The sequence below is a fragment of the Styela clava genome, chromosome 11 (assembly GCF_964204865.1).
Source record: "Styela clava chromosome 11, kaStyClav1.hap1.2, whole genome shotgun sequence".
Taxonomy (NCBI): Eukaryota; Metazoa; Chordata; class Ascidiacea; order Stolidobranchia; family Styelidae; genus Styela; species Styela clava.
The window spans coordinates 9381603-9505915 of NC_135260.1; the positions used below are offsets into that span (position 1 = coordinate 9381603).

General features: G+C 34.1%; 7 protein-coding genes across 10 annotated transcripts; 5 read left to right on the forward strand and 2 right to left on the reverse strand.

The window, feature by feature from the left end:
- Positions 1-5269: 5269 nt before the first annotated feature.
- On the forward strand, positions 5270-16082 carry LOC120347177 (somatostatin receptor type 2-like). The gene is made up of 9 exons (XM_039417061.2): positions 5270-5690; positions 6112-6274; positions 6960-7141; positions 8255-8386; positions 10140-10296; positions 10821-11090; positions 11882-11994; positions 14191-14343; positions 14545-16082. The coding sequence occupies exons 1-9, from the start codon at positions 5542-5544 to the stop codon at positions 14645-14647; spliced, it is 1422 nt and encodes a 473-aa protein (XP_039272995.2). The 5' UTR covers positions 5270-5541; the 3' UTR covers positions 14648-16082.
- An 18506-nt stretch (positions 16083-34588) lies between these two features.
- Positions 34589-48781, forward strand: LOC120347150 (solute carrier organic anion transporter family member 4A1-like). The gene is made up of 13 exons (XM_039417022.2): positions 34589-34879; positions 38112-38243; positions 40116-40388; positions 40672-40787; positions 41677-41767; positions 42433-42645; positions 43343-43515; positions 44586-44747; positions 45169-45326; positions 45991-46164; positions 46585-46638; positions 46762-46932; positions 47534-48781. The coding sequence occupies exons 1-13, from the start codon at positions 34698-34700 to the stop codon at positions 47723-47725; spliced, it is 2091 nt and encodes a 696-aa protein (XP_039272956.2). The 5' UTR covers positions 34589-34697; the 3' UTR covers positions 47726-48781.
- LOC120347164 (solute carrier organic anion transporter family member 4A1-like) lies at positions 48764-56484 on the reverse strand. The gene is made up of 12 exons (XM_039417038.2): positions 56352-56484; positions 55304-55579; positions 54528-54643; positions 53655-53745; positions 53278-53481; positions 52499-52671; positions 52223-52384; positions 51598-51752; positions 51168-51347; positions 50823-50876; positions 50302-50472; positions 48764-49740 (listed from the first exon to the last, which is right to left on the reverse strand). The coding sequence occupies exons 1-12, from the start codon at positions 56465-56467 to the stop codon at positions 49633-49635; spliced, it is 1806 nt and encodes a 601-aa protein (XP_039272972.2). The 5' UTR covers positions 56468-56484; the 3' UTR covers positions 48764-49632.
- Positions 56485-60288: 3804 nt separating this feature from the next.
- On the forward strand, positions 60289-73542 carry LOC120347184 (carboxypeptidase E-like). 3 transcript variants are annotated; one of them, XM_039417070.2, is made up of 11 exons: positions 60289-60525; positions 60862-60954; positions 62664-62767; positions 64248-64340; positions 66260-66397; positions 67830-67968; positions 68466-68612; positions 68875-69014; positions 69552-69771; positions 70191-70339; positions 71166-73542. In XM_039417070.2, exons 1-10 carry the CDS (start codon positions 60372-60374, stop codon positions 70298-70300), a joined length of 1338 nt encoding a protein of 445 aa, XP_039273004.2. In that variant the 5' UTR covers positions 60289-60371; the 3' UTR covers positions 70301-70339; positions 71166-73542. The 3 variants fall into 3 exon arrangements, with proteins under 3 accessions (XP_039273004.2, XP_039273006.2, XP_039273003.2); XM_039417069.2 differs by lacking the exon at positions 66260-66397 and adding an exon at positions 64819-64977 and having other exon boundaries at positions 60303-60525; XM_039417072.2 differs by lacking the exon at positions 66260-66397 and having other exon boundaries at positions 60296-60525.
- A 2276-nt stretch (positions 73543-75818) lies between these two features.
- LOC120347122 (cGMP-dependent protein kinase 1-like) lies at positions 75819-119753 on the reverse strand. Of its 2 annotated transcripts, XM_039416973.2 has the most exons (18): positions 119550-119753; positions 114799-114962; positions 100662-100828; positions 99444-99557; positions 98919-99024; positions 98439-98502; positions 98016-98093; positions 97401-97495; positions 95983-96054; positions 82725-82793; positions 82163-82259; positions 80472-80611; positions 79907-79996; positions 79249-79390; positions 78782-78945; positions 78179-78301; positions 77748-77877; positions 75819-76981 (listed from the first exon to the last, which is right to left on the reverse strand). In XM_039416973.2, exons 1-18 carry the CDS (start codon positions 119679-119681, stop codon positions 76883-76885), a joined length of 2046 nt encoding a protein of 681 aa, XP_039272907.2. In that variant the 5' UTR covers positions 119682-119753; the 3' UTR covers positions 75819-76882. The 2 variants fall into 2 exon arrangements, with proteins under 2 accessions (XP_039272907.2, XP_039272906.2); XM_039416972.2 differs by lacking the exons at positions 114799-114962; positions 119550-119753 and adding an exon at positions 101774-103803.
- Positions 85027-91912, forward strand: LOC120347225 (methyltransferase-like protein 27). Its single transcript, XM_039417132.2, has 2 exons — positions 85027-85361; positions 91278-91912. Exons 1-2 carry the CDS (start codon positions 85168-85170, stop codon positions 91855-91857), a joined length of 774 nt encoding a protein of 257 aa, XP_039273066.2. The 5' UTR covers positions 85027-85167; the 3' UTR covers positions 91858-91912.
- On the forward strand, positions 86609-90447 carry LOC120332291 (uncharacterized). The gene is made up of 2 exons (XM_078117958.1): positions 86609-88076; positions 89957-90447. Exons 1-2 carry the CDS (start codon positions 87254-87256, stop codon positions 90445-90447), a joined length of 1314 nt encoding a protein of 437 aa, XP_077974084.1. The 5' UTR covers positions 86609-87253.
- Positions 119754-124313: the final 4560 nt, after the last annotated feature.

The following is a 124313-nucleotide window of genomic DNA, read 5'->3' on the forward strand; positions in this document are numbered from 1 at the left end:
GTTGTCATTGAGAGTTCATGCGCATATTCTCTGTCTAAATATCCGGTCCAGTTCGAAAAATAGGCGCTAACGATACAAATGATCCGAATTTAGATTTTTTTATGTACAGCAAAAGGAATACAGAATAATGAAATAGCCTGCTGTTTTCAAGCATTGAGAATTTACTTATTCGCCCAAGCATGCTTTTCTGTAGATAACACCTTCAAAAAAACGTTGTTCGACGTTACGTTCACGTCCGAACAGGACCAATTAGAATTGATTTTACATGTGATATGTTCGTTAACAATGTTAGCGGGAAATAAACAGAATAACGTATTCACCTTCAGTGAGTAGGCTGGCGTTGCGCAGCAACAACAGTAACGAGAACATGTTCGTGTATTATGCTGGATGGCTGAACGCCAAAGCGGGACTTTTGGCTGACTTGTCGGGACGGTGGGAGAAGATGCTAAAATGCGGGACTGTCCCACTTAAAGCGGGACGTATGGTAAGCCCACCAATACCGCAAGAGAAAATCCAGCCATAAAGAAAGTTTTAATTAAAACGTCAAGCAGTTGGATTAAATACTTTACTTTGAGATGTTTTGCACATTTGCGCTAGGAATGCAGAGATCGGAATAGAAACATATTTTATCGAACTTTTTACATTATTACAGATCGCGGACATTCGGTTGGCTGTACTTGTTAGCATTAACATGAGAATTTGTTATAGAAATCAAATCGCGTTCACATTTTTTCGAAAATATTTGCTCAAAGCAAGGTCACGAGAACTCACTCCAAAATTTGATTGAATAATTGAAGCTACAGGCGACCACTAAAATGTCAAGAGCTACCGACACTATAAAAAATAGGTCCTCCCGAAGTATGTGAACCAAGATGGCGGACACCGGAACGTAGTATGTGTACCAAGTTAGGGTTAGGCCATAATTTTATTCCAATTTTCCTTATTTTAGTTCTATTCCGAGTTCGGGGACTAGCTACCTGACTCCCGCGGTATTTGTACCTGAAATTATGGCCTAACCCTAACCTAGTATCATACACAAATTACGACTCCTTTAGAGGCCACAGTAATTTTGGAATTTATAAAAGTGATAGCCTTCTAGAGAAAAACACAGTTGTTCACCACTTCAGATTCCAAAGCAATTGTTCCAGTTGTTAATATGAAAAACTTTTTTCCATAACAACAAGAATAGAAATATAAAATGACAAAACGATCCACAGGTCCACATCATGCCCAATAATAACCGTCTAGAATTGACATCGGCAAAATACGGCGGGCTCAGTAATTAAATCTGGCCAGTCTGATGCTGCCACAACCAAGCTAAAACCAAATTTTGTATTTCACGAAGAAATTCTGTATACTAACTACTGCCATGATATTTATGTAGGTACTCCTTTGAAAATCACTGCACTAAAATGTCAGCATTCCTGGTGCTGCAGCCGCTTCTAAATACACGTAAATCTCGCAGTAGATAAATATGGCACAGCAATTATTATCGAAAGAACAAAACCAATTTCATTAATATAGTACATGATACTTTTGATGTTCGGCGTGAGCACGAAAGATAAATAGATAGTAGGAAATTGAAGTTATCAGACTTAAATTACATGCTTTTGATCTTATCTTTCAATTTATAATTTACCTAATACGAGATAGCGACGTCTGATTTCGGGAAATTGACGCTGATTTGTTTATACTTTTTTTACACATAAATTCAATAGCCCATCCAGGAAAATATTTCGTTTAGCAGCAGAGGACAAAACTAGCAATGTATGAGTGGTTCAAATTGCTTCTAAAATGAACTTAGTTTATCGGCCACGTTTAAAACTTTGAAGAAGTTGTATAGTGTTAATATACTCGTTTTTCAACATTATTGGATTTGGCGAAAGCTGGGATTTGCACGCGTGTGGGTGTGCTCAAAGGTTTGATCCGTTAAATATCAATCAGTACCATCGATCTTCAATGACTTGCTCCATGACTAGCCTGGGCATATCCGAAACATTGGTGTTTCGAAATCAAAACGAAATTTGGTCTACAAAACGAAACACAAGTTCTTATAAGTTTTTCACAAACAATAAAACATGGCACCATTTATACGCATAAAATTTAATGTATAATAGCAGATATTTCCGAAGTTTAAATTCACAAAAAGGAAGCAACTGAAGCTGATTCGAAAGCATGGAATAATGGTGCACCTCATGCAAATTATTGTTTCCACCAAGGTTTCTGCTTGATGACAAAACAGTGACTAAGCAGCGCGAAAATAATACGAAAACAGATTGTACAAGTGGAATTTCACGAGCTTGTATAAATGACAGAAAACTAGTAAACAATTCGAGAAACATGAGAGGAAAATAGCTTCTTTCCCATAGTTAGTTGTGTCATGCAGTTATAAATCAGCATTTTTCGTCAAATTCGCAAAGACTACTACATGTTTGACCGTTAAGTTAGACCTCAATTCACAGATATTTGAGATCGCTGAAATGAATAGATATTAGAGGACAAACCTTGACAAATTAGGATAACGCATTTTATAATTATGCCACCATGTAAGTGGATCAATGTTGATAGACTTGCATCCCGTGCCGGATTTATTATTAGACAAGATAAAAGTCTAGTGGCCTCGACATTCAATTTGAACTATTATTGATTTTTATTTTATTTCTTTCAAATTTTAAAGACTTGTCCTCGAATAAAACTGGTTTAAATTAGATATACTTTATATTTTAGAATAATTTTTTAATTGTTTTGATATCCGCCTCACAAATATATATTGTTCAATAGAATAACAAATAAAATAAGAGTCTAATAAATGTATTGTCTAAATTCAAAAAAACTCCCTCTAATCCGAAAAACAAAATATGTTAATTCAAATTAACCGAACGCGCGTATCGCGACTAATAACGGGTAATATGCCGTCGGCCGTCATTAGACGCAATTTAAAAAATATATACGTTTATTATAGCACATTTTACACTGCCTATTTTGACGCAATAAATGATTTTTTGAGCCATTTGACGTCATACAGCGTGGTATAAGGCCTGTCAGTGTCCAAATCCAACCATGGCTTACGTCTTAGATTAGGCTCAATTGTTGCTTTACCGATGTATCAGATCCAGTGGGGTTATACGTGATAACGTTGACATATTTTTCATTAAGTCAAAACATGATTTCAGTTTGCATATGATATGACTTCAAAATATCCTCTCAAAAGTCGAAATATCACCGTTTCGACATATTAGTGCCCTAAGCATGACTGGATTGAGAATTTCATGGACATTGGGGCTATACGGTACTCGAACAGCTATATTTCATTCAATTCATTGTACACAACTGACCCCCAAAAAAATAGTTAAATGTAAATTTGAATCAACTAGCACGTTTGTGTGTACGTGTCAAGTATAACGTATGCAATTCCCGTTTATCAAGATTACAATAAATTATATGAGACAGCGATTTCCTTTTCTTTTGCTGCCAAAAGAAATTGCTGCCAAAGAAAATAACCTAATTTTGTGATCGTTAATGTGTATTAGAGTAAAGACAATGTCACCTTTTATTCTTCATTTTTGCCTGATTTTCCTTTAAAATACCCCAAAATCACCCATGTTCGGTAAGCTCGCTTCAGATAAAAAAACTGCAGCTAGCGGAATTGCGGAGATTAGTTTCTATCTTTATTGTTACGTAAAAACAGAATACAGAAGGGTGAAATGAATTTTTTGATTCATATACATGGCATTTAAAATAGAAAACAATAAAAATTTTAGTAAAAATACATTATGTAAAATATTCAATCATATATTAGTTATGTTTAACACAATTATGTTACCGGTATCGGCGATAAAAGCGGTATCAGTATATAATGCATGTATGTAACCATATAGATGAGCATTGGTCGTTTGTTTTACATAATGGTTCTGGCAAAAGCTCCACAGTGTCTATTACCTGACCCTATTTTTGATGATGGCTTTAATAAGCAGTGAAATGAAAGTATCAGTGATTCAGTTTTATCAGATGAGCGAATTTGACATTAATGGGCAAGATGTGTACTTGTATCGTTTACCCAAATTGTTGTTGTTGCTGAAACAAGAATAGCTATTCTCCACAGCATATGGGCCAACTCCAATTTTTAGTACATACTTATAGATGAAAAATTCACTAAAAAGAAACTTACTTTAACGGAGTCCTGTGGCACCGAATATTTTGTCTCATTGAATCTATGGGAACACGATTATATTACAGATGGGAACACATTAAAATATTCTTTGACCAGCGTGACCATTGCTCTTTTGTTTTACAACATAGCTCTTCGGAACAATCGCCAGACTGTCTGTTACCTGGACTTATTTTTGACGATGAGCCTGGGGCTGCTGCGCCATCAGCCCTCGCCTAAACCCAACCCCGGCCAGTATTATGAAGTCACAATCAGTAGAATAAGGGGAGAAATTATTGGAGGGTGATAAAGCCAGTGATCATATAGGTCACCAGCGCCTTCAATGGTAAGCAACAAAAATAGAATAGGGCAAAAGAGACAGTTTCATAAGGTTTTTAACAATCGCGAGACTAAAGATTTACGGTTTTAATCTGTGGGGTATGACTTGGCTTGGCGTCAGTCAATTTAAATTTTCTTAGATGAGTCGAATCATGCCTTGTAATACAATGAATTGGGTGACAACTTGGAAAGAAGTCTAATCGAACCACATATTACTCGCCTGTATAGTACATGATTTTGGTATTTCAACAAATGGATTCATCCTGTATATTTTATCATGAATAGGACGAGCCAGAAATTGACCCCTTGGCCCCAACTCTGTTGTCACACGTTGTCACAATAGTAACTATTATTTGTATTTGCGTAACAAAAACACGTTCATTGCTATTCACTTTAAAAGTTGCTCTTGACACATCGATTAGCAGGTTTTTTCGACGGCATATTGGAATAATATATACGATTGGTTAACCGAATGGCATATCATTAGTTGAAAAAACGTATTTATATTAAGATATTTTTGTCGTGTGATAGTGTTACAATCCACCCGACTTCATCTTAGAATAATCGACCTGTTATGTTACGCAGCTGGATATTTTGTGACATCAGCACAAGCACGGTATGCAAAATATCTGATTCTTTTTGCTACCATTGTATATATGTATGACTCAAAATGCAATGTCAATGAATTCCACAAAAATTTTCGTTTAGAAAGTTATCGGACATTCTTTTGTTCACGTTATATTTTATAACATGTTGTGGGTAACAATATGCCCAGTCAGATTGTATGAATCTGCTGACAAACGTTTCATCGATGGTTTCTTTGTAAATGGAAATTCCCGTGTTTTTTTATAAAATAGAATACGTTTAAAGAAAAAAATATATAATATGCATATTATCCGCGCTTAGAATAGTTTCCATTCACGACTATCGATACCCTGCGTTCATATTGTGATAGGAACCATCTATTGCTACAGCAAACTATCAGTTAGCGAATTCCAACTTATATATGAATCAGAATAGTACGGCAGTGTAAGAAAATTTCCGTAACTACCATCATGAAGGAGGAAGAGGCCAAAGATGATTCAAACAATACAACACTTACGGTGTTTCGTATTCTGTTCTGCATAATTGGGTTGTTCGGAAACTTCATCGTGATATTCGTAATAATAGTTCTGAGGGAATTCAAGAAATCTGTTACTCACTGGTAAATGCTCATATTAAGTCAGTTTTGTTTATAATAAAATTTAGTTTGAATGCAAAAATTACTGAGACCAGTCTTTCCAAAATGTGCGACTCTTTGTATAATACATACATCATGATTCGATAAAAAACACTCGTTTGAAAGAGTTACTGAACACCTGAACACTATTACCCATAAAGTTTATATATTATAGGTAGTGTTTTTATTGAATATATTTTTAAAAATAATTTCACCCTGGATAGCAAACGATTGCGCCATAAAATATTGTAAAGAACTTTACAAACGGTAAAATGAATTTCTGTAAGTATATCCAAACAATTTTTTAAAAACTTCGGTCTATTTACTCATGAGATGAATCAAAAACATTGTGTCAAATTGGAAATTCTTGCCTCCATTTGGTATATTTATTATCTTTTTGTTGCAGGTATGTGCTACAACTTGCTTTTGCTGACTCCATATTCCTGATGAATATACCGTTTAAAGTAATTGAGGACAATCATCAGAAATGGATATTTTCAGCTGGTTTATGCAAGATAAAGGAGTCAGTAGTGTTCCTAAATTACTACTCTTCAATTTTGTTTCTACTGGTGAGATGAGAAAAATTAATGATGTGTTTGAGGTCAAAGTGCAAGTTTATACACCAAGAGTAATTCATTGGTGACTGTTGATACTGTCAAGTTAAGGTGTTAGGAATTTTGCAAGTAAGAAAGTGTATGAATTAATGTGTCCTTTAGCTGTGTACTTGGGAGTGTTACTATTTTGCAACGGGGAGATTGCCTAGCGACTCTAGCCTAGCGCCACTTTAATCTTGGACCTACGAACACCAATAAAAAGGTGATATACACTTGGGGGGTACTTTCCTGGAATTTAGCAAGATGTAAACAATTAAATAAAAGTTTGTCCAACTTCTGTTTTAGACAAATTTTCTCTGTATAAGTGTGCACCTTTTGTTTGCGCTTTTCCAATTTTAGAAGCATTCGAATAGAATATTCAAATTATACATGTGTAATTTCAATAAATATAATACGGGCGACGCTCAACTTCTGTAACAACATCCCTAGAATCAGGGTGAAATATAATTTAGAACGGTTTATTTATTTAAAATGAATGTTTTACGTAAAGATGCCCCATTCAACTCTTGAACAATTTAATTGGAATTTATACTCGTGCCTTTTCGAATGATTGTATGCGTTGGATATGCTCCATATTCTCAGTCAGTTGGAGTTGTTACATACATGTTTTTATTAGAATTTATAAACATTTACCCTTTAGGTTATGAGCTTTGATCGATATGTAGCAGTGTGCCATGGGTTCACCGATTTTGGCCGAAAACTTCGTTCGAATAAAGCAGCGTATATCATCACCGCCGGGGTGTGGTTGTCGGCTCTTCTCTTATGCATCCCAGTCATGCTCTACAGCGATAAGCGAGGAACAAGTCCGAATTGCAAGTGTCTGTGAGTACTAATCATTGTTTGATATCGATGATAATATTTTCAATAAAAAGTTACCAAAACGGTTACGTTCTAGGTTTGAAAAAGCAAGTAATCCACTTTTTTTTTGTATAAGACGTAATACGACGCTTGCTCGTGCTTTTTGCTCCGATTAAGTCAGATAAAAACAGCTACCAATATCTAACATTATCTACAAGAATCTCTCAACATACTTACGCTGTCAAAGTTATCCAAGCGCGCATTTTCATCTATTTCGGTTGGTTCATTTGGTGAAAGCATTTTTGATGGCAAGCCAGGACGTCAAGTTTAGAAATCGTTCAAGAATTGAGTAAAATGATGTTGGAATGACGTAAAAATTTAAAAAACACTGGCTACGCCTATGCACTTTATCAGTGTGATAACACTCGACTGACTGTAGTCCACCACACATTCTTGATATTGCTTTGAATATGCTCAGTATTGGTCATTACAAAATGTTACTTTTAATATATTTTGTTGTTATTTTATGTTATACACCATTCAAGTTAGTTTACGCTATATTTCGTATCTACATCCTGATAAAAGTTGTTGGATAGCAGATAAAATCTACAGTAGAATTGCTGCATGTAACTCAGACGTTAAACAGAAAATCAAACACATTTGTTTAATACGACCGGAAAAGACAGCTCGGAAAACTGAGGCTTTCAACCTCGCAACTTTTCTAAACTTATAAACTCTTATAGTTTATTTTATCTATTAGCTATTACCAACGGTTTGTGTGGCGTTCATCACTTGTCAATAACATTTCTTTGGTATGATGAAAATAATTCCAAGTAATATTATAGAACGATAGAGTCCTGTCAAAAACAGGTACTCTCCTAGCTGGCCTAGCATATGTAACAGGTTAGGGTTAGGCCATAATTTTATTACGATTTTCTTTATTTTAGTTCTAGTACGAGTTCGGGGACTGTCTGCGTTGGTCAAGTAAAGATACCTCCTCCTGCACATAAGTTTTAGTCCCTTTATCCGACTTAATGTAAAGTAGGCGAACAGAATTAATTACACATCTATAGCGCCCCAAAACAAGCCTCTCACCGCCCATTATGGCCATCCAATTATTTATATATATACATTCAGATATGAATTTCCGAAATCGATCGAAGAGAAGTGTATGGCTTCGGGAGAGTCGATAGAAGAATGTGTTAATAAGACAGCTTTTATCAGCACAGGACCGAGTTGTATTGATCTTGAGGACTTCAATTTGACTGGGTAAGTTTTCTTTAAAAGTATTGGAATTAGTGGAAACAAGGCTATGTCGTCATTTCATTTTTTGGATTTATCATTAGGTACGGTAGGCCCAAGCCTGGGTTCTCAACATTCAATTCCAAACTATTCTTTACATGTAAACTGTTTTCAAATCTTAAAGGCTGTCTCACATATTTACAGTTTAAATGGTTAATAAATTATATACGTCGAATAAATGAATTTTGTCTTAATGAAAAAAGCCCTACCCGTTTATAGTAGAACGCTTATGGGACACGTTAGTGGACATAACGATCATTTTGCATTATTGTTGTTCTTATTCTTCTTGGTATGGTTATGAAAATCGTTTTTCTCATTGATTACTAGACCATTTGTTTTGAAATTTTCAGTGAGTAAAGATTAGATTTTACTTTTATTTATTTCTAAATTACGTATGGAATCTGATATTTTGTCCAAAATTTCGCTGTAATATTTTATCCGTGGGAGCACTGGTTTGACTCTGTAAATTCTTGCTACGCGAAACTCGGGAATTTTTTGAGGGTACCGGTAGCGTCAAAGGTAAGGACTGCTTCGCTCTGGTATTTGATCATTGCTCTCTTGTTTCCAAAATCAAATGGTAATGTTATTTATCAGTAATGTTTCATTTATTCGTAATTAGGCCGTGACCAAACCGTGACTAGATACATATAGTATGACATCGGTTTTTCAGATGTTCAGACGTTTTACTGCATGCTTAAGTTTCTTAAAGTGTTTTTAAAGCCAGCTCATTCAACCATCTGCTTTTAGTAATTAGCTTACGTACCGTTCCGTATTTCACTCAACTAAAAATATACATTTATGACCAGTGGTGGGATTCAAATTTTTTGTCAGCCGGTTCTATCACGCAAATGTCATATTTTTCAGCCGATTCTGTTACAAAAAGTCATGTTTTTTCAGTAATGCTAACCGGTTCGCTGATCTCATAAAATTCCGCCAGACGGTTCTATAGAACTGGTGCGAACCGGATGAATACCACTACTGTTTATGACCAATGTTAAAACTTAAATTTTTTGTCAGCCGGTTCTATCACAAAAGTCATATTTTTTAGCTGGTTATGTTACAAAATGTCATATTTTTTTAGTAAATAAAACAGTAATGCTAACCGGTTCGCTGATTTCATAAAATTCCGTGAGACGGTTCTATAGAACCGGTGCGAACCGGCTGAATCCCACTACTGTTTATGGCATCACAATGCAGTTATACGCCACAACGCATACTGGAGCATTACGCCGTTGTTTTGTCAAAGATGTCTCTTTCAAAATGGGCGGGGGTGGCAAACAACTGACCGCCGTGTTTTTTCGGTGACCCGCCAAGTCAAAAAATGATCAAAAATCATAGACATATAATATATGCGTTTATGACATAACAATGCAAGTGATATGTTTACGTCCCTTTACTTCGCTTCATTTTCAAAGTTCCTGAACCAATTTTATGGTTAAAGTTAAAAAATACATGCTAATTTACAGTGCAGTTCTTTTCTAGCATACACTGCCGTTCGAAGAACAAAATATTCTAACAGCAGGATAGTAGTTAATTTAATGATGTTGAAAGCCGATTAAAAAATATAATTTCCTTAGGGTACAGTTTCCTTCCAAATTCATTTGAAACCATGAATTGATTGCTGTAGCTTTAGCAACTCTTTTCTGTAATCTTCTCCATCCGGCCCTGATTCTAACCCAAACTTCGCACAAAACTCAAATCCTGTTACGAATATTTTAAGATATGACGATTATTACGAATATTCCGGCTCATATGAATATTACGACAACGATACAAGTGACGTTACCAACATGGGATGTACATATTCATTGAGTGGTCGATCATGGACAGTGTACTTGGTATTAAACTTTGTGATCATGTTCGTGATTCCCGTACTGGTGAGTGATGTTTTGTCATTCAACTGTTCTAATTGTTAAACCTTCACTTATAATTTCTTTAAAATGCGAAGTGTTGTGTCTCAATTAAGGCGCATATTTTTAAAATCATTGAGTACATTGCAAGTGAAATGTACTAACCAAACCTAAAATATACATTCATATTGTAAAAATATTTCAAAATAGTCGTGGCAAAAATTATTCTCTATACCTATATTTTGCCTTTCTTGCTTTTATGTTATTATCTTATGTTCGATAGATATTTATCGGCATAATGCTCAATTGTTATATTTAATATTATATTTAAAACAGCAGTTTTTCCTTTGCATGCTTTCGATGAGTTTTCCTACCGCACTAATTATTAAGGCGGCCCAATAGGGTTTAAGGCAGATTCATTTAAAAATGTCTAATTTCAACGTAAAAGGGTATTCGCTTACAGCACTAGTCTCATTCGTCGTTACTAAATACCGTATTATCATACAAATAGTTAGTAACAAAAAACTAATTTAGCTATTTCCTTTTTTTAGGGAATGTCAGGCTGCTATTTCTTGATTTCGCGGGAGCTACGAAAACTAAGAATTCGTCGTTCCAGCGTTGTCAGTGAAACAATATCTAGGTCCGCATCATCAGCACATGGCAAAAGAAGTCGCTCAAAATCTGCTGCGTCAATTAAGGCGGAGAAAAACCGCATTCGCGTCACATACACCTGTCTTGCACTTGTTCTACTTTTCATCGTGTGTTGGCTTCCATATCATGTAGTTCATATGGCGAAGATAAAAGGTATCGTGAACGAATCAGTAAGTTGGCTTCATAACTTCTTATTGTGTTTTATCCTCGCAACTAATGTGATTACAATTATTTTTTGGCGACTGCTGAAATATTGGTATGTATTTAAGATGATAGTCAGGGCTTGATATTTTTTCCCCATATTCTACCTAGTACATACTTTGTGATTGGTAATCATTGTAATTAAAAAAAATGCGAGTTGTTAAAAGTTCTATTCCATCGCTAAAATTGGTAATCTAATATTAATATAATGTAGTAAGAAATTAGTCATCGTCAAATTTGACACTCCTTTCTATAGAAATGAATGTAAGTAAAATATGACTCATTTTATTAAAAAATACCGATTTTTATCCATGGCTGAGAAACATCCGGAGTTATTCGATCTGAAACAGTTCGAGGTGAAATTGCTTACGTTTTACTTTCTTTCTTTTTCGGTGCCATATTCGTATTTCACAATATGAATTTTATTGCATTTGTCTACTTATTTTATATAAACTTTATTTGTTAAATAAACGAATGAGGCTGACGAATATGACTTGCCACAAGTGTACCGGTGCCGGTAACTGATAAGGCACGAGTCCATAAAAACCTGGTACACATACTACGTTTCGGCGTTCGCCATCTTGGTTCACATACTACGGGAGTAGACCCACAAAAACACAAAACTATTACGTAACAAGTGAACGTCACAATGATCAAATTTGTGTTCTTTACAATGATAATTTAGTTATCGTCGAAAATAAGGTTATTTAATCGGAAGTCAAGTGCTTTGTCTAATCATTGCTTTTTCATTTTTTTATAGACTGAGTTTTGTGCAAGGCTTGGATCAACGACATCTCTACTGGCGTATATGAACTCGGCAGTCAATCCCTACATTTACAATTTAATCGGAACGAGATTTTTTAAACGATTGAGGTATTGTTATTTTGGTATTTATGCGTGTTTTTGTGATGGCGCTTGAATTTTACTTTCTTTTTATACTGTGATTTATATTTAAATAAATATACATACAAATATAGTTATGTATACAAATATTGTTATGTATACAAACATACTAATTTTTTATATTCAAATTTTTAATAACTTGCTTCAATACCCCAGGACAAACTCAAGAAAACTCATGCATTAGAATATTATTTCCAATTTTATTGGGATAGAATTTTAAGGCTGATTCCAACGACATAAGTGGTTATAGCGATTTGAGAATCCCTATTGGCTCCATTGTATTTAAACTCATCTTGTACCCGTATATTTGCACCCAGGACATTTTCACCTGCATACTGCATTCACGAACATTTTCACCTATATACAATTGCACTCATGCATACATTTGCACCCGCAGATTATAGCACCCTCATACAGATTGGATCTATGAATATTTACACCCACGATTATTTGTCCCCATGAACGTTTGCACCCACAGGTATTCGTACTCATGGAGATTTACACCCAAGGAAATTTGCACCCACGTACGTTTGCACCCATGAACGTTTGCACCCACAGATATTCGAACTCATGAAGAGTTACACCCAAGGAAATTTGCACCCATCACGAACATTTGCACCCATGAACATTTGCACCCACGTACATTTCAGTCAGCGGACATTTGCACACACGTACATTCGTACCCATGAACATTTGCACCCGTGACATTTGCTCCTATAGACATTTGAACCCATAGATTTTGCACCCTCAGACAATTGCACCTGTAGACAATTACACCCATGGGAAACAGTCTTCGAATTGAAGCAGGTTTCATTGCCACCTGCACGATCAAATTGGATGTAATAAATCCAGCTATCTTTGCGTTATTTTGTACGAAGAAAATGATCGACGAAAAGCAAAGTGGGATATGAATATAGCTAGCAAAGACTAAAAAAGGAAGAATATAGGCTACTTGAAATATGTAATCTGTCTTCATTTCCAATATATTAGGTGTGAATGTGCGTGGTAACAAATATCCGTGGATGCAAATAACCAGGATTCAAGAGTTTGTGAATGCCAATATCCGTCGGTTCAAAATGGCATAGATGCAAATGTTTATGGGTTCAAATGTTCGTGGTTGCAGGAAATCCATAGGGTCCAATGTCCACGGGTGAAATCTATATGCAGGTGCAACATTTTTGAATAGGTTTTCTATGGATTGAAATAAAGTGCTAACAATGCGTACATGTAGCTGAATCTGCACAATACAACATACGACAATCAGTTATATTGAAAAAAATTCACAAGACGTCATTTCCTCGTTTCCTCGAAAATTTCCATATTCACTGACAAAGTTAGCTTAGCTCAGGCGTTTTCTTGGTAAACTTCCTGCACGAAAAGACCAAAGAGTGTTGTCATCAGTCCCACTCCTTGTAGATTAAGCACGACTTCAACACTCTTTAAAAAATAATTTCGACTGGATCTAAAAAAATGCAGCCATGAAACCGTTATCAAAGTAATTATTGGAACTGTCGAAAGAAAAACCCTGTTCAATCAAAGTGTTAAATATGGGTATGTTTCAAATTGAGGTTGTGCAATATATACCAAACAGTCTATAATCTTTGCAAACGTATGAACAGAAAAAATAAATTGCTTCCTCACGCTACTTCATCTCCATAACGTAACTGCGTTACTTAAATTTTATTTGCCTCGCTGACTTGCTTTGTGGTAAGTATTACAACATTGCATCGAACCATTTTGTCACAGATTGAAGATCCTCATGAGATGACTTCCACCCCAGGCAGGGTGGAATTACTTGGGAATGCAATGAAGCAATGACCAAATTTCATTTCTCCCAACACTTGTTTGGAGTGATGGTGTAACAACTCGATACGAGTAACAGTTAATCTATCCTATAAGTCGACAAAGTCTGGCAGGAGTTTTTTAGAACACCAGTACTTGATTAGGGGCCGAAAAAAAACCTATATAATGCAATATCAAACTTTTTGAAACGATTGTTATAGTACGACTGCACATACGTTTCAATACACGGCTTCAATGCAAAGCATATTATTCGATATACTGCCACTGTTTGTTTTTTTTTGCTTTTGGTTTCATATCCTGCTCGGGATCCAAATTTGTCCTATTCAGAGAAAACGGCTGTGTAAAAAAAATGTTATTTCATAGATCTGCTACAGAGTCGGTTCGAAGGTCAGTTAAAAATCGAACATCATCTATTACATCTGGCGGGGGAAGAGTTCGACATACTGCGAAGAAACGCAGCATTGGAACGCATTCAGTAAGCAGCAGCATGACGGCAACAACAAAATTTAGTATGAAGTAAGTTATAATATAATATTCCCTTTGAGTGTGAATTGTGGAAAAAAGAGTGAGCAAGAGAGTCGGATATGTGTGAGTATGGGTATGTGTTCATTTGGTTATTCTTGAGTGGTAAGATATTCATACAATATGTATAATAGCGACCAAAATTAAACTGAAACCTAAAATTTTGATTTTCTAAAATATTCAATCATTATATAGAAAATATGAGGGTGAATCTAGGAAATCCTCCAGCAATGCTGAAGATGTTCGAGAAAAGAATCCAGAAGTTCAGAATCCTCTGGTTGAAACGTCTCCCATCTAAATAGAATGTATTTATGCAATACATACAGAAATTTGCTGATGTAAAATATATCGTCATTTTAAAATATTTTAATCGTTTTTGTTATACTATTTGGCCAGTCTATATTTTATGCATTAAAATTTTTCAATAGGACTAAAAATTTTGTGATTGTGCTATACCAGATCACATGCATTCGAATAGTGTAATATTATATTTGGGTTTCATACTGTGTAAATAATTTTGCACAATTTATACTCGATTTCACGATACTTTTCTTCCAAGTTGTGATTCGCAAGCTGTTAAACCAAAACGCAATTCATCTAACTCCCTAATCGATCGATTTCATTTGAAAATTTTGTTTGAGAAATTGTAGTCTATATATTTTATTATACCCGATAATAACTATTTTATATTTGAGCAATTCTGCTTGTCAATGCTAGGTCCGTAAGTCCTATCGAGACAGGGTCGCGATTGCGATTCTTGGTAATAGTCAACTCGGTCATACTTGGTTAAATTTTTCGTGCCAACCGTGAGAAAACACTGCTTATAACAGAGCCTTTATCGCTTACGAATCAAGCCTTGACTTCCATGCATCTCTTGGCTGTTGAGTCATAAGATTAAATTTTGACATAGGTTTCGGAATCCAGAATAACAAACATTTTTACGGGAAAAACTTGGCGCTTGCAATTTTTTTTATAAGTTATTTACTTCCAATTACGCGAAGAATTTTGACTTATACTATGGGAAATTTTCGGATAGCTCTAGGGTTAATCGAATATAACAATAACAGAAAAACGCCAAACTCTTAAGTCCTGATAAAAAATTTAATCAATAATAAAAATTATAGGAACATCCGTCTGAAATTGTAAATTCTAAATTGATTCGTAGCTGGTGTTGGCAATTATTGGTCTGTTGAAACTTCTGTATTAGTGAATTGTTGCTCTAGACACAATTCTGTATTCTGTGATCTTTTGAATTCTATTTTATTATTAGTCTCTTTGTTCTTATTTAAATCGGAGATCCGTCACTGGTAGTTTTGGAGCTTAACAATAAATTGTATCAATATAACTCATCACATACAATTTGAAGTTTAATAAAGTGAATTATTCCAAGATTAAATGCAACTTATATCGTTATCTTTGCAACAAATTTTTGAAATGTGGCATACTTCCCCACCTAACTTTTATTCTAAAGACAGGCACACATATACCGTACTAAAAAGACGGATTCATTTCTTTTTGCTTTTGGGGAGATATTAAGCTTAGGTCGATAAGAATTTAAACCTAAATCCTTTTTTGGCTACACGTCATTTGAGACAAACATTTGGTTGAACCAAGGAAACGAAATTTTGCATGTCATTCTTGAAATATTTTTTTAATATTTTCACATTTATTGGAATATATATAATATCTGTTTAAATATTTGTTTGGAAATAAAATCATTTTGTTTTTTGTGTGTTAAACTTAAGAGCTTATTTTTTAAGAATGACGAGATACCAGAAACAATGAAGATACTTTACTAAAATTGAGATTCGTCTCTTCTTACCAAGTAGCTGAAACAAATTCAGTAGCTACTCCCACAATCATTCTACATTTTTAGTTCTGGAATTCAAACATTGAAGTATTTACAAAAACCTGTCAGCAACCCAATGCTTCTTAAATCTCTCTGTCCTGCACGTGTTAGCCAATCTTTCTTAATATCGATATAAACACAGACCACGAACTGCCTCGTTTGGCACAGGCACGCCACCCCGTGGAACAAAATTGCACATTCAGTGAATACGAATACGTTGTTGTTAGTATTCCTATTTTTGTTGGCCTTTTTGTGGAAATTTCTTTCCAACTACTGGCTCAATTATACAATTGTCTGCGGTTAAAGATTGTTGATGTCGCTGAAAATCTATTGCTTTCATTTATTTCAAAAATTTCTGTGGGTTCTATTGGATTCGTTTTTCTACTTGAAGTTTTGCGTGCTGACGTCATTAACATTTAATATTGCGCATGTGTAGCGGTTCCTCGATTGCATTTCAGAGATCTGGTGATCAGCAAATACGGGAATTCTTTGATACGGAATCCTAACGGTACTGTAAAAATTTAATACCACTTCGTATGATCTCTTGTTTTATTACATATGACGAACTCGGAACCACTTTGCCCACAATCATGGTATATACATTATCTACTAATAGCATTTTTGCACAACAATATTATTTGATTAAGTTCAAGTGGAGAACAGAATACACAGAACGTAAAATCAAAACGAGTGCACTATATTAAATATTCCACTAAAGAGCTAAAAGTCGAACAAACTACGGCATTTTATTGCCATTCCATTGTATATAATGAAACTATTTGCTATAGTATAGAGTATAGACGGAACCCTCAAACACAGCGTTGTCCTGCATAAAATGTCAAAATCTAGAGTGACTTCATTATTTTTCTACATTTTAGTCGTGCATAAGTTTATTTCATGAAATATCCAGAAAGGACAGTTTACAAGCAGTTTATAACAATGACAAGAAATGGGTCTGCTTGTCTGAGGAAGTCTTAATTTGGTCAGAAGGAACGTTACAGAAATACATGTGTCTCAGTGTGCAACAGGATTCTTGAATTGAATATAGCATAGTCTTGTTTAATCCGGCTACAGCTCACTTGCATTATACGTATACGGATTCACTATATAGCATGAAGTCATATAAGAAGGATAGGAAGTTAGTCTCGCGCAACTCAGCTCATAATTATACCAAATTAGTTACAAATGATGTTAAATTGTAATAGTTGCCACAGCAAATGCGGTTGTAGGCATCATTTTCCTAACGTATGGAACTTAAGAGCAAAATACATAAATTAATATGTGTCTCAGCTACTTTTGCAAGTGTAATAGCTGCGCCAATCAAGGTAAAGTTTGTTTCCTTCACCGTACTTCACAGAAACGTAGCTATAAACGTTTTGGGTATTGGTTTTCCCAGAACTGGAACCAAATCACTTGGGGCGGCATTGACAAAATTAGGCTACAAAACGTACGATTATGATAAAGCCAACTATCACCTTGGCAAAGACTGGTTAAGAGTTCAGGAACATGAAGAAACAAAAGAAGATTTTTATAGCATGTACAAAGACGTGGATGCAAGTGTTGATGGACCAGCTTGTTATGTTTGGAGCGAAATTTTAGACGCATTTCTTGATGCAAAGGTAATGGTCAAACTGGTATTGAAGATTTGTCGTTTATTGGACAAGAAACGGACTTATGGATAAGGATGCCAAGTATGAGTACTTACAAGTATTCGATTCTTATCCGATTCCTAAATTTTCGATTCCGATTCTCGATTCTGAATCTCAATTCCTCGACATATCTTACCGTAAACACATACCCACCTAAGCAATACCATATGAAATCAAACGAGAGCACAATGTTTAAATTTTGGACTGCCAAGAAGGCCGGAACTAAGTAGTATGGGTATCCAATCTGCCACAGGAGACAAAATCGCACAAAAAAACAAATCCCTCAGAACCCACAGAGATTTTCAAAATAAATAAACGTTGAAGCCTTCTATCGAAATATTATGTATTATATATAGTGAAGTTTGCGTTGTCGTAGCAACTCAACATAGCAGTGAAGCAGTTTATACATATATGTGAAGAAATTGCCACAAAACGTTACACATTGTTTGCAATCCAAGTTATAACCTCGAGAATCGATTCCAATGCATCGGAATCGATTCTAGTCGATTCCGCAAAGAATCGATTCTGTAATCGAATCCGGACTCGATTCCGCCATCCCTACTTATGGATCGCTTTGCGCAGTTGTTGAAATTATTTATTGGTATTTAGGGATAAAATATCGCTTTTCGTTTTAATTGAAACCAATTGGTTTGAAATCTGTGACAGTTAAAAATAGAAGCGATCATAAATATGTATAGTAAAAGTCTATGCTCAAATATGTGAACACGATTCCTCAAAAATCATATGCGGTAACTTACCAGTAGCCGTATCGGAATCCGAACAACTCGGCTACACCACACCCACAACACGACTAAACGGACAAATCTCGGAGACAATTCGGCTAAACTGGTTACGGGTGACGTTACTCCAGGTACTGTCGTAGCTTTTCAAGTTCCTGTGACGATGGTCCATTCTTCGTGATTCAGTATCCGAGTCCCTTCTGTATTACCAGATCAGGTCCCACAGCCCACCGTTCCCCCTGAAAAACTTTCCACTTTCGCTAAGAACCATTCCACTGACGTTCGCTGAGCACGGGATCGGCTGATGTGCGTTCGCGGAACCACCACAAGGACAAGGTGTCAAATGTTAGTGGCGTCATAGCACACAAAAAACGAATTTCATAGAGCTCACAAAAATATTTGAACTAAATAAAAGTAATACCTCTCTAGCAAAAACTTCAATCTTTAACAAGTGAAAATTGGTCCTGTAATCAAAGAGAAAAGCCAAAAGTCAAAAGCGCAGTACGCTAGGTCGAACAAGATCAGGAATCTTGACTTGGTTATACTATACTTTAAAATATTTTTGAAAGAATGGAGCTGCCCCATCGGAAAGATGAAATCAATATTGCTGGCAACGAGAGTGTGGTCAAAATAATTTATGCTCAACCTGCCTATCAGATATTGTCGACTACGGCAGCTTAGCATTTACGTTCGGCCGTTTGATCAGTGAGTCCGGGTATTACGCTCGCAAATTTACCAGGTGATTGTCTCAAGTACAGCGTATAATTTTACTGTCAAATTTCTTATACAGTTGATTGCTTATAAGCGCTACAAATAGCGATTTCAAGTACTTTCATACGTCTGTAGGCTTTTTATTATCTCCCAATGTTAGCTTATCTCTGACAACTTCAGATACGTGGAATACCTTACCGATGATATGTTTTACTAGATATTTTCAATTTCCCTTTTCTAAGGCCCAATGTGACTTTCAGGGTTCTGCAGTGTCACTATCTGATTATTTAGAAATTTAGTTGGTACAAAGTTATAAGTGATTATAGGTACATGATAATATTGAATACTATTTTTTAATAGATATAGTGATAAAATAATATGGAATATATTCAATCAAAACTTTGTTGAAATTCCACTGGAAGGCCATGATGTCTCCTATGCACCCAGTTAGGGTGAATACGAAAATTAGAGCAACGTTGTGTTTTCAACAATTTTCACTAGCGTGTAAAGTGTAGACAGTTCTAAAAGACGAATGTCCAATATGGGGTTTTAAAAGTGGGGTCAAATACGTCGACATCGCGGTTTAAAAACCCCTGGTCCAGATTAATCGACTGTCACGTCCCACAAAGTGTAATAAATTGGGTTTGTCCCGGAAGATTTCGAATCTTTTAAAACATACTGCTTATTCGAAGCTTTTAACCAGAGCCTCGCATCGTGCTACTTCAGTTGATTTTCATTTCACCCCTGAAGGGTGTATCAAGTATTATGGTTTGAACATGCCGTTGTTTACATTTTTTTTTATTTGAAAAATGAATTCTGCCTTAATTGACGTGGTACAGACTGTTTGAAATATCATGTCCATGAATATACCGCAAAATGGTTGGAATTGTCTACGAGCTTCACACTCAGTAAATAACTTCGCGGTAAAGTGTTTGTTTATCTTTTTTCATTGCCATTATGACATTAAACGATTTATTTTATGTCCGTCGAACTATTTAATAAGAGCTATTTCTGTCCTGACTGGTCCTCGGGGCAAAGCATTCGACACTAATATTACGTAATACGGGTCAAAGGTACATGAATAAATGGTCTTAAAATCATGTTCAATCCAATCTAAGTTGCTCAAATTATGAGATATTCCGGCAAAACTGTACTTTTAGTACTTCCGGATCTTATTTAGTTTCTACGTATTATTTTATATTTACGATTTGGTAAAGCTAAAATTGGGAAGCCTAGTAATGTTAAAGCGAAGTACTACGTGTTTCATATTCAGAGAATTGGATGGAATCTATTCCGAGGACTGCTTTCATTTTATTTTCTATCAACTACAGAAAATGGATCTTTCGAATTTGTAAATAAAATTATTTTGGAAATGTTCCCCTTCTGATTGTCTTTATCTCAACAGTAGGAATGGCTATGTTTAGACTCTTAGGCGTACACGCAGAAATTTATAATTATAACTCATACTTGCTGAGCATCCGGATAAATATAAATGATACAATTAATGGCCTATTACTGCTTATTACTGAAGTACCACCGATAATATAGTTTTTGTGAGAAATACTTTCCGTGCATAATAAATCAAAAGTATTTATCGTGAAGTAAAAGAAACAAAGTAAGAATCTTCATTGTACAGAGCTGAATTTTGGCAAGAGAACTAACTTTTTTTTATAATAGATTCTAAGTAGTGAGTAACGCGTTGTCGGATATGACGGTATTTAATTGATTCGATTGTTTTTCAATTTAAATCTGTTTTAAGATTTTAAACAGATTATTCCAGATTTGGACTGGGTTGTACTTGCCAGTGCTCGCGTTCAAAGACGATAATGGCGTTCAAAGTAAGGATAGAGGAATTAAGTAAATATAGCTATCGTTTTTGTTTTCAATGCTGCAAATGTTTTGAAATTCGCGATTCATGGTATATGATAAATTAAAAAATAAATGCAGGCTACTGTAAGCATATTTTATCTGGATTTCTGTAATGGTAATTTCCAACGTTTATAATTATTTCAATACGGTTTATTGGAGTCGTCTCGTACAATAAGATTGAAAAATGTTTGTAGGCTATGGTTTTGGAAGCTAGCGGTTCACCATCTTACACGATTCGTGGTCTCAGTTTTAAAGACGCTCAATGATTGGTCTCCTTGCTCTCTTGCCAAATTACCTATAGTTTTGCTTCGAACGTTCCATTAGTTATTTTATGTGCCACGTTTAATATTAAAAATCTAACAAATGAAAGAAAAAGTATAAATGCAGTTGAAGAATTCATCCAACCATGGTCAATAGTAATACACTTTAAATTAGTGTAGTATTCGTGCGCCAAGTCAATACCTTTACCCGTGATCCCCAGATAACCAGTTTGTGTCACCCATGGGGTATCTCACAGTGAGAAACTCACCCTGAGCTTGTTTCAATATGTGTCAGTGTGGTATAACAAAAATTGTCTACCGTTGCCCACTACATTTATGCAGCATAAGTGTGTTTTTTCAACGAATCTGCTGTTTATATTTTATCTGAAACATGATGAACTTTTACTAATTGAAATTCATTTTGATTACATAGAATCATTTTGCATCATTTCCTGGCTGACCCCTTTTTTCGTAGATAAACATTTATATAATTGTTGGTTTTTCTTTCAAAATTACGTTGCACGTTTGTTATTAATTCAACTTTACTAGGTAGATGACGACAACAATTTCAGCTAATTTGACGTTACGTCATCTGTTATTGATAATCATTTATTTATGACATCAATACTTTAAAAAAGTATAGCAAAATGAATGCTTTTATTGTAGTTCAATCACATCGTTAATATTATCAAGTATATCAAACCAAAATTTACCCGCGCTTAGTACCACTTAGAGTTGTTTTTTAACGGCAACGGTGCTATTCCGTTTGGATGTTTTCAAATCAGATTTTTTCTTGACTGGAAAAAGCTGAAATCACAATTTTGAAGTTACTGAACAAATATTTCATTGTTGCTATTTATAATTTATGTGTAAAGTTATACCGTAATGTTGTAAACGTTATACGCTCATTTCAGCGTGAATATTAGAATTGAATAATTATAGAATATTTAATTGGCAAAGAGTCGAAATTAATTATGAAATGAGTTGACAAACCAGTACAACGGATGTCAGAAAATAGTAAGTAAGAAGAATTCGCTAATTCTGTCGACAGTTCATAAATTAGACTATAGTGCTTCAAATTTATCATTCAGCGCGGTCATTCGAAAAACGACAGAACTAGAAAGTGGTTGTGTGGCTTCGGGCCATAGGCAATACACAACCATTTTCGAGAACATGTTGGCATATTTTCAACGAGAAAAAACATTTTGAACTTGAGAATATACTCTTAATGGTCAGCTCAACGTCGATATCTTGCTCGCAGTTGAAAGATGTAATTAAAACCTAGGTCCTATACAAGTCGTAGGATGAATGATTTAGTGTGATGTACTAATTGGGGAATTTCTAGTGGGAGTTATTCGCTCCATTGCTTTCAGTAACGCTCTTCATTAAGAAGTCACTCAAAAGGAGGGAATTACTGCTAGGGTCAATGGTGTGTTAAAAACTCAAACTTGCGAGCTCTAACAATCGATTTCAGCATAAGCTCTGATCACTAGACCAGGGTTTCTTAGCTGGGCCTTGGCTCCACAATGCACCTAATGGAAACCCGTTAAAAGAAAAACTAAGTATTTTTTGTCAGAAAAGCAGGGGGCACAAGCGTTGAAAGTCTTTCAAAAGGGGTTGCGGATTAGGAAAGTTCAAGAACCGCTACTGCCTTAGGGCTTAGACTACCTCGCCTTTGTAACATGTAGAAATTGAATATCAGTTTTAAGAAATGATTGCCAGGTCCGAGTGATTCACAAAAAAGATAAGGCTTGCTGGGGTCATTCAGTTACTTGAATGAATGAATCGAGCCCATTTTTAGTGTAAAGCAAAGTACACGTTGATCGAAAGATAGAATTCGTGAGATTCGCATTCGTGATTTTGCATAGAAAACATTTCACATAATGAGCTTCGAGATCATATTTGACTTTTCTGTTTACGCGAAACATTTGCATGCAGCTCATGACACATCAGCTCCTCGTGTGAACAACAAATCTGCATTTAATACAAAAATAATGTCAAACACGGACATTGTAATATTGAGTCATGTCATGCATATAAATTGTTATAGTATAATTGTAATATAGGTGCATTGGACTGAGTTGCATGAACGAGAAACGTGTTATTTGGTGACATTTTTCATTGCGTTGCAATCTATGGTGTATAGAAATTTTGAATAAAAATCAGCTACTCGTGAGATTGGCTTATGTGCGTAATTACACTTATAAAAACTGACTTTTGACACTGAAATTGAGAAAATGTGTGCCTCAGAGGTTCATCGAATTGGAATTGGTCAAGGCTTTAATTGTTATAAGCGCCATATACTTTCATACTACACTCACGTTAGAATTGAATGTTAGGTTGTCGTCAAAACATGGTTCAACTTTTAAAATGCTGGATAAAAATTATCAATGTTATAATAAAAAAAGTTACCGTCTCGTTGGACTAGAATACAATGTTTTCGCACAGAATTCTAGGTCTTCGACAATAAATATTATGTGTTTTATATGGTAAAGATTCCAATTTTCAGATTTTGTTTATTTATTTTTTTTTTCAATTTTGAAAACATCTTTGTGGCGATATGAACAGAATATTTTCTTGAAGCTGGCTTTATTTATATATTTGTGTTGAATTTTCTTTCCAATTTTCTATTCTATTATTACCATAATTATGTTCCGTAATTGCACCAAAATCGTTTTTATCTACCACTCCCAGATCGTTAAAGTGAAAACTTATACCTGGGATTTAGGAGAGATATGCCGCTTGTGTTCAAATCATGGCAGTGGGTAACAAGAAAACCACGTAGATCAAGAATACCAAGTCTATTTTAAGTTGAGATTAAAGTTTGAATGAAGCAAATTATTTTTTAAGAATTCAGAGTTAGAAAATATTCAGTCCGTTTAATTGTACAGATTAGTTTATTTAGTTGCTACAGAATGAAAGTTTACAATACCAAAATCGCGATTGTGTGGGTTTTTAGGCTAAAGTTCCGAATTGAAAATGCCTTGTATCAAACGTAGACTGTGACTACAACTCTGTTTACATGTTCTATATGCTATTCTGTTGTTGTTTTCCATTAGTTTCCATCCATCTGACAATGTCAAAAAAACAGCCAGCTTTCTCTTGTTATAAATTTTAACGCTATCTTAGAATAGATAAACTGAACTGGCTCAAATTACATACTTAAAATGAAATGCTATATATTTTCGGGCCAGTAATCTCGGTTTCATGGCTTTACCTGATTTTCGATTCACTTTGAACTATTGTTCTACACAATCTGAAATCTAATCTACTTTTTCCCGGCGTTTCGCTCATACGCATAAAAATATTTTCAAAATAATATAATTGGTTTGAGAACTCTATTTTTGTTATCATGATCTAACAATATTATATTATTTTTTTGAACAGGTATAAAAATTTTACAACGGTATTCGCATTGGCTTTGCTGTCAGTTTTGTAAGTTAGCCACTGGTATATATTAAAATTGTCAATTTGAATTTAATAATGTGGTTAAATCAAAAAAAATCTTTTTTACAAGCCTAATATATGTATCAATGTGCATTGTGTATTTCGATTTTTGATATAATTTTTAGGTTTTGGTCATTTATTTTAAAATTCATTCTATTTATTTAAGAATTCTGCATCAATTCTGGATTTTGGTCCAAAAATAAAATATTGAACCCCAAAAACCATAAGGTTTTTAAGTATGCATATTCATGTTGTGTGTGTGTGTGACTTGACCTATCTTCTCTTTGGTCTACTGCAATGTGTCCTTTCCCACAGAAATATGAGAGAAAAACGTGTTCGTTACAAGCGTACTTACCCAACTATTCATTCCAATCATCGACGCCATATCACCATCTTGTTTGTCAAGCTTACAGCGTTGCATTACTAACTAAATCGTATGTTCCTTTAAGTCTCCGAACAAGACTATAGCACGTCATGTCACTTTTGAGTGCAATAGTGATATAACAAGAATGTATTTGATTAGTTTTCACATACATCGCTAGGTATAGTTGACACACGTATTTAAAAAGATAAAAAGTTTGTGTGATTTTGAGATGAATCAGTTCTTTCTGTAATGAAGTCATGTTAATCAGATCATGTTGGTCTGAGATGCAACAAGATAAAAGAAGCAGACAGTTACTTATACTTCGCGGTATGTTATCATTCATCATTTCGTCGTCTCTCCACTATTTGCTAATTTACGCATGAGCCGGTATGCCACCACTGAATTATTCTCCGTTTAATCATGATAACTGTAAACAAAAAGAGTTTTCGTTGCTCTCATGTAAATCTGAAAATGCGTCAGTTTCCTGTCGACTCCAAAAACAACGCCGCGGAATTTCGAGCTTACATTGTCGCGAGGCTTCAGACTAAAACGAGAACGTAAGATATATTCAGAAATATTCTATGCTGGTATGATTTTTTATGGCCCTGAACAGGAAAATATATATATTTACATTATGGCGCGGTTTCATTGTGTGAAATTGGCTTTTTGAGGCGTCGCAATAAAAGAGACGTACTTGAGTTACCGATGTATGGTGTCTGTTCAATTTTGCCGTTAATAAATAAGGTACCGTACTTTTTCTGTGTTGTAAAACGGAATGTCTGAAATTAATTTATTATATAAATTACAGTATAATTGGCTCGTCAACTGGATGAAACGAATAAAAAAACTCGTATACGTATAGTTAGATAATAAATCAGAATTTATGGCAGTGTTATCTAACTGTAGATTTACGAGACGATCGATACGAGATCTTCTACTTGTCAAGGATAGAAGATGCAAACTTCTCTGAGACAAAAAGACATAGGCTAGTTTTGAGGGCAGTTCTGGTTGTTTGGACCTAGTGTATACAATTACAGCATCGTGTTACGAGCGTTTTTCGCATGAATGACCAGCAGTTTGATCCTGCACAGGGTACATGTATTGATAATACATGGGTAATGCATAAACCTCTTTTTCAAGCACTTTTCATATGTGGCCTGCATCTAACGCTAGCCTGTTTAGAAATAATGACCAAACGATTATCTTTCATTGCTAGCGTTGCCTCAAAATTCAGGTATGAACTTTTTCAGTCAGTGTGCGCATTGGGCAGCGTACCGTGACGCAGTCAAGTGAATCCATTATAAACAGATGATTTATTTATAAGCATGTGACTATACATAGTTATAGCGTATTATGTTGACGTATACAGTATTCGACAATCTGCGTGTGATTTAAAATTGCGTTGTTGTGATCTGCTTCGTCGCTTTGGAAAGAAGTGGGATGAACAGTGCTCTTATTTGAGTGTGTTTGTTCAAATTACGAAACGAAAAAATAGACTTGTTGTGTTGTTTGTTAATCTAATCTCACATCATGTTTACGGTACATTCTCATTATAATGAAACAAGCAGAAGATTTAGTTTGAGCGTCCGATGATTTACATGCACTTCAAGCCTTTTCAATGAAAAACAGTGTGTAGTATATATCGATCATGCTTGCGATGAATTGTAGGGAATGTCATAAATTTTTAAGGTAATTGGAAGATTTCTTTGACTCTCGAAGGTATAATTGCGTTTTTGGCGCTCGGGCGCGGGATTTAGCCCAACCCATCATTTCTGTCAATTATTATTTTTTCACAGAGTGACCGCTAGTATCGCCGACGTTGCTACTGGTCCCCCGTCAATTTCATTTTTTATTGTTTTCAGCCGTTTGGAGCCAGTTACCCTATCAATCATAGAAGCAGCGTATTGTGCGTCTTTGTTAGGTTTGAGTGAGATATCTCTTTAATATAAGAAAGTCGAAAAGTCGCTACTAAGACCACTTTTTACGAATGAAATTACTGTTTCTCATATTTCACCCGATGGTCTTATACTTATCATTTGTTAAATTCTGTGTTATCATTGCATAGATGATAAGCCAATAAGAACAAATTATGGAGGCATGCTAATGTGGCGATCGAAGAGTTCCTGAAAGATTGATGTAAACAAGAATGTCAGCTCTGTGATTAGGCCGGTAATTAGCAGATATCTGCAGTGGGTTAGTATCAGTAGCATCGCAGAAGTTTGCTCTGTCTACTGAACGTCTACGACATTACCTTAGATGTCAGAGTAATGATATTAGATGTTAGAGATGACATTAGATCAGGGTGGTCCAAGGTTGTCGGCTCCGCGGGCCACAAATTTATTTTTTCATTGTTTGCGGGCCACAATAGTGCCAAGAATTGGTAAACAGTGCAATACAAAACAAACACTTTTATTGTGCAATCACATAGTTATCAAGCATAGCCATTCTAGGCTAATAGAATCCGCATTCGATTTTTATTTTTCTATGATGCCTATATTGTTAGCATATATTCCCGACCAAAAAGATAGAAAGCGAGATTGATTACTCTCCGAATGTGACGCGGGCCACAGATAATAACGCGGTGAGCCACATGTGGCCCGCGGGCCTGGGTTTGGACCACCCTGCATTAGATACTAGAGTAACGTTAGCATTGTACCGACATTGAATGTGGACGTTTAGGCTAGTTGGAATTATATGGTACTTGTCATTTTGCTATACTTAGGACAAAATTGAATTGGCTGTAAGAACTGTTAATTGCCTACTTCCTTCCTATTATACTGTTGTTAACTAAATCAGGCGATAATACATTGTCAATAACCCGTGCCGTTGTGTTGTCTGTAATATATCAAGTATGGCACTGTATAAACGGAAATGTAAATATTTCTGATAATATATTTAATATAATAGTAGTAGACTGATTTTTATTGTTGTTCAAATAGATAATATAGCATTCACAATATATCGTTCCAACTGTTCAAAATTTAAATTCAGCTGTAAATTGACCAGTATGTTATGCAACGCGATAGATTTGAGTATGTTTTTGGCTCACGTCACTATGAAATTCCCATATGGATGTGACGGTGAAACCTATTACTGATGTTTCATGTTTCATAAACTAAACTGACTGTAATTTATCACTTAAAATTTACATCAAACAATGTTTTATTCAAGTTTGTGCATCGTTGCACAGAGGAAAGAGATATTAAAAAAAAACGGGACTGTATGACGTGATATATGCAACCTGGCTCGTTTGAACCCAAACAGGAATTACAACAGCATCGAAATTATTGCATATGAGGCGGCAGCGATGTCTCCTGTCTAAGATTCTAATATCTTATCAGATTTGCATAGGTCAGAACTTAGCACTTCTTAAATTGCATTGTAATATTATAACTATATATCAATAAACACTACGAAAAATGTTTATGAAACCTGATTCAAAAGATTCTTGACTAATATTTAATCGCGCATTAAATAACTGAGATATATATGTATTATAGATACAGACTCGTGTCTTTGTACACGCGACAAACATATAAAAATGTCGCTGGAAACCACATATTGTGAAAAATAAAACTATAAAACTATTCTTTGAAAATGCAGATGTTATATATACTGTTTTAAACTTCAAATTATGTCATAACCAAATCACTTAAATTACTTTCTGTACATACAAACATCTCGTAAATAAAAGGCAAATTAGGAATTTAAAGAATGTCATGCTCAAGTTATGTTGCGGAGTTCTCTTTCATGTTACAAACTCAAAATATGAAATCATATACATTAGTTTTGCATCATCAGTTTCCGTGGGTGAGTTGGGGTCAATTTTAAACTGAGGCATATTTCTCGGAAAATACCTTTTTCCCCTCGATTGATTCGAGCGTTTTTAACAACAACAGATTCAATTGCGATAAGTGATCTAAAATTGCTTTTGTTTTGTGTGATCATGTTTACGTTTGAGTAAAATGGCGATATCGTAGGGCGTTGAATAAAATTCTTAACATGGCGATCAAGTATCGATGACGTTTTTTAAAGTTTCAGTGATAAAAAAATATGCACAATTTTAGATTTAATCATTATACAGCGGATATAAAGTAACCTTGCAAATTGGCTGGATTTCAAACCTGAAACTTTTTTTTAGCCACTATGTGGGAGGTATTTTTTTAATTTTTTTAAGCAAATGCCCATTCTATTCGGGCAAAACAATTTAATTTTTAATTTCTTATTTTCTACAAAATTTCTGTCATATAACTGTACATTTTGTACAGTGTAAAATCTGTCGAATAAAGTAGTTTCAAAAATGACCTTGGCGACATTTATTCCCAGAAATCTTCTGTTCTAACTGACTTTAAGATTAACTGACGGATAATTGAAACAAATAATTGTGCCCTAAATTGACCTTCGCCGATAAAACCCGTGGAATTATATTTTAAAATCTGTTTCCTCTTACACCTTACGTTGTTATACAAACCAAGCCAAACCAGAAATACTATACGCTATTCTTGACATTCGAAACTTAGGTATATTTATTTTGTCCACCGTCGTCCATCGTTAATTCAAAGTATGACAATCCAAATTTCATTTATTTAAAATTGCTAGACTTTAATCGAGAATAATTATAAAAAAACCATTTGATACCTTTTATAAGTTTTAGGAAATATTGGTTTATATGTGCTATACAAAAATCCAAATTATTGGTTTATTATTTTAAATTGATTTAAATTTGATTCAGAAAGTTGTTCTATATTTGCCAGAAATAATTTGATTCCCACAAATATAGATATCTCGATACAAACAAAGACTGTTCAGAACACAGTAATTTATGTGTATTGCCGAGTAAATATATTTCGTGATTCGATTTAATTTAAACTTATTTGGGTAAGCTCTAGGATTACATGGAATTCTTTTCTGTCTCGCGCGTAAAAAAATTACGATACACAACATTCAGATGAATACTTTTAAACAATTTCATCCTCTGTTGCCTATTGGTAGGATTCAGTTTAACAGAAGTATCAAAACCAGCTGGTGTCTTCTATTGGCTTCATTATTGTTTATTTTGATTCGATTGAAAACAAATTAAATTCATGAAAACTTTTATATGGTCATATAATTTATAGGTTTCGAGATTCAAATTACATATTGGGAGTTTTCATTTTAGCGGAACGAAATAGCTAAATGAGAAAATGTGTTAATGTGGAAACATTAGTAATGGGAACCTCAGCGAATAGCTTTATAGTTTGATAAACAATTTAGAATTTAGAAAACGAAAGTAATATGAAAGAGTTGAAATTAACGTCACGTGCGTATTACTTGTCTCTGTTATTGTCATATACTAATAGATTGGATCGTTTAGGAAATAGCTTTTCTGAATATATTGGTCTTAATTAAATTATTTATTGTACTTGTTTTATTTAGATTATTGCATATTCAAATTGGTCATAGACAATTTCCTAAAACAATCTCAATTCTAATTAAGTAGACACTGTTTGAAAAAATGAGAAATGTTGCCTTTTCCATCATTTAGTAGGGTAATAGCTTCAAAACGTTGAAATTATTTTTTGTTTGTCTTTACCAGTTATGCGTAAGTGCTGATTTAAATTAGTATTCTTTATCAAATATTCATACCTGATCCCGGATACTAGAAAATAAGACATTTCTAAAATATTGCTAACTATAATCACCGCAAAATACTATTTATATTTACGATATTTATGGATAAACAAATTGCTTATGAAGTTATTAAAGTCTGGTGCCATGTGATTAGTCTATATTGTCTTCAAAGTCAAATAAATTTAATATATCAAACCCTAAACATAACCCACACAAAATAAAGGACAATAAGCTTGATTTAGTATTATTCATGCTTGGTAAAAGTAATTGGAAGAATGTTTGTTTTTTGGATTTAGTATATAGAAGCAAATTATAATTTATTATATTTCGTGGAAAAAAAACGAGAAATTTTTTGGAATTTATTGAAGATATTTTATAGGGCGTTTCCATGCCTTCACTCCAAACACGGCTCTGTAGAAGCACCCACTGATTTACAAGTATCTGTTAATTTTAGGATAGTCACAATGGCTCGAAACAAATTTAATTATCCAATTCAGAATTGTTTATTATTATTACAGTCACGGATATCTCATTTGCTGAAATTTGCTTATAATTGCGATCATATTTTGTCTCGGTTTCAATACGTGACTAAGTTTGACAGCATTTCTCTTTCGTTTCGAATGTTATGAATAATTTGTTATCAATTATAAGCTGTAACAAAAATATGACTTCTATTTTGCAATTGTTGAGCCACTGGTTATGGTAATGTGAAACGACTAGTTTTTTGATTTGATATGAAATGTTCACCTAAAATGCTGCAGTAAAATAAATATTTCAGGTTTCAAAATAAATGAGCTAGTATAGTACAAAGTCAAAAATGAGTAAAATTTTACAACGTATTCAATCGTTTTTTTTTTTCTCTTTTTTCTTTTGATCGAGTTGTCGTGCCGCCTTTTTCGCAAATTTCTGTCCAAAAAAAAAAGAAAGATACAGTTTGCAGAAAAGATGTTAAGAAGACGGTGCGTTTTTAAAATGACATTTTCAAAGTGTAGCTGTTTTTATTTTGCAATAAACGTTTTTTCAAAATTTTACAATAGAAGAATAAATGAAAGCGAATTCAAACGCTTATTTTTCAAATACCGCAGCAAGAAAAGCAAATAAACGTAAAAGGAACGATAGCATTTTATAGCAATATTTTATGCATAAACGTAGTTGAAATTAATAAAAATAAATATATATAGATTGTATGACATGCCCCGGATAAATTCTAACGGCTATAACTATTGCGTGTCAGTCTTAATTAGGTGTTGAACGAATATTAAAATCGTAATCATACTTAAAAACTAATTATTATTTTTAAATTACTACTTAGCGTGGGGAAACCTTGTCGTGTTTTGTGACAATGTACGTGTATACGCGCTCTTGTAAAACTTTGACTCAGTTATTGAACAATAAAGTTAGTTACTGATCAGTTGACTTTTGTGAGGAGCACCAGCCCGGAATTATTGTTCAACTTCCCAGTTGATTACCTATTTTAGGGAGGTGATTTTTTTGTTGTTTTCACAAATTGATTGATGTGTTTTGAATATTTGTGTAAAATATCACATTGGCTTGTGAAAAAGTTAATACACAGTTTAATTGGCGTTTGAGGTATTGCTTAGCTTTTGATATAGTGCTGCTTGGCATATGTGGGAGAATCTTGAGTACATTTTGAATATAAAACAAAATCGCAATGATATATGCATTCAAATTGAATTACGGTGAAATGTGGGTAAGTTTTGCAATGAATAATTTCTAGTTTCTTCATAAAGCAGTAATTCAGATTTCTTGCTTTCTATAAACACAGATGTATTTCTGAAGCGTTTTATTTCATCGTGGTCAACCTCGGAATTCTTCAGACAAGCATATTCTGACATATCGGTATTTATTAAATGATGGTTCTTAGTCGATAAATTAGGAATTGTTGTTATGAGTTGTATGTTTCATAGATCATCCGAAACGCTTGTGGTTCATCCATGTTTTGAGTATGTACCGAACTGATTTTTATTTTTACCGACTCGAAACTAAAGCATTGAATACCTGACGCAAATAAATGGCGTAAACACGTAGGAGTATAATTGTTAAATACCTTATGAAATGTAAAGTATGCTGACGGCATTATACTGAAATGGTAGTTACGCGATTCTGTGAGCGTTAAAGGATAATCTTCCTATCACACTAGAAAGAACATCGTTTCCTGGGATATGGTCGAAAATAAATAAAGATTACTTCTGAGATTTTAAAGTCAAAAAGTTTCAAGATTTTTTTTTAGATTTTTTTTAGCGTGTTAACTGTCGCGGATAGCTAGATTGCCGTATAACGCATTTCAGCGAAGTTCCGAGCGAAGTTGTTATATCTGAAAACAATCTTTCAAGGTGATTAGTCATGTTTGGAGATGCGAGTTTGCGGTCGATACTGCGGTTTATAAACCGGATTTCAAGTACTTTTACAAGTATTTATTTCTCCAGCTGTCAGTGATAGATTGAAAAAATTTTGTGAAAAGTTTTAAAAATTGCTTCCATGCGACAAAAAGTTGAAACTTGTAAATTTTACCGATTTTGGTCTCAAAATAATGGTTTTAACCCAAACCACCGTCTTTTACTTTGTCCATACATCGCTAATTTTGAGCACAACCGAGATTGTTCAAATTTGCGCTACGTTAAAATAGGCGTTTTCGTTCATCCGTACGCAGGTGCGTGGTCGAAAAATCGCGTTGTAAAAATTTTAGCCATTTTCGGTCTTAAACGGAATGTATAATTTTCTTATAAGTGAAGTAATTAACCAGTACTTAATTAAACACCCGCCTATTCAGTTAGAAAAGATATCTTTGATGTGAAGTACTTGTAGTGAATTTGCTTAAAACTACAATTAAAGTTTTAGTATTGGATTGATAGTATATGAATCAGCCAATTTTCTTGGAATTTTTTGTACAGAAAAGTACTGCATTTGTAACTCAAGTTTCATAAGCTTATTCTCCGGAATGACTGAAGATTATTTGCCGACCATATTCAACAATCATAGCAATAGGTTTTCTGTAAATGTTTCGATCGAACGAGCCAAATTAGCCAGATGCTAAAACCTATAATCAATTGAAAAAATCAGTTGAAATATTGGTCCGTGAACGAAATGAGTGCAGTGCCTTAGTCTTGCAGTCAGCGCGTTGGCCCGATCGTGTCAATTTCGGAATTTGAAGATCGGCTTTAATCGCATGACAGATAGGTCATTCTGAAGAAAACTATTCTAATAAGTGTCCAGTACCGGACACCGGAGTGACTTCTTGTTTGAGGCCTATTTCGGGAAAATGTGTAAAACTTTATAATTGTATAATTTTTCTGCCTAAATATTCGTCATAATTTTTTTTTTAATTTTAAATTTGAAGGATCTAAACTTGTGGAAGCGGAAAGAATGTTACAAGCTAAGTCTGTTTCTCATTCTATGCATGTACATATCTCCAATATTTCATTCATTGTACTTGACCTAAAAGGGTACTCAAGCGTAGGTGATCAAGTACTTACGGAAACGTTATTTTAATCTCTTACGCGCAGGTAGACAGTTAGATAAATACTAAGTTTCGAAAGATGATTTCTGCATTTCATTCTCTCGTTCATCTACCAAGTATGGTCATAAAAAGGTAGACATCTTGGAAGTGCAAATTAATTATGGGGCATACGCATACGTCTAAAAAGATAATCAAATTACATATTTTCAAAAATTTTTTAACTAAAATTGCGGTTATTTTATCCATTTTCGCACGACTTACAGCTTATAGACTACTAGAAGCTTCATTCCTAGAAAAATACGTGCTCAAACCTCGTTTTATGCCAGACTGAAACTGCATTATCTCATAGTGAAGATTCAACATAAATAAAAATGGACGCAAATGAAAAGGTAACGTCGACTGAAAATATTTATAAAGTAGAAAAAGAAAAGAATGGTGGCGATTTTGATGATTTTACAAAAGAGAAGACAAATAAAATGCAACCATCGCCTTGTATTACGGACGAAGAGAGTTGTGGATTGGAAATATGTTTCGGAAAATGTAAATCAAAGAGGTGATAATTTTTATTTTTACTTAATCACTATTTTTGTTGTATAGCCAAGCGGTTAGTTTTGATTACAAGCCCTGCTACAACCTGAATCGATATCGTATTTAGTTCCCCATTTAACCCCATAATACGCGAATAATGGGTGGAGTATATCAGCCCAAATTCGACGCATATTATAATATTTATTTGTCGCGAAATTTTTAATTTCAAGTCGTTGACCTTCGTCACATAATAGAAACTTTTAAGATATTGTAATTAATTGTATATATAAAATATTTTATGCCAGTCATGCTAAAACAATATATAATTTTGACGTTGAAATATTATAATATATTATGTGAATGTGCTCGGAATGACATGAAGTTCTTGATCGAATGCGTTTGTTGATTTATTAGGGCAATAACTTAATACTTTCTTTCCGTAGTTTGACAAAATGTTGGCGTTAGGAATGTAAAATTCTTAGAAATTAAGTTCATCGCTATCCACAAACTAATTTATTACCCTTCAAATAATATATAATTAATCTTGACGTGGAACTATAATACGAACTCTATATATAGTACTGCGAAACATTCTGAACATTGATTAAAATACACGCAATATCGAGAAAACGTTGAATATATCAATGAAGTCATTAATTAATTAATTTGCGACTAATATTTGGCGGTAATCAAATACAAAGCGGTTCAAAAGTCAAGTTTCTTATTAAAGGTAATCATATTTATTCGATCATAGTTGATTTTAGTCGGACGAAACCTGACAGAAGTATATTTCTGTTAGTGCGCAACAAGACTCGCTTGAAGTTGTGATTTATCTGCACATTTGTTAGAGTATCCATGCTTTATGAACATACAGATTCATCAGGATAAAAGCATGGTATAGTTGGTCCCGCAGAACCCAATCGATACGACATTGACCACCTAACCCGGTAATAATTTCATAACATTGCGCTACTTTCAACGAATAAATAAAATGACAATATGCTTACTAACTCTGCGGAAAAAATATACTTTACAGAATAGTGTTAGTAGAATATTGATTGCAATTGGGCAAAATGTTAAACACAATACGCAATGCTGCCATTGTGAACATACAAGATTAATTACCCAACATTAATTTTCTAGTTTCATAGCGCAGCTGGGCTGCTTTAATTTATAAGTGGAATGCGACCTATTTTCAATTCCAACTCCATTTCGACATGAAACTTCATATATTTATGAGGAAATACCTTGTTTTACATTCTTAAAGACTATAATTTTGTCAGAAATTGTATCGTGTTTAAATTGGATTACGTTAAACGCTAAAACAAAATTTGCATTTTTTGATGAAAAAAGTTAAAAAAATATACTTGATTTTGTAGTAATTTATTGCCGTCATAGAAATGCGCATTCGGAAATTGTGTGCTGACGTGCCTTGATCTGATTTGCAATTGAAAGAATGAGACGTTGGTTGGCCCTTTCCTCTAACCAAGATTTTATTTATTTTTTTATTATTTACGTATTCTTTGCAGAGATGCACGTGGACGTCTGTCTGCTATTCCCGCGTCTAATGCTATTCGACCAATCAATCTATCAATCAATTTCTTATTGATGACGCAATCGAAATTCAACTAAAACCAATCGGTATTTCGTTTGTTAAAATAATATGCAAATTAGAAATATATATCAAATACAACAAAAGCAAAGAAAACCCATTTTCGAAAAGAGAAACTAACTTCAGACAGACATTAAGTGACCCTAACGCCGACATTTTAAATTTTATTACCAAGTTCTAAGAACTACATAAGCTATTGCAAAAAGTGTGCGATAATTAAATTGCAAAGTTAGTAATATTTTGTCGATTAATAATTAACTATATACTTTTGTCGAAAGCAGTGTTTCCCATCCTGGGTCCATTGCTTTATAACCCTGGTTTAGAGTACCGAATTCATGAGGCGCCAGAATATACCAAAGATGAATAACATTTTAATTCGGTATCAATATTAACAAGGATTGCGTGATATTTATGTGGCGGTACAAAAGTATTTTCTAATTCTATAGGCGACTATATATATACATATATAGTTCATTCGGGCGAATCTTTAAGAATAGCAAAATTCTGTTTTAAGAAATTTAATTTAAATTGTATATTAAAACCAAATTGAATATCTGTCTTATTACTCCCAGAAACCTGGTGACGTGTAAACATTATAAATAAATGAAAGTTATGAAATTGTCAGAACAATGCATTTTACATAAATCGATTTTCCAAAATTTTAATTTTAAATTTGCACAAAATTGTATTTTACCATGAAAATGTTGACAATTTTATGTGATAAATTCTCTTTTCTATTTACCTGTTTCCGTAACTTATTTTGGAACTAATGACGTCACACGACTCACATTTTATGCGGCGTATGTGACATCAGGTCTATGAATTAAACATAATCAAGTATGACTCTTATAAATCATTTCATATGCCCTTTATGTTGCAAATAATATTACATAACTCGGCATAAATGTGCATTATTCACCTTGTCGTGACAAGGCCAGTTTTTTCTTGTACTGACCCGGTCAAGTATCAGCTGATAGAGTGTCATGACAGCATACGCATGTCATGGCATCAAAATGAAGTCATAACTCAACGAGATGAAAGAATAGATGAAATACATTGTTTCGTTTTATACTTTAACAGTCATGTGATACGAAAAATTTTAAGAGGGGGATTTAATTTAGGTCACTATAAAAATGGCGTATATTCATCCGTTTTATATCGGTGAACATTAAACCGTTACGTAACTGCATATACGAACATATGTAGAGCTGCATGTGTCATTCAAACCGTTTATAGCTCATATATTGTATTTATATTCTACATGTGCCTGACATTTTATATACGCCTTTTAACAAATAAATTTCTTTGTTTCGGGACAAAATCATTCTCCATCACGTGAATTTTTATTTGCGCTCATTTATTGTAATTGTGTATGGAACAATTTCACTCCTCTGCTCTGAAGATAGTGTTATAAAACGACCACTGCTCCTGATGAAGCTACTAAGAATAAAAAACAAAGATGTTCTGGTTTGTCCTATTTGTGATAGGCTTAGAAAATGACATAATTTGACCATGACTTGGTTTGCACAACTGAACTTCATTCAAGGAATTGAGCATACAAAAACATTTTTTCAAAACCGGAACATAAATTAAAAATGTTGACTACTATAAATAAATAGTAAAAATAATTCTTTATTTTTTGCAGGGTTGCACTTCGATTTTTAAACTGCTGTAACAATGCGAAAGGAATCCTTGCTTTTCTATGCTTTGCTATATTTCTTCAAGGCATGGCTGTTAACGGTATTGTCAACATTGTCATCAGCACGCTGGAAAAAAGGTCAGTGAAAATGTTTCATTTCACATTAAATCATTGTATTGGAATTGTATATTATGTAGATTCTAGAATCTTACTCAGAAATACGTATTCACCAAATCCCATTTTACCTTTCATCTATAAATTGATCATACGTTTCTTTTAACAATAAATTGTGTCATTATAAACTATTATAATACAATCAAGCAGAGGGTGCTATTTTATTTGTCGCGAGCTGATTATTATCGTGCTAATTACGAGATATTTGGTTTTCCAATTGGCAACATGATAGTTCAATTTAAAGAGAATATGATTATTTTTAAAAATTTCATTCAATTTATTTATTCTTTTTTTCACCACAAAAACCTATTTCTCAATTCCTAGTGTATAAGATTCACAAACACTAAATGTGGGAAAAAATTGATAAAAGCGAAAGTAGAAAAATACTAACAAGAAAATGAACATGAACGAAAACAACAACGTAATGCCAAAACGATCCATCCATTTTGTGTCCAATAAATTAAAAGAAGAGTAAAATTATGTTTTACCACAGTTACAAGCTGAACTCATATAGGCATCGCAAAATGGTTAGATAAAACGTATTGTTTTTTTTTGTTTTATTCACTCTTGTGTGCTCTAGCTTTTCATACACGCTGAATTATGATGATAGGACTCTATTATTTTTTAACAAAGCTGTAATTTTTTTCAACCACGTAAAGATAAGAGATCATATCTTTACACGGAAAACTAAAATAGGTCAAATCTCGGTAAGACCACAGACCACACAGGTTACCTGATTCCTTACTGTAATATATGATATGATAAAAGTATACGATGACAATCATATAGGCACGAAGGTCGAAACGAAGTAGAACAAGTATGCCATCTTTCTCGGTAGACTACCGGTGCCGCCGTATTTATGACTTCGCCTGAATGCTAGATAGCGACGAACGCGAACGCGGAACCGCCACAAGATGCGCGATTTTTTATTTTGATGACTTCATCGCACACAAAAAACGGAATTCCATAGAGCCCACAGAAATTTTTAAAATAAATAAAAGTAATAGCCTTCTATCGACAAATACAACCTTTAACCACTGAAAATTCAATGCAATTGTTTCAGTAATTTAAGTGAAAGTCCATTTTTTCGTAACAATTAGAAGAAAAGAAATATCAACAAGATCAGTAACAACACAATTGCAAAATGATCAATATGTACACTTAATGTCTAATAAGCTTACAGGCGCAACATCGTTGCGTGTTTAGGAACAAAATATATACCAATATTTTTCTGTAAGGTCGAAACACCTGATATATATTTTGAAATTCGAAACTGCACTTTTAACTTGGGGGTTCAATCTTACACATATATCGCTGTATAACTTAACGTATACAGACCGGTGCTTGAAAAACAAAACTTTCTTAGCCTAAGCGAACGTATTTTTTACGAGATTAACGAAGGAATTACTAATAATGTAGAATCTTGAATAATGTTGAGCTCATTGGATTGTTAGCTGTTTGAGAGGTCGTTGTTCACAATATAATTAAACCTTCTTATCCACTTTCTTTTCATCGATGCGCAGAGACAAAATCCCTATCCTAACTATAGACAACTTGTCCACTACTCGAATACTACATCGCCATATTTATAACAATCGATTTGCCCATTAGTTCAGAAGGAAAGTTTTTTTTTTCACAACAACAACAACAACAACAACAAAAACAGCAATTTATCGAAACGATTAATATGTACACATCGTGCCTATTAACGTTTCTGAATAGCCCTTCTGTTGAGACGAACAAAAAACATGCTATTATCGAAACAACAAAGAACCAATATACGAATAAACTTACTAAATAAACTTAATAAATTTTTCTTATGTCCTTTACACATAGGTTTCATCTCAAAAGTTCCGAGACCGGATTCATCGCCGGTTGTTATGATCTTGGATTCCTCATCGCAGTGTCCGTGGTGACTTTTATTGGAGGGCGGGGCCACAAACCCTTGTGGATTGGATGGGGTGTGTTCATCATGGGTTTGGGCTCGCTCACATTCTCGTTGCCACATTTTATTGCCCCAAAATACTCAATCAACGAGGCTCAATCGTACATTTGTGGAGATAATGCTTCTAATACCGAATGCGGAGAGTCGTATATGAGAGTTTACAGGTAGAGTTCTTGTAGTAAAAGTAAATTTAATTAATATTTCAATGTATTTCAGAATGTATGTCATATCGGTTTTGTAATGAAATTGTCTCAAACCTTTAAATTTCTAAACAACTTATGAACGAGAAATGCTTAGAATATATGCTGGCCGTGTGAATGAATTCCAAGCTTTTTATGTGCATTAGCTGATTATTTTAGATTAGTGATTCACGTAGCGTTAAGATGTAGTATTCTATATCATTTCTAACTTTATTTTTTTGAATTGAATTTTCAATTGGTATTGCAGGGGATTCTTTATTCTCGGCAATATATTACACGGTATCGGGGCTTCTGGATTGTTTACACTTGGAGTCACTTATCTTGATGCAAATGTGAAAGAAACATCTTCCTCTACTTATCACGGTAAATAGTGTTGATAAAAACGATTTATAATTTTTCAAAAATCATGGCTGTGAGCTATCATCTGTTTATTGTCCTGTGTACCAAGGGCCGTTCTATCAATTGTCGTCATTTACCAAAGTGTAATTTTCCGCTACATTACATTATAGCGATGATAGCTATCGGGTCTTCGTGTCCTAACGTATCTTTGCCCGGTAATCACCTCTTTTTCTTCTGAGTGAATGCATATGAAATTGCATTGAGACATTTATATCCAATATATCATTAAATACTTAATGTTCGTAGTAGTCTGTCAGTGCTATACATCGCATCTTGCGCAGAGTAAGTATAATAAGGCGAAATGTTCAAATAAATTTTAGTATTGTCATAAATTAAAAATTTAAATTAACATCAAGTTAATTATTTGTGAAAACGGCTTAACAGCATGATAAATAAGAAATGTAACAAACGACGATATCAATTTTTGAGTGAGCTACTCAAACTAAACTAATTTCTAGCAAAATGGCACTCAAACATTCGAATCTTGCGACTTTGTGAGTCTTATTTTGATTCGCGACCAAACGTATAATTTGCCGACCATTGCACTTATAGACTAGACAAAGAACTATCACCATAAACTTTAGTTATTTGAAATTCACAATCTCATGGTGTTATCCTGACCACATTGACAGAAACTTCTTTACTTGGCACTATAAATTCCTGTGGTTTCAATACCGCTTGACATTTTAGTGTTTTCTCCTAACTTTGCCCACCATAGAGTCTCATTTACCCCTGAGAGTGCTATCGAAACCTTGCTTTGAGCAAAGTCTTCTTGAAAAAACAATTTGTATTACTTCATGACTATTGTCCCAGTCGGTTCTCTGCAATTACTCAGTTTAACTTCATATTTCAGGTATACTTTTCGCTTTTTCTGTCGCTGGACCAGGTATTGGATATTTATTGGGAGGATTTTTTATTCGTTTTTACGTCAATATTGATGAAAAGTAAGTCAAAATTTAAATGGATACTAAATTTACATAAGATTACATTTCGTATTACATAACTTCCAAAGTTAGAAATAATCAACACGATCTATGCTTTATGCGACTTATGTAGCAACTCGCGATTTTATAATTTGGCCTTTAAACCCGTTTTTTCCCAACTTTGGGTCTGAAAGTTGTCAATTGCAGATATTTAGGCTGTGCTATACATTTATTGCCCTCTGATTGAAACTCTTACGCCAAGTTTCACTGTTTATCACATTTACCACTGAATCTCACTTTGAATATAGAAAAGCTTCAATTCAAAACAAAATAGACAAGGCCAAACTGATAAGATACCACTACTTTCAGAATAAGTGGACGCTGTGAGTTAACTTAACCGTATTGGTATTGCGGATTACACAACACTGATTCTATTTCCTTGTCCACCCTAGGATATAACAAATCAGCAATGCCAAACAGGATAGATTTCTTCCATTTAAAAATAGTATATATCAGTGGTCCCTGCACAGTGCCTTGGAAGATTTGGAAAAAATAAGGTTACTCTCTACCTATTACTGACTGCTTGTCAAGACCCTTGTTTATAAGTGTAATATACCCCACAAATCCATGCAATGCATGAACATAAAAAAGCAAAATTATAATTCTGACTTTTAATGTTTTCTCAGAGTTGACATTACTGAAGACAGTTCGTTATGGATGGGAAACTGGTGGCTGGGTTTTATATTCACTGGAGGCCTGGCGATATTAATATCATTACCAATATTATTATATCCAAAACAACTTCCTGGTACATCAAAGTATCGCCTAGATCGCGAACAGGAAATGAACCAGAATTCCGATGCGATTCAGGCTAAGAAAGATGCGAATTTTGGGAAAAGGTGGGTTTTCTGTTTTCCATACTTTAATATTTTTCTGTGGTATCTTACGGACTTGCTAATACTATTTCTTTGGTAAGAGCGGTTCGGCTGTAAACAAATCACTGGGTTTTGGACAGACATTTTAGACCACTGTCAAAATATCTAATTTTCTCGAAAGCAAAATATTTGAGATTCCCACAAATCTTTTTACTTGATTCTCACTTGACTTGACGAAGCTTTGACGATGTTCTAACGAATGGCTGCACAACATACAGCCGCATGCTATATTCCGAAAAACATGACAAGATGTATTTTATACTGCATGCAATAATGATAACTTGCGGCTCGCGAACAATTGCTTTTGTTTGTTGCGGCTCTCATTTCAGTTGTGCAGGCATGCTCCAACCCTTTTACGTTCAATATTTTTCACGCTATATCAATTAATGTAGAAGTCTGAGAGTAATTCGAGAACTTTAATTAAAACTTATCTCTTGAGCGGCAAAGCAATATAATATTTCATAACGTTAGTTCAGTTCATTAAATCTAAAACTAAAATGTTTTTGATCTGGAATTTTATTCACATTGAATTGTTTGAAACTCTAATGACGATGTCTACTTGTGCCTGTACGATTCCTCCATTTTTTTTGTACCAATATTATTACGACATTTTTATGTTTTGTAAAAAAAAATTCTCAAAAATTGTTCTCATTTTTTACAGTGCCAAAGACATTCCTCGTTGTTTGAAGGTTGTATTGAAGAATATTACTTTGGTTTTCTTATCTGTTGCCGGGGCGATGGACTCAGGACTCGTAATTGCACTTGCAACATTTGGCCCAAAATACACAGAAGCAATGTTTCGGTTGCCAGCATCAAAAGCAGCTTTATATTTTGGTAAGGATTTTGCATGTCTGAGTAATGCTTAATCATTTTGATTGGGTAGATCAGACATTTTGGCTCCTTTCGGATATTTTGAGCCAAAATTTTAAAATTACATTGAAGTTATTACTATTATTGTATGGAATTGACAAGTTGAACTCGGTTTTTTGTTTTGATGATTGTATGATGACTATTTTATTTATGACGTATTTTTATGCACGTTTTACATCTTATTATAGACTTAATTCTTAAGCAAACTTTTTAAAAATCGGCTTCGAAAATCAAAGCCTAAATCCAGTCATAAACACTTTGGCCTCATGTCATATATATGTTGGCAACTCATCTCAGAGATTTTGCGTTCAATGTTGGGGTTCGCATTCAAGCTCCCCTGCCCCCCTCGCCCAGCGTGTGGTAGACTGTGTAGTATATGATAAAGCGGCAATGACAGTTTCATTTTCAAATTTGCTTTTTGGAAAAGAGCTCTTGTTGCTTGTTCAAAGAGAAGCTGCAAATTATCTTGCAATCACTTTTTTAACCGGAGTATTATATATTTACTTTGTTTACACCCAAATTTCGTCAAACGAACCTAACGAACGCCGAAAAACATTTATAGGGTCATGATCGCATAACTTTTAATTAAATTGATATTTGATATGGTAAAAATTGGTAATTCACCATATCTCAATATTTGGCTTTAAAAGGAGACCAATTTATTAGAGTATACATATTATTATTTACCGCAGATGTTATCAAATCTTTTTAAGACAAAAATATTATTGTTTACATTTTTCGTAAAATCACTGATGTTTCTATGTGATTTGAACATGGTTCAAGTATGTGTACTCACCTATCTGGTCTTCGATCATGTATGACTTCTATATGGCCCGCGTTATCTCTAGTCAAGTAAATTTTGACAACAAATTTCAATTACTGGCTATCGAAGTTATTCTTCACGAAATATTATCAATATTTACCGTTTTTATATAAGTAATACAGGCTCACAATAAACTTTAATATCGATTTTTAGATGGTTTATCCCTTATAACCACTATTTTACTAAAGCTGCTATTATGTTCGTTATCTAGGCATCTTGTCGATTGTGTCTGCATGTTCGGCTCATCTTATTGGAGGTTGCGTTATATCAAAAATGAAATTGAAAGTACCTACTATGTTGAAGTTTTGTATTGTATGTTCAACACTAGCCTTGGGATGCCTGTTCATATTTTTACTTCAGTGTGAAAATCCAAGTAAGGGCTCTGTTTTTGAATTTTTTTTCGTTGTTTTAAAAATAGTTAGGTAAATATTATTCGGATATGTTCTCTACACCTCACGTACACGTGGCACAAAATTCCTTTCTAAAAAGTTGTAGTTTCATTAAAAATATTCTTCAAGTTGCCACTAAAACGCGACCAATTAAATTTTTTTATCTAAAACTTCATATATGATTCACTTTCTACTGATAAAATTGTCAAATTTTTTGTTTTGTTTCGTATAATATTTATCTTTCCATTCCTGCTCGAGTATCTGTGAAATATTTGTCTTAAGACTAAGATTGTTCAAACGATCTATGCGTGTTTCAAATTATAATCTACGAAATAAAAAATGCTGAGGTAATGACTATTACATACATTTACTTTACACAATTCAATCTTTGATTTACATTTCCAGTGGTACCAGGCGTCAACGTTCCACACAATTTAGAAGATACGTATTCATGTTCTGGATCATGTGGATGCAGTGTTAAATTATATGATCCCGTTTGTGGAGCAGATGGTCTCACTTATCTCTCATTCTGCGATGCTGGATGCATAAGAACTGATGACGGGGTGAGTACTTTAAATATGAAGTCCCGGTATATCAACGTATATATACTATAAAGTGATCGCCAATGTCTAGAGGCGATGTAGCACCACACCCAGTCAATGTCTATATTAATAAAATAGTCTTTACATAAACAATGAGCTTGGTCGGTAATACAATTTAGTGAAGCAGCTCTAAAAATCGAACCTTCGTCAGCAAATAGCATCCCAGTATGCCCTCTATGAAAAGGCTATTCGATGTCGATTGGGGCCCATGTAACCATTCCTGAACCTAACTCACGCAGTATTTTCTCTCTTGAAGGATGTACCGGCATCGTTACTTGATGTTTACGGTATCGTGATTAGACTGTAAACCGTAAAACAACCAATATTAGTCTATATAGTATAGTAAATCGGCAGTAATAGATTAGGTTTGAAATAAGCTTTTAATTCAACTTTGTTATACATTGGTGTCTTAGCTTGAATTGCTTTCGGCTGCCATGTGAGTTTAACTTAAAAATAATGTTTTTAAATACTATAATTACGAAATTCGTTTGAGAATATTTCAACGCAAAAACGGTAAATTACCAAATCCATCAGAAATAGTTGAATGTTGAGCATCTTTCCTTTTCAATATTTTTATTTTCAATTTTATTATAATAATTATGTTCAATTTTGTTTGTTGTTACAGGAATACATTAACTGCACCCAAATCTTCAAATCTGATATGATACCTTCATTAAACGCTTCTACTGCAACAAATGGAAAATGTGATGTAAATACTTGCCCAGATGTCGGAATAATGTTAGCTTTTGGAGCACTAGCGGTTTTCTTCACTTTTCTCAAATTCCAACCTGCGTTACAGGTATGACAAGGTTATAAGTCATTTTAATTCTTATAACCTTATTTAACTATAGAGCTGCATATGGACTTAACTGTATCCTGATGTATCCATTCTTTACCCTATCGCTTGTAGATTCTGTCAAATCCAAAAGACTGCTCTTCGGAGCGAGTTATCTTCGGAAAAAGGCGTTCAAGTTGTGTACCAGGTTAGGGTTCAGGTTATGCGACATCTTGGTGCGCATACTTCAGGAGCAAAGTTGAAATTTGCATTTTTTTTGAACAAAAAATCAGACAAAACAGCACAATATATACTTGGAAACCAAATATGTCTAAAGACAAGTTTATCCTCGACTTATAGCTCGAATATAAAGTTATACAGCTGCCAGAAGATACCACTTATTACAGTACAGTAATTTATTATATCTACTGATTTATGTTTTAGGCATCGCTTCGAACAGTTCCCTTTGAGCAGAGATCATTCGCAATTGGAATTCAGGTAATACAGTACAATTTTTACTCATAACTTACGAGTGATATATATATGAATTATGCATGCGAAACATGTATTAATGATGGTCTTGATTAAAAAAATTAAACTTTTTTTACATTTGTGTTTCAGTGGGTGATCATGCGAGTATTAGGTTTGATTCCTCTTCCGATCATACTCGGCCTTGTACTTGATTCATCGTGCCTAGTATGGGAAGAAGTATGTGGAGAATGCGGATCATGTAAATTATACGACAATGCCTCCATGACTAAATATATGACGATTTTATTCACAGTACCTAAGGTGAGATGTCGTATATGTTTTTGATCAAAGTTTACTAGGGTGCTGGCCTTACTCCGTGGGTGAGTGTCGCAGTTCGATGGTCTAAACGTTATGTCATCATAGTGATCTGATAAAGGGATCGATATTGCAAAGTAGTTTATAATTTGTTTACTGCAATTCTACAAAAAGAAGTTTTTTTGTGCTAAAAGTAGACTGTGCCAAACCACCGAATATCAAGATACTTGCATACAGTTCATATACCGGTGATCTCAAAATTTTTTTGGGGGTCATTCCATTCGAAAGTAAACTAAAATTAAGGATAAAACCATTTATACTCTCGGATAGGACATCGATTGAGTATAAGTATTATACTTTTACAGGAAAATATTATTTTTAGTCGATATATCGAGGTAATCAGCTATGATTGCCATGGTATATAGGTTTATTAGTGTGAAATATCAAAAATTTTGTACTTCGTCTACTTTAATCGTGTTCCGTATTTTACATTATTGCGTCACAATGTTCGTGAAACTTGTTCTGGTTATGACAATTTAAATTAAAAACATAAACAATTTTATAAAACCCCATGTCTGATTTTAAATCTATTTTTGTTTACCTACAGGCCCTCAGCGTTTGTTGTATTCTTCTTGCTTTGATTACGTATAAGCCACCTCTAATGAGTGACAGTGCATCTGATCTTCAAATGGATACGACAACTTCCGAAGTTCAAAGTAATACAAACGGAAATAATCATCGTAATGAGTTACCCTCGAACACAGCATCTTACGACAACGAAGCGTTTGCCAAGGCCTAAAGTGTGACACATTGAAGGCCAGTTTTGTTGATTCTTCAAATTCAAAGTACAGGGTCCGTTATCTTACAAAAAGACACACAATATTTAAAATCTTCACAATGTGACTAAGCTTTTCACATAAAACAAGAGAGCAGTGCACGAATATATGGACATAGGTCCAAATAACTAATTGGAAGCAGTACCGGTAGCCTATGCAATTTACAAGGTAATGAGGCTGAGCTGAGTTCTTGAAATCAAAGACAGCTGTGACGTAGGCGGACACGATTGGCGGAATAAACAGTGTTCACGTGAGTTAGAATATGGAATCTCCTAAGACTCACAGGAAACTTAAAAATAAAAATAAACAATGGTAACGGCGTCCTGAATGAATATTGAAAACTTGAAATTGCGACCTGATACATACGACTCACAAAGCTACCACAGATTTAACATTTCTCGAACACCTTTACCAATACCTCAATTTTGAGACAGTCACAAAAGTATCGGAAATATGTTGTTGATAATATCATGTATTTGTAACGGGTTACTTTGTATATATTCGAACTCAATACAGTGAATTAAATCTTTTTGATACGATGATTTTTCGTTCATTTCGCTCCGAATAAGTAGCCACAGATTTGCAAAGAGCAACAAATCTTTCCGGTTAGGAAATTACATTGAAATGCTGAAGACAACAGAAACACTTAAACAGCAGTTAATTAATATCTCGTGTATTATGAAAATTTGTTTAAGTTTTTTTCAGCGATTCAGAAATAACTTTATGCCTATTGAAACAAATTGAGGTAGTATACTTATTCATAATATGAATACGTATTACAGGCACTTTCAAAAACGGTCCCAACTATTGTATTATTTCATGTATTATTTCACTTCAAATCTTTTTGCCTCTATAAATATGGCATGTTGCACAAATACCTTAATTTTGTCAAAAATAAAAGTTCTTCAAATTATTTTTCTTTATATTATTATTTTTTTATAATTATTTGTATATCTGTAACTATTGATCATGTAAATTTATAGAATTTGCAAATAAAATGGATTTAACTATTAAATAAATTGAAAATATGTTGTTTGCTTTTTTATATATTGAGTATGGAAATAAGAAAACTTGGCATGTAGTAGTAAAATAATTGACATTCAACTTTAGAGTCAGATCAATGCCATTTCGCAATACATATTATGTTCATAAAGTCTGAAAAATTTCAAACTACAAAGGTTATTTATCGATAACATAGATAATTTGTTGGTCCCTACAAATGTCTGAAATGAAGTAAAAAAAACTTGAATGAACAGTGAATAAAATGAAACAAACCTGATTTAGATATATTGAGAAGTGACCTCGTAACAAAATTGAAATTGCAATGGGAGTTTATTCACACCCAATAAACCACCCCAAAATCAACTTGTGGAAGCTCAAAAAGATTAAAAACAAAAATGGACTTATGACAACATTAGTACCAACTAATACAGTGCCCAACCTACAGAAAAGTATGATATGTCATTCACTATTTTCTAGTCACACACCAACAAAAATCTGCGCAGTTTATACTGTAGTTTCTTTTCTCATAGTCGCAAAAATTCAAATCACTTTCCGTGGGTGTAAGTGTTATATATTTGCACACCCATTTTCTCTTGATCATAACTCATTCGGGCGAGTCATCAAATTTTCAGGCGATTTAGGCTTTCGCTCAATACGTATACTATTAGTAATATACGGTACTTTTCTCTTTCGCATTCCATACCCAATTGAATCCGCCACCCAGGAACTTGGCATCAAGGTGCTGTTGTCGATAACGTTACCGCTCAGGCTACTTAGATCGGCGGGTCAACCGCCAACAATCTTGTGCCCAAAAACGTGTGTATTTATTTGTATTCTGTGAGAGAAATTACGATCCGAACTCAAGTTTTCATTCTTCTGTCTTTACACTGGTTGAATTTATTTCAAGTTCCATACCGTCTTTTGCAGGTGCTGCGTTTACTTCGATCATTGCAATCAATAACAAAGTCGAAGCAGCCTTAACATATTAAATATACAACAATTTAATATTGTAATATCAAATAGTAGTTCAAAATAAATGACTACACTATTAATTTAAGGAGTCAATTTTGGCGTAGACAACAGTGTTTACGTCACACTCTACACTCTAGAGCTGGCATGGCCAAACTACGGCCCGCGGGCCTAATCCGTTCCGTTGATCAATTCAATCTGGCCCGGTTGATGGTTCCACGACCAAACTATTTTGATGGTTTAGCTAAAAAAAAAGCTTGAGAAATTTGGTGAGATTGCGATTAAATAAAGTTTTGCCACGAGGCTCATTGTTTTTCACTTTTGCTTTTGTAACACCCTAAATAAAATTTTGTTCATAAAATCCCACTATTTAACTCACGCTTACATGGCCCGCCAGTCTAGGTGGGCAAATTTTTGGCCCCTTGTTCAAAAACCTTGCACACCCCTGCTCTAGAATCTACAGCGTATTCAAGTATGAAATTGTAGCCTAGTTTCTTCGAAAATTTTGTGAACATCCAGACGAAAATAAACAAACAAGAGTGATGTGATATAGTAATACCTTTCTTACCTGCAACGACATTGATAAAATGAGGATATAAGTTGGCATTCTTTCACTACTGTGTATAAGACACGAACCGCATTTACCGCATTCTTCACTCCATATGATACAAGATAAATCAATGATCTTTCCGTAGATTATAGCGAATGGAATAGTCCCGAGTATGCGTGTTGCGAGAGACTGAATATGAAGATTACAAAACTAAATATAAATAGTGTTTTATAGGAAGAGTATACCACAATTTCTTTACACTCAGCGACACATAGACGAGCGTCTACATTCACTTTTTGTAAGATCAACTTCGGACAGTGAGAGTATTTTTGGTTTTTAGAGACATAATCCACCAGAGCAGCTTCTTAAGATGTCACACAACCTGAATCCTAACCGGTACACACATACTATGTTTAGGTTGTGCGCCATCTTGGTGCGCATACTTCAGGAGGTCCTAATAGCATTATAGAAAATCTCAGTATTTTGCTAATTATTCAAATATTAATATACTTTGAAAAGTATTTTTGAAATAAACTCACAAGTATACCAAGCGCAAATGATCTTTGTTCGAATTGCACGCTTCTCCACAAAATCTAAATATTGAAAAGATGAGAATCAGACAAAACCGCAACAATTGGCAAAGATTTTCATGCAACGAGAAAGCGTTAATTATGCAAACTGTAATAAATTTAAGACTTATAGTCGTTACTCGGACATACATATTTCTACAGTGAGTTATAGAAACGAAATAGCTATTTGTAATTGACGATATCGTAACAAATATAAACAATTATATATACATCTTGTCTTCTATACTCTCTCGCCGTTCTTCTCTCTCCGACTCTCATTCTATCTTTCATTCGTACACAGAGAGCATACAATACCTGTAGCGTTGCTTGATTTGAGAAACCTGATATGAAATTTCCAATCCCGAAAAATACTAAAAATACAGGCAGAAGATGCGAGCATGTTTCTTTTCCATTACATCTCCCACTTGTGGCAGTGGCATTCCACAAGTTGGAACCTTCCGAAAAATAAACCAAATCTGAGCAGTTTCGGTATGTCTTTGAAAAAACAAAAGAAATTTGTATGTAAGTGAATTATAATGAAAATTTGAACAGAATTATCTAACTGCACGACTAAATGTTATATGCATTGGATACCGATCGAAAAAGCCTAGAAATAATGGAAAAATGGAAGCCATTTCATTAATATCACCAGACGGAGATACGATTTTGGGTAATTTTGTGTTTACTTCTTTATTGTGAAATGCTGCTTCTCCTCTTCTAGATTTCATTTTGCAGTTTATCTTACCTCGTCAATCCTCATACATCCTGCGTCACAATATGACAAGTAAGTTACATTGTTTTCTGCACAGATTGGCCTGTATTGTTTCACTGCATATCCACAACTTAATCGACATAGATTTGAACTCATATTTAGTTTTTTCATCTCTAATTCCTCTATTTCTATTGTGAAAAATAACCGAAAATAGAGATTTAAAAATAGAAAATTAATTAGTCATACAATATTTCCTTTTAACTACGTACAGAATCAAAACAGATTAATTAAATACACTGACCTATACATGATAAGAGTTTATAATGATTAAATTTAATAAGTTATACTTAGATTTATTGCATGGTCTATATGCAAATTCAGAGTGCACTGCTGCTGCAATGGCCTAAGCAAGGCCTACCCTGGTCATCCACATATAGTTTAGCGCAGAGATAGCAATATATTACTACTAGTTGAAATCATTCTCGCATCGTTACGTAAGCAATTGGGCATTCAAACCAAGAATCCGTAGATGGCACAGTAACCGCCCCGATATTGACCATATCCTCGATTACTCAAACCTAATGTTTATGAACTTTACAAAGACGCGGAGTTTAGTTTAGCAATTATTGTAATGAACTTCATAGAAAAATGAACTTACCTCTATCTTTACATGATATAAAATATATAGAAAGAAATCCAGTTGTAAGTGCCGAACACGCTATGCAAAACTTGACCATTTGTTTCACAGTGAGATCAAATTTCGTGACAAAGATCCCACCAAGTACGTTGGAACTCGAATCAGTCACTAAACTTAAAATACCTGCACAGCGAACATATATGTTGTCATTGAAAAATATTCAGTTTTTTCCTCGATAAGATCTTGTAATATTTAACTTTGCTCCATATTTACTTCGTCAAATAATAACTTGTTTACCTATATAATATGCTGACATAGTTGATGAACAATTGAAGACTGATTCAACGTACTTCGGTCCAAATGTACTCAATCCTATCGCCATGCCAGAGCTTAAGGAGTTGGAAAGAGACAATAAAACAACTGATGGATTCTTCAGCAGCAAAACAAAACTTTTGAAAGCATCTGCGAAGCTGGGGTGAAATTAGAATGACAATGTTATTAGCATATACGTAAACAACTGGAATATACTGCCTTTGTCGTGACTGAGACCATTTTTTCATGAACTTGGAACTTTGGTGACCGCGTGTATATTTTCGCTTGCTACTAGAACTGCAAAAAAACTACGCTTTTCTGATCGTGATACATTGTTTACTGTAATTGTTTCACTAAATAAGCTGCCTTTTTACTGTATATAACACGGTATTCCTGTTTTAATATCACGTTAAATATTAGCTAAACTTTTTGTGATTTAAGAGTGAGTCTTCATCGAAAAGTTAGTTATAAGTTTGGTTCTAATTTATATATATTTTTATATTAAATTTAGAACATTTTCATCTACAAGATATTTGTACAAGATAAAAGTTAGTTATAAGTTTGGTTCTAATTTATATATATTTTTATATTAAATTTAGAACATTTTCATCTACAAGATATTTGTACAAGATAAAAGTTAGTTATAAGTTTGGTTCTAATTTATATATATTTTTCTATTAAATTTAGAACATTTTCTACAAGATATTTGTACAAAAATTTCCAGAATTTATTGAGCTAAATAACTTGAAATTTTTTTTATTCACCTCAGTGACTTTTTTTCATCTTTATTTTTTGCGTCGTTTCCAATCAAAGAGGTTTCTTCCTCTCCTGCGTATTCACCAATATTACGAAGTTTTTCAGGGAAGAAAAATATTGGTATTGACAATATAATGATTAAACTTCCGCCAATTACAAATCCAATCCACCAATTTCCAATCCATGATGAACTTTTTCGACTCACGTTGGCACTGAAAAAATTGAAAATCTAGTGAATGAGAGAATCTTATATAAAATAATCTTTGCTTATCGAGTGTCAAATTTTATTCGCCAATTCAGTATTGAAAATACAATAATAAAAATGGTTTTTAACAAACATACAATATCTTTCACGATAAAAAAAGATTTGAAGTAATAATATTACTCATTTGTCAAGTATGTATAATGATTAAGGAGATATCCACCAAGAAAATATCCGACTCCTGGACCCAGCGATCCACTTGCTTGTAAGATACCTGCAAGAGGATAAACAGTGTATAACAAACCATTTAAATACAAGGACTCAAATTATTGTTTTCTAACATTTCATTAGTTACGATCCAATAGATTGTTATGTGTTAGTTTTATCGGATATATTAGAGAAGGGGGGGGGGGGGGGGGGGGGGTTTGGGGGGATTTGGGGGGGATTTATTACACCAGAAATTATTGACTGTTATGGGTTTTCTCCATTCACTTATAAGAATGGCTCATAAGAATGGCATTGTCGTTGTTATTAGATACACGTATTGATGATATCCATAGTATATTAACTTTCAAGCTTTTCAAAAAAGTATGTATATAGCAGCAACCCTCGGCCTTCTCTATTGAGGTGTCACGCGAGCGTCTTTCGTTTGTCAGCCTTTTTATTAGTAAACATGTGCATAAAATAACTAACTGAATTGCTTTAAAAGCAAAATTAGATAGGTTTTATAGGAGCAGGGGGGCAGAAGTCTCAGCAGTTTTTAGAAGATGGCAACGGATGTCTGGTATATGGGAGTATTATATATATACAGGGTGGCCCAAAAGTAAATATACAGTTACTAAACTATTTTATATGCTTTGAAGCTACTTGCAGTTCACTTTATGTTACTTGTTAAGTACCACAAAAATTGGTTATTTTTTTAGATAATAAATCTAGTGTGAATTTTACATTAATTTTCTAGCTGCTTGGAAGATTATAAAAAATAAATAAAACTGTATACCTACTTTTGGGCCACCCTGTATATATATATATATGACATGGACATAACTTACATACCCATATAAGTTGCTGAATATCGTTGTTGTACGTTTTCATCCAAATAAACAAGCGTAAAGATACTCATTGATATTGTACCAATACCAATAAGAACTTGTGAGGCGTAGAAAAATACCCTATGTGAATATAAATTGTGAAATTTTAGTAAAATCCGGATAAATTTTCCTTATAATCTCAATGCCCAGTAATTGTTACATGTCAGATGTTTTTAAAACATTTTTGACATAATAATTTGTTGGCCATTTTCTTTGGTTTCACACTTTCTTTGATGCTTTAAACTGACAATTAATTATATTAAATTTAGTTGGCTGTACTTGCCCATGAATGCCTATAAAAATGAATAGCGGAAATCTTCGAATTATTACAACATACAGTTATTTTTTATTTGGGTAAAAAGGAACCGAGATTGCTCAAAGTTGCTAGTAGAATTCTGCAGTTTAGATTGAAGGGCGCGAATGTCAAGGAAGTATACAAGATTGGCAGAGAACGGGCTGCTAAATGGATGTTCCTGAGATCGACACCAACATGACAGCACTGAGACGAAGTTTGATGAATTTCTAGTTTTTTATATGTATTAAAGATTGGCGGAGAATGGGTTGCAAAAGTCATATACCAGGGGTATCACTGAGTACGGCAGCCCCATGACAGCTCTGAGACAAAATTTGATGAATTTGTAGTTTCTATATGTTCCAATCAAAAAGATGGGAATGCTGGATTCATACCAAGAATATTTTTTCATGTCCAATCACATATACTGCATACAACAACTAACTCACCTATAATTTTGATTGTGAGAGTGGCTGCACTTTGCCATCGTCATATTACTCAACTCACACTCACTAACATTCTCATGTAGAGATGAGTATGTAGGAGCAACAAAATGTGGAAGCACGTACATGAGAGCTCCAAGTCCAATAAGTATGGACCCAGAACCGATCCAACGCGGTTTATATCCTTTGCCTCCAACGTATGAAACTATTGGTAAAGTAATACAAGCCGCAATGTCAAAAGTACTAGACATGACGGCTATTTGTGAACTTGTTAGATCGAACCTGAGGGAAAAAAGCATTTTTTGGCAAGAAAATAAATAAATCTTGATTTGAACAACGTCTGTCATTATTTCATTGCTAAGTTAAATTGTTTTGGCAGACACATTAGAAGATTGTGGTTTTCATGACCTGTCATTTATTTAAGACGTTATGGATCAAACTTTTAAAAATTAGGCCAACGCTGCCTTGCTAAATTTTCTAATCAGGTTACTGAGTTTGCTTTAACCAGTGTTTCCCAACCTATGGGTCGCGACCCAAAACTGCGTCGTGGGTCGCTAATTTTTTAATGCTAATTCAACAAAAAGTTAAAAGTTGCTGATTTCATTTGCAGTAGTATTTATTGTTCATTATATTTGGTATCGAAGTGTTGCTCAATAGTAATTGTATGTGTGGGAAGTATCAAAGCATAAAAACTTAGCATCATCTATTTTGCTTGAGTGAACCCTGTAGCCACAATTTTAAAAACTCGCTGCTGGCAATCAAGCGCAGCTTTCTGACTTTGCGGTAGTTTCCGGGAGATAGATGTCATATAAAATAGATTTATTTGATCATAGTCATTTAAATTTGCGGCCATATAGGCACTGCATGCCGTTTTGTATGTGAGCACATCCTTGGGTCGCAAGATTTTACAAAATTTATATTTAAAAAAAAAAATGGGTCGAGTGTAAAAAAGGTTGGAAACCCCAGCTCTAGGCGACTGAATTTTGAATAAATTTTCCCCCTATTCTTGAATTCCTTTCTTCAACAAAAGAATATATCCACGAGGTTTTCTCACCGTTTTTCTATTGTAGAGATAGTGGTATAAAATAGTCCAACAGCACCAAATCCTTGCAGGAAACTGACAACACTCAATAGAACAAGAGATCCTATTGCATTGCAGCTTAACTCCATGTTGTAATTATACTGAAACATTAAAAAATTAACCCTCGTCTATAGTTATACAATAAAATACTATAGATTTATTCTTCAATTCTGTCACATACTGATTTCTACCGAGTATGACTATAGATGACGCGTCTTGAAGGCTTCATCTCTAACATGTTTGACGCTGCCTCACGTAAAATTTACCTACATTTTGACATGGTATCTTCACGTACTTTATTTCCTTACCATTACCCCATTTCCCATTATTGCTATTATGATTACTAAATCAAAAGCATGTTCAAGAAACAATTTTATTACGCCTAATGTTATGAAAGTTTTATTGAAAGTCGACTCTTTTTATAGTTTTCGGGAATTGCTAATACCATATTTGTACACCTCACATGTACCAATCACTGATGTCCATTTACATGTCGCCATATCCGGAAAGGTGCTGGCATACAGCAAGCATAAGTAACTGGCTTCTGACCTATAAAAAATCTTCCTCTTTGACGAAATCACTTTGTATTATTACTTGGTTTATGCTTGCCATATCTTTCTGTTCAAATTTCCCCCAAAATGATTTTTTTTAATTTCAAACATTTCTGTTTTCAAGTTCATTTCTGTAATAACAACATTGAAAGACTGCTTAATTTGATGTTTCCCTTTGAGTATATGGAAAGATAAATTGATATATATTTTCAATTAATCAGATCAACACGACCAAATTTGAAGACTATGTAATGATTCTGAAGCACCAAAGTATAATATAACAATACAATATGACCAGCACGTCTTGAGTCTAACAAACGATACCGCATATGTGATAGCTATCATCAACATACAGGGCTCACGGATAAATCTTGATAGCAACTAGTTGGGCATTTATGGCACAAGCTTAGGAAAGTCAGGCTACGGCTATTATTCTTTGTTTACGGTTGAAAAATACCGGAAGCAATGTGCGATGTAAGACTGAGATACGCGATTGTAATGACATGATGTTCACAATATTGGTTATAATGATCCTTTGACTCAACTACTATTTGAATTATAATAATTTTATAATTAACAACTTGCATATATTACATTTTATTTAAATATGTAATTTGAAACCTCTAGCCTCTCAAAAAAGTCCAATTCTTGCGAGTTTTTGTTTCACTTACGTTTAAGTCCTCTGATTAAGTCGTAATTTTAAAACTTAGTTGTCCTGGTAGGAATTTAGTGTTTTCTGTCTGTATAAAAAAGAGTTAAAATGATCGGAAAAATCATATCATTTATACACGCCCACGAACCGTTTCTTTTATAAACGTAAATCGAACTTGGAAAGTTGGCTTCATATTTGTGTACAAAAATTTTGCATTGAACATTTTAATATTTTATTGAGCTCAAATTGTATTGTCATGAGCTGCAATGCCGTTTCGTTGTGACTTGGTGAGTGTGGGGTGTTATGCAATAAAAACAGGCCGCCAGAGAGTTAATTTTTTTAAAACACAAAAAAAGAATTCCAGTATACAGTAATGGATTGCAACAATCATTGCAATAATCTGAGGTTAAATTGATACAGTTTTGAGGTGCCTACATGGAATATTTTATGATGTAACACTCCACGAATTTGACATAGGAACAGTGTTGTTTGGTGGAACAATTTAGGGAATCGACTTATTGATGCTGATTTCCCACGCATTGTCCCTTCCATGCTTGCGAATTAATGGCACTAAGACTTTAGGTTTCAAATTTGCTATTTGCGAATTGACTCCAAATCCAATTCCAATTTTTTCATCATTTTCAAGTTGAAGATTGCCCTGTCGTGTCTACTATCCTCAAAACCTACTACTGACAATTGTTTGTGTAGGTATTTAGCAGAAAAGTAACTCATATCAGAATACCTCCATAGCAAGACATGTAAGTCTTTTGCCGAATAATCTCCAACAAAAGTCGGGCCAAAAGTCGGGCTTATTATGCAAGTAGAATATAATGCCGCCAGATTGACGTTGGTACCCTGTTCTATACCTTCATGATCGAATTCAGAAATGGCTAGAGCAAAAAAACAGACTGTACATCAAAAAGCAACAGATTTTCCCATCAGATTCTATCGAAAAATTTCACTTCACTGCCTCAAGCTGATTTGCCCTCATTCCATTCAAAATCATACTATTCATTTTTGTCCAAGCAACACGAATCATTTTTACGTTATTGTTTGATATTTATCCAAAATCATTGAAGGGCAAATTGTAAAGTATATGGGCATTGGGCACATGTTCCAATTTTGGGAATTAAAATAAGTTAGATTACAGAATTGAAAAAATTTACCCACTGCAATCGTTCGTGAGACGCTCGTCATCATGGTACCGTGTATCCCCCAAAACAAGACTGCGTCTTATTTCAATTTCCTTACGAAAGGGCTTATTTTCGGGGGATGTCTTATATTTTCATTTATCAAAAACAAGGTTACAAAGTGGAGAATTACGAGATTTACAAATATACAAAATAAGAAAACCGATATCCATTGTATACGAATAACAAGTTTTATTCAAAATAACTGCAAAACATAAATTATTATCAATCATTTAAAACGTACAGGGGCGATTTCTTGCTATCGACTAGGTCAAAAAAAAATTCGCGTTATTGACAAAGTCATATTTTAAGGGGAGGGCTTATATTAAAAATCATTTTCAAAATTCAGGCTAGGTCTTCGGGGAAACACGGTAGCCTCTGGTGCGGATGAAATTGATTGATTGATTGGATGGGTTCCAACTTAACAAAAAGTTTAGATTGTATTTCTAACCTTGGTATACGGTTCTGAGTATGAGCGTTGAGATATCAGATCATTACTCCAGTTAGTTTGTGGCTTTCAAAAACATGTCCATAGAACCTACATGTTTGAATAATAAGCCCGTAATTGAATGGGAATCTGTGATTTGTCATACTATTTCGCCTTTTTACCGAAATTATTTTTTCACAGTATTAAATAGAACATCTTATCTAGTCTATCTCGATAGGCAAAATATTTATAGCGTACCTTTAGTCATGATTTTATACTGAAACCGTTCAATAATTTTATCCCACAAGAAGCGGTGCATTCGATGCCGACGAGAGAATAATAAAATCACAGTCGAAAAAAGGTCATCACGGCTTACATGCGTAAATTACAATCGTACGTCGGATTCCGCCCTCGTTTGATTTCACGGTATCATACGGTCTCAACTCGTATGACTGTCGTAACGTTAGTATGTGTATTATTATTATTCATAGATAGATACAGGAAACATCGTATTCCAGATGTGCTGTTTTATATTACAGTCTCTGTTATGAGAATATGTTTCCGATATGTACTTAGGTATTATGAAATGCAAAGAAAGAGCTATACTATGTTTACGGAACAGACCATACTCCAACATCGTAGTCTACAAATAGAGTATAAGATTACATAGCTCTTGACTTGGTGATTATTTATTCAAGTACAGAAAAAGCCGATAGCAAAATCATTTTTTCATGCGCAATTGGCGATGCGCCACAAATAACAAACGTCTCCGGGTGGTGGATCTTGTCTGGTCTGTACTGAGTAGAGACTATTCATTTTTCGTATGATAAGAAGACACTACCTATATTGCGTTAAATGTTAACAAATCAGCTGTGCAGGCGGGATTCGTTAGAAATTCATGAGATATGATCCAGCCTAGCAATTAAATATTTTCTGATGAAAATATTTTATAGTATCAATACTATAAACAGATAAATAGTTTGAACCAGCAAAAATATTGTACTCTATTTTCTGCGGACGCACAAGCGTATATGAGAGGGCGAGGGACGTGTTTTAGGAATATTATCAAATGACTGATGTATCGTCTGAAAAGACAGACTTTCAAGTAGCATTTGGTTGTATTTTAGTGGTTTATCAGTTAATTTGTAGCAATTTATATATTTAAAGATCAATATGTCGAGATACGTGTTGTTAATAAGCGTTATTATACTCTATTCGACCTCCCATGCTATGGGAAGCAGCGATGACAATGAAATTGAGCTAGATAAGCATCATAATTACAAAGATATGACACAAATATTAAAAGCAGTCAACAAAAAATGTCCAGGTAAGCATTTGATGATTGCAATGGTAAGAGATGAATGGATTCCATATTCAATTGACCTTCGGATAACAAGAGTTTGCTAAATAAGTTTTAACGATTGAAATTTCTGCCTGAAAACTTATTCTGAAGGAAGAGAATCATCGAGATTTGTCTTCGTACATTCGGCTACGAACTAAATTAGTACGATTACAATTAGGGTCATTTCCCATGTATTATAATGAGTATTGTGATTACATGCAGTACACAGTCCCCAAGTATATTAGCTGTATTCGATATTGCTGTACATAATTATATTCTTGCATCGAAATTTCTATCAATTTTGCATATTCATTCTTTCAGACATAACAAGATTATACTCCATCGGGAAAAGCGTACAGGGACGTGCTCTTTTGGTCTTGGTAATATCAGACAAGCCAGATGTCCACGAAAAAGGTTAGTAATAAATATGTACAGATTATGTTCACGTGTATTGTATCATATGTATTATAATACACATTTAAATTTCACGCAGGCTATTAATCAATTTTATACCAAATATATGTGTTGTGCAATATTCTAGCCACACATAAACGCGAGTGAAATTTGAAAACAAAATCATACGAAACCTGGAAATTTTACGTCATATGATGAAAGCATATTTACAATATTACTTATGTTGAATTATTCATAAACACAATGCATATGATGCAAAGACGCGGGAACGACGAATCCCAAAATCGATATCCTGGCATTTGCGAGAGCGAAAACACCTCCATCAATGGCAGCTCTTGTATTAATTTTCATAATAACTACCTTTGCATTATACCTATGGGATATCTTCACACACTAATATGAAATTAACCCCGTGGCTTTTCCCAGGAGAACTCAAAAATCGAAAAAATATGGATTTTTTTGGTTGGCTAATTAGAGTTATATCGTATACGTGTTTTTGCGTTATATTGATCTTCCGGCATTTTGGATTCTGACGTATGAACAGACGGACGGCGTTGTGTCCACCGCAAAAGTAAATATACCTTTGAAGATTAAATATTGGATTTTGTGTTTGTCTTGGTTTCTTGAGAAAACAATACACGGATGGTCATATAGTAGTTATTTCAGTATGTACATGTTTGGATTGTTGCATAAGATATATTGAATATCTGAAAGATCATATGTTAGCTTTATAAATGATTTAAATTGGTAACAGGCGAATAGTTTATAACGTCGTACGAGAAATGCTCTGCTCTTTTATCGTATAGCGTTTCATATCACTTAAAGACATATGAATTACCAACAATTTCGGATATGACTGCTGCTCATTATATACAAGAGTGTAATCGCATATAATCCCATTTATATTATGGTACAAAAAGAATAAGGAATGTTCGATTATTCATTAATCGTTGTTTCAAATGATATTTGATAACTGGGAGGTCTGTAATACACCATTCCTGTTCAAATTCAGGAGACTCCAAGACAAACAAGCTTTATATGTTAAATAAATACGTCGATACTAAAAGCCAGAAGGCGACCTTTACTCTTTTGGGTTTTGACCCTCATACCTGAGTTATGATATACCACTACTAATTTATTTATAGTCGCAAAAAATCGATTTTGAAGAGTGATGATATTATAGATACTGCAAATTCGACAATTTCTTCTACCAGTTTGGAGGAGTAGTTTTACAGAAAAGCATGCGTGTACCTTAAACACTGTTCAAATCTGTTACATCACAAGTCAAAATCCACCACCTCACCCATCCCATGGTGTGTTTTAGATGGGACAATGCGGAATCGGAATGTCGGGGTTTATTTAATTAAACTATTATAGAGGCTCCGTAACTAGCAGTAGCTGCTTGTGTATTTCTTGTTCGGAATGAAATGTGTATAAATACGACGTATACAAAATAATGTTTTGATCATTCTGAGGGTGATTGTTACAGTTTAGTCTTTTCTTCAACCCCGGGAAGCCTTTTATAGTAATTCAGGAGTCGAAATCGTCATCATTGTATATTTACCTACAAAATTTTTTGTATATTTGTAGATCAAGTACTTTGTCGGTCAGCATCATAGCACAAAAACAAACTTGATTGAAATCTAACCTTTTATTTCTAACTGATAAAAAGAGCGGTATATACAAGTGACGATATCCGTTTTATTCAGGTGAACCGGAATTCAAATATGTGGGAAATATGCATGGAAACGAAGTTGTCGGAAGAGAACTCCTTCTTAACTTAGTCCAGTATATGTGCAATGAATATAAAAAGGTATGTTTTTTGTTGATGGTGATAAACAATATAGACGACAACGGATTACCGATTGTATTCTAGAACTAACTTATATGGATCGAATTTTGCAATTATTTTCCTTTCTATATTCATGTAGTTTTTCTTTGCATTTGAGGCGAAGGTTTGCCCGGGATAATGGAGACTATTTTAATATAGGAAAAAGCTTGAAAAACAGTTCAAATGCTAGCATTTCCATATTATTTTGTTCAATAATACGTGAAAAAATGTTAAAATTATTCTATTGATTTTACTGATTAATCAATTCATATTGAAAATTAGATTAATCCCCATCAGTATAACGCCCGAGTGAATTGAAAATTGCAAAATATTTATCGGACTCGCTTTGGTGTTTTGAGCATAACCAGAACTGACATAATTTTCTATACCAGATTTTTACACTTCAAGCGAATCGGTCGGCATGGGCAACTGCTAGGCGGCCACATTAATATGAACATTATTTAACAAAAAGGATCACAATAGGTCATTAGGTGCCATTCATTATTAAAATTAAACAGAGACATATGTTCAGATATTAGTTGTTCCCGCAGACCGGTAATTTCTCAAACAAGATTAGCGCAATTACAAATGCAATTGACTATGAATATGTACCGTCGTATACAGGTGTTCGAAATATCATCTTATTAAAACAAACGAAAAATGAGACTGGATGGAATACTACGGCAGTGGTTGGGAACGTTTTAAAAGTGCAAACCACCACGCAACATTCATCAGTCTAATTATTTTCTCTTCAATACTTTTAATGTTGTTTTCACTACGCCTTTACATTTATGGTATTCCCAAGTTGTACAATGTCATACGCTATATTTGCATACATTGGACCTACTAAGGTTTCGCGAGATTCGAAATGGCACTTCAGAAGTGTGTGTACCAATATGGAGGTAACTAATTTTTTTTCGCCTACTTTATATCAAGTTGTGTAAAGAGGGGATATTCACTTGGCTGACACAGGCAGTTCTCAAACTCGTAATAGAACAAAAATAAGAAAATCGGGTTAAAATATGGCCTAACTGGGTACTCATACTACGGGTGTACCCTCAAAATACCTAGAAAATAGAGAAAAATAAAAAATGTGTGTTTGGCTTGTGTGGCCGCGGAACAGCAAATTTTGATTTATTTAGTATACTTCACGAATAATAGAAAATATTTTTCGAGAAAAATTCTATTTCTGCTTACCTCATATGTGTGGCGTAAATATGATTTAGACTTGGAATATAAATAATATTGCTGCTCACCCGAGTCTAAGTAGATACGGGAGCTTGTTTTTAATATAGATAGGATACTCACTTTGATGCATATTCCATAAGGTTGTGAAAATGGATTGCTTTGAGAAACGCATTATCGTGCACTCCATTCTAAACATATACCCGATACGTTTCCTGTTTTGTGGCGATGAATGAAAATTTGAATCAAATTTATGAATTTCATGGTAATTTTTCAGGGAAATGATACGATTAAATATCTCGTTAATAACGTTCGCATTCATGTTCTCGTGTCAATGAATCCAGATGGCTATGAACAAGCTTATAATACGGTATGTATGAATCTGTTTTTAACATTATGAAACTGCTCATCACGGTTTTCATTTGCCATGAAAATTTCCAAAAAAGAATTATTTGAATATAATATGCTTTTACTGAAAGCAATTATCAGTTATCAAGAAATTATCCCCTAAGGATATGTGAGGAGCTACGATATTTGGTTGGAAGTACCGGAATCTCGCCGGTCTTTATTACATCTTGGAGTAAAGAAGCTGAAATTAGTCAAACGTTTCTATTCTACTAATTTAGGCTATAATAATCGCAATGTAGTATGTATATCCTCTCTGCTTTCGGGCCAATCGTTATTGGAACAACTCCTGCTGCCATGATAAAAAGTGATATCCGTGGTTTTGGTTTTATTTTATTTTATTTCCACGCTGTAAATCTATATAAACATGACACACAATAATATTGATCACTGGGAATTTTTGTAAAAAGAATTCGCACCTTGCAACATCTTATATCTCTCAGCCGTTTCCAAAGGACTACATGACAGGGCGAGCAAATGTTCGCGGAGTCGATTTAAACCGGAATTTTCCGGATTTTTCTCAAATTGAGTGCAGCACAGAAGACTCCAATCACCTAGCTTTAAACCGAGATTATGCTCGTGAGGCAGTAGAGGGTCTCATCGTAAGTTTTAATGTCGGTGTAGTGACGTCATTACGTGCGTAATTCTGTGACGAACGTGAACAATGACCAGTGTCACAAGGTGTGCACCTTGTATGTTGCGTAATTTGTAATTTAACATCATCACTTGAGCATGCATTCACTGTAGATTATAATTCCATAATTTTGAAGATCAGTATTGTAAGATCACATAAAATTTAACATTATCACTAATTTACTAATTGTTTAAATTTTGTGAAAATTTTCTGAAATTTGTTTGGGATAATTTTTCAATATTGCAGCTATGTAACGCTCAAATAATCGATAATTTTTCATATTTGACGCAATCTTTTTTGTTGTAAAGTGGTTCAAATTTGAAATATTTTACTCAAGTTACACACCAGCTAGGAATAGTTTAAAACATGAAAAAAAAAACGAAATTAATTTTTCTTATCATCCATCATTTACAAGACATGAATGTCTAATTTCCATACGATATATGCAGGCCACACCATTCAGTACAAAGCAAATCTCGAAAGAAGAGGTTTTGTATTTTCTTACAGACTTTTGTGATACAGTAAGTTGCGTCGTACACCGGATTCCGCTTTATGTAGCAACTAATAAAAAGAACTGGGTGCGGCGAATTTTTGAAAATGAAAGATCCCGAATCCATAAAATTGAATTCATTACGAGAAATCCACAAGTATAAAAGCACGAAAATCACACGGAAGCATTTTCCGGAATTAGGAAATTTGTATGTAAAATGAAGATCTTCAGTTAGCCATAACAAAAATTCAGTTAAAAAAAACAAAACTAACTGTCGTTTAGGATTCATTTTCATCTTTGCCTACTTCCTATTGACATCTCAATAGTAGCATAACAGCAAGAAAATGAGGTGTTTTTACACAGAGCAATAGCAGCAGCATGATTACAAAGCAGTCCTTTGATGTACTCTATGTCCAACAGGCGGTAAACATACGATTATGACAATGTTCCTCCCAACCTTTGGCAACCGCCTGTCACTGATTATATCGAATGAAGATTTCTATTCGAGTCTTATCTAAAATACTGGTACCTGTTATGTATGTACATCGAATTGTGTTGCATAGACAATTAATCTAAAAATTTTGGTTTTAAACTGATGATGCGAATCACTGTTTTATGTAATATTTCCATATTATTTTGGATATATTACTCATCCTTGGTTTCCACAGTCAAATACCTATTTCAGTTATATAGATTGTATATACACACGATTTCACGAATGTATTATAGGTAATTTATTTTCATCAGCTTTTATTTATAGAACATCAACTCGGGGCGTCATAACGCAAATGGTGTTGACTTGAATCGAAATTTTCCAAAACTGGGTGCTAGGATATGCAAGAACCCATCAAATAATAGCTGGCTTTTGGGATATTCTATGTCATGGCCAGTTGATGAGGTAGTGAGTGGGATTATTTAGAAAAGTATGCAACTTGCACGATAAATTATGTTTTAAAATCTTTTTCATTTTTTTTTTAATTTTTACCCATTTAAATTAATTTTATGTTTTTTTTAATATTATGAAACTAAATATAAGCGTATTGAACCAATTTTTTCAGTTATTTTTGATTGATCTGATAGTCTAAACACCGACACGTTGTAACTTTATTCTTCTTAAACTTTTTATCCATCTATGTTGAATTTTAATTTTTTTTTTTAATTAAATGATACTTTTTCAAGTGTAAGATTATTAGACTATCTTGTTAATATCTATCAGTTCTAATACCGTCATTTCATAAAGCAATCCAGGCAAAGGAAATAATTGCTAATTGAGATATTGCTTATATATATGTAAACGTGGCTATAAGCGTCAACTGGTATACATCTCGAGTCAGGGGTCGGGTCTTGAAGACAATTTTCAGTGCGGCTGATAGGCCAGCTGTAAATTCAGACTCGATAATGTTAATTCTGAGCAAGCAATAATATGATTATGATCTTTATAACTTTTCAGTACATTTATTTTATGGGCCTATGAAATCTAGAGGCATCAAATGTCCACTAATTTTCAATGAAATTGTTTCTAATTTTAGGTATTTTACTTGCTTAGTCTGAAGTGAAATGTATCGTACACAGTATGCGGCCTCTTTTATTATTTTAAAACATCTGATCTGACCCGGTCCCATAACTGCAGTAATGAAATTCTCCTGTAGAATCTATCATAAAGCAAGCGTAGCAATATACTAGAATAGCATTTTCCATTATTGATCCTAAAATAGTCTTTCTCTCGTCATTAGAATTACAGCCTATTTGCTGTAAATCAATAAATTCATTAATAAATCATGAGTGAAAATTAAATTGTCAAAAGTTTGACCACAACAAATAGAACTGTGGTGCCTTACGAAATGGCACGAAAAAGAGATTAGAAAAAGCGTCACCAGTAATTAAAATGACCCCTTGGGACAACAAAGAGCTGCATTAATTCATTCGTAGTTAGTGATGAATGTTTTAATTTCCTAAAAATATTGCATGGCTGCATGAAGTTTTTATGTTTCAATAATATATCCTGCTATTGTTTTGTAATCCTGTATTCGAATTCTATACTCTGCTTCTAACATATACACAAGATCTGATCGAAGAGTACACTACTGCTTGGTATTTTTAATCAAGTATACAAATTCGAAAGACAACATTTTTCGTAAAAATTACTGATCATTAATCAATAATTATCTAAGTATGTTGTGTCAGAAAATTTCATTATTTCAAGCTTTAGTTAGCCACGCTCTCAGTTTTAAAGACTGAAATCATTTCGAAATCAAAAATCCAGAAAAGCGTTCGAATTTTTGATTCGTTCTTATCATATTTTTTCTGAACATTTACCATTTATTGTCCAGTTGGAACCAGAAACGAAAGCAGTGTTTGAATGGATTATGGAGATTCCTTTTGTCATCTCTGCAAATTTACATGGAGGTGATTTAGTGGCAAATTATCCGTATGATAATACATGCAACGGGAAGACAAGAGAGTATCACGGTAAGAAGCATTCTACCAGTATGTGAGATAGTATACTTTTCGCTGTGGGGAATGCTGCTTAGCCAACTTTATGTTTCATTGAGGACATTTATACTGAGGATACTTGGGTATTGTGTATACTGCACTGCAAGTCCTTTCCCTCGTTTATATTTTACTACGAATCCGTATGTGTCAGTTGCCACAAAGATTCATGAACGAGATTGCATTATAAATATAAATAAGAATAGCATAATCTTTTTCCACGACATTTGAGATAAGGTTTCGTTGGATATTCGTACTTCGATTCTTCAGACAAAACAAGATATACCAGCAAATATGATAAATCATAATAATGGTCACTTAAAATGTGTGTGCATGTGCGATACTCATACAATTTTAGTTTCCATTTCTCCGAGTTGTGTATGTGTAGTATTCAGTCATTCTACTGCCAACCGGAAAGAAGTTTCATACAAATCTTCTCTTTCATTCTAATGATTTACCAATTCTATTCTTTTCAGAATGTCCCGATGATAAAACATTCCGTTACATAGCGTTATCATACAGTCAGAACAATCCAGCTATGGCGTCATCAACAGGATGTGATAGAAGTGATCACTTCCATTACGGCACAACAAACGGTGCAGAGTGGTACAGCGTCAGAGGAGGTAATTTCGAACGTTTTGCATTGGACTTTTCCTCTAGATTATCGACTCTGTTGAGTTTGAAGTTTTCTATTTTTCTCTCACTCGTGCTCTTTGGTCTCTCATATTCTCTTACTTTTACACATATATGAGTACTTTTCTACACAGACATAGTTACCCATACGCTTAATATAAATATATAGAGCATTTATACCAGACACTCTCGATCATGCATTTTTTAAGTGTTCTATTTTTACAATTACTATTATAATTTTCTCACCTACAGGAATGCAGGATTTCAATTATCTTGCTAGCAATTGCATGGAAATAACATTGGAATTGAGCTGTCAAAAATTCCCACCTCCACAAAATCTTCCATACTACTGGAGAATGAACAAAAACTCTTTATTGACCTATATTGAACAGGTTAGGAATTTGATTCGTTTTAGGATTTAAAGTTATTTGGTGTAATTCCTCAACGTTTTGTACACTTTTATCACGGGATTAAAAAAACTTTTTCTTGTCCATCACAACCATATTTATCTCATAAATCCGAGATTGTCATATATAAGCCTGACCAGTTGAAGGTGTATGATAAAGCGAAGCTCCTAATCTCGAATCAAGGCCAGTATCTAGCTATAGTAAAATATTTTCTATAATCTATACAGTACGATTTTTTTTATAGTCGAATTTTATAGACGGGTAAGGTCAGACCATAATTTTATTTCGATTTTCCTTATTTTAGTTCTATTCCGAGTTCGGGGAATCTCTGTGTTAGCGAAGAGAATATCCCCCTGCCTATAAGTTCCAGTTTCACTACAACGTGATGTAAAGTAGGCGAAAAAAATTAGTCACCTCCATATTGGTACAGATACTCCTGGAGAGTCGTCGAATATTTATTGTTCTGCCTAACGTAATCGATATTATCGATTTTCAATTATCTTGAAGTAAATTTTATCACAGGTGACATGTGGCGTGAAAGGCTTCGTAAACGACTCTTCAACAGGTGCGGGAATTCCTTATTCTCGCATTGAAGTCCGAGATATAGATCATTATATCATCACAGCCGCAGATGGAGACTACTGGCGAATTTTGGCACCCGGAACTTATGACATCCGGGTCACCTCACAAGGTTACGATGACTCCCCTTATAAACAAGTCACTGTTCCGGATTGCACAGCAGGTATGTTGAATTTAGGAAGTATCTAGAATTGGTCTAATTATTGCAATAGTTCAAATGTTCAAAAACCAAAGGAATTATTATCTTTTTCACGTTTTTTTATTCGATAAATCGACGCGTTAAAGAGATGTTTATAAATAAATACATATTTGAAGAAATACAATGCAATTTTTAAAAGTATAATAGCACAAATCAATGCTATGTTTCCCACGTTTATTGAATATATTATCATATTTAAAAGATTCCATGAGGTTTTAGGCTAGTTTCTGAATGTCTTAACAAGTTGCCTTGAATGCAGATAAATAAGATTATATGTTCGTATAGTTTGTGCTAGGTTTAAATGTTTGATTATTTGAAAATTCAAAGTTGCAAAATTTGATCAAAAGTTTAGAAACAAGTTTATTAACGTATTTTCTGTTTAGGCTCAGCTATAAGATTGGACTTTTTGTTGAATCAACAATCAAAGAAAGAGATCAAAGACGAACTTGGGACTATGAGAGCAATTTTGAGATCTTTGGAAAACGAGGACTGAGACATTACATCACCAGTAGCGTATAGTTATGACAAAAGTATATCGTCACGCTAATAACCGAATTGCGTAAGTCATTTTTAGCAGTTTTGAGAAAAACGTAAAAAACATCCTAATGATTTTGTTATGCCATTGAGAGTCAATAATCTGCCATGGTTCAATTTTTTGATCGTAGCCGGATTTAAGTTAATTTGTATGACGCAGTTAAGTGACGTCATAATGGCGCACTGTGACTTAGGCAGAAATGTGTCTATGACTTGGGGACATACGCAATTTGCAACTTTACTATATGCACCATTCCTGAAAACTAAACAATCCAAAAACGAATGTAATTCTCAGTATCTACAATGCCCAATCCCCAAAATAGCTAACCAGTTTGAATTACATTATTTTTTATGTTTAAAAATATATATTTCATCAATATACCACGTTCTGCACACCCACCGAAATAAGATTAAGATTAAATATAAAGAATAAAACAGCAATGCATCCAATATAAAATCCAACCAAGGTGAATTGAACTCGGACAGTGAATATCACAAGTGCACGCCTTACTATACTGTAGTATAAATTCAAATTAATACGCGCTAAGCTAGAATCCGAGATGCAAAAACTCGAAAATACTTCGCAGAGGTTATTTTTGTCTTTGTGACGTCACAATAATCCAGCGGTAACAATGATAATTCATTATGACGAAACAATTGCACAAATGTGCATGACATACTAAATCTCCATTTTTATGGGTTTCGGAATTCTTAAAATAAAATCTGAGTTAACAGACAGGTGCGCAGCAATACATAAATACCTATTTTATAAAAAATTCAAAATCGCCAAAAATGACTTACGCAATTCGGTTATTAGCGTGACGATATTTTGTTTACTTAGATCAAGGATAAATCTCAGATAAGGTATATTCAGACAATCTGTCAACTAACATTATCTTCCACCGGTATACCCTTTTCAATTTTTCACCGATGTAGTTTTCAGAGTGTTTTTTGAGTATTTTTCCTGGTTTTCTAGTTTCAGTTTTATTTCAACACAATTATTACTTCAAGAAATATATTATGATGAAAATTTGACAACAATTTTTGTGGACACTGTTTTTAGCAAATTACTTTTACCTTTCTATGTTTTTATTCTATGTATTGTGATCATGTGACATCGAAGTTCAATAATTATTGCGTACCTACTATGTATTGTATGCTTGAAAAACTAATCCTCCATATCATATGGGTCTATCTTTATAATGGAATTGTTTAACAAAATGCGTGATTGAAAATTACTACGTGAATACAAGCAACAACTTTTGCACTAGATTGACAACACAGGATTTTTCGGTAAAATTTGGTGTAACAAGTACATTTGTAGTTAGTTATTCACATGAAAAATGTATTTATCAAATTAGTTGTTTACTATACGTTATTTTCGTTGTTTTTGTTAAAAAATGTTCTAGTCTGATCTTTATTGTATCTTATCCTACACACACACACTCATAGATTTTGTGTGAATCTTCTTCATATAAGATGATTTCTTTTCAGTTGGTGGATACCACAGGGTGCTGTTGTATGCCCAATTTTCTTCCTATTTTATAGGAAACCCAAATCTCAAGATCCTTTCATTGCGTACATTTATAGTATGTATGAGAAGGAATATTGTCTACTTCTACACATTCCAGAACTTTCGGAGTGCATGCTCGTGCAATCGTTCTCGATTTGATCTATTTTTGAATTAGATAGTAAACTGTTTCTCAACAAGATTACATCAAAATAGTGTCTAATCACAGTAAACAGATCCCTCAAAGGGTTTTGTTTGAGTATATATAGTCAAGCACGTTTGTAGATAAATCGCACTGCCATGACGCGGACCAGGTATGATACATACCAGGAAAAGTACATTTTAAAACTCAGATTGCTTAAAATCAATCAGAATAATATATCTTCGCTATAGACGTCAGCGGACATCCAGGCTACTGAATAATTCACGCCTCCTTTGGGGATGGAATATTCAATTATTTCATCGAAACTATGTATGGTAAATATACATATCCATGGTCATAACCTGAAGAACTACATTTCATCTATCTCCCCAGTGACGCCAGAGGTCAAATTTAACTAAACCTACATATATATATCTGTAACTGAATATTTAAATAAAAAAACATTTGCATGTAACACATATAACTATGTAGTTTTAGCCAGAAATCATTCTATTTTTGTGTTTTGACACCACATTACTCTTCAAGTGTTGGAAAACATGTTGTTTTTTAGTATTCTTCTTCTTTCTCAGCGAGGCTCAATTTGCACATTTCAACGTTTTTTTAAATATTTTTCATTTTTATGTCGAGATAATATAATCCACTAAGCATGTACATTTCGTAATTATCTTTTTAAAAGTTATATTCGTGTTTGTTTATGATTTCTAGATGTTTTTATTGTAACTTTATATTTGGTCGATCGCTAAACATTCATGAATTCAAGAATCAAGACACGATGCCCTAACGCAATGTATTGAAAACAAAACTAAGTAACTGAAATACACATGCAATTGTGATCTATACTAAAAAAATTGCAATTGTCTTGAAAATATAAATTTGACAAACGTGTTTCAAGATGTCATTGACATTCTATCAACATTTCAGAATCGTCATATCTTGAATTACTGTAAAACCTCAGATACTTTTGCGAATATTAGTTAATTGTAGACTCAAAAACACAAATGTTGCTTACTTTTGTAATTCTATTATTTTTTTGGGGTATTTTAACATTATGAGGTGTTTTTCACCTTAACTCCCAAAAACTATCAAAGCCAGAAAACACCGATATACAATAAAACTATTACGATTTTGAGGAGAGAATAATATTTTGCCATGTCTCTGTTATTATAAATATTCTAATTCGTGTCAGTAACGATCATATTATCGTTGGATCATGATTTGAAATTTTTTTGCCGGGTTATGTGCAATATAATAACAATTCCTGTATATAGTAAATATTATTAATTGTATATTCTATTGTGTCGTACACAATACGCTGTAATCATGTGCTATAGTTGTGTTGTCCAAATAAATGTGGTACGTATATGGTTGTCAATAAGACGACGAGAACTTGACTTTGCCAAGCGTGAACCTAGTATGAAATTGATCTTTACAGTGAGTTTCATTCAATGCCCTCACTTGATTGTGTAGCCAGAAGCTTGTTTCTGGAAAACATCGTTTTGTATTTTAATAAATTACTTCAAGAGCAAAATGTTGTTTTTTGATGGATGGACATTTGATCAAACATTGCCGACATGTGCAGCGTGACATTAAAAATTGCTGATGGGTGTGTGACTGCTAAGCAGTAGAAAGTCTCTGACCGACGAACATCTGCAGAGAGAGTGGTATGTTTCGTCTTTGTTAAAATCTGAAAAATCGGTTTAGCATGCGGGTTGAATATATGCCACGGTATCATAGATGCTTAACGTACAAGAGAAGAATCAAACTAACACTAACCTGGCGGAAAGCCCAGGAAATTTGTATATAAATATAATTGAAGCATTCAAGTTTTTCTATGCGGGATATTACACAAACAGGTGGGAGTAACAAGAACGGCGGGAAGACCTGAAAATCTATATTCAGGTGTTTCTATGCGGGAAATTGAACTAATAGTAAAGAGTAATGAAAATGGCAAGTAAAATGCGGAAATGCATAGAAAAACAGGAAGTCTGAATTTGGGTTATTTGGAATTACTACAAACACCCAAATATAGATTTTCGGTGTTCTTCCAGACATTTGTCAATCGCGGAAACGCCAGGAAATCTGTATCTAGGACGGTGTGTCTATTATTTTCCAGCGGAAAATAACACTAATTGGCGGGAGTAATGAAAAATGGAGGAAGAACAGAGAATCTGTATTTAAGTGGAATTTTAGGTGGAATTTCACGCTGTACCGACTTTTTTGTGCAATTTTCCGTACATATACACCAAAATGTACATTTGCCGCTCCCAAGACACGCCTAAATACAGTTCCTGCTCTTCTCGTCCTTTCCGAGATTTTCCCATTATTGCCGCCATTTCTCACTAATCCCTTTTGTTATTGTTAACGACCAACGATTTCCCCGAGAATTAATATATATAATTACCCGATGTTCCCGCTTCTTGTAAAATATCACATAGTTTCAGCTTTTCAGGGCAATTCACCAAATAAACACACTCAAGTATATATTTTGAATTGCTCCAGCTTTCTAGTACAATTCCCCCATATACATTATATAGCATAATGCATAATTCACGTTCTTTGAAGCAATGTTTCGTCATTCCCGTCAGTCCCATGTCTTTACAATAGAATTGTTGTGTGACAGAATGCACCTTAAATTAGAAACGGTATTATTTTGCGCCGATTGATTGAATCTATAAATATAATTGAGCACAATTTTTTTGTCTGACACCTAAGAAGTTCATATGCTCGGTACATCAGTGATATTGCGATACCTGATGACACAAGTAATAAATTAATAAGCCAGGCTGGTAAAGCCATTTGAGCAACGAAGTTTGAGAAATCCAGTTAAATCGCTAGAAAAATAATGAACTAATGACTAGCAATTTGTCAATGACCTTGCTTGGAAATAGTTACTTCCATATGTTCCATACTTCTACTAACAAACAGTTTTCTCGTATTTACGAAGTTATCGGACATATAACAAGAGAGCAATGCTCGTATAGATGGAGACGAAGGACAAAACAAAGTAGTACATGTATCTAAAAAAAACGGATCTCATATAGCCGACAGAAATTTTTGAAATAAAAAAAAGTAAGAGTCGTCTAGCGACAACAACAATCTGCCGAAATATCAATTGGTCCAGTAATCGAGGAGTTTGTATGTTTTTTTATTTCGAATACGATTCAAAATTTATATTCATTCACATTGGCTTTTGATTTCAATGGATCCGCTCTGACCCTTGACGACAAAGTTTTTTTACACTGATCAATTTAAAAATCTTTGATACTTATTTTGCGAGTTGATACTTAGAAACTACTTTTTTGTATCATAAACATCATTTTGAATAAAAAATATTTACCCACCTATCAATCAAAAGTAATAATAGCTTATTTTCAGGTTAGTCTATTGTAGCTTTTTCGTGACTAATTTTTAATACTTCAACTTAATTAAACTAAAACGGCACTCCCGTAGTGTGTGTAGCAGGTTAGAGTTAGGCCATAATTTTATTCCGATTTTTCTTATTTCAGTTCTATTACAAGTTCGGTGACCGTCTGTTTAGCTATAGTGAACTTAGTGAACATACCACATGTCCATAGGTTTCAGACCCTTCACACAACTTGTTGTAAAATAGGCGAACAAAATTAGTTACCTCCATATTGGTACACATACTTCTGGAGCGCCACTAAAGCTCCTCGCTATTAGTAATGTTCTCGTTCATAGTATTTAGGGTTATTCGAAGTAAGGATTCAGCAGCTATAAAAAAAAAACTGCGACAAAACGCCCCCCAACCCCACCAATCGGAAAAAGTAAATGAATACCTGAATACCTATTTTAAATAAACCATAAAGTATCATATATTTTGCCGTTCAAGCATAGAATGAAATATTAAAACCAAAATTAATCGTCCACGCCATGACGTAATTGATGACGTAATAATCAATTTTAGTTGCTATAGCAATGAAAAAAACGAATAAGATACGTAATCACACATATTCAGCAATATAATGTAGGAACATTTCAAGAAAATAATAATAATGTCAATGTTGAAAATAAAATAAAATCGAGCGTCTTTATATCCGTAAATATTGAAAAACAAATTGTTATTTTCTGCTGAAATTTATGAAAATAGCAACAATAATACATCTTGAAAATGTATAATGAAATATTAACAAATATCTTTATAAGAAGTTGCGTACTATGTTTTTCACCGATTCGGTATTATAGTTTTTCAACAATACAAAAAAAAATCCGCCGGTAAGATAATAACGCCAAACTAATCTAATACTCGAAATTAGTCGTCTTGTGTGTCAAAATTCCATCAAAGAGTAGAACAAAAACTTTGCTTTAGTCAAAATATAAAACTCGTAAATCATAAACACCTACAATATGGCTTGTAATGTGACACAATGAGCAGAGATTTTGTAGCTAGTCAGTTGTATGAGTAGTATAGTGTAAAAATAATTAAACTTACTATTTCTATTTAACCTATGTTTGATATAAATTTCACTGCTTTCCACTGATAAAGTTGAAAGACTTCAAAGTTTAAATATTTTCTAAACCCTACGTATCACAACATCAATTGTAAAGTTAAAATAGTTCAAAAAAACGAGATAGGCGTGGTTACGTCGTCAAATATATTAAAATCAAAAAAATTCTCTCTCGTCTTTTGAGTGGCTTGTGTCAGAATACTCAACATCTTTCCCAGGACGATGCTAAGATAGCCACCAATTGCGGAAGTTAGGAATTCCTCTATATTATGGTTGTGTGAGAAATTCCATATATAAATAAATGTTCCAATATTTGTTCCACATCGGCGCATGGTGCGAAAAAGTATCAATTTTGTTATTTGCAGTGGATAATTGATTGGATTCCGAACCAGGATTCCCGTTTCAAAATTCTTTGTCCCATCCAGATTCATCTACTTCCGGTAATTCCTCTTCTTCTTCCGGAAATTTGTCGAAATTTGAAGTGTCGGAAGGTCCATTCAACTAAAAATTATATTATTAAAATTGAGAATCTTGATCGCTATTTTATTGATGATGACAGTCAAATGAAAAAGTACAGTTTGTATCAATTTTATATGGTTTTCCACATTTGTTACAGTGGTTTATGTTTGAACTTTTTGAGATATTGTCGCTCTAGCAGACCCTAATAAATGTGATTGCCGAAGTTTAATGGGAATGATCGTCGACTAACTAAGATTAGAAACCGCAACGTTTAGCATACAATGATCAGATCAACACGATAAATTAGTCAAATATTATTGAAATGAAACATCTACTAATAAAGTAAAACATTTCTATGGAGGCGAGAGCATTGAAATAATCGAAATTTGTATAAAAATAAAAATAAAACGATTATTAAATATGAGAGCAATGCTAAAATTTATGGACATGAAAGCCAAAACGAAGTAGTACCGGTATGCATTCTTTCACAGTAGACTACCGGTACTGTTTTTTCACCACTTCGCCTGACCACCGGAAAGCAACCAACGCGAACACAGAACCGCCACAAGGTGCACAATTTTCAATTTTGATGACGTCACCGTATACAAAAAACGAATCCCATAGAACCCACGGAAAGCTTTGAAATCAATAAAAATGATAGCGACATATACAATCTTTAACCACTGAAAATCGATCCATTAATTGAAACGACTTTTTTCATAACAACAAGAAGAAATAGTAACAAAAACAACAATGCCAGATTAACAAAACGACCCATAAGTACACTTCGTGGCCAATAAATACTAACCTTGGGAATAATAGGTGGGGTGACTGTACATTTCTTCAAACCTTCCCAATTAAAACCATCAAACCATTTATGTTTTTGAATGTCTTTGATTCCGTTCCTTTGATTTCCTAATCTTTCAGCCGGATTGTCCCTAAATAACAATATCAAATGGTATTATGCCGAATTTTGCCACTGCCAAATTTAAGAATTGCAAAGGGTCAGTGTAGCTTTTGAGATAACTACCTGTACTTTGACCCCGCGGGGCCCAGACTACAGAAACCGAATCCTCAAAGTCTCATTCTAATCAACCAAGTTGAATGCTCATACTTGAATTTTTTTAATTGGTACATTGCAATGAGTTTTTGTAATTTAGCTTATCAACTAGAAATTGACGACTCGACTGTAATGATATTACTTTCCATTAACAAGAGGAGTAATGTGCTGTTCTTTACCTGCATAGCTTTTTAATTAGACCTTGGGCAGTTCGAGAAATTTTCTTTGGAAACTCAATCATGTCGATTCCTTTTAAAATATGGTTGTATGTTTTCATTGGATCATGTCCAGAGAATGGAGGACTGTGAAGGAAATAAAATAGATTAACACAAGAATAATATGATATTATATTCATCCATTTTGAAAGTGCGTATAGACAATAAACTCTGGTATACTTCTGATTACTTAACCTGGGCTTGAGAAGAGTCAAATATCGCACTACAAAGATTGTAAATATAGTCAATATGCTAAGATGGTTTTTACCAGTAAATCATACTACTACTCTAGGATACTATAGGAACGGGTCTTACTTCATTTAACAGGAGCCGATTGCAAAATAGGTCCGCGAGAACATATTTCTCCCACGAAAGTTGCATACATTTTGTAAGTTGCCAGAACTCAAACATTTTTTTATGTACAGCAAGTCGGCTGATCTAAACTCGGTCTCATTTAAGCGATAGAGAACTTTCTACAAAACTTTTCCATTTATATGAAATGTTGATATGGTTTGTTCATCTCATAACCGTATTTCATTAACAACGAATATAAGATAGAGTATCTACCTTCCAGTGAGTAGCTCGAACATCAATATACCAAGCGACCAATAATCTGCCGATAAATCATGTCCTTTGTTTAATATTATTTCAGGAGCAACATATTCAGGTGTTCCACAAAATGTCCATGTTTTTCGACTGAACCCAATTTTCTTCGCAAATCCGAAGTCGACCTAAAAGTAATATTGTAAATTGGTTTAATCGTTGTTAAAAAATGTCATTAGACAAAAAGTTTCGTTAAATTGTTGGTGTTGTTGTTGTTTCAGATAAAAGAAGCTGCAAGAAGGCTATTCCTTCTATTCAAATTCCATCTGAAAATCTACACTTTTCATCCAAATTTATATGACACTTTAAACTTTATATGACATTCGGTATTTTAACATAAATATGGAAAATAGATTTGATCTATATATCATATTTCATTATATTACTGCCATTATTCTAATATTAATACTCAAACTCTTAAATGAGCTTACCAGCTTAGCATATCCTCTTTCGTCTAATATTAAATTTTCAGGTTTCAAATCTCTATATATGATACCACGTGAATGCATGAAAATAAAAGCTTCGACGACACATGCCGTGTAAAATTTTGCGGTATTGTCTTCAAAACTTCCTCTGAAAATATAATTCCAAAATTGAATTTTACTCATAATAACAGTTTAGAATCTACATGTAGTCGAACTCTATAAATAGTGAATTTTTATCTTGTGTTTTGGACTCAAGTTACTTTGAAACGTTTAGAATCACTTCATTCACATTCAAATGATATTCAGATGAAACAAATGCTAATTTTAAATGATAGTAAAGCCATAGAAGTAGCAGACAATAACATCACACATGAACTGGTATTATTTCGATCGTTCGACTTGTAAATGGGTGGCCAATTGCTATATTTATTGTAAAATATTTGAGATTTCACATCCAGAAAGCTATATTAATTTGTAGTTTTTGTATTCTGAATGTTTTTATGCATGTTTCGTTAAATTACCAAACATATAAAATTCCAAAACGACAAAAGTATCTGATTTTGATTTGTATTCGAAAATATCCGATCATTCAGTGTTAATGCATGACATTTAGCGATAAAGGGACTCCATCAAATTCTTCATCCAACACAAAATCCATACTCACTTATCACGTAAAATCGTCCATAATTCTCCACCAAGACAACATTCCATCAACATGTATAGATATCGAGAATCTTTAAATGTTGAATACATCCTGAGAATAAATATCATTATTTATTTTATGAAGCGTTTTCACACCTAAGACTCCATATACAGTCAGCGATACTATTTTTTAACAAACCACTGTAAAAGAACGTGATTACAGCAAAAGTTTTTTTTTTTGATAGAAGGTGGCAACAAGTTTTGAGATTCTTTAGAAGTCCCCATTTTTTTTTATTTCACGAGGGGTCCTAAGTTAGGGAATTAGTGGATAATTTGCTAGTGGTGATCTATTTGTAACTGGCATGTACGCCACTTCCTGGAAATGTATTTAAGTTAGGAATTAAATTGTGGTGTCACGCCTCAAAAAAGGGTGTGTTTAGTAGGGGTGTTCACCCCCTATAGGGGATTGTAGGGACATCACTGAAGGATACCACAGATCATGAAAATTTGAGATCACTGATCTACAGGTGGATTCAAATACTTAGATATTTAACGTAAAAAAACATATTTCTGTAAAAAGTACAAACCTGACAATAAAATCACAACTTGATTCCATCATAATTCGTTTTTCATTCATGATATGTTCTTGTTGTCTGGTTTCAACGATGTGTTTTTTCTTTAATATTTTCATCGCAAATGTACGAGATCTATCTCTGTTTAATTCAACCTGTTGGATAAAAAATAAAATTCAGGTTCAAGATTATGGAATACTCTAAATTATTGAGTCAAAATTTTTGACGCTCCAGAAGTATGTGTACCAATATGGAAGTGACTAATTTTGTTCACCTATTTTACATCAAGTTGTGTGAAGGAACTGAAACCTATGGGCAGGAGGATATTCATTTGGCTAACACAGACAGTCCCCGAACTCGTAATACAACTAAAATAAGGAAAATCGGAATAAAATTATAGCCTAACCCAAACCTGGTACACATACTACGGAAGTGCACAATTTTTTCTATGCAATCCCCCTCTAAACTCTCCATTCCCACTTACTATGCATAAAAATTGTTTTCGTTAGTTGTTCAATCTTTGATAGATCAATATTCGTGATATGTGCTACTCGCATTCTGACTTTTGTACGCATTGAGCATTCTGGTATATGCGTGTAGAAATGTATATTACGATGATAATAATAAGTAAAGAAATTAATAATATTGCACGCAAATGAGAATTGAAAATGCCTCCTTTAAAATAATCAAACTCCTCCCTTTGAGGAGAAAATTCTACTCCTAATGAAGCAGAAATATTGCTGATTTGCAGCTAAAAATTGTCAGGTGTATTGCAGAAAAAAATTCTGACATTGCATTTGTATATGTAGACACCGTCACGCAAGGACGTTTTCGGAAAGACCAAAACTCCTGGGGCTCGATAGTACGTTGTGTGAAGCGGTGGGTTTGGGTTTCGAACCCAATGCTTTTAACCTTCTACACCAAGATTGTCAATTTTACTGCTTTAACCACTTTAACAACGCGCGGATGTCAAATATAAATTCAACCTCAAATCGTTTAAAAATATGCGACGATATGTAATTACTACATTCAGGATTTCTTCCGACATTGAAATTAGGGGTATAACAGAATTAACAGTTGATTTTAAATTTATTTGAATTTTAAAATTTATTTTAAACCTAGGCAAAGCTCTGTGGAGAGATGGTCAATGTTACAATTATATAATTAATTATTAATACCATTATTAAACTAGACGAAAACCAAAATTGGCATTTTTTATGTCGAAGGGTTCCAATTGAAATAAGATAATTGCTCCCAGTCTGCAAGTGACGCAAGTAAAACTGCAAGAGCTGGAATTGTTCTAAATTTGCATTGAAACCAAGATAGACTCGTTTCGATTCACATCGATTAATTTGTTACGCGGGTTACCAAGTTCAAACGCCCGTCGAATAAGGACTAGATAAAAATGATGTGATTTTTGTATTCATGTTGCAGACAGACAGCCATGGCTTAGATAGGAGTCAAATAAGGAATTGTTGGAATAAAATTTCGCGTTTTTCTCTGTTACTGAAGTTGGGCGGAGTATTATATTCAGAAATTCCACGTCTCTCCAGAGTTGGAGAGTCGTAATTTGAACTTTTATCCGTTCGGAAACGGATTCAGTGGTTATAACTTGTCAACTGCCTTATCCACAATAATGCCGTGAAATTATACATAATATAAACGAACTGTACAGTAGAAATACACGAAATGGCAACACCACATACCAATTCCACACGGCCGAATCCGCCGACACCCAGCGTTTCTATTGCTGTAAAATCCGACAGCTTCAATGAGTCGTAGAATGCTCTGTCAGGCTGAGACCTGGAAAGAAATTGTTGCAAATAGAGTATTTAATAAAGCTTTTAAACAAATTAAAAGCCTGTTTCGGGGAAAAATCAAATATGTTTCTTGCAAAATTAGCCCAAAATAGCAAAAAGCGGATGAGTAATCAATTGGCATTGTCGTTTCAATTTGTAAGCGTGATGGTCTTCTACAGTCTAATAATATGCTTACAGACGGGGTAATACGATACAGTATGACGCCCCCTCCCCCCTGTATATAGCCATATTGACCTGAACTTGATCTAAACAGCTATATAATTACGGTCAAGCCAGATGTCACGACTTTACCCCCGCAAAATTACATTAAAACGCAATTTTCACTGCAAAAACAATCCTTATAAGGTCGTGCAGATGTTGATTGTTTACTTTTACAAACCTTATTCAATTTTGACGTCATTCTGACATCATAGTAGGTTATTCAGGTTTCATCTAATGAAATATTTACCTTATTGCTTGTACCTCAGTGTACGTTTTCTTGACGTCATCGAGACCGCCGATCAATTGGTTAAATGATCTAAAATAAAAATTAATAATTCATTAATTAAAGAATGAAAAACAATAATTTTAATGAAATTTACTCATTATTGGTTACTATTTATATGGAAAACTAGTAATGTTAAATTATACATGTAGCATTAATAATAATAAAATGTATATTTAAGATAAATCACGCTGTAATTAATTATATGATTGCGTTCTTTGTGCTGTTGCCAAGTACTATTAGAAGTAAATAAATAAAAGGGCCCACAGCAAATACGCAGAGTAAGTGATCGCGATATTTCAGATAGACTTTCACCTGTAGGCATACACTGTGATGGTGGTACAGTGATACTGTGATACAGTACATGGACTGCAAAGGAAATTGATATATGAACAACAAGCTGAAAATGAATCATATAAAGCCCATCGACACTTATACAAAATATCTCAATTACATAGCCGGATGTACCGTACATTGATCTTTAGGAAGAAGAAAAAAAGATCCATTATGACATATACCCGCAATGTCATTGTGCTTGGCACCTACCCCACTGTTGAGAAAAAGCGGTGTCTCACTTGATTCACACGGGATTTCATAGTTGATATAATAATACGCATGTATAACATTATTAAATTTGAGATGAAATTATAATATTCCATATAGGACATAAAATTAGAATTTCATTGTTACCGCAAAATGCACTTAATTTCAACAGATATTTAATATAGCGTTTGAATATCAATCAATAAAGTGTCCTACAACAAACTTCTCTAAAAGTCGAAACGTGAAAGATCGATGTTTTGAAATATTGCCAAAATAACAATAATACGATTTTGGTGTTAGTTTATGTAAATTGTTCATTTGTTTGAACGAAGTTTAAAAAAAGTTGTTACTCCGTATAAACAAACTCCACTAATTGCTCACGAGAATTACCATACGGCATTCACCAATGGTGTAATATTAAAAGGATTTACGTATGAAAATGTGAAAATTTAGTTATATAAATCAAAATGCTGGTGTCTACAAGCATTTAGGGTTGTTTTTAGATAATAACTAAAAAAACGGCACCCATTAAGCATTAAGAGTGATACTAAATGTGAAAAGAACGGAAGCTTTCATTTCGTCTTTATGTATGTTTTACAATGTCATTTGAAAAATTATATTCTTCATATGCCATACCGTGGAGAAAATTTACTATAGTTTAGTTAAGTATATATGCAGGTGTCCACAGAGTCCCTTTACATTAATTTCAATTTTGTTATAAAGTCAGTTCTCATTATATCTTAACCAGGTTTGTTGTTTTTTAATCAGTAATTGTTTTTAAATGTATTTTTACTTCATTTAATACATCTGTGACTGTGAGGGATAAAACAATATGTGATATCGATGAATTCTCTTTGCAATTTTCAAAAAATTCAAAGACTTTATGGTCACCCTATATAACGTATACTATTTTTGAAAGTGTGATGCAATTTGTACCAGAAATCAGATTTTCAGTATTTACTGATTTCTGACTTTTGCTGAATGTCAGATTTACAACGAGTTAGTTATATAGCAAATATACCATGGCAAAAAAGAAGTGATACGAAATTTCTTGTCAAAAATTGTTCACTTTACCCAAATATGCAAATTAGTCACCGTTTTAGTCTAAATGTGAACTATTATATTAAAAAACATTTTGATATTCCGGGTCTGTGAGTTCGAGTTTTTTAGTTTTTTTAACTTGAATACCTAAAAAACGTGAGCTTATTCTGACAGCGTGACCCAACGTAGACGTGACTACGTCTAACCTATATGTATGATAATGTATTGATCAAGCTTTTCTATCATGTTTTTTTTTATTTTTATTGTTTCATAGAATTTTTAGTTTTATTTACTATAACAAACAAACAGAAAATTAACTTGGATTTGAATGAAAATAGCCAAATAACTGATATAATTGGAAAACAAAGTACAAGGATTGAACCATTTTTAGTAATGAATGTTATACAAAAAGATACAAACAACTTTTTTTTTCTATGTCAAAGTCAAAAACTGATTTACCATAAAATCATAGTAATTTTTTGAATTTTCAACTGTTTGATAGCCCTTTTAGACTTGGTTAACCAAACCTTTGAAATGCTATATTTTAGTGAATCAAACGTAAAATATCAGCAATCAACCTAACACAAAGCGAAATTACTTTAGGATATATTTGTTTAACCATTTTATTAATTATAGTTATTTGAAACCTTTTCAAAACGGTTCACGGTTGGCATTTACTAGACTGACAGTTCAACAGTAAACGGAAGAGTAGTCGGCATCGTTTCCAGAATTCAGAATTGTGGCGCACGGTTTTTACGCAGGATTTTGCATTTTCACGTGCATTTTTGTAATATAAAACGTCGAGCGAGGTCGTAGTATCGCAATGACCAGATCAAGAACAAACAGCTTTCGAACCGGTAGCGTGAGGTCCATCATGCCAGTCACCACAAGTTCCAGCATATTCGGACGGAGTATGTTCGAAAAATTTGTACCGAAGCAACCAAAAAAGAAAATTAAAACGTATTATGATAGCTGGGCGGAGCACTATGATTGTGACATGTTGGATATGGGATACAGGTATGGGTATATTTAGTTGTTAAACTGCTCTCTTTAACACTTTAGTCTAAGAAAAGGTAACGTCGTAGAATTTGCGAGAACAGAAAAGTCCAAATTGTCAATAGATTTCTTGCAAGCGGTTGCAGTTGGTTCCTCAAGTCCCAATGGCTAGGATAGGAACGGGGGCGCTCCATAAGTGTGTGTACCAATAGGGAGGTAACTAATTTTGTTCGCCTACTTTACATCAAGTAGTATAAAGGGACTGAAACCTATTGACAGGGGGTATATTCACTTGGCAGACACAGACAGTCCCCGAACTTGTAATAGAACTAAAATAAGAAAAATCGGAATAAAATTATGGCCTAACCTTAGCCTGATACATATACTACGGGAGTACCCTTATAGGGTCGAAATCTACACTTGATTTCTTTGACTAATAAGGATATCTGGCTGTTACCTAAATTATGCTTTGCTTTTTCAAAGGTTTGAATGAAACTTTTATACAAAAGTATAACTCGTTTTACGAAGTTAGTATTTAAAAAATATTAAATTCATTGTTTTGTTATAAATGGAAGTATATATTTTACTATTTGTTATCAAATTCAATTGAACAATTTTAAAACACGATTGGTAGATGCGTACACTCTTATGTGAAAATTCCCATATCGAACTGCTGAAGTATATGCGAGTTTACTTTAATTAAACGTTGTATATTATTCTGAACATAACCGTGATCAATAGTTGAACTGACGCCGCACTGACAGATAATTTTCATAATCAATCAGTAGTTTTACGTTATGCAATGCAACTATATTATAAATTGGAATTTGACATTTTAAAAAAATTGAGATCACAGCGCGAGGGACATACCCAATTTTTATACAGCCGGTCACAATAATTCGAAAAGTTCGGCTGGATTACATGAAAATGGTATGGAACACACTGGTTGGAACATATAACTTAAGTACAAAGATCGAATTGTTCTCATTGACAGAGAAAATTAATTTTCCAATTATGTGGTCATCCCAAGAGCCCAGCTCAACCCGGACGTTCAATTTACATCATATTGATACTATAATATTACTCAACATATTCGTGGTTGTAGTTTCATAGCCATTGATTGATCTTCATGTAAGCTTTAGTGTAGTACTTTCTCCGAACAAAAAATAATAAAATTTTCTGGTTAACTAAATTAAATGTAAATTTGCTATTTTTGTTGTGAGTTTCTTTAAATGAAAACGCTGAGGCCAATGGTTCCAGGATATTGTGTATTGTGTTACGTTGTAAACGTACGTTTGTCGTATATTTTGCCACTGTATGCAGTGCATCGTGCTCTGCCTTGCATCCAATCATTGTAGACTCATTATTACCCTTTGTTTGTAGCGTAAATTAGTATTATTATCTATTGTCTGGTTTAGTGTTTTCCTTTCGGTCATTTGCATCACGTATTCGTCGTGTAAAGAGTCGCAGATATTTGTCTGTATTGTGGACTGTTTACTTATTTGTTATATATTGTAATTGTATTAGCCTCCCGGATCGGAAAACGTTTGGTGAGAAATTTGCCTTTTGTTGTTGTTATATGCTTTGACTTATGTTAATCAATTTTGTCTTATTTTATTTAAGAAAACCGCTGTTCTTTGCCAAGAATATAAAGAAGTGATTTATGCACGTGTCTTGTTTGTGGACAAAGGGGCTGAGAGTGGCGCGTTCGATACGTTTTCATCGTGTCTCGTCGATATAGATTCCGGGCTATCAAAAAGACGTGACATAAAAGTTTTCAAACGTGCTTCAAAATTCAAACGATTTCAAGTCTCCAAACATAATTTGTGAAGTTTTCAATGATATTAACGTTAATACCAAAATTCTCAAGTTTTCAACCAAAGGGTTTCAAACATTAATTCGGGTTCTCAATAATGGCAACCGGTGGTAGGTCGGATGACCAACATCAGGCAATGATTAGCAATGCTCCTGGCAGTTTTAATGAATTTAAAACTCATCTAGATGTTTGCAGGAGTTCCAGTGACGTTCGCGACGTGAGTTCTTCAGCGTCATCGACTTTCTCCGTCCGGAATGCAAGAGTGAAGTTGGAGCTGGCACGCCTAAAGGCCCGTCAAGAAGAAGAACTCTCAGCTTTAGAATACGACTTGCGTAAGCTTCAGACAAGACACGCTTTACAGGCTGCTGAAATAGAATCAAAGGTTTGGGAAATGAGCGATGACGAATTTTTGCGGTGGGTAACAGTAGATAGAATTAGGCACGACAATAGCGTGAAATCCCGTGATTTCCCACCTAAATCACAGCTCATTGATAACGGTCGTGAAAATACTCCACGGCGTTTGCCGACTTTGCCTACACACACAGCTGATAGTAGCTCAGCTAATCCTGTGCCTCCACGTTTGAACCATGCTTTACATCGCAGAACTGTCGATCTACCCAAACCGGAAATTGCAAAATTTTCAGGTGATCCAATGGAATATTATTCCTTTATCCGCAACTTTAAGGCCCATGTTACAGATCTTGTAGATGATGATAACGTACGTCTCAGTTATTTGTTACAGCTGTGCCAGGGCGAAGCGAAAAATGCCATTGATCATTGCTCAATGATGGAACCGAGTCGCGGATATCGCGAAGCTATGAGAGAGCTGAAGAATGAATATGGTAAAGATCATGTCATTTCCCGCACCTGTTTGGACAGGTTGAAGCGTGGTCCGAAGTTGAACTTTGACGACGCGAAAGGTATGCAAGCGTATGCGCGTCTGATGCGGAAATGTGGCTTAGTTCTTGGAGAAATCAGTGAGTACGACAATCTTAATAATTTTGACAATTTGCTGGCCATTGTTAAACGATTGCCACCAGAGTCGCAAAAACGCTTGGGATTTCAAAGTGGCAACAATTTTAGAAACGGAGGATCGTGAAGCTAGTTACAACGACCTCTCTAAATTTGTCACCGAGCAAGCTAATGTTTCAAGATCAGACTTTCGTTTTGCCCGAAGAGATAGAAGGCAATCAAATTATTATGAAAATTCTAAAGCGAAAGGTAGTGCTTTTGCTATTTCTGCTAGTGGTTCAAATTGGCACTGCCCGTGTTGTAATTTCTCTCACGAATTATTCAACTGTAATAAATTTAAAGTCCTTTCATGGTACGAACGATATAACGTGGCTAGACGGAATCAGTTGTGCTTCAAATGCTTAAGACGAGGGCATATGTTTAGACAGTGCACCCAGAATGAAAGTTGCCCCATTCACGATTGTAAGTATCCGTTCCATCATGTTTTGTTGCATCGCGATTTCGAGACACCTACACGGCGAGATGGTATTAGTAAACAGACTTGTTCCGTCGGTACCTCGATGAACCATGCGGATCACGACGTTCACGCTAATAAATTGGCGCCCGCAAAGCAACAAGGGAACACCGGTGTTTACATGAATATCGTCCCGGTGACAGTAACTGCTGGCAACAGGGCTTTTGATACATACGCTCTTTTGGACTGTGCTTCTACAACCACCATGTGTAGTGTGAAATTGATGAACAAATTAAATCTAACCGGGGTGCCTATAGATGTTACATTGCAAACTGTTGGTAATCGCCCCAGATGTGTTAAAGCAAAGAAGTTGTCCCCTCTACTCGTTAAAGAAATTGACGGACATGACGATTGCATTGAATTGCCCAATGTATTGTGCGTCAGTAACTTGCCCATAAAGCCCAATAAGCTACCCTCGCGCAGTTCCTTGCGTAAGCTATCCTATTTGTCTGATATCGACTTTCCTCGAATACACGACGGTGAAGTGACTTTGCTGATAGGAGCGGATGTTCCCGAAGTGTTTGTGTGGGAGGAATTTAGAAAGGGTCGGAGTCAACAGCCGATTGCGGTGAAAACCCCTCTGGGTTGGTCTCTTATGGGTCCGTCTCTGACCGTCTATGAAAACACTTCCATTAATTTCGTTGATACAAATCCTTTGGCGTCGCAGATTGAGCGACTTTGGCGTACGGATTTTGCTGACGTCCCCAGTATTTGTGACACTAAAACTTCAAAACTTCCCGCGAAGATAGAATAGCGCGTAGTTGCATGGAAGACAAACTCAAATTTGTTGATGGACATTACGAACTACCTTTATTGTGGAAAATCAATCATCGCGAGTTACCATGTAATCAGAAAGTGGCGGAGAATCGCCTTCGTCAGTTAAAGCGACGTCTTTTCAAAGATGACACATTGCACCAAAAATATATTCAGACATTGAATGATTATGTTGATAAAGGATACGCTCGTATAGCTGACAGTCCTAGGTCGCCGAACATCTATCCAACAAAATGGTTATTGCCACATCATCCTGTGATAAACCCAAAGAGCCAGACGACTTCATTGACGCAATGAGACGCTTTACTGGACGCAGAGGCCGTCCTGTTCACATATATTGCAACAATGGAAGCAATTTTGTAGGTGCTTGTCGCGAATTGAAAGAATCAATTAGCAAATGGAATGAGCAAAGTATTGCAAACCATCTGCGTCAACGTGACGTAGAATTTAACTTTAATCCTCCATACGCCAGTCATACGGGTGGCGTTTTTGAAAGAATGATTAAATCAACTAAACGAATTCTATCTGTATTGTTGACAGGTCAATCGATTACTCATGAGAAGTTGGAGACACTAGTTGAAGTGGAATCGATACTGAATTCCAGACCGATAACTCCAGTGATAATGGACCACTCAGCTGATGAACCGTTGACGCCCAACCATCTACTACTTGTTGTTTCGTCACCAAATGTATCACCAGGTGTATTCACGAAGCGTGATTGCTACGTTCGACAGCGATGGCGCCAGGTACAATATCTGGCAGATGAATTCTGGCGTCGATGGATAAAAGAGTACCTGCCAACAATAACACAAAGGTCGAAATGGACGAAAGGACGTGATAACTTCAAAGTCGACGATATGGTTCTGCTAGTTGATGAATCGATTCCTCGCGGTCGATGGACTGTTGGAAGGGTTATAAATACCTTCCCAGACAAACATGGACTCGTCCGCTCAGTGTTGGTGAGAACCGGCACAAATGTTGTCAGACGACCCATTACTAAACTATGTCGATTTCTAGAAGACCAAAAATAGTCCATCGAATTATTGTTTCATTTACAACGTTTAATTTTTTAGAATATATTCCCTGGGTCATATATTCGGGTGGGGGTATGTTACGTTGTAAACGTACGTTTGTCGTATATTTTGCCACTGTATGCAGTGCATCGTGCTCTGCCTTGCATCCAATCATTGTAGACTCATTATTACCCTTTGTTTGTAGCGTAAATTAGTATTATTATCTATTGTCTGGTTTAGTGTTTTCCTTTCGGTCATTTGCATCACGTATTCGTCGTGTAAAGAGTCGCAGATATTTGTCTGTATTGTGGACTGTTTACTTATTTGTTATATATTGTAATTGTATTAGCCTCCCGGATCGGAAAACGTTTGGTGAGAAATTTGCCTTTTGTTGTTGTTATATGCTTTGACTTATGTTAATCAATTTTGTCTTATTTTATTTAAGAAAACCGCTGTTCTTTGCCAAGAATATAAAGAAGTGATTTATGCACGTGTCTTGTTTGTGGACAAAGGGGCTGAGAGTGGCGCGTTCGATACGTTTTCATCGTGTCTCGTCGATATAGATTCCGGGCTATCAAAAAGACGTGACATATTGGGCCACAAGTCCTTCCTCCTTGTTTACTTTTGCCCATTTGGAATCAGTTGCAACCAGAATGCTTGTTCGAAATGGCAGAATAGAATTTTTTTGCATTGGATTGTAAATACAAGTAACAATCATTTTTGCTAAATGTTCAAATGTGCCTGTAAAGTGTAAGCTTTCGTCTGATCATAATCATTTTGTTCTTCTTTTGAAAAAAAGAAAAATTTTTTATTCCTATTGACTACACAGGGGATTGATTGTATTTCAGGTTGCACGAGGTGGCAACCACAATACTGATGGAGAACCTGGAAAACTGCACAGATGATGATTGCTTCGTTATTGATTTCGGATCCGGTACTGGTCTCATTGGAAATAAATTGCGAAAAAAAGATTTCAATGGAATTCTACATGGTGTTGATGAAAGTCGCTCTATGCTTGAAATGGCGAATCGAAAGCACGTTTATGATGATTTATACCAGCAGCATTTGGCAGTCAACGAGAAAATTGACATCACAGAAAACCTATTGTACGATGGTTTATCATGTGTAGCGTCGTTTGGAACAGAACATATTCATCCAAAGATGTTTCCTGATTTTGTAAACCTTGTGAAAGGCGACGGTGTCTTGGTTTTCACGGCTCCGAATCATCCGCGAGACGAGACAGATAAAGTCGAATTAGAATCCGAAATTAAAAAACTCGTTGAAAAAGAAACGATTCGAAAAATAAGTGAAACGACAGAATGTTATTTCACTCAGGGTAGAACATCAAGAGAATCACATATGGCTGCTACATGTCAACTTTATTGTTACAAGAAAAATCCGGATAATACGCAGTTCACGAAATTTTGAAGATTTGAAAAATCGTAGAAGAATTTTTCGTTTTATATGGAATCAGTACATGGAAGATGTGTAAAAAGATACAAGATTGGGTAACTGTCTCAAGATGTTTCACAACTTCTTTATGCTCTGATTGTTGCAAAAACTCACAATTACTTGCGTTAAGATATGGAAATTCTAAGCAGTGAGTCGCAAATCATGGATTGAGTGGGCCCAAGCATTCGGATGAAATACGCGATAATAAATATTAAAATTACAATTATGTAAAAAAAAATGATTCAAACTTTCTTTATTTCTTATCAAATATCTTTTCTTCAAATGAATTTTGTTGATAATAAAATAAAATTTTCTATAAATATAAATATACTTCTTGGACCTTGGTTACTAAGATGTATTGTAGAAATCAGAAATTGAAAGCCTCCAGACGTCCAGTAGGTTGTCAATCATTTTATAAATGCGTACTTCCGGTTCCGGTACCAACTGGTCTCGCTTTCGTAACAACTTATGTTTGTCGAGTTTGATTTCCATATTCAAATTGTGAAAGGCGTATGAAGGGCGGTGGCAACTGGTCTCGCTTTCGTAACAACTTATGTCTGTCGAGTTTGATTTCCATATTCAAATTGTGAAAGGCGTATGAAGGGCGGTGGCAAACTTTTCAAATTTAGGTAAAATTAACTATGTAGTGTCAATGTCATGATGCACTGATCTAATAATGGTCGATGAACTATCCCTCCATATTTCAACTGACTGGTTAAAGTTAAGAAATGAGCATTTGAAAGTCAGAAAAACTTTTAGGAATTCGGGCTTTGTCAAATTCAAACGAATAGGATTGACTTATTCAACCAGGATAAAGGACGAGTGAATGGGAGTTCAGAATAATAAATCCACCTTAGTTTATCCATACTCTAGTTCTAGGCTAAGGGTTGTCTTTCCTAGTTTTGATAATTGTGACTTGTTTTAAGTTGAGCTACATAAGCGAAAAGCTGTACAAAAAAATAAAACCATTCATGATTTGGTTCGGCTGCATGTGTCAGCCATTTTTGAGCTCTGTAACTGGTTGGGCTGTTTAACTTTTCACATTTCGTAAAAGTCAATTTTTCTGACATAGCTGGTAGTGTTCCAAGTCACATGCCAGTTGGTTTCTACTAACCCCAACCTAGAATTAAGCACATACAGTCTATTTTCGTTTGGTGAAAACTGGTCGCATACTAACCGGGATTATTTTGAACCCCCCAAAAAAATTACAAAAGTTTTTTTCAAATATCAGTTATTACTACAGTGTTTCCCCGAAAATAAGACCTTGTAGATATCGCGAAATTCTTTTTTTTTACCTAGTCGATAGCAAGGAATCTCTACTACACGTTTTAATGATTATTAAAGTAATATGTTTAGCTGTCATTTTGAATGAAAACGTGTTATTCAAAACGTGTTATTATGTAAATGGATATCGGTTTTCATATTTTGTATATTTCTCTACTTTGTAAATTTGTTTTTGATAAATGAAAATAAAAGACATCCCCCCAAAATAAGCCCTAGTGTTATTTTTCGAAAGAAAATTGAAATAAAACCCTGTCTTGTTTCCGTGGAAACAGGGTATAGATATTGTAATAATCTTCCCTGACCTATTAAACGAATTCAAATAGGCAATTATGTTGAGAATAAATTTAGGTTTTCATAACAGACTGTGTTTATGGATTTATTATTAGTACAAATGACAAATAACAAATTTAATATTAGTCAAATTATTATTTTGATATAGATTTTGCGCAATATTGAATATTTATAGTCTGCATATACTACAATTAGTCTTATTTATGGTAATCATAAACGTACATGCCTCCGGGGTTTAAAGAAGACAGACGTCTACTGTGGATCGTTGGACCGTTTTGTGCAATTTCCTGATTATTTTGTAGTTATTGACGTCATAAAGTAAACAAAACAAACTCGAGGAGAAATGGTACTGAGATGAAAATAGGATTTTTAAATGGAACTGGACAGGTATTGTTGGACGTTGGTAGATGAATTGTTACATTAACTCACACTTTTTCATTTAAAATTCATACAACACATGTGAGGTTTGGGTGGATTTTTTGAAGCGAACCTTAGCTAGGGTTGCATAGTTGAGAAAGGCGTATTGCTGGTAGATAAAGCATTAACTCAGTTATAAGTTGAAGAACGGACTCAAGTCCAATTCCAAGTATTATTAGAATCGAGGGCACAAACATTTTGAATCTTGAGAGAAGAAACGCTTAAAATTGATATAAATCTATAAATTCGTTATTGTAACACTATGCCTTTAAAATAGTAAATTCATAGTTTGGGTGAATCGGATTATATGGTCTAAATATGTGTCACACTGTTTCCCTACTTTAGCGCTTTACTTTTTATATTTCAAAATACAACAAAGAACAAAATGTTACTCAAATTATCGATTTATCTATATAGGAAATTAAATTTATATCACTATAACCTATTCTGAGTCAACAATATCGTCATATTTAATAATATTAATAATAACTACTACAAACAATACATCAAAAACGCGACGAAAATAACCCAAAATTGACTTCCGAAACCATTGTTTTTTTAAACGCGTCAAGGTCGACGGGGTCGATGAGAAAAGTAACAATAATTGGATGAACACTGACGTAAGCCTAACTCATCATTTACTCGCGGGTGGCGTGGGCTCATACCTGAAAATAATCAGAAAATACATCCGAAAGTTTGCAAATCGGGATATGTAAACTATACATCTGCTACCAAAGCATGGATAAACACACATAAGGGTATAGAATTAAAAATGAATTACCGTATCACTTTAAAATATTGAATCAGAAGAATGATAAAATTTTGATCATCGTAATGTGTGTACCAGGTTAGGGTTAGGCCATAATTTTATTCTGATTTTCCTTATTTTAGTTCTATTACGAGTTCGGGGACTGTCTGTGTTAGTCAAATGAATATACCCCCTGCCCATAGGTTTCAATCTCTTTACACAACTTGATGTAAAGTAGTCGAACAAAATTAGTTACCTCCATATTGGCACACACACTTCTGGAACGCCGAAACGGGCGAGGTAATGCTACAATTTGAAAGGCGAAGGTCGCGCAACGGTACTGGTAAGGCCTTATGGAAACCGAACGATAATGACTTCGTCCATAATTAATAAAGTAATAAAACTTCAAATCAATTGGGGTATTAGTTGCTGAAAAGGTTTATTGTTTCAGCAACAATAAACCAAAGAACGCTTGTTGTACGATCGTTGATATAAGCCTTGTCGGTAGAGCAACCACGTCTTATACAATGCGTTTTTCAAGTTATGCAAACGATTTTTTATGAATGTAAGTGTCATGTCAAAATTTTATGTCAAAAAAATGTGTGAACTCTGTTAAACCCTTATTAAGCATTTTTCTAGGGAATTTTCGTATAACAAATGACGTGTTATTTTTTTTAAATAGCTTCTCAGAAAAACAAAAACAAAGGCGTTAACTGAGTTCGCAATTCCCGTATGAACTCCTTTGACAATATAGTAGTTAAATTTGATTCAATTTAAGATTTATAGATAAATTCATTTTGCATATTTCTTGAAACTAAAGAGATTAATATGACCTTTCATCTTTGACCCTACTTTTTGCATTGACCCGGAAGATTTAAGGGTTGAATTTGAATTGTAAGGAATTTTCGTTCTAATGTACTACCGATTTTAAAAACATTGACAAGTTAATAAGAATTTTAAAACTATTCAGTTGCAATGATATTAGTATTAATAAATAAAATCATGTCATTCTTGTGCGATAGCCTTTAGAAATGCTATGCATACCAATATTTGGTACCATAAACATTGAGTTGTTGCAAAAATATGTTAACGTGGCTTAATATTCGGATAACAATAAATATTTACTTTAATAAGAAACGAAAAATTACCCAAAATCCAAGTAATTTATGTTTTGACACAATGTAATACCCTTTGGGCGTAGGGCGTAAATAATCATATTACACCGATTAGTGTCAAAATCCTTGTTTCTATACATATCTTGTGCCAGGCATGAAATAAAGATAAACATTCCAAAAATGTTACGTTTATCAACGTATCATGTACGGTAGTGTTGTGAACACAAAAAAAAATTTAGGACTTACTCTCTATCGAGTACCAAGCAGGAAACTCCATCTTTGTCGTCGACAATCACATTTGCTGTCCGTAAATCCTCGCTTCATATAAAAAAAATTGAAGGAAAGTGTTAAAGTACTTGGAATTTTAGCATAAATGGGTTTTGTACCCCAAAAAATAACTCTGATTAAGTGATTGAAAAAACTAATATTATGTACATGTATTCGGTGTCTTTATTTGAAACGTTTTGTTGGTTGCAATTTTGAGTCGGGTATTTTATAATAAGTATCTATTTAAACAAAGGATGAAAGTTTATAAAAAATAAAAAAACAGAAAAACAATTAGTTGTTTGAAAGCTTGCAGCATTCTTAATGCTGTGTGCCTAGCTCAATTTAGCATTAAGCATTAATGATTCATCAATGCAAGAAATAATGTAAGATTGTTTTGTTTAAATAAACAACAAATATTTATGTTAGTTAACACATATACAAAAAAGTTAAGTATTTAGATAGATAATTCGCTTGTTAAATCAGTTAGTTTTGACTGCTTGAATATGTTGTAATTCAATTGATAAAAGGGCAAATATGGCCAGAAGTTAGCAGTTTGAATAACATTGAACATTGGCTGTTTTTTTAAATCAATTGGCCAGTCTGAGTTCAAACTTTAAGCCGAGAGCCTACTGTCCGTTAAAACCATTGTGTCGTGGTAATACCCGTTAGCAGTATCGACTAATTATCCAAATACACTAGATTAAATTCCATGAAGAGATTCTAAGTGATGACGTGATCACATGAAAATAACATCAAATTCACAGTTTTACATGAAACATAAATAATTTAATATCAATTTGTTAGTGGCTGCATATTTTTTTTTATAAAAACAACATTCATTTTGCTTCACAGACCCATACGCAACGTGTGGTTGTGACTGACGCATTGTTTACGCTACCTTATGCGCATAGGCCTACGTCGACGACGTCCATATCTACGTAAACAAGTCCAAGTTAATACACAACCCTGAAGTTTTGTGACGCAAATGCCAGACAATTACTTTTATACAATGTACTTATAAAGTATGATATCATAATAGTAGATCAAAATCATTATGGGCAATATTTGAAAAATGAAGAAAATATACCAAAATAGTACAGTAACTTTGATTGTGTGGATAAAAAGTATCCAAGTCGGATAAACGTAAAAACGTCTTTTTCGCGTCAGATTTGGTTTCCTTGGACTTATTATTACAAATTAGATTTTTTTTTTCTGTTCTTCAATTTTACCACAACTAAGCATTTCCAGTAATATACTTGCAATTCTAAATTACTGTGGAAACAAAAATAATCGTTTAACATCCAACGAATAAAAATTTGACGCTTTTCCTATGAAAAAAACAAACAAAAAAAACAGAGAAAATCAAGTGACACCAGAAAACATTATCAAAAGCATACCTTGTTAAAGCTTTCTCTCCGAACCAGTCTCCTTTACCCAATGCTCTGATGAATACAGGCTCTTGTCCTGGTTCTTTTCGTTTCGTGATTTTAACCTGCGACACAGAGTAGAAAAGTCATAAGTAATATCATAATACAATTAGGTTAATCAGGCCAATGTCCATATGTACGATATCTGAACTGTACTTACCGTATCTGAAGAAGTCTGACCTCGATCAGACAAAACGTTACAGAAATACAAATTGTGTTAGTGTGCACCAAGACGATTAATTTACGGACGATGAGGCTCAAATCCATTTTTTCTCAGAAATCGATCGCACGCCTTCTAAGCCGATGTGCCTAATGTATGGATCAGGTAGTGCTTTATACTTTATTGTCTACATGAAAAACTAGTAGCGGTATTGCTTCAAAAATCGTTGGGTCTTATGTATAAATAAAAATCCAGTTTCGGCAATTTATTGAGAGTGCTCCTTGTGGTCCGTATAAAATACGGTAATCATATAATATAGCCATCTTTATGCATTATGCGCGAATAGTGGTAATCTCTAGTTTGTGAGTAAAATCATATTAAAGTAACACTATTACAAAAATCCTGAATATAAAATTCAAATTTACCTTTCCCCTTGATATGATGTAAAATGTGTCTCCCACTGCTCCTTGTCTCACAATGTAGTCTCCATTTTTGAAATGACACTGTTTATTACAATAAATCAATTAGGAATTGAAGCAATTTAGAACAAATATATTAAGGAGTATATAGGTATTATACTTTCAATTTAAAACGACTATTGGATTGGAAGGTAGGCATAGAGATGGATTGTAATATAATACCAGTGTTATTTGCTTGACAACGGATCGGCATTGAAATCGGCCTTTGGTTAGAATTTTTCAGGTTAAAACCATCAACCAATATGATACAACTTGGGTACTTCTGAGTGACACAATTATAAAGTCGCTAAATATTGAGAAACCATAGTTATAATTAGGTAATTAAATTAATTAAATATAATATTTTCAATTAAAAATCGAGATACGAACCTCTTCCAAGACATCGACTATTCTTGCTATGATATCCTCTGGTAATTTAGCGAACGTTGGTACACTGAAATAACATGTATAAAATTGCTGGTTAATGGCTAAAGAATTATAACATATACAATTTTAAATGGGTAAAAATGTCGCATATCAACAACAAAGAACTGGCTGAACAGTATTGTCGATATTATTTAGTATTTTATAACAAACAATTTAGTATTTCATATGTATATACTGTATTTAAAACGGTCAACAAATGAGAGAAATGTCGAAGGACAAACAAAACTTTTACAAATTGATTTTACAAATAAACAAACAGTTCCACCATGGGTGGATAAAATGTGTAAGAAATGACGAACCATGGAGATTCCTAGCCTTCGGAATCACAATAGCTCCTTATTGAGAAGTGACTTTTGAAAACCCTTCTTCAAAGTCAGATTATGTATAAAACGGCGTATGGACAACTACGAAAAATAAAATTACCTCTTCAAAAATTCAAGATGTTCTTCTCGTTTCATCAGTCCCGTTCGCATCATTATTGCTTGAAAACATTGTCGATCGATAGCCCATAGTTTCACACGAGTGAGAGCTGAGAAGTAATTCGATAGATACATTTTAACACTGATTTAATATGAGTTGACAGGATAGATATTTCATTGCAAAACAATAGTAACAGGCTACCACCGTTGGTCGAGGACAGGTTTTTTCCAATATGGACCCTCGTACAGAAGGCTTCGTTGTGATTGATTGAAAAAATACACTACGTCGCCGATTGGGCATAATTAATCCTTTGCAGAATTGAGAAAATTTGAAATTGATCACCTATAGAAGGTGTTCATGATTTACTGATGGTTATGTAAATCATTTTTAGCATATGTATTTTTCGGTAGAAGATATATATTACGGTTTGGTTGTGATTGATTGAAAAAAAAAACACTACGTTGCATACCCGTAGGGTCGAAAAAGTATCGTATTTTGTTTATTCATCACAGCCTAAAAAAGACAAACCTTTAACAGTTGCTGTTCTTGTGCAATTGTACAGAATAGCTAATTCTCCAAATACCTTTCCTGGACCCATGTTACAGAGATGTTCCCCGGCTTTTGTAACTTCTACCTTCCCCTCTGAGAAAAAAAGATAATTTTAGTAAACGGAAGATAAAAAACGAAACGTATGAAAACTATCAACAGTGAATCCCACTTTTTATACAATGCTATGAAAGCTTTCTCATCGAACACGCCAAGTAGCAAAACTGCTTGAAATACGAATAATAAGAAATTTAGTATGAAGCACTATGCTGTATACCGTATTTGCAATATTTGAGAAGAATAATTCCTGTATATATATTTGGTTATAAAAAAGAGCAGCGTATAGATTTATGAATAAAAATATATATTTGGTCCTCCCGTCAAAAGAGCTCATGGCACTGGCAATACTGCAGAGATTCAGTATAATGTCGAATGTGTTTATATTTCATTACATATTTATTATGATTCTTTATTATGTAACCTTTTCTCACATTACTTACAATAAAGAAGGTGGTCAGAGTTGCTGACAAGTGGTAACTATACCTTGAATACGAAATAAAAGTATTTCAAGACAAAATCTTCTCAGAGATAGCAAATAGAGAATATTTTACTATTCCGAATATATTTTGAAAAAATATTTTCAAATATGAGTTATTGAATAAATTTTAGATTGAGGATAAGTTCATGTGGAAAATTACATAAATTGCTATATCTTCATGATGATCACATCTAAAACGACATAAATATTATTCATGATTTTTTCTGCGTTGCTTTTTACCAGTTCGTTTCGATCTACTTCAAAATCCCTAATTTTCAAATAAAAATGTTTTTAAATTATTCTACATATTCGAAAATTTACTTTATCAAAAATACTGAATTTTGAATGTATTCGTTTTGAACATCCATCTCCATTCTCAATTATGCTTTTCCAGTCAACTATAGTCTTTTTTTGTTTTGTTTTGCGTAACTGTTCAATCGATAAACAGAATTCAAATAGCAGAATTCAAATAGCTTTTTTATCAAGTTTTCAATGGCCCAGCGTTTATAGGGATCGGCTTCACTATGTTAGATACCAATTCCCAAACGTCCCGCAAAATTGTAAATAAAAAAGCATATGCATCACTTACTACTAAAATGATTATTGTACATATATGAGGGAAATAACATGACGGAGCATATTATGAAATCTCTTCAACTTACCTTCTAATACATACACCAACGATCCCACTGTACCCTCTTTGATGATTATACTGGAATGAGTGTATTCCACGGGATACATGCTCTTTACAATCTCTTCGATTTGACATTTTTCCAAATGCTTCATAAAATCGTTGTCCAAAATTGACTCTCGTATCAGATTTTTTGTTCTAAAATCAAAGATAGGACGTTAGGCATATTGTTGCCATTTGAGAGTAAATATTAAACCAACCTATTTATACATGAATTTAATTTCATACAATTCATTCTAACCCAGACCTTTTATCTAAATACTACGTACTCCGAATAGCATGATTCGAAGTTGCTGTTTATGCAAGAGGAGCGCAAAGTTAACGGCATTTGGAAACTCTATGTGATTCAATAGTTATATTGTATTGTACACTAACGCGAATATATTTCTGTAACAAATCAGAACTTTTTAAAGAAGCCTATTTTAACTATGAATTTTGTAATTCAGATAAAATGTCAACTTAACATATGGAAAACCTTTATTGCTAAAACTAATATTTGCTCAAAGTATTTCGCAGATGGTATAAATGTTAGTGCTCTTCTACTCTATGTCATCTTTCGTTCTGAACTACGGTAATTATAAATCGTTTGTTTATATAAAAAGGACAGGTATATTTCATAACGTTCAACCTAACAGAACTGGGGCAGTTTCAAATTAGATTTTAAAAATGTGCAGTGTGTCTGCACTTGTATCCTTTGCCACAATTTCCCCATAATTTATTTCATACTTGTTCCACTGTTCTGAAACCATGTTAACAGTATATACATATATACTGTGGAGCAAATGGTTGAAGTAAGCCTTCAAAAAGGAATTCATGGTATGTTCTAGTTATGAAAAATATAATACTTTTGCAGAAGGTCAGATATTATTAATAAGTATAAGATTCATATATTGGGACGAATGGGGGACAAGTGGAACAAGTGGGGTAATTTTGAAAACCAATTGGCTATATATTGTTTCTGCCATCTAACAGAAAATGTTATAAATTTAATTTAATAAAAGTTATAATACAACTATACATCTCCAACGTTTATGTGTTGCACATAATGTATTATTGTATACATAAACTGTGACATCTACTCACTGCAGAGGCTTAGGTGTGTGTTTTATTGTTCTTGTATTCTGGTTAACAGGTTCGCCTGATATCGCTTGTCTTTTTGACCTACATGTAGCTGGTGATTTGTTAACACACTTATTGGCGTTTCTCAAAGGACTACATTTTAGTTGAGACTCATCAACTGTGCTCATTTTTTCACAGCTTTCATTTGTCGTTTTGCATGCAGATTCTGATTCTGCACTATCATCTACAGACATTGGTGAAACAACGCACGGTTCATGCACCATATTCCCATCGACTACTGTAGGCGAAATAATATTTTGCTTTCCGTCCTTTGCAATATTGTTTTCATTATTTGGCACAAATAGTGTACTTTCGTGACTTCCTTCTTGACCGATCTCCATTGCTATCTCGGAGGCGGTTACATTTAGACATCCATTTGGAATATCTTTCGATGGTTTTTCTAGGGTGACAGCACTATTCGGGAAAGCACTTTTTCTTGTCAATATATTTCTATTTTCGTCTTCGGGCACGACTAATGTTCTCATCAGACCGTTTGAGTTCGGACTTTCACGACTGGGCCTTTTTAGGATGCTCATGCTAATACGTACAGGTGTAGTTTGTATGCCAATATTTACCATTGTTTTTGAGCTTCGATTACTCGGTGACCGAGATCGTGTACATGATTTTATACATCCACATTGGGTGCAATCAGATTTGCAGTCATTGTTATTCAGGTGGTGTTTTGCTTCGGACCTTGTTCGTCCGAATCTCGACCTCCATGATCGCTTTTTTGTTCGGCCTTTCAAATCTGACGTCATACCGTTCGTCCATACAGAATGCATTTCGTGTATATGTTTCCTTGCCTCCATGCTCGCAAATGGCATGAAAGCAGTCATAAGATTAGATGAACGTCGAGGTTTCCCAAAAGAGCTTCGTTTTTTAGATAACCACCTCAACATTTTTCTTTTGTTTGAACATGAATTGTCGGCACTATTTGAATTAAAGTCTTGATTGCTGAATGAGCATTCCATATACATATTCCTCTGTTCCAATATGTACTCTTCGAGGGCATCTGCAGATGGCTTTTTGGCACAAGTGCACTTGTGTTGACACGTACCTTCAGTTGGACGCTGTGATGCGTTTGACACTTTACTATGACGATCTGAAGATTTCTTCTTCTTCGGCCAGGGAACATTTTTAAGAATTGAAAACGTTGATAACCTTTTCCCACTACTTTCATTTTTCGTTTCTTCAATTATTCCATCGTCATCATCTAGACTTTTGAAAGAAACTACACTTTTCGAACCATCCGGGCCATTAGAGGTAATATCACCGTTTTTCCACTCACACTCGCTTTTATTGGCATCCCCATTCAATTTTGGGAGACTAACTTGAGCAGAAGATAGACTTGATGTTGACGACGTCTCTACCTGTTGCCCGTTAACTCGTTGATCCGTTTCAACATCATTTGAAACATGTTGTCCGTCAACATACGAACATGCGATATCGATATCTTCAATTTCAAGTTCCACGCCCTCGCCTTCATCAACGCTAAAATGTGATGGCGATTTTACCGGTGAAGGTTGTTCAATGTTTATATGCGGGCAAGGAGGGGGAATATCTGGTGTCGCAGTATCAGGTGGTTCCTCGTTTTCAGAAGGATTTGAACCAGCAATTCCATTTTGACGAAGAATGGAAGCTGCCAACATGTCCTGCCCGCGAAGTAGCAAAGCTGGCTGAAGTATACTTCTATATTTATCAAGTTGACTGCTTAATTGTTTTATGAGTTCGTCTTTTTCTTCTATTTCCATTTCTAATTCTGAAATCAATTCATCCCTTTGATGCAATTCGTCCATTTTTGCGTATACGCATTGCTGTAATTCCTTTATTGTCCCCATCATGTTATTTATGCTCAGCAATCACAGCGAACGATACACGATTATCCAGTTTCCATATTGGGATAAATAATATCAAATCTAAAGTTTTTTTAAGAGAGAATGACTTTCAATTCGTGCGTCTCACATATACGTATAGGATACTGAATTTATTCTATATGGGAAATCGAGAAAATTAGTGTATTACGTAGGAATCCGTAACATTGACAATACTAACACAGTGAGTAGTTACATAATCAGATTAATTTCCGAGCTGTCAGCTTCAGGAACCGAGTAAATCACGCTCCGTGCACCGCGTATTCAGTTTTATTCGTTAAAACTGTATAATGAATAGGCCCACGGAGGAGAAAACTCGATCCAATACTTTTCTAGAGACTATAAGCAAAAACAAAGCAAGCCGTACTAAAATGACTAACTCAGGACCTGACAAAGCACCATTAATAACTCTGATTTTTCACTTGCATTTTCTAATCATCAGTACGTGAGTAAGATCGTTTTACTAAGCGTAAATCCCACGCAAACTTCTGACGAAAGCTGGAGTGTTGGTCTCTTTGTTTGAAGTTCGTACACAACCTGTTTTACAGATACATATGATTTATAAACAATTAATCTCTATATCAAATCAAACTACAACTGAAACCTTTTCCGTGTATTTTCACGTTTCTCGCCGAAAGTATATTTCTAGTATAACTAAATGTCACTGAACAAAACACAGCTATTTGTTATTGTAAGAAAATAAATCCGATACACAAATATTTTTTTGAATAGCGAAGGAGTCAAATATATCCCAAGGCGGAAATTCTTTCTCTTATATTCCTTATAAAAACAGACTCTATGTCCACTATGTATGTTACAGGAATCAATCGATAAATGAACACCAATTTTTAAATCTAATTTATTATTCTCAAACACCCATTATCTTATAATTATAAAATTATGAAGTTTTGAAGAAATAATAATTTGAATATGAATTTCACTTTCTGTATAATCATAGAATGAAAAACACTGGTACGGAAAAGTATTCCAAGTTACAAGTAAGAATTTCCGATTTGGCCTGGGTATACAAAGTCACAATTGTAAGTTGCCACCAATGTAAGATTATGGCAGAAACTCGACCGAAGGTACGCTAATTCTGAGTTGAATGGTACAGGTAGAATAACCGAAACTATATTCTGATTCAATTGTAAGCATAGATCAAATATGCCAGTCATTTTTCCTATCTATGGCTGATAAATTTTAAAAGAAAAAGCAGAGGTGCGTGGATCCAATGTTATGAAAAGCAAATCAAGCTACATCCTGAAAACTGCGGTGCGCGAATTTTGTTTACGTAAACATCAGCAATTACGAGAAATGACAAAGCGATTTTTCACGTTATTAATCGAATGGCTATTTTATATTCTTTAGTTTAAAGTATCGTTTACGATGTTAAATTCTCTAGAAAAGACTGCTTCTGCTGGCTAACAACCATCTAGTTTCGTCTTAGTAACGAGAATAAAAATCAATGGATTTAGACGACCGTAGCCCATCCTTCACAGGCGGTTACATATCGGAATTGCAATCTACGGTATTCAGACAAGTCTATTAATTCTCTGACGTAAATCCCTCGGCTTATCAGTCAAAAGCAAATAGTGTTTACTCAAAAACATCAATGTATAATTTTTTTTTCAAATTTTGATTACACCCATCAGCCAGTCTGAACTAAACAAACCGGAAAAGATTTAGATTATCTTCATAAATTTATATACTTTTTATATATACTTTATTATATCTACTAACCTTAACAATATATCGTTTTGAACCCAATATGACAATAATACAAATTATATATTTTATATCAGAAGTCAGAACAATTAAAATAAAGAAATACTCAGAAAACTATTTGCTAACCTAAAACCAAAAACATATTATCAATCACCAGCTATTTTGACACAATGTAATTCAAAGTATTTGAAATATACGAATTGATTTGAATAATCATACGATGGAAAAAAAATCTAATAATATATTACGAGCGAGAAAACAAAGTCCGTTGCAAACTTATTTTTATTACTATATTGATTAAGTAGATTTCCTGGCGCTCCCGTAGTATGTGAACCAAGATGGCGGACACCGGAACGTAGTATGTGTACCAGGTTAGGGTTAGGCCTTAATTTTATTCCAATTTTCCTCATTTTAGTTTTATTACGAGTTCGGGGACCAGTCAAGTGACTCTCGTAGTATTTGTACCTGAAATTATGGCCTAACCCTAACCTGGTACACATACTACGTTCCGGTGTCCGCCATCTTGGTTCCCATACCGAACTACGGGAGGTTTAAAAAAGTTCCCCAAAATTAATAACAAACCTCTGATTGATGTGAACTTCAAGCTTAAAAAAAGCAATTAAATTACAAATCTCCATCTCATCTGATAAAAACAAGAAAAAATAAATAAATCAGAACGATAAACTTGTCCCGTATATGACCTAATCCAGACAATAGCACTTTCAAAAAAAAAAGTAAAAGATTCTTATAGTTGATGGAACATTAAGATCATTTGGATCCGTGTCCTTTCCTCCATATCAGGAAGGAACTTTTACTACCTACTCGCCACAATTCAAGACTAATGGAATGAATGAATGAATATTCATTATCGAATAATACGTCAATCGATTGTACGGAGTAAAATTGTATTCAACCCGTCATGTTCATCATCATTATCACCGTCATCATCGTAAAATATGTTAATTAAATAAGTATGAACCGTAAAATAATTAGCCTAATCAGAATATGACGCCTCCGAAATATGGTCCCAAATTTGAAGTAAGAGGGCATAATTCCATTCAAAGCGTGTGGTGCATTGCATTTATTAAGCCAATCTTAAATAAGAAAGTTGGTAAGCTTTGCCCGACGAAGACGTTACGGTCTATTCAACACGAATGGCCTCTGTACATGACCTCGGTACATCTAGTTTTCCGCTTGTCTGAATCAGTTCGGAGCAAAACAATGAGCATAAAATACAAGGTGACCTCCCCCCTCCCCCCACCTCCAAAAAAAACATAAATTCCTAATTATTTCTACGAAAATGAAGAAACGTATTCCACACTCGAACTTCTGTTTGCGTAAGATTGTACCCAAAAAGTTTCAGTAAACTAGGTCGATATGCACTTTTCACTTCACTTAAATTAAAAGTCTGAAATAATTATCCAAATATCACTCAATTTTCAAGTCTTTGAATACTTGAGAGATGAGGTTTTCGTATTACAAATATAATTCTAACCTGCCGATGATGTCATTTTACCGAAATAGACAGTTAAATCCCAGGGTATCTGTAAAGATGATCCGTTTTGTTTGACACTAATGCCACACTACTTAAACACAAATCCCAACTATTCTAAGATATTATCTGGATTGCGACGATAGGCTGAAATATGAATAGACCTAATTCCTCATGTCATTTTTTATCATTCTGACTTTGCCAATCAATTAGGAGTTTAAGGCGAAGAGCACCCCTAAATGACGTTTAGACGATTTAGCGCGTGTCGCATGCTTTTCTTCTTTTATCCTTTAAAAACGCGATTTGCTACGTATAAAACCAGAAAATATCAATGCCCGACTGCGATTACATTATAAGAATCACCTCAACAATATCAACAACAACTAAAACGCAACCCGATTACATGAACCAGCAAATAAATGTGCCACAAATTGTGCCTTTTTTCGTTCCGCAGAACTAATTAAATGAATTATAACACTTCATCAAAATAGCAAATACGATAAACAAGCGGGGACACAACACGCCAATAAATACCAGCATAATTATGTATATGATGTATGTAAAACCTTGTTCGACAAAAAACGGGTAACAACTCATTAGAATATCGTCAATGTTAGGCTAAACCGTACCGAAAAAACTAGCATTCTACTGCAAAATATAAGTTAAACTGAACTAGTTTTTATTAGTGTGTCCCTCTTCTATAAATAATGCATTTCAAGCTCCTTCTAATGATTCTAATTTCAACTGTCGATCGAAGTAGCAAATGAAGACACTAGCCACAATTTAAAGCACCCATAAGTGCCTATTTTGCATTTTTTTTTTTTATATATTTTTATACCAGGTTGTCCGTGGGAAACGTCCCATGGAATGGGATGGTACAGCACACATTTGTATTTCCCATGGGGCACGAAAACCGTATGATTTTCAGGAAAATGATGGTAAAACATTTCGCGTTATGGACTTCGTGTCCATATATTTGAGCATAGCTCACTTGTTAGTTATAAAGAGCAAAATATATTTAGCATTAACAATATACTTCGTGGGCTGGGGGCTGATGGCCACATGTATAATAGTTATGAATATAAAGTTAACAAAGTCCGTATATTTTGTAGTTTTGCATGTCTCTTCGTACATGTTGTCTTATTTAGTACACGCTAAACCTAAATATAACAATTTTTATTGAATTCTATTCCAATGGGAATCTCATGGGGTGGGATGGGACAGGCATAGTTGCCTGGGATGGAATGCGAATGGGACAGAAAAATATGCCCCATAGTCAAGCCTGCGCATTACTGAAACATTATGGCGTCACAACAAAACAAATAAATGATTGGTTGTAATAATTGCAGTACTCCAGTTGTCTTTACTTCAAATTTTACTTTCTCTAAAAACCGCATGTCACCGTAAGTTCTAAGCTAATATAACTCAAAATATTCAAATTATCATCACTGTGTTGAATTCAATAATAAAATGGAAGGCTAAATTAGTCTAAAAATACGATGTATACAAACTAAAATGCCTATCGAAGATAAAATCCAGACTGTCTAGCAATGAACACTGTTCAATAATATCTTTTAGTCTATATTCAACAACTACAATCTGAACACTTTTCAGTAAGCAATAAATTTTATGCGATTTTATTAGGGAACAGAATATATGACGTAGTTGATTAGCCGAAGATAAAATAGACTGTTGTTATACATTATCTTTCAACCCAAATAAGTTCGATTTTTTCCACACACTAACATTAATTGACTACACATAAACGATCATTGATTTTGTATCTTAGGGAAATGGAACAAATAAAAATCAAATGACCGACTTGATATGGCCCACAGATTGACCACTTTTAACTTTGGCTCATATTAAATCAAAAATAACGAAAGGCATAGCGCGTGCTCTACCTATCACCTGAATGAAAAAGAAAAAAATCGAATCTCGTTAATCAGTCAATAAGAAAGCTTTCACTCAGGGGCCCTTGTTCATTTGGAAAAACAGCAATGGCGGTCGATTGATTTGCTCGATTGCATTTGCATTTTTTATCCGTTTTTGGATTAAATCGATCAGACCAAGATCAGTAAATATGAGAATGAGAAAATCGAATTGAAACATATAGTTTTTCAAACAGAATTTAGACACCGCTCAAAAACAGTAAAATATAGTAATCCACGATTAAGGGATTAAGAGTGAATCCACCTACAGAACTTAATTAAAGAACATGAACATTGGTATTATGTGAACCAGTACATACATAATGATCACGACAATTTTTTCTGAGTTATATAAGAGTTTCTTTACGCACTAAAACTAATAAAGCATCACTTGAAATATCCTGACTCGTTGCTACAGCATTCTTGCATTATAAGCATACGTATCCACCGGCATCCAAAACAAAAGCATAGAAAATGAATATGTAGTTGGTCTCGCATAAAACAAATCGATAGCACCTTTTTGACTACCAATTCACACTCAACCACAGAGTCAAATAGAGACAGTTTTACACAAGCTCCTATTTCATTCAATGCTAATTAATTCAATAAGTTATCTTCACTCTTGCTTCAGCAACCTTCCTTTGCATCATATATTTATAACACAAAAAATAGAAATCCAATTGCGCAATACCCGTATTACATTTACTGTATTTGTTGTTTGACAATGAGACATAAATTTATACGCTTTTCGCTAGGCCACTGTGCCCACAAATGGTGATTCATTAGCATAATAGTACATAATAAGTATGATAAAATAAAAATAAAAATTATTCATATATATTCAAATATATACAAATAGCAACGATTATATGAACAGAAAATAGAAAGGAGAATTTATATAATTTTAGCAAAGTAGCGCAAAATCACGAACAAAACACATGTCAGGGCAATCCCATTAGCCATATGTTTGTTCCCTTATGATTGCCGATAGTTTTGTTAGTTACACTTCCATCGATCCTGTCTGGTCTCCCGCGTTCGGTCTTACAAAATAAACAACAAACAAAATGCCGGAGCCAAATTAATTTCGTCTGCGACTTAGCTGAATTGATTTTTTCGATGTAAGCCTGATAGGCTTGTAATAAATAAATTAGCCGCGACTGTGACGTCAAAGTCCCTGAAACAATCGACTCAATTCGAGTTTTTCAGTAAGTCAAAGAGTTTGCACAATTGCTGCAAATAGGTGCAGTAATAAAAATTTGAATCAGTACTTCTAATATATTTAGGACTCAAATATACAAAGTCTTAAAATAGACTTGAAGGCTAAAACCAATTATTGTTGTTCGAGAGACCTATTTTAATTGTAAAATTTATTCGAATATATTTGAGCTTGGAAGATTTACTGAAAATATACCACGAAGTTAATTGGAACTCGCTTCTTTTTATCAATTTTTCAAATATTAAAGTCGTCACATCTAAGAGTGACGCTGATTCAGGATGTGAGACTTCTTAGCCGAACATATATTTGTGCTTATGGGGTTCAAATCATTACATTGTAAGTATATTCTGTCATAGCCGTGATCGTAGCTGGATCGCAAGTCTCGCATAAGGTCATGTTGTATGGCAAAGGTCGCTGTGATAACAACCACACGATTGGTTAATCTAAAGTCTAAACGAACATTTTTCCAGTTTGACCTATGTCTTATAGGTTCATTACACACAGTAGGAACTAGTCAAATGAAGGGCTGTATATAATTTATTATTTATAGGAGTGTCAAGTCGTCAAAGATTAATGGCTGATATTCAATCAATGGGATTGAAATAAGCTGTTTGCTACTGACTTTTACAACTTCAGGATTCAAGATTGATATAATAATAGGAGGTCAAGCCCTGATTTTCAATTCTATAATAGTTTTCACATATAGAAAAATATAAAGCAATGTCACATACGGTATTATGAATCATTATGCTAACATTCACATAAGTAACACATACGGCTAACAACCACAAGTCTGACTGAAAATCTGAACATAATCCGAAAACAGCTCAAAATATCGAATTTTTTGCTATTTATGTGTTTTCAAATTCTCGAGAAACCAAAACTTTCTTGTAAATACTGAGTTACAATATTGTAAATGCAACTACTTTTCTCAGAAATTTGATACACTGTTAGCGAAGCAGAAAAATGATGGTGATTCTTGTGCTCTAACAAACCACTGTTTTTATGCAGCGTATCTTCCCGCCTGCTCGCTATCAACTTTTATTTGTGCACGTAATCTCAGTTATGTGACTCGTAAATCACACAATAAATTTCACACAAAATTTCACATATGAAATATTACTGTTAAATGCTGCTTAAATTAATTTTACTCGAGTTTACCTATAGTGCTCTAGCGATAATTACAAGCGTATATTTGTGTACAAACAAAACAACCCATTGTTGTTGCTATACTAAAAAGCAGAGGACACACACCTCTTTTCGTATATATACGTCATTATCTCTACAACAGCACTTAAAAAAGTTTGTACTTTAGCAAAACCATATATAATAAAAACGAATGACCCCTTTCCTCAAGACCATCACACATCAAAAACACACTTCCGCGCACAAAACGAAAAACACTTCATAGCGACGCCTGACTAAATCCGGTAATGGGTTTTAAACTGTTTGCCACTTTCAATACTTGACTTTTACGAAAAAAATAAATACAAAATATCATTTTTTGTCTGAAATATGTCCGGTTATGCACAAGGAATATAAAATCAATCCTTCCAAAGGTGGATTTTACATTTTTCAAGGATGGACCATTCCTAATCCTGATGATACCTTATTTTCTTAGACTGCCCTACCCGGAATAAATGTAACAATTGAGCTCCGTTATCAGACATGACGATATAAACAAATATATTGAAGACGCCTAGAGGCAATAGACGCTTACATAACCATAAAGTAGTTAAGCCTAGAACTGTATTCGGAATTCCGGTCAAAGATATCCTATTCTTTAAATTTGGGTAACCCAAAATCCCAAAATTGAATTTAAAATACATAATTCTGAAATTTGAAAGAAAAAACATTTATGTTCTAATCTCAAAACAATACACTCGATTTACTTTCCTGTCGCGTGTTTCCGACTCATTCAGATCAGACATGACAATTAAGACGCAAAAATCGTATTTTCTAATTGTTATTGACGCGCTTCAACAAAGCAATTGAAAAGTTTTATGAAATGAACATCAGAAACACCGGCGCTTACTCTTTATGAAACAAAAACAATCGAATAATATAAATTCAGTAATTTTTTAATGAGAGAGTCACAATTACTGTAAATATCTATATTTTTCAGTATATACCTAAATACAAAGATACAAAGTATAAAGGCATACAGTACACTTTAAACAGAACGTCCAACGCACGAAATTGAATCATCTTTGAGAAACTTGACCAACCAAAGGGTATCTTTATTAAAAAAAAATTATTGTTTCAAATAGTATTTGTTTATTTAAAAAATACCGTAATTCTAACTTTTTTTTCCGACACATAGCCAAATTTCAAAATAATGACCTGAACTATCAAATTCAATATCTAAGTCTTTTCAATTGAAAATCTTTTTTTACATCCATGAAATTGAACTCTAACAAAAGTTAAGTATCATTTCTTCTATTTTGTATAGCTAACATCGATTTTGTATCAGAACTCTCTAAAAAATTCCCGTTACTGAGTTTTAGTATCGACTGGTCGAATCTGCCAGAAACTTCAAAATTTCTATAGAGTATGATTGATAATATAAACACGATAAATAATCGGCTTTTGTGGTCATCAGTTTTTTTGTAAAATTTATCGAGAAACTCGTATTTTTTTTCCAAGGCACGAAGGGCTTGCATGTGACAAGCATATATGAGAATCCCAAATGATTTCAATTCCAATATGTGACATAGTACATATACGAGTGACCTCAAAAAAGAACCCATGCCATTTTGAACAAAAATTTTATTCTTTTGTTTTTAAAGGGGGGGGGGGTCAGGGTCAGGAAATATGCGCGTAAAGATACGAATTATTAATTTGTTGATATCTATGTTTCTTACAGACAATATTTATTTATACGGATATAAGGGAGAGTGAGATAAGCGTGATGAAGTTGAAAGCTAAGGTTATCAAAGTTTCAAACATTTGTTGTTCATGTTAGTTAACTGAAGTCAGAATGAATTTACTACCGTTTTTTCTTTTTCTTTTATACTTGTTTTAGCCCTCCAAAAGTGTGTGTTCCAATATGAAGGTAACTAATTTTGTATGCCTACTTCACATTAAATTGTGTAAAGGAACTGAAACCTATGGGCAGGGGGGTATAGCCACTTGGCTAACACAGACAGTATAAAAAACCTGAAATAAGGAAAGTCGAAATCAAATTATGGCATAACCCTAATCTGGTACACACACTACGGAAGTACCCTTTTTTACCAAAAGTCTTACGTCCGTATGTAATTTTAGTCAAAATTATATATATTAGCTATTAAAATTTCAGAATTTTTTACATTTTGGCTGTGGTTTCCTTGGTTTATTCAGAATTAATCAGATATTGCATTACCAAAACCAGATATTTGATAATATAAAAATAATTGATTAGTAAAACTCCTTTCACCGAATATACATTAAATAGAATTTACATTTTTTCTATATATTATAAGGCGCTCCAGAAGTATGCGCACCAAGATGGCGCACAACCTGATAACCCTAACCTGGTACACATATTATGTTCAGGTTGTGCGCCATCTTGGTGCACATACTTCGGGAGCACCTACCAAAATTGCTTTCTGTGCGTTGATCAATGTAGTTCAGGTTACCATTTCATCATGATATTGGACGCGAAGTGTACCTATGGATCGTATTGTCATTTCCTATTTTTCTTATTGTTATTTCTCTGGGTTCTGTGGGATTCGTTTTTCATTAAAAAATTATGTGTGATGACGTCATCAAAATTAATAAAAATTGTGCACCGTCCGTGGTTCCGTGATCGCATCTCAGCGATCTGGTGGTCAGATTATCGGTACTGAAAAAAATTTGACACTTGTTCGTTTTGGTCTTCGTGTCCATATATTTGAGAATTGGTCTCTTGTTTTTAATATTGTTATCATCTCTGGGGTGCAATTGACAAAGTCAAATGTGTGCAAATTTTCTACCAGATTTCCCTATATGACGTCATCAGTTTAAGGATGACTTGGAAATAAAGAAGATTTCTGTACCGCAGGTTTTTCCATGTACAACAAATTTGTCATCTTAAAAATTTGAGCATTTACCGCCACGAGAAGTTTACAGCTATTGCAGTGAATATAACATTTCGTTGGTTCGAGTATTGTTGATTTATCTTTAGTCAAAGCAAATTTGTTTCACTCAAGCTATTTTTCAACGTAAATCTAATAATTCAAAATATGTCCTCAGAAAAACGATTTTCAATGTTGTTCTGATTAATTTCACCTCGGAGTAAGTATATGAAAATCATCGTCAAATGAGTGTTAATGATCTTTTCCAATATGCTAATCAATGTTCTTCATTCCCCAGGTCGTTCATAAGAAATCACCGCCTATCTACCTAGTGAGACTTCTACTTTTCTACTAACTAATCCAAGCCCACCAGGCAATAGATTTTAATCGGCTTTTTGATTTCCGTAACATCGATTTACTTTGCGTATATTAGGTAGAGCCAAATTCACTGATTCTTCTATACCCTTCTATCCAAGTAGGCCTACTGCTCTACCCCGTGCCAAATCCTTTCTGCCTGGACAAAACTCAATTCGAAAGTTATGTTTCAGTGAAAATGGAATTCTGACTTGGAAGTGTTACCGGATGTAACATTGGCTAATCAGCATCAGCAATCCTTCCGATTTAATGCCATATGCAATCACTCATAAAAAATGCAAGGAACGTTTGCCTATTCCAGCACATTAAAGCAAATTTCAAACAAAGGATTCAATAACTTACTTTTGTGGTTTTGTGTATGTGCGGAACTCTACTTTCGTCAAATCTCTGTTGAGCATATTGTTCGACTGCGGTTCAGCACTGATACCTTGCGCCCTCTCTTTTTTGGCTTTCTTTGATTTTTCTCCCGCGCCATGTCGCGGTTGAGTAGCAACTGGGAAGACCGACTGAATAAGAAAAATATAGAATAATAAATGGCCTTATTTTTACTAACTAACCAAATATAGGGAATGTTTAACTTTCAAAAAACAACATAAAATCAAAAATTCACAGTATGACGGTTTTTTATATCTATCCTTAAAGGAAAAACAAGAGAGCGATGCTCAAATATATGGACAGGAAGTAGATATGCAATACGCTACAGAAGTCTACCGATACTGTACCACGCTGACCACCATAACCAACTTACGCGAAAGAGGAACCGCCACAAGCAGCGCAAATTATTTTTGATGACGTTCTCGCGCACACACACACACAAAAAAAAAATAGGGGCCACTGAAATTTTTGAAATTAATAAAAGTCAAAGCCGATTAGCGAAAACACAGACAGTCCCCGAACTCTTAATAGAACTAAAAAAAGGAAAATCGGAAATAAAGTTATGTCCTAACTCTAACTTAGTATACACACTACGGGAGTACCCAGAGAAGTGGCTGAGCGCTTAATTGACTAAATCAAAGATAATGATAGACGTGGCGTAGGCGGCCATACTTGACAGAATAAAATCATTGTTTTTATGATTTGAAATAAAACAACACGAATTTGGGGGTAATATAGGATCTCAGAGGAAAATTGAATAAAAGTAAAATAATATTTATTTTTAGTGACTGTTTCCATCTTTAAGTACTAAAAACTTAAAATCGATTGATCCATTAATTGGGAGAAAGACGATTTTTTTTGCACCAAAAGAGTCCTCCAACAATAAGACTAACAGCGACAACGTTGGAGCAAAACGATCCACAAGCCCATTTCGTGTCCAAAAAAAGGAAAACCTGATAACCCAGAATTACATGCTACATGCTTGCTGACAAAATTTTGCCTTCAAAGGCAGTTATGCATGAATATTGATGGGTAATAATGGATAAATATGGATCGTGTTTGACGGTTACAAGTTTGGCAACTAAATATTACCAATATAAATTGATATTGTTGAAAACAAACAATTTAACATTATCGCACTCTGTAAATCGACACATTATTAGTCGTTCCTAGATTTTTTCCTATTGGACACGAAATGGACTCATGGATTGTTTTGTTATTATGTTGTTTGTGATTTTGTTGTAAGTATTCTTCTTTTCTTGTTGTAACTATTGTTAATGTGAAAAAAAGGCCTTTACTTTTTTACTGGGCCAATTTCTTTGAAAGTGGTGAAAGATTGTATTTGTCGCTAGAAGGCTTACTTTTATTTTTTTTAACTTGGTGGGCTTTATGGGATTCGTTTTTTTTTTTTTGTGTGTGTGATGGCGTCATTTGGATAAAAATGTCGCACCTCGTGACGGTTCCTCGTTAGCGTTTGTTAAGACTGGGGTGCCGGTACTCTACTGTAAATGATTGCGTACTCGTACTACTTCGTTATGACTTTCGTTTCCATATATTTAACATTGCTCTCTCGTTTGTAATAAAGCTTGGTAGCACAAGGTTACTTCTTCTATTCAATCCACATATAGCAGGGCTGGCTTTCTGTTGCGTCTTTTACCTCAAGTCTTATAATCCCTTCGGGTTATTTGCAATAAAAGCAACATTTGAGTGACCGCTGTTCAAGCCAGATATTGGAATGGGTCCAAATTGGGAAACGTCCAGAAATGCCATTACTGACCTAATCAATTTAACATCATTTTCGCCAAATTCGGACTTTCAGATCTTTGAAAAGTTCAGAAAATATTTTATCCGCTTCAACACTTTTGAACGGAGATTATTAGTCAAATTCATTTTTGTGAGGTTTATATTTTCCGATTCCTTCCAAGAATTGTTATTGTGTTTACCTCGCTTTTCTCTTACTTACACCTATAAAGTTTTTGGAAAGTAATATTATTCCTTTAATGGGCCTTTAAGTCGTAATTGCATATCTCAATTTTTGGAATGCACTATACTCATCAAGTTTACTCGACTACTTGACAATCGACTATCCTATTTTTTATATTTAAGGAACCGATCTATAACTTAACGAGAGGCATAATTAAAGTAACATATGTCACATGGCAATTAAGTGATCTTGAGGTCATCTCAAGAGCAAATACCAACCAAATTTGTTATTTATAATAGAATTACGAATGAAATAGTTGAACAGCTGTAACGTAATACTAAAAAAATAATATTCCACGTTAATTTGACGCCAAATAGACGACCTGGGAAAATGGTGTTTGTTGGGGTGAGAAACGTTTTTTCCTTTACGAGCTTTAATCATCGCTTTCAATTCTCAATTGAAAAGTTGAATCATAAATTTTTTCAAAGCAGCTGTTGTCTGTATTATTTTTTCTATTTTCTGGGCTGCTTTTACTCAAAATCTTGTCAACGAGCGGACAGTCCGCTGACAGATTGAAGCAATTTAATTTTCAACAAACTTGTTATTGAGTTTCTTGTTTAATATTATAATTTAGTAACATTTCTGTATGGCATTGCGTTATACATGTTATCAACAATCTTTGCTACTATATACTGATTTTGATCAAACTACAAACATGAATATACAGTGTTTCGTTTTTATAAAGAGATCTTCAGTTGAACATTGCTTACCGTTCAGTAGTGATCAGGCAGGCAATCGGAAACATTATCTACTTTTAAAATCAACCTTGAACTTTTTAATTGCATATTTGATGCAATTTAAGGAGCATACAACTTATGAAAGACGTTTCCCTAATTGCCACATTGTCTCACAAAAACAGAGACTGAATAAACGCTTTAAATATTAGAGTTAACATACAGTCACTTTGAGAATGTTCAAGCGTTCTTACTGGTTACATTCCTTCGATTTTTCTTTCCTATCGCCCTCCTATTTATATATTCATATGTTATTCGAGGTTCAATTACATTGCCAATGATAGCAGAGAAGCGAAAAATGATATATTTCAGCAATTGAATTGACAGTTATTGTCAACTTGAACATGAAAAATTTTGATCCATATCAATTTAATCATATCAGTTGTTCGTTTCAACTTTACAGCATATCTATGCCATATATCTAATTTTGATCATATTTAGTTCTAGCTAAAATCACTGAGATTCAGGTTTTGTCATTTGAAGTAACGGAGTGACTACCCTAAAAATTTGATGAATAGCAAATGCAATGAAAGATGCTATAAATCAGAAACTTGCCAATTTAAATCCTTCCCAAATCCTATATACGTGATTGCTCGAAAACGTCAAGTGTATGAAAATTTCTGAAATTTTACGAATATTTCTAACTAATTTATCAAGCTTTATGGTTTCACCAACATCAAAGTATAAACGCGTTTTTCACAATATGATTTTTACATCTCACAAATGGATCTCTCGATCTTACTTTTTAGTTTTAGGTTTTTATGTAAATAATCAACAACATGCACTTATGAGAAGGAGTTGTTATTTTTGTTTCCAAATACCCATTACTCGATCGCCGTAACATCCCACGATAAAATACATTTTATTAATAGTCGTTTTAAAAACGTTCAAATCCGACATAGTCGATGCAAATAAGATTATTCTCTCGCAAGCGCTTGCAAAATCTTCAGGGAATCAGTTTACCTCTTGGCCTTTCAATTCTGCCAAATTTTTCATTTGTATGAGTTGAAAAATATTTGAACTTTCCACGGTCAATGCTATTGGACTAAAAGCGTACAAACTGCGATTTTTCAATGCTCAGAAACTTTTTTGTATAAATTTGTAGAACATTTTAAGTACATTGATGAAACCTTACCTTAGAATTTAGATTGTATAAACTCCCAAAATAATAATTTTTTTAAAGATTATCATTCAAAGATAAATTTAAAGGCGAATATTTCTTCTGCTAAAAAATCAAATTGACCGACGAGTTGATATTGTTTGAGCAATTATCTATAGACATATAGAAATTTAATTTCTTCTTAACGATTGTCTCTTTCTGTACTGGGACTTTGTTGTTGTGAGCACATAATCAGTAGGGGAAGATTTTCATGTCTGACGTGTCGGCTGTAAAATATTCCCGCTTTCTATTAAGTCAATGCCTCCCACATTAGGGCAAATTCCTATTTCATTGACAGTAATCCGTGCCATAAGTGCGACCCCATTCCCCTCTTTTGTAAAGCATTATATCATACGAATAAGACACATTGTTTCGTTGTCGATATTATTGATTTTACACGAAAGTTTTATGCAAACATTTTGGATTAAACAGATTTGAACCAAAAACAGATTTTAACCTATTAATCAAGCTTAGTTTCGCTATATCGGGAAGATTAAAAACAAGCAAACAAAATCTTACATCAATATATTGCACTTTCGGAGTAATTCGTAGGATTTGCATACAATGATTACCAGTAATCACATAAAATATTCTCATTTTAAACAAATAACGACAAAAGCGTTATATCAATTAATTTCTTCACAAATTTTTCTTTATCTTTACTAATCTTTACTAATTTCTTTACAAAATATTCTTATCGAGCAAAAATGTGTTTGTAATGTAATATGATGTATTGTTTCATTTGTTAAATGAGCAAGCAGTCTGTAGTAAATATAATAATCAGCTGAAAAGTTAATTCCAAATTTGAATATTCTTCTTGATTAAGTTATGGTTTACTTACTTTAAATTTATCAAGTTTAGCTTTGAGGTCTTCAATGATCAACTCTTTCTCAGCCAGAGTGCTTTCCAATTCTCGGATCTGTTCGTCTTTCAGTAACAATTTTCTCCTCAATTCATACTCAAGCGACGCCATAATGAGGTTTGTTCTCAATTTTACCAAAAGTTACTTATATACAATTCTGCAACTAATTATAGGTATACATTATAATCTATAAATTTATAAAAATAAATAGTAAAGTTATGGGATGTATTTATGAACGACCCGATATCGGAGGAGGCAATTCAAATGGCGATTGGGACTGTTTTCCTGACTTCCGACAACTTCGACCAGAACATACTCGCAAAGTTCTTTGGGTCAGCTATAAATAGCTGAAAGCGAATCTCATTTTACTTAATCTTGGTAAAATAAAAAACTGCTTTTTAAATACAGTGTCATGAAAGATGATATCTGGTATGAGATGTCCAAGAATAACTAATAAATTGAACCAATAATAGAAAGAGCATTATATGGTCCTACGCTTCTTACATCATGAGCATAAATTTGGTTTGTTTATTTTATTCTGTATGTTTAATTTAATTCAAGATATATATACTATACCGGCAATACAATATATGGACAAATGGACAAAAATTGTCTCTAAATTTCCCGAGCATAGGGATTTGCACATTGACGAATTGTAGCCTAGTTGTTCGCGTGAACACAACTTTAAAAGTTTCATTTCGTTACATCGTATTTTTTGAGTTGAACTGTTCTGGTCTTACTAAAGTTTATATTTATATATGTATGTACGGTTACAGCTATCGCCCACTGCCATGACATTTATCAATAGGTATCTTGATATACTGAATATACATGACATTATATCTTCCCAGTTGAAAAATACCATAGATGAAAATAAAATATATATATTACTATTAGAGAAAATTACACAATGTAGAATAAGTCTCGTCATAAAAGAAATGAAAAGGCTGCTTGACCGTTACTTCAGAACAATTATGAAACAATATTTGATATTTGACTCTGGAAAAGCAAATATTCGTGAAAATCGAGAGAAAACGCATTCTTTTTAATAACTGAAATGTATCAGATGTCCAGCGTTCCATATTAAAACGAAAACAATCACACACCTGCCCGCTTCAAGCTAATATTTTTCCATAAATTCAATAGTTTAGTGATATTTGCTTACTTATACTTGGAATTAGATTTGTATTTTTTAGCATGAGCGGCATTATCAAAAAATTTAGCAAAATGTAGTAAAAAACAAATTTTGGTACATAAAGTCAATCTGTTATCTAAGTTTTGTAGCAACTAACGCATTCATGTTTCACTTTGTCCTGAATTTTAAAGAAATTAAAAAGAAGAGAACAATGCTCAAATATAAGGGCACGAAATCCAAAACGAAGTACTTTTTATACCGTACCTATTGGTATCAATTAATGTCCGAGTTTCGCGTGGCGTCGTCAAATTGAAAAATGCCGTCACGCTCGGCGGATTAAAACCGATTTTTGCGTGATTTGCGAATCACCAAATTTAGACATATATATAACAAAACTGTATTTGAAAAAGCATGTGTTTTGATATAACTTCGTCTAAGCAGCTCCGTCGGAAATAATTTTTCAATTCTCGTATTTTCACAGCATTCAGAACTTATTCACCCAAAACCAGCCCTCGTTTTAGCTAACTAAAAATATGATCCGAATGTTCTTTCCACACACGAAAATACCTACTTAAGTACGAATGTTATAAATTTCTGAATAAATCTTCGCAGTGCTAGCTGATCCAATTCTGACTTCTGACAAGCGCGGTAATGGAATGTCTACCGGCATTCTGGTGGGCGGTGTATGCAGTCTAGTTAGAATTCGATACCACGTTACTCCGGGAATATCGCCGGGATCGACACTGTTACCTTTTCAGAGCTTGTAAAGTTATGTTACCAAATCTAATTCAACTCACAACTTGTAATAATACCCGGTAGCTAGTTTTTAGTTTTGCTATTGACAAGAGTAGTAAACAATTTGCCTTTAATACCGGCACATTAATAAAAAGTTTGATCCAGGGTATCATTTAGTAGTACTCGTGTAAAGTAGCACTTGTGTATTTCGATAGATATTCCTGCAGCAATTATTACTTAATGCTCCTCCGGCAGTCAAGCTGGTACTTAAAGCAGTTCCAACATTGATCAACCGAATTTAATTAGCTCATGATAACAAACAATTTATAATCAATTATTTATGCACATTGACGGCATATGGTAGAAACTGAAGATAGAAAAAGCGCTAATTTTGTTTTCTCAATAAAGAAACAATAAAAGCGATTTTAATCAAGATCATGTATGGATCGAGCATGGGCATGCTTGCTTCTCCTCCAATAGCGAAATTTTAAAATATTTAATAAGAATAAAGAGCCGAAAAATCTATATTTACATAATGATTGTACTTATTTAAGTTTAATACGAAAGTACCTTTGCCTAATGTGAAATTGAATACACATATATAATTATATACCAATAAAATGTTTTGTCAATTTTGACAGGTTTAATAACGGCGTTACACATCCAATGCAAATTCCAAGTCCCGGGGTAACATTATCATTGAGGCCGTTGACCCGACTCACACATTGCTGACATATCAGCATTGCCTTGAATTTAAATATTCGATAAAACTTGAGTTGACAGCAATTATTTGATACTTTTGATTGATTGACATAATTAAAAGAGAGTGAAATTGACTACCTCAGGTTCAGGTAGCTAGGACGTATGTATCACGTAGCACTGTATCAAGTACACATTTCAATATTACAAGACTTGCTCTCTGTTATTATTTAAATAAAGCACTGAAAAGGGTTGTAGTAAGAAATTATTTGAAGAAGATTTTCTTTAATCAGAAGTCCGATACTGACCCATGAAGTTCTATTATACGTTTTACATTTTAAACATACGGTATATCTCACCGACGCTTAAAAATCTTTCACCAATTATACCACTCAAGAACGTCGTTTAAAATAAATGATTAGCTCATTAGACATATCTGATTATTCTCCTCCTTAAGTTGCCATGCGGACAAATGTTGAAAGTTTGACGAGCATGACACTTGAATTTTGAGAATTCACTAGCAGGGTGGGCCAAGAGGAAGTTACACTTAGCACACACACATAATAGAGTAGTAACTGTTCCCTACTTTTGGATGGATGGATGATTTTTCTTACATAATTAAGCGCATGGGATCCAAACCTGTAACAACACCAATAAAAGATAATCATTGGTCCGGGGGTGTAGGTGTTGCTAAAGGGAAACTACTATCGAGTACGTTCGTCATTTATTCAACTATCTTGATAAATATTCTTATGGCACAAAGATGTTTTTATGCGTAGAAATACAAATATATTTATTATAAGAATTAAAGAGATCGAAAGAGTTTCCTGCGTTTGCAGGTTTGAGGTCTGGAACCAACAGCTGAGACAGACGAAAACGTACCCATTCTAGCACACTTTGTCTAGTTATGGGCTCACGACGTTGCGAATTGCTATGACATTTTGTAATATGTCTTCATGAATCCGTTGACAGCTTTGTTTCTCAACTCTATCGATTTGTTTGAAATAAATACATTGGAATGTCTTCGTGGATAAAGTAAAAAGGAGGTATTCCTTCGCGTTACGTGCTGCGATTCAAATATAGTAAAACATATGTTTTCTAAAAATTCTCGTTAATTTTGTTTAATCTGAGCTTACTCACGACATTTCTATGAGAAGCATATTTTATCTTCCTCGAAATAGGATCTCCCAAAGAATAACTTCAAATTTGGGATTCGATGATAATCACCTATTTCAGGTCAGATCGAATGTCCAACACCATGCATTTTCCTCACAAGCATAAATGTGAAAAATCATCACATGCTCTGTTTTATAGTTTTGCATATATAAGTCCTGCTACCAGCAAGAAGGCTTACTAATATTAAGTCAGAAATTGTGCTAAATCTTCTCGATTCACTCATTTACTATATACAAAACTTACGTCACTAAATTTGCAGCTCATTTCCCTTCCAGCTACCAAGAGAAATCACAGGATTAGAAAACAAAGAAATGAATTTGGCCGAATTGAATTGCCACACATCAGATCTAAATTTAACGCGTTGGGACCTATTAACGTTCGCGTCATAGTTGGATAATCCTCACCTTTCATTTGAGATAATATACTAACGAAGAGAAATCGAAAACTCAAAAAATATTAGCAATTAGAAATGAGTCACTAATTAGGTCATATACTCTTTCAGAAATGTCTTCTGGGATGCTCTCAAAATTTCATTAACTAAAGATACTTCTACTAATCTAAATGAGTAAGCTGTTTCCGCTATCCCCAAGCGCCAATTCTTAAATCGATTTCTGCGTAATGCGTAAGCTGGATAACGAACACGGAAGGTTGCAGCATTGACGTGCGTTCCACTAATTTTTTTGGTACGTGACGAAAGCAGGTCGTACCAAATATTATTATCGATGTCACAGGGTATATTCATTTCCCCGCCGTACTTTGCACGTGACTCGAAGTAACCAATTAGAATGAACATACATACTCACATTCAATATCGGTTTTGTATCAGCCTGTCGAATCAAAATTGTAATCTCGAAATAGTATGTATGACACAAGAGCGGAGACTCTGGAAACTCGTCTGTTTGCCGGTTTTGATACAAGTCAACTATTTCTAAACTTTCGCCCAGGCACTCTTACTATTCTGTAATCAAACGCATATACTCTGTCTGCCATTTACAATA

Excerpts from the sequence above, each read along its gene's own strand:
- LOC120347177 (XM_039417061.2), top strand. The coding sequence starts at position 5,542 with ATGAAGGAGGAAGAGGCCAAAGATGATTCAAACAATACAACACTTACG. Across the intron at positions 7,142-8,254 it reads AGTCCGAATTGCAAGTGTCT|ATATGAATTTCCGAAATCGA; the intron begins GTGAGTACTAAT and ends ATATACATTCAG. Across the intron at positions 11,091-11,881 it reads AAGGTATCGTGAACGAATCA|ACTGAGTTTTGTGCAAGGCT; the intron begins GTAAGTTGGCTT and ends ATTTTTTTATAG.
- LOC120347150 (XM_039417022.2), top strand. The coding sequence starts at position 34,698 with ATGGACGCAAATGAAAAGGTAACGTCGACTGAAAATATTTATAAAGTA. Across the intron at positions 38,244-40,115 it reads ATCAGCACGCTGGAAAAAAG|GTTTCATCTCAAAAGTTCCG; the intron begins GTCAGTGAAAAT and ends CTTTACACATAG. Across the intron at positions 40,788-41,676 it reads ATCTTCCTCTACTTATCACG|GTATACTTTTCGCTTTTTCT; the intron begins GTAAATAGTGTT and ends TTCATATTTCAG.
- LOC120347164 (XM_039417038.2), bottom strand. The coding sequence starts at position 56,467 with ATGGAGTTAAGCTGCAATGCAATAGGATCTCTTGTTCTATTGAGTGTT. Across the intron at positions 50,877-51,167 it reads CAAATCAAGCAACGCTACAG|ATTTTGTGGAGAAGCGTGCA; the intron begins GTATTGTATGCT and ends TTCAATATTTAG. Across the intron at positions 50,473-50,822 it reads CATTTGCGCTTGGTATACTT|TCTCTCGCAACACGCATACT; the intron begins GTGAGTTTATTT and ends CTTCATATTCAG.
- LOC120347184 (XM_039417069.2), top strand. The coding sequence starts at position 60,372 with ATGTCGAGATACGTGTTGTTAATAAGCGTTATTATACTCTATTCGACC. Across the intron at positions 62,768-64,247 it reads TGTGCAATGAATATAAAAAG|GGAAATGATACGATTAAATA; the intron begins GTATGTTTTTTG and ends GTAATTTTTCAG. Across the intron at positions 64,978-67,829 it reads AGGCAGTAGAGGGTCTCATC|TTGGAACCAGAAACGAAAGC; the intron begins GTAAGTTTTAAT and ends TTTATTGTCCAG.
- LOC120347225 (XM_039417132.2), top strand. The coding sequence starts at position 85,168 with ATGACCAGATCAAGAACAAACAGCTTTCGAACCGGTAGCGTGAGGTCC. Across the intron at positions 85,362-91,277 it reads ATGTTGGATATGGGATACAG|GTTGCACGAGGTGGCAACCA; the intron begins GTATGGGTATAT and ends ATTGTATTTCAG.
- LOC120332291 (XM_078117958.1), top strand. The coding sequence starts at position 87,254 with ATGGCAACCGGTGGTAGGTCGGATGACCAACATCAGGCAATGATTAGC. Across the intron at positions 88,077-89,956 it reads GAACTTTGACGACGCGAAAG|GTCAATCGATTACTCATGAG; the intron begins GTATGCAAGCGT and ends TATTGTTGACAG.
- LOC120347122 (XM_039416972.2), bottom strand. The coding sequence starts at position 103,650 with ATGATGGGGACAATAAAGGAATTACAGCAATGCGTATACGCAAAAATG. Across the intron at positions 80,612-82,162 it reads GATTCGGCCGTGTGGAATTG|GTTGAATTAAACAGAGATAG; the intron begins GTATGTGGTGTT and ends TTTATCCAACAG. Across the intron at positions 77,878-78,178 it reads CTAATTAAAAAGCTATGCAG|GGACAATCCGGCTGAAAGAT; the intron begins GTAAAGAACAGC and ends ATTGTTATTTAG.